General features: G+C 39.8%; 1 protein-coding gene across 2 annotated transcripts; it reads left to right on the top strand.

Annotated features, from left to right (window-relative positions):
* Positions 1-23,420: 23,420 nt before the first annotated feature.
* Positions 23,421-101,044, top strand: RASEF (RAS and EF-hand domain containing). Of its 2 annotated transcripts, none has more exons than XM_030920374.1 (17): positions 23,421-24,153; positions 54,858-55,004; positions 58,367-58,457; positions 64,894-64,989; positions 68,300-68,377; positions 71,062-71,177; positions 73,319-73,387; positions 75,015-75,099; positions 76,049-76,137; positions 79,505-79,739; positions 80,044-80,181; positions 80,296-80,443; positions 82,125-82,206; positions 83,438-83,552; positions 87,532-87,651; positions 90,088-90,164; positions 97,838-101,044. In XM_030920374.1, exons 1-17 carry the CDS (start codon positions 23,723-23,725, stop codon positions 97,941-97,943), a joined length of 2,223 nt encoding a protein of 740 aa, XP_030776234.1. In that variant the 5' UTR covers positions 23,421-23,722; the 3' UTR covers positions 97,944-101,044. The 2 variants fall into 2 exon arrangements, with proteins under 2 accessions (XP_030776234.1, XP_030776235.1); XM_030920375.1 differs by lacking the exon at positions 97,838-101,044 and adding an exon at positions 91,024-91,117.
* The last annotated feature ends 20,852 nt before the right edge of the window (positions 101,045-121,896 follow it).

Raw genomic sequence — 121,896 nt, 5'->3', positions numbered from 1 at the left:
GCCAACACTGTGAGGGAGCTTGGAAACAAACTCCCTCAGTCGAGCCTTTAGATAAAACTGCAGCCCCCACAGCAACTTGACCTCAACTTTGTGAAGCACCTTGAGCCAGAGACACCCGGCTAAGCTGAACCCAAACTGCTGATCTAGATAAATTCTTATAAAACATAGTTATGGTCTTAAGCTGTAAAGTTTGGGGGTAACTTGTTATGCATCAGATAACTACTAATATACACTGAGAAGTGTTCAGTATAAATATTCTGACTTGCTGAATAGGACATTGATGACCTCCAGACAGTTTCTGCTTGAGCCCATTTATCAATATCAAATCTGGCCCCTTTATGGATATTTATTTTAACAAATGTGTTCTTGAGCTCTGTGTTGCTTCCTTATTTTAAAAAAATGAATATATGATCTTTATTTTTCTTCTTTTCTTATCCTTGGATCTTTTCCAAATAGTTGAAGCTTCTATATACATGGTCTCTCAATTTAAGATATTAATTCTGCCCCTTCACATACCTGTAACACCTAGCACATTTTGTACACTACTAGGTGATAATTCTTAGTTGATTGCTTAAAGCATCTTCTTTGCCAAAGCTACCTGAAAGTTTTTTTAAAGATAAAAATAATGAAATGAAGAACACAGAGGCGGTCTCAGCTTGGAATGTGTGCAGTGTGTGTGCAGTGTGAAGGGTCACATGCACATCACTGGTTACTGTTTGAAGATTTGTAACTTTTTTTTTTTTTTTTGGAGACAGAGTCTTGCTTTGTCACCCAGGCTGGAGCGTAGTAGCACAATCTGGGCTCACTGCAACCGCTACCTCCCAGATTTGAGCGATTCTTCTGTCTCAGCCCACTGAGTAGCTGGGACTACAGCTGCATGCCACCATACCTCACTAATATTTGTATTTTTAGTAGTGATGGGGTTTCACTATATTGGTCAGGCTGGTCTCGAACTCCTGACCTCAGGTCATCCACTGCCTCGGCCTCCCAAAGTGCTGGTATTGACAGGTGTGAGCCACTGCACCCAGCCACATTTTTTTTTTTTTTTTTTTTTTTGAGACAGGGTCTCATTCTGTCACTTAAGCTGGAGTGCAGTGGCATAATCAGGGCCCACTGCAGCATCAGTCTCTTGGGTTCAAGTGATCCTCCCATCTCAGCCTCCCAAGCAGCTGGAACTACCAGTGTGCAGCCACCATGCCTGGCTAATTTTTGTATTTTTGGTAGAGATGGGGTTTTGCCATGTTGTTGCCTAGGCCGGTCTTGAACTCCCGAGCCCAAGCAATCCGCCTGCCTTGGCCTCCCAAAGTGCTGGGATTACAGGCGTGAGCCACTGCGTCCAGCCAGCAACATCTTTTTTATAATGCTGAAATGATTTCATGTCATGGACATTGAGATTTTAGTCTATAGAATGATAATGGTTTAGAATAACTGAATTTATAGAGAATTAATGTCTGACTGATTATAAGAAGTTGATGGCCTCCTGGCTTCTAGATATTATTACTATTACTATTTTTAGTTTGAAGTGAAGTGGGAGGGTATGGTGATGGCTGTGGCTTACTGGAAGCAATTTTGTTTTCCTGGGAACATTGAATGATGTTCTTGTACCTACTTGTTCTTACTGGGATATATCTTTTTTAAATTTCAAATAAATAAAGGACCGCTTTGTGGTTAAGTTTTCATTTCCTGGAATCACAAAGCCAAGTATTCCTGAACTAGGTGCAGCAATGCAGCTCCTGTCATTTAATTTAATGAGCATATTTAAAATGTATAATAAGTTCAAAACAATTATGGTGAACTGTTTGCAGTGAGGAATAGAAAAGAATATCCAAGACAAGTTCTTCCCTCAAGATACTAATTATTTAATTTGAGAAAAAAATATACACATGCAAAATCTAAATGTCATACGTACGTGAAGATGAAAGAAATGGATGTAGCTTTAAGAGCAGGTGTGGCTTCCTGGAAAAGAGTGTAACCTCAGATAGTCTTGAAGGACCAGTAGGATATAGATGGGTGGGAAAAAGGAAAAGGAACTCCAGATGAGGGCAAATTGCCCCACATTGTGATATATTTTTTAACAGTTTACAGTTGCCAATAGCTTCCCTATGCATCAAGTTGCCCCCACAAGCCTTTGAAGTGCTTAGGGCAGTGTGATTATTCCCACCTACCAAATAGGACATTTTCAGTCAGAAAGTGAGTTGAGACCTTTCCAAGTTAATTCATGTAAGACAGTAGTTGGCAAATGGTAGCCAGCTGCCTGCTTTTTACAACTTGAAGTGGTTATATTTTAAATAATTATATAAGAACCTATATAATATTTTTGATTGTGACTCTTGGCCTATGATTAAATATAAATTAAACGCTGCCAAGACTAAAATATTTACTACCTGTAAGAAAAAGTGTGCTGACTACTAATTTAGGATCTTCATAATGCTTCAAATAAAACATTTTAAACTTATCGTAATAAAATAAATATTTTTTCGTAATGAAATAAGATAAAAAGATATGGCACTATCACAATACACTTAAGTATGGATCATTCTGTAAGTACAATTTTATCTCTGTGTCTTTTACATCTAAACTTATACCATGTTCTTCTTGTTATCCATCATTTTTTCAAAAATATATTGATGCTTCCATAATATTCCATTATATGAACATAAACTAACTTATTTATATATTATCCTGTTGTTGCACATACAGATTCTTCGAATTCTAGTTAGTAAAATAACATGGTAATAAATATCCTTGTACATAGATATTTGCATCTTTGATTGTTTCATTGGTATAAAGCCCTAGAAATAGAATTACTAGTTCAAAAGTTATGAAATTACCATTTTTAAGGATTGCAATAAATATTGCTAAGTTCTTTTGAGAAACGCTGTACCAGTTTATTATTCTAATAGTAGCATATGAAAGTGCCTATCTTGTTACAACAGAGGAAAATCCAGGGTTCCCTTAAATATGTACCCAGCATTATATGGGGGATGTCTTATTTTATGGTTTTGCTGATGATTCTTGATATTAAAAAATTTTAGTATTCTTAATGGCATTTTGCATTTTTAATTTCTTTTGTATTTGATGTGTGTGTATATATGTGGGTTTTTTGCCCCTTTTGTTATTGAAATGTACATCTTGTTTCATAGATTTGTAAATAGTCTATAGATATGATGATATTGATGCTTGATCTTTGAAATATTTTGTAGATATTTGTTCAAGTATATCATTTTATGTAAAGTTTTTCACTTGATTCTCATGTTTTCCTGATGTATTGAGTACATTTTACGATAGAATATAGTTGAATGTGTACAAAATATATGCGTTTCAAAATGTGTTATAGTAATACATACATTCTTAAACCTGAAAAATCTCTTCTTAAAGATAGTGTATAAGACAATCATTTACCAATTTGGATGAGATCAGGTGTGTTCATGGTAGTAGGCCGTAGACCATTTACCAATTTGGGAGAGTCACAGACAAATCCCTTTATAGAATTCATCTGCTCTGGGGCAGAATTGTAATGTGTAACCAACGGATGTTCTAGAAAAAATATAACAATTGTTCTTGGTTCCTTGCTGTGGTACTACATATATATTAGAGAGAGGATGCAGAAATGGATCTGAATGGAAAAAATAGGGCCATATTGGATAGGTATGAATTCGAACTACCTATGCATTTTTTGCTCATTTACTACAGGTATGTTTGCTACAGATGTGTGTCTCTATACTTACAGATCACTGGGCGCATGATCTTATATTAGATTTATCAAATTGACAAGCTTCTACCTTTGTTTTCTATGTCACCAATGTCATCCCTCTTTCTAATAATAATTCTATCCATTACCTCCTACATAATTTGTGTAACAGTTGGTAGAGAAAGTAAACTTGTCAGAGTCCAACAAACTTTTATATGAGAAAAACTGTCAAAACAAATAGAAAGGGAGACATAATATATTTACTCCATTGTAGCCTTGAAGTCCTATTTTAATTTCGGCCTAACTTATTATCTGTGTTTAAACCTGTTATAGCTCAAAGTTTATCTTTCTGTTTCTCTCTCTGTCTGCCTTTGTTCCTTTTTGTTTTGCATCTTGGACTATCTGGATAAAAGTTGTGGTTGTAATCTCTTGGATCAATCTCCTGCAAATGTTTGAATTTCACTTTTAAATCTGACTGAAATATAATGAAGAAAAAAGTGATACAGGGTGTGCTGGTGCAAATGATAAAACCAGTTAGATTTGTACTACTGATTTCATCTGCTGAGATAAACGTAACTCCCCTGGGTGATGTAGGGCTAATCAAGCGTTGTTATTCATAGTTCTCCCTGGGATACCAATGGTAGTGGGCTTCCATGAGTGATAGATAGGTCAGGTTCATTCATTAGGAAATTATTGTCATTTTAGAAGGAGGCTGTGTCTCTAATTACATTGATGTGAAGTAGAGGTTGCAGAGAGAAAACTTCCTAAGTATGGAATATTGGCAACCAGCAGAACGAGGATCGTTTTTTCATCCTGGCTTTGTTCCAAGGGCCAAGATCATACTAATTAAAGTACAGAGAAGAGAATGACCCGAGACTTATGAGCTTATTTTGTCACATTTTCAATCTCTTACTGATGCTGGGTGTCTAGGCTACATTTCCTGGTAACTATGGCAACATCCCCATTTTTCGTTGGCTCTCCTGGGACTCTCTTATAGGATTATCTGATTTATGCCTCCTCAGTATTTTCCATTTATATTTTACTTCCATGTCTTAAATAAAACATTTAATTGACTGAAATGTGAATTCAAAACCAGTTACATTGCACTGTTTATTGTACCCAAGCCTGTACTTCAGGAGTTTAATTTATGGAGAGGTGATCACGTCGGTAAATATATGACAAGTACATGGAGATGCTGGTATCTCCTTGTTTTACTAAAACTCTCGGAGCAATGGTACCTCCTGAGCCCAGCTGGCCTAGTTTAGCAGGATTTACTCTATTATGAAGAAAAGAATGTTCTATTCTAAAAGTGACGGGAACTTCCAACCGTGGTTGAATCATTTGAGAGAAATGTATTACAAGCTATATAAAACCTTTCCTTATGTGGTCTTCCTCACATAAGGGAATTTGTTTCCTTGGAAGAAAACATGTAACATCATTCTTGTGTTTATGAAAATGCTCAATAGAAACCAGTGTCTCCATCCGGTGGTGCCATCACAAGGTTTTTATACTATTGTTCAGGCTAGAAATGAACAGGAACAATTATAACAAAACAAATCAAAAAACAGAGTCATCTCTACTCGTTTACTAACAGACTATCAAGAATGAGAGGCAGATTACTTTTCTCTGTGTGATGCAATATGACTTCTAACTAAAATGTTCAGGAAAAGACTGATTTCATGCTTGCACAAGTCCGAATCGTCTGTTTCATTTACTTTGAGAAGAATTGCTTTGGAATGTGGACTTTGGAGGCAGAGTCTCTGGTCCAAGCCCCAGCTCTTTAATTGTTGGTGTGACCTTGGATAGGTTAATCAAGCCTCTCTGTGTCTCACTTTCCTCATCAGTAACATGAGAATGATAGCACCTGGCTTAGGGTCATTGTGGGGATGAAGGGAGCTAATACAGGAAATGTCTTAGGGGCTTGGAACACAGAGAGCACTCTGTGTTAGGCATCAGTATTTTTCATACCATTGAGTTTTTCTTTATTCTGAAGAATATGCAGTATTTATTGTACATAAACTAAAATTACTAACTTAAGAAAAAGGTGGTTTTCTCTTCTCTCACTAACGTTTTTTAAAAAGCAAAAACTATTTAGTATTACTTAGTGTGAGTAAACTCATGAAGAATTTTGTATTTTCATAATGGTTGCAGGGAAGACTTATTTCCTAAATTGCACCAGTCTAATGACTCACTGGAACCCAGTGAGATACCAGAATTTCAGTACTTATAGCTAATACCAAGAAATTTTTCTGTTATTGACAGAAATTAAAGAAAATGTCCATTTTAAAGATGGGGAAAGAAATGTTTTGTGTTTCTATAATTATTTTTAACATTGAGAGGCATAGATTTCTTACTAGATACATGTGTTCCATTACTGACACCTGAATAATTCTTTTAGGGAAAGTCCTTAGAAGTTTTCCATGCTCTTGTTAGCTTTATGAAGTACCCTCCATAGCATGCTATGTGAAATGTTCAAAATCTAACCCAGGCCATCTTTGATAGTGTGTGCGGGCCACATATACTATCTGGCTCCATCATCTGGGGGCGGGGCAAAGATCATCATACTTAGGATTTAACCATGAAAGTTCCTTTGCCTTTGATGTTGGCATAGCCATATCTGTATGGAACTCTCTTCCATTTCCATTATTACAATCTGTGATACTTGTCTGTCTCCTTTATGTAACAGGTCTGGGAAGTGGAAATATGTTTGATACAAACCTACTTCCCCTCATTTCTATCACTTGCTTCCTGTTCTCCACTCTACCCTGTCCTCCTACAGTTCCATAATTTTTGCATTGAAACCTGGTAACTAACCTAACAGAAGAGTTTTAGATGGAATTCATGCTTTTGAAGGGCACAAATATGGTACTAATATGGATTTTGTTTATTCAGAATTATTTTTAGGAAATCCAATCAGTGGTAAATTAAAAATATTGCTTAATGAGATTTTTAACCTTTCTATCTATAAACTTATTTTAAACAATTTGTTGTTTAGACATATAATTTGTTAAGGTTGGCAGTGTCTTTGAGGATGATTCTGAGACATGAGTATTTTTTTAATCATCATATCACAAGGCTGTTAACATAGTTTAGCTATTTGTCCCTGCCCAAATCTCATGTTGAATTGTAATCCCCAATGATGGAGGTGGGACCTGGTGGGAGGTGTTTGCATCATGGAGGTGGATTCCTCACAAATAGTTTAGTGCTGTCTTCTTGATAGTGGGTGAGTTCTCAGAGTTGTGGTTAAGTGTGTGGCATCACTGGACTTCAAACTATGCTACAAGGCTACAGTGACCAAAACGTCATGGTACTGGTACAAAAACAGGCACATAGACCAGTGGAACAGAATAGAGAGCCCAGAAATAAGGCCCCACATCCATGATCTTTGATAAAGCTGACAGAAACAAGCAATGGGGAAAAGACTCCCTATTCAATAAATGTTGCTGGGCTAACTGGCTAGCCATATGCAGTAGACTGAAGCTGGACCTCTTCCTTATACTCTATACAAAAATCAACTCAAGATGAATTAAAGACTTAAATGTAAAACCTAAAACTAAAGGAACCCTGGAAGACAACGTAGGCAAACCATCCTGGACCTAGGAATGGGCAAAGATTTCATGACAAAGACACCAAAAGCAATTGCGACAAAAGCAAAAATTGACAAATAGGATATAATTAAACTTAAGAGCTTCTGCACAGCAAAAGAAACTAACAACAGAGGAAACCTACAGAATGGGAGAAAATATTTGCAAACTAAACATCTGACAAAGGTCTAATATCTAGCATCTATATGGAACTTATCAAATTTACAAGAGAAAAATAAACTACCGCATTAAAAAGTGGGCAAAGGATATGACCATATGAACAGACATTTCTCAAAAGAAGACAGACATGTGGCCAACAAGCATATTAAAAGAAGCTGAGTATCAATGATCATTAGAGAAATGCAAATACAGTTACCTTATCCTGCTGAGAAATTCCTAGTACTATAAGTTAGTTGGCAGCTTCTGACTGGTTAGCATGAAGGTTCATTTCTCTCTCTCTTTTTTTTTTTTTTTGACAGGGTCTACTTCTGTTGCCCAGGCTGGAGGGCAGTGGTGCAATCTTGGCTCACTGCAACCTCCGTTTCCTGGGTTTGATTCTCCCAGGTAGCTGGGGCTACAGACACATGCCACCACACCCGACTAAGTTTTGTATTTTTATAGAGACGGGTTTCACTATGTTGGCCAGGCTGGTCTCGAACTCCTCAGCTCAGGTGATCCACCCGCCTCTGCCTCCCAAAGTGCTGGGATTACAGGTGTGAGCCACTGTGCCTGGCCTCATTTCTGTTTAATAGAGGTGTTTACAACAAACAGCTCAAGTTAAATTTCGCTTATATTTACAAATTAAGGAAGGCTGAGGTCACTATGAAGCCTAACTGGCTTTGTCTGCTCAGGGGTACTTCAGGCCTGGCCTCCATTTTAATTTACTTTGACAGCTGCAAACCATTGAGGTCAGTGAGTCTCAAGTTTTATCTGCATCGGAATCACCTGGGGGACTGTTAATTAAGTTTTATCTGCATCAGAATCACCTGGGGGACTGTTAAACACACAGATTTAACACACCTGAGTTGCTGATTCAGTGGTTTGAGGGTGAGACTTCAAAGTTTCTAACAATTTCCCAGGTGGTGATGATGCTGCTGCCCTGGGAACTATCCTTTGAGAACTAGTGATTTAGGTTATACAGAGATCCCTTGTCCCAGAAGAGGCCAGTTTTGACTCTGAAACAAAGGTAAACATTTGCTTAAGAGGATAAAAATTTCATGTCCGGAATTTTCATCACAAAATCACTCCAGAATTGGTGATTTTAACAAATTCTGGAGTGGACTTAGTTCTTGTCTCCCTCTCCCCACCATCTTCCCTTGTTTCCTGGGCTGCTATTCCCTCCTACCTGGTTAATGTTAATTCAGGCTCTTCTAGTTCATTTGTGAGCAAAATTAACGTGTGACGGTATTATCCAAAACAGATGGTTTCCTCCCATGAGTAATTCTGGTGCCAGAGGTTAAGATAATGATTATTTTCACCTCGTTATTAATACACATCACGGTAACACTGTAATAATTCTCTGGATTATTTCTTTAACAGTCTCACAATGAAACTCAGATGTCTTTAGATCTTTGCCTCTATCTTTTTTTTGCTTGAATTTTTTCCCCAATGTTTTCCTTTTTTGCTGTCTGGACATTTTATCAAATGTCTTCAAAATGTGTACTTAAGTTCAATTTGCATTTTCACTCTGATAGGGGAGGGTTGGTATGTCAGGGCTAAGGTAAGTTTGAGGGTGAAATTCAAGACACTATTTGTAAAAAGTATATTTAATGACCAATTCTAATAACTTTTTCATCCTCTTTTTCCTATCCAGAGGTGGTTCAATGGCTAATTATTGTCATACTAATTTGGAATGTGTAAAACTCAGTTTCTGTAAGAATGTCACCCTGGATGTAGTTGAAAAACTTTGCAAAAATTGTAGACAATAAGAGAACGCTGATTATGTCCACTTGTGTCTCTTTTAGTCTTATATGTCATCATAAAGTGAAACGGAAACCTGACATTCACTGTGTACTGGTTTGTGTTTCTTCATAAGCCGTCATTGTTTCCATTTTATTAACACAGAATTGTAGCAGTCATTAAGTATTTCCCAGAAAATAGCTTCTGGTAATTTCATTTAAGGATAAACCAAGTTTTCATGACCTTTCCAAGAGCAGAAAATACATTAGTTTCTTTGTGCTTTGGAATTCATATAAAAATTCCAAAGTGAAAAATATTTGGAAAAAAATAAAACAAAACATTTTTCAGTCATGAGTGACTTCTGATTTTGGAATACTGTTTATCAGAATGATACAATAAGCTAATGGGAAAAAAAATCAGGACTTGTCAGAGTTGAAGTTAGCATTTCAGGTGTCCCATATTTCAAGAATTATGTGAGTAGTCCTGCTCTGTGAAATCCAAGCTTTTTGAGTAAAATCTGAGGTTTTTGTAATGAATCGTTCATGAAATGGGGGAATCCATTGAGCAACACTTCTACAGGGCATTCTGGGCCTTTTTAGATTTCAAAGCAAACAAAATAATAGAACAGTTTGAGAAAATTTGGTTTGCCAATAGTAAATATCGTCTAGAAAAATTAATAATGTGTTTATTGCTGGAAAACATTAACTGAGAGCTGAAAGGACATAATAAAATCTACCTTGTCTCTAAAAACCTTCTCTAAAGGCATGGCATTCGGAACCAATATGTTGGTGGGGAAAGTACCTGTCTTCTACCTCATTTTGTGGCAAATGTGACCTCTCTCCTTTTTTTTTTTTAACTAGACCTTCATTTTATCCACCTATCTTCTATGATATTAAAGACTTGCAAAATCAAGGGATTCATGTACTATCATTAGGAATCTTGATTCTGTATTTCTAATTACTACATTAGTGAAAATTAGCGTCCTAATTTGTTAATCTAAGACTCAAAGGTATTGGTGAAAAGAGATTTATTTGAATATGTCATCTTTTAAATACTGAATGATATAATGCTTTCCAAAGGAATGGGAATGGCTTTAGAATTTTTTTTTTTTTTTTTTTTTTTTTTTTTTTGAGACAGAGTCTCGCTCTGTCACCAGGCTGTAGTACAGTGGCACGATCTTGGCTCACTGCAACTTCCAACTCCCTGGTTCAAGCAATTCTCCTGTCTCAGCCTTCCGAGTAGCTGGGATTACAGGCACGCACCACCATGCCCAGCTAATTTTTGTATTTTTAGTAGAGACGGGGTTTCACCATGGTGGCTAGGCTGGTCTCAATCTCCTGACCTCATGATCCACCCATGATCCACCTGCCTTGGCCTCCCAAAGTGCTGGGATTACAGGTGTGAGCCACCGTGCCTGAATGGCTTTAGAATTTTTTAGATCTCGTTCTGACTTATCTAGTTTGTCTCATTTTGCACTTCTGGGAACAGGAGCTTTAATCCTTTTTTTCCCTAAAAAACAGATGAATATTTTAACATCTCTTCATGTTATAGCATTGGTAACTACTTTCATGTAACACAGAAAATGTGTATTTCTCCATTATTTTGGATGACTATGAGTGTATCTATGATCTAACAATGTACATATTACATCCCTTGGAGCTAAAATAAATTTTTGAGTGTTTTGAGATCAAATTCATAGGCTTCTGTAGGAAGAAATCTATTGTGGTCTCAGAACATAATTTGTCTTTAGTTAGAATAGTAGCTTGGGAAAAAGGTGAGTGTGTCCTTAGCAGCTGTAAAATAGTAAATTAAGAACAAGGAAGTGTTGACATGCCTATCATTCTGATAGTTCTAACATTAAAATGAGCATAATTGCCTAAGAATTGTTTATAATTATTTATAATGTATAAACCCTGTCTACTTTCAAAAAGACTTTGAGACTTTTTATAGGTAAAAACACATACACGCACACACATACAATTGGGAAATTCAAAATTATATTAAGAAAAAACTGATTGGAAACCAGTTAGAGAAAGAATATAAATAGAACTGGGGTTAAGCTGAGAACTGCAGTTTAACAATGGAAATCTATACAGCCTCAATTCAGACTGTAAGTTGGAATTTGCTGGAAGGTAAGGCAACATGGGGAACAAAATAAACATCATGGGCCTTTCTGCCATCTAAAAAGAGGCCTACCAATACTTCACAAAGGCAAAATTAATACTCTTTAAGCAGAATTGATCATAGGATCCTTCTATAATATTAAGAAACTGAAAAACTTAATCAGACAAAAATGCATAAGGTTATGCAGATGATAGATAGTCAGTTGGTATTTTCTTATTTTTAAAATTGTAAGTAAGTTATTAATAGAATTTCCAGTCTTCCCGCATTCTACCACCATTTCCTTGTGATGACATCACTTCTTTCCCTGCAAGTTGATTACTATGTTTCTAACTGGTTTAAAAAATCTTACAGGTGATGAAGGTAAAAGACTGGTTTGAACATAAAAACATTCCTTGCCAATGCATAAAGTTAACTTGTGCTATGAGAATATGTGAAATGTGTCTGTCCTTCCCTTCTTTCTACAGTGCAGGGTTGACAAACTTTCTGTAAAGGGCCAGAGGGGAACTACTTTAGGCTTTGCAGGCCATATGTGTGTCACAGCTACTCAGCCATTTTCTTGCAGTGTGAAAGCTAATGAGTATGACTATGTTACAATAAGGCTTTATGGACACTGAAATTTGAATTTCACATAATTTTCACATGTCCTAAAATATGTTTCTTTTTATCTTTTTAAACATAAAAACTCATTCAGTGAATGAGTGGGCGGTGGGCTGGATTTACTGACATCTGGTATTTCTCAAAGGGCCAACATCCTGGCTTTTAACTTAAGTATTCTCAACATACCCTCACTCAACACAGACAGGTGACAAATTCTAAAAATAGATTTGTAATTCTCAAGTTTGATGCTATCTTTCTCCTTTGAGAAACAATAAGTACTAGTCATAGCCAATGTTATTTGAAAGACTCTTCATGCATTTATCATGCTTAGAATCCAGGCTCAGCTATATCCACTCCAGATAATCTGTGGTCTTTTATTTTCATCTTCTTTTTTGTTGTTAGATTGAAGATTCTCCATCTCTATGGCTGCACCATCACTTCTGACCTGAGCAAAATAAAAGAAGCTTACGGAAGTGTCAAAGTATTTCATGACATATCTGCCCTTACCTGCTAACGTTTTCAGGAAAATAGAATTTCTGCCAACAAAGATATTGAAAATATACATAAATATGCCCAGGAGTTTTCCCCATTAAAATGAGATATACATTATTTTTTGGTTTGGAAATAATCAAGAAATAATTGTATGTGAAACTTTAGCATCATACCAAATAATGCATTTTTCTATGCCAAACACCACCTCCTCCAAATAATGATAAAGTTAAAAAGTCCAAAACTTTAAATATTGGTATTTTCTTGCTTATTAACATTATTGGTTTGTAACGGTTTTAACTCTTAACTGAGATTACTACTAACTGGCATATTGTAATCTACTTTCCTTTAGCCACTCAACATATCATGAGAGAAAAGTCAGATAGCTCTAGAAGGAATATTTTACTCTTTAGTATTTAATTGTATGTACAGTGGCTTTAATGTACACTATAGCAAATATGGTGGTGATTTCTGCAGGCCTTGTGCCGGGACATGGCAGTGGCTTCCAGAAAGCCCATACATCACATAGGGTTCTTTCTCAACTGCACCCTTAGACATGAGTCTCTAGAAAACATTGCATGCCAAGGAAGTGGTTGTACACTGCCTTCACTGAGTTACCATTAAGAGGATTCATGTCAGTGTGGAAGGTTAAGGGAGGTAAGAAAGATAAGCAGTAGTGCAACATTGACAACAAGCACCATGGTGGGGTGGGTGGAAGGTGGGGTGCTGGGGGTGGTGACTTTGTCTCAGTATCATTGCTGAAGATTATGGAGATCAACCTCTAAGGTATTCTGTGTAGAGGGCAAGAGAGTTGGGGTATTTATTCTACCATGCATTGTTCATGGGCTACTTCCAGAGGGGATACAGATTTCCAGGTACCTATGGCTCTCTGAATACACAGGTAAAGCAAACCCTACCAGCAGGAGGGTACTCCTCCAAGAAGTGATGCGGGGGCTGGTTTGTGGAAATGCATGGGGGGCTTATGGGGATGGGGCTGAGCAAAACAGCATCTGCTACATGTGTGATGGAGAGAAATGTGCCACAAATTTGAACTGGGTGATCTGGGTTTGAACCCTACTTCTACTAGCTGTGTGATTTTACTTATATCACTCAACCTGATGCTTAGTGTTCTCCTCTCTAAAATCGAGAAACATACTTTATGAAGGATGCTTAAAAGCGTAAATAACATAGCTGTGATAGTTGAGTGCCAACTTGATTGGATTGAAGGATGCAAAGTATTGTTCCTGTGTGTGTGTGTGTGTGTGTGTGTGTGAGGGTGTTGCCAAAGGAGATTAACATTTGAGTGAGTGGACTGGAAGAGGCAGACCCACCCTCAATCTGGGTGTGCACAATCTAATCAGCTGCCAGTGTGGCTAGGATAAAGCAGGCAGAAGATAGTGGAATGAGCAGACTTGCTGAGTCTTCTGGTTTTCATCTTTCTCCCAAGATAGATGCTTCCTACCTTCAAACGTAAGACTCCAAGTTCTTCAGCTTTTGGACTCTTGGACTTACACCAGTGGTTTGCCAAGGGCTCTTGGGCCTTTGGCCACAGACTGAAGGCTGTACTGTTCGCTTCACTACTTTTGAGATTTTGGGACTCAGAATGGCTTCCTTGATCCTCAGCTTGCAGATGGCCTATTGTGGCACTTCACCTTGTGATCATGTGAGTCAATACTCCTTCATAAACTCCCCTTCATATATACATCTATCCTATTAGTTCTGTCCCTCTAGAGAACCCTAATACAGTAGCAAAGCAGCAAAGTGGGGAAAGGACACTGGACAGAGGAAACAGCATGCAGGAAGTACAGAGTCTCAAAAATAGTGCATAATATTTTGGAAATAGTATGGCTGGAGGGCAGGGTACCTGGGCAGAAGGTATGAGGATGGTGATGGGGTTGTAGGATACTTAGAAGGGAAGCCTAATCTCTGTATGGAAGGTCAGGCAAATGATACTAAGTTAAGGACTAAAGTAAGGGAGGAAGATACCTGGTCAACAGGGTGGACTGAGCTGATGTGGGAAATACATCATCCTATTTCAAACATACAGAAATGTAGAAAACAAATTTAAGAAAAAGACTAAAGATGGTCTCAAAATTTTAACTCCTCCTCCTGCATCAAGAGGTGGAGACTAATGACCTTCCCCTTGAGTCTGGGTTGGCCTTAGTGATGAATAGAATGTGCTGGACCAATAGAAGGTAGCAAAGCTAATGTTCTGGGACTTCCAAAGCTAGATTGTAATAAGAAGCCTTGCAGCTTTGAAACAAGACTCATTGAATATTCATCCTTAAAACCCTGAGACAATAAGAAACCCACTTACCAGATGGAGATACCATGTGAAGAAGCCCTGAGGCCACATGGAAAGTGAGAGTTGGATTTGAATGAAATCCATCAGTATAATTCACCACCATTAACAAAATGAAGGAAGCCGGGTGCAGTGGCTCACACCTGTAATCCCAGCACTTCCGGAGGCCAAGATGGGCAGACTGCTTGAGATCAGGAGTTCAAAACCAGCCTGGGCAATGATGAAACCCCTCATCTCTACAAAAAATGTAAAAATTAGCTAGGTGTGGTGGTGTGCACCTGTGGTTCCAGCTACTCGGGAGACTGAGGTGGGAGGATGGCTTGAGAACTGGAGGAAGAGGTTGCCGTGAGCTGAGATGGTGCCACTACACTCATGCCCGGGTGACAGAGCCAGACCTTGTCTCAAAAAAACAAAAAAACAGAAACAGAATGAAAGAGCAAAAACAACACGATTATTTAAGTAGATGCCAGAAGCATCTAACAAAATGCAAAATCTACTCATGATAAATATTCTCAGCCATGTATGAAGAGAGAATTTCCAAAACCAATAAAGGGCATCTACAGAAAGACCCTCTAGTCACCATCACAATGGTGAAAGATTAAGTGAGTCCTCCCCATCCCCTGTGACTAGGAATAAAGCAAGACTATCTGTTCTTACTATTGCAATTCTACCTTGTATTAGAAGTCCAAACCAGTGCAACAAAGCAAGAAAAAGAAATAAAAGACATACAGATTGAAAATGAAGAAGGCAAACCATCTTTTCTTCCCTACTGATGACATAATTGTGTATGGAGAAAATTCTAAGAAATCTATAAAACAGCCACCAGAATTAAAAAGTGAGTTTAGCAAGGTCTCAGAATACAAGTTCATCATTATAAAAATCAACTGAATTTTTATATACTGGTAACAACTGGAGATTGAAATTACAGTGTTATGTCTTTTACAATAGCATAAAAATCAGAATATACTTAGGGATAAATTTAACAAAATATGTGAAATACCTATAAATCATAACCTACACAACATTGTTGAGAGAAAATAAAGAAAATTAAACAGAGAGATATAATCTCACTGATGGGCAGATTCAATATTGTTATCAATTCTCCCAAAATTAAGCTATAAGATTCAACACAATCATGATATCTACAGAATGTATTTTTGTGTAAACTGACAAACTGATCTTAAAATTTCTACAGTAATACCTAGGACCAGGAATATCTAAAACAACTTTGAAAAAGAATAACAAATTTGGAAGACTGATACTACTTGATTTTGAGACTTATATTCAACTTATTATCAGGCAATGTAATCAAGACCATATGGTGTTCGTGAAAGAACAGATGAAAAAATCAACAGAAAGGAATGTAATGTAGAGCCCAGAAATAAACCCACACATATGTAGTCATTTGATTTCTAACAAAGATGATTCAGCAGGGAGGGGATAGTGTTTTTTATTTTTTAAAATAATGCTAGAAGAACTGAATATCTATATAGAGAAAAGTGAACTTTAACTTTTTATTCACTTAATACACAAAAATTAACTTAAAATGTATCATAGAAGCAATGGTAAATAAAACTTTAATATTTCTAGTAAGAAAAGGGATATCTTTGCAACTCTGGGTAGACAGATGCTTGTTAAATGGGTCACAAGAATACATACCATAAAAGAAAAACTGATAAGTTGAATTTCATCAAAACTAAAACTACTCTTAAAAAGTTACCATTGAAAAAATGAAAAGGCAAAGCACAGGAGATTTTCAAAGTACCTATATATGTGACAGAGGACTTGTTTCCAGAGTATGTAAAGAACTGTTACAACTAAATAAAATGACACAATAAAAAGTGGACAAATGATTTGAACAGACATTTCACAAGAGAAGATGCAAGAATGGTTGATAGACATATGAAAAGCTGTGCAACATCATTAGTCAACAGAGAAATGCAAATTAAACCTACAGTCCACATTACACATCTAATTTAAGAATTAGAATTCTTAAAGAGACTGATGCTTTAAGAATTAGAATTCTTAAAGAGACTGATGCTACCAAGGGTTGACAAGAATGTGGAGCAACTAGAATTCTCTTACATTTCAGGTGGGAATGTTAAATTGTACAGTCACTTCGGAAAGCACTTAGTTGCTTATAAAGCTAAATATATATCTGCCATATGACCCAGCAATCTTACTGCTAGGAACTTCCTCAAGAGAAAATAAAACGTTATGTTCCTTAATACAAAGACTTGTACAGGAATAGTCAAGGCAGTTTTATTCACAGTAGCAAAACCTGGAAATGACCCAAATGTCAATCAACAAAGTATTGGATGCACACTCTGTGGTATAATGTATAATGTGATCCTATTTATTACTACAAAGAAATGAACTACTGAATTAATCTAAACACCTTCTGCTGAGCAAAGAAAGCCAGGCATGGAAGAGTGCATAGTGTACAATACTACTGACATAGTATAAAACTCTAGAAAAGACACCATCATATTAAATCTGTATTGAGCAAGAGTAGGTTGGTGGTGAACTGGGGTCTGCAGTTGGGTGAAAGATTGATGGGAAGGGGGTCAATGACAATTTTGGCATTGTGGAAATATTCTATATCTTGGTTAAGTGGAAGTTAAACAGATATTTACATCTGCAAGTTCACTAAACTATACTTTAAAATGGATACATAATTTACCTCATTAAAAGTGATTAAATAATTTCATTCTCAGTAACAGTGTTCGAAACTCTCAAGTTTATTTATGCTGAAGAAACTTAAGTAGGATCTTTCTTAGGAATCCTCAGAGTTTCATAACATTACTTCTTCTCTAAAGTAATATTTGCTTTAAAGGTTTTAACAGTTTCTGTTTGCAAAAAAAGTATTATCAGTTACAGTTGGACAATATTAAATAGCATGTTTACAAGACCAAAAATTAAAGTCCTCAAAAGTTACTTTATTTTAACATAAACTTGCATGACAAATAGTTTTCAGTGCAATAACCTGTCATGTTCTGCAACCGGCCTTTTGTCAGAGTTTTGATCCTTTAACACCTCCTTCCCCGTTTTATTTCTTCTTTAAGAAAACAAACTTACACTTGTGTATTAGTTTACAATTACTGTAAACAAATGACCACAAACTTAGCAACTTAAAACATCACCCATTTATCATCTCAGTTCTGTGGTTCAAAAGTCCAGGAACAGCTGAACTGCGTTCTCAGCTCAGTATGTCACAATGCTAAAATCAATATGTCGATTTGATTTCAAGCTGGGGATGTGTTCTCATCGCAAGCTCAGAGTCCTCTGTCAAGCTCATTCAGGTTGTTGGCAGGTTTCAATTCCTTGCAGCTACAGGACTGAGGTACCCAATTCCTTGCTGGGTGTCAGCAGGGTGACATCCTCAGCTCCTTAGAGGCTATCTTCAGGTCCTAGCCACCTGGTGTTCTCATGACATGGCAGCTCACTTCTTCAAAGCCAGGAGGGGAATGGAATCATATAACATAATGTCATCACAGGAGTAATTATCCCATCATAGTCACAGGTCCTGCTCACTTCAAAGGGGACTGTGCAGAGTATGTACACCAAGGGGTGGGAACCAGGGTGCCATTGTAGAATTCTGCTTACCACAGTTTGCTTTTTCTGCATCCAAAAGTGAACTGAGGTCCACTTATTTTTATTAGATTTGATTTCTCAACTTGTTTCATATATAAAATGAAACAGCAGCCAGGTATGGTGGCTCATGCCTGTAATCTTAGCACTTCAGAAGGCCGAGGCAGGTGGATCACCAGCCAAGGTGTTTGAGACCAGCCTGGGCAACAGGGAGAAACCCCAGCTCTACAAAAAATACAAAAAAAAAAAAAAAAAAAAAAAAAAAAATTAGCTGGGAGTAGTGGTGCATGCCTGCAGTTCCAGTGACTACAGCGACCAAGATGGGAGGATTACCTGAGCCCAGGGAGGTTGAGCCTGCAGTGAGCCGTGATCACACCACTGCACTCCAGCCTGTGAGAGAGTGAGACCCTGTCACAAAAAATAAATACATAAATAATAAATAAAAACACAGACTTTTGTCTTAACTGAGAGGAGCAAGATGGATGAGACACAGTTTGCTAATGTGGAAAAATGGTATGAGTTTTGCTTAGTCATCACAAAATGGGATCAGAACTTTGAAATGCAACACTTCTTGCTCAGTTCTAATAATGAACACCAAATCTGCTCTGGCTCGAGACATGAAATGGTATTTGATATTGTTTGGAGCATTCCAGAGATACTTAATATTTTAAAATGAAAGATTTGCCAAAATCTGGTAACTGTCAACACAATACCTATACAACAATGCCATAAATCAATTATAGAAACAATATGCAGTCAAAGTTCAACTGGGTCTCTAATGCTTTATTTAAAAAAAATAGATCTGAGGAAAATAGAATAGGATGTTCACATTTGCTAATTATGGATAGCAGTATATAAGTGTTATTATTTTCTTTTTCATGCTTTATGTAAAGGGTAAGTAGATCACTATGATATATGCTGACACATTCCTTTTTGCAAAATCTCCTACATTTTTCCTGTAACTTCCTTAGGAATGGTAAGCTCTGAGTATATATTCATGAGAAACTAAGACTCAGCTCTTACAGGGGTATGTATGTTTCAGAGTGTTCCTGAACCTACTAGTTGGTGCCTCAGTGGTATGCCATTACTAAGATATCTAGTTCCATTTTAAATGACATTTCAGATCTTTCTGGGGCAAAGTAACTGCAGTGTTAAATCATACTCTGAGAAGCACTCTCGTACCTGAAGAAAATTTTACAGGGTGGATTACAATAGGCTTCCACTAAAAGCTTTCCCCACTTACCAGATGAAAAACAGGTTAAAGTGGTGTTGCTCATTCCCGTTATGGGAAGTTGGGCCAATTTATGATGTAGGAGCAAGGGATCACTTCTCATGACTCACCACCCTAGTCATTGTCTAAGATGAGATCTCCTCAAGTATGTTTTGAGAGCACTAAGTCTGTGGAAAGCTCACGGAAATTGAAACCAACCAAACCAAAACCCCAAATTCAAAGTTACCATAGTCAAATACATTTAGGAAATATTCAATCGAACAGCTTTATCTCAAAGGAATATAGGATTCTTTCTAAAATTTATTTGTGTTTTACAAATGTATCTGATCACAAAACTATTTCTTTCCAAAGATGTCTTTTCACTGCTTTGAGAAACATGCTCTAACAAGATTATCTCTGATTTTTAAAATCTTTGAGCAGGCAGAGAGGAAGCTGATCTTTCAAAAAGTCATGCTGACAATCATGGGCAAGCTCTCCTTTCCTACTAATTCACTGGCTCTCAAAGGCTGCTCTGTTATCTCCAGTTCCTGGCTAGCTGTTTCTGGATGCTAAAATAAAAAAGAAGCACCTCCTATTTCTTTCTTTTCTCTTTGCTGTTTCTTGAAAATAATTAGAGACGGATTATATGACCGTGGCTTTCCCCTGAGTATATCTGGGGTTATTCAAAAACATTCCTGCTGCTTGATATCTGAACTGACATACACACTAAGTGATTTGTTTGTGAGTGGCAGGTCACAATGCAATTGTGTAAACGTTTGTAGAAAAAGCAGGATCCAATTCTTTTACTTAAGCCGGGAAATGGTTTGGTTAGACAGAAGAGAGAAAAGTTAAAAGATCTGCTTGATATTCACATTTTGTCCTGATAATAAGGAGCTACTAACTTAATCATGTGATGAAGTGTGGCTTATTTGGGGGACAGTAAAAGCCCTGATAGAAACTAAAGGGTGAAATATTTGATCTATGTGGTGGGAGCAAATTACAGAGGGCTCTGGATGCTCAAATGAAGAGTTTACCTTTAGTTCTCTTTTTATTGGAGCACCACTGGAGGTTTATGAGTTAGGGTACAGGGTTCCTCAACCTCAGCACAACTGGTGTTTTTCACCAGATAATTCTTTGTAATGGGAAGGAGAGGAGGCTCTGGCCTGTGCATTATAGGCTATTCCGCAGCATCCCTGCAGCTATCTACTAGATGCCAGGAGCATCTCCCTCTTATGAGGGAGCTGTCAAATTAAGAAGCTATCAAATTAAGACAGCCAAAAATGTCATCAGACACTGCCAAATGTCCCCTGGGAAACAAAATTGTTACCTGATTGAGAATTAAAGAGCTGAAGAATGACAGAATAATTGGTGTTTAAGAAGGACTGTCCAGCTGTGGTTGTTCAGAATAAACAGGAGGATGGCAGGACAAGAGCCTGGAAGAATATATTAGAGGCTGTCCCTTTACCTTAGGTGTGGTATATTGTAACAGTAAGGGCCTCCAATGAAGTACATTTCTCTGTATCCCTGTTTTTTTGTAGTCCCCTCCCACATTGACTTAGGGCTTGGCCATGTGACTTGCCAATGTGCCTTGTCAATGGAATATCAGCGAATATGACACAAGCTAAAGCTTGAAGACCACTTATACATTGGGGCTTACTCGCTTGGAACATTGCCACCATGTGACAAAACCCATGCTAGCTTCCTGAAGACGCATGGCCCAGCCAACAGCCAGCACTAGCTTCCAGAAAAATGAGTGAGGCTCTATAACCATCCAGCCCCAATTGAGTCAACAAGAAAGCCACCTAAGAGATCCCAGGTCAGCCAGCAGACAAACCACCTAGCTGAGCCCTGCCCAAACTGATGATAATGGAATTATGAACAAATAAAATGGTAGCACTTTTAAATCACTACTGCTGTTATGCAGTGATAAATAACTGATAGTGTAGGTCTGAAGTATATTAACATTGGTAGAAATAAGAATAAGAAAATGCATGCACAAGACATTTGGAATAATTCGTGTTTTTTTGTTTTGAGACGTAGTCTTGCTCTGTCGCCCAGGCTGGAGTGCAGTGGTGTGATCTCAGCTCACTGCAACCTCTGCCTCCTGGGTTCGAGTGATTCTCCTGCCTCAGCCTCCCAAGCAGCTGGGACTAAAGGTGCCCGCCACCACGCCCAGCTAATTTTTTGTAATTTTAATAGAGACAGGCTTTCACCATGTTGGTCAGGCTGGTCTCGAACTCCCAACCTCAAGTGATCCACTGACTTCAGCCTCCCAAAGTGCTGGGATTACAGGCATGAACCACCGTGCCAGGCCAATTCATGTTTCTTGATGACTCTTCAACGAAGGGGCTTAGGGAAAGGGCAAAGCAAGTCACAGAACATAAAAATTCAGAAATAATGAGCACAAAGGTCAGAGTGAAAATTCAGGAATAAACTTGTGCAAGCAGTCTTCAAAAAAGCACTTCTGCCTAAGCAGTTAAAAACATGAACGCATCTATTTTGAAAGACATAGATATCCATTAATTGCTAACAGTAGAAATATAATAATAGTTCAAAGATTTAGTTTAATAAGTATATTTGTAAACCTTTAAAGGCATTACCAAACTAGCCACTTTTTAATTCATATGGAAAATCAATCTTTAGAATAAACAGGAAAGCACATAAGCTCAAAATCAATAACAACTTATATTGCACTAATGATAAGATTCATTTCAATGTAGCAGCTGTCCAACTGTATACAACTATATTCACTTAACAGTTAGGTTGCTAAGACCAGGACTTCTGATGGAATGCCTCTCAGAATTTACCAGTTAAATTTGCAGGTGGGGGTTATCAGTAGTAGTTACAGTTTAATAGAAGCTGTTAGCGTTGAACATGTTTATTGTACAATTCAAGAGGAACTAGGTCCTCAGATATTTAGCACTTAGCTTTATGTTTAAGAACACTAGCCGGGTAGGAACGTGTCAGTAATATCCCTTACTTAATGATCGTATTTTTAAAAAATCAAAGTAATAAACGATAAAGAGAATCCAGAATGAGATAAAAGAAAAACACAGTCAGAAAGTCTAAAATGTGGAGGAAATGGATAATGTAAATAAAGTAAAAATGAGCCAAATGTATCTTCACAGGCTGTGAGAATCGCCTAAAGGCACGGTTACACAAGCCATAAGACAGACTGAGGGTCTCCTGGAAATGGATGGACAAAAGTGTTTAAAAGGATCAAAATGGGTGGATTTTAAAGATCTCATATCCATTAAGCAATCAGTATTAAAGAAACAATAGTATTGTCGAAAAAAGTGTTTAAAACCAAAGGGTAACATACCTTTGGATATAAAATTTCCATAAAGTTTGTTTAAAGAAAAAAACCTCCAAAACGACCTGTCTTTGTTTAAACAATGCTGCCTGCCAAACGATTTTGTTTATTAATTTTTTTCTCAGGTTTAGGAGACAAGGATTGAGAAAAAATGTGGAATTGGAGATCCGGAAGATCTGTGTTTAAGCAGTGGGACCTTAACTTTAGACGCACAGAAATGCGTTAACGAAAGCCAGTAAAACTGAGAATGGGGTCTTCTGGTGAATCTTGTACTTTGGTTTGTAAGAAACTTGTATATAAAGAAGTTTACCACGTTTCGGGAATAAGATAATAAAATGCACTTAACCCATTCGCAATCCTACCCCTACCTACCTTACCTCTGTCAGGTTAGCTTCTCAACGCGCGCCAAAACATTCTGTGGAGAAGCTGGGCGCTGGGCTCTACCCGAGCAGCGCTTACGCGGAAGGGCAATGCTCCCCCCGCACCCCCGTTCAGGCTAACCAGGTCTCCCCTGCCTACGCGGAAAGCAGCGGCGGGCTCCGGGGCGTGGGAACTAGAGAAGCGAAGGCGCGCGCTCCTCCTCCCTGGCTGGGCGGAGCCGCACCCGCCAGGAGAGTGGTGAGGGCCACCGCGGTGCGCGGGCGCTCAGTCGCGGGAGGCGCTCCTTCGCGGTGCCCGGAGCTAGAGCACACTCCACTGCCCCCGGGACCTGTTGGGGACTGGCCCGAACCATCGTCGAAGGGAGCCGCCCGGCAACCCCCGACGTCCGTCGCCCCGCCCGACGTTCCCGCAAGTGGCCAAACCAGCCGGACAAGCCAAACTCGCCGCGTCTCCCGGCAGCAGCAGGTGGCCCCGTCCTTCCAGGGAGGGCCGTGCGCCGCAGGGCGCTCCGTAGCCCTCTCGGCCGCCCCCGCCAGGCGGGATGGAGGCGGACGGGGACGGAGAGCAGCTGGCCCGGCTGCGCTCGGTCTTCGCCGCCTGCGACGCGAACCGCTCGGGGCGCCTGGAGCGCGAGGAGTTCCGGGCACTGTGCGCGGAGCTGCGGGTGCGGCCGGCCGACGCCGAGGCCGTATTCCAGCGGCTCGACGCCGACCATGACGGCGCTATCACCTTCCAGGAGTTCGCGCGTGGTTTCCGCGGGGCCCTCCGCGGGGGGCGGCGCCGGGACTGGGGTCCGGTGGATCCTGCGCCCGCCGTGGCTGAGGCGGGGCCCGAGACCCCCGACAGCGAGGAGGACGAGGGCGACGAGCACGCGGCGGCGGCGCTGGCCACCTCGTGGGGCCCGGCGAGTCCCGACCGGGCTTGGCAGGATTTCCAGGCGCGACTCGGGGAGGAAGCCAAGTTCATTCCCAGGTGCGAGTGTGAGCTGGGGCGGGAGGTGATCCTGGCGCTTCCTGCTTTCTTCTTCCCACTTTCTTGCAGGTGTGCAGACCCAATGCACTTTACAATTCTCTGTGAGTTGCTTGTCTTCCTTCACCTACTCGCTTTGACTTTTCCAAGATCCACTAGAGTTAAGAAAAGGGATACAGTCAGCGTTTGGGGAGAAAGTTTTACGTGCCGAATCCTGAGGCTGCAAAGGGCAGCGTGTTAATTACAGGAGCTCTCCTGGAGTCTGCAGCCGCTGGCGCCCGGCGCGGGTTTAGGCGCGCGCCCCACATCTCACCGCGTCCTGGTTACGTCACCTTCTACCCCAGGCCTTAGGCTCGCACCCCAGGGCTAGGACCCGGGCTGTTTGCCAATTTGGCGTCCTCTGTAATAGTTTTCTGATTTGTTGTTTTCTTAAGACTGTATAGAAAAGGAAACTTTGTTGGGTTTTTATATTGCTGGACACAAATATTCATAGATGTACCTGCTAGGCATTTTACGGAGTTCACACGTTTAATTTTCATAACATCCCTAGAAGGTAGGCTAGCTTATTTCTGAACTTAGAAATTAGACAGACATTAAGGGACTTGCCCAGTTAAGCGGCAGAGATTTGACTCCACATTTTGTGAACTGAAAAACTCACTTTTTATGTGACGGAATAAAATGATAAAATGACACTATATTCTCTGCTCTTATTGCTCTGACAGAAATAACATGTCAAGTCACGGACTTAATTATCAGGAGGTAAGAGGATGCCTGCAGGTGGGATTTCAGGGCCTGGAGGGAGAGAGGCTCAGTTTTTCTTCTTTGAGCTTCATTTGCATTTGTCCATCCCTTGGTGTGGTGGGTATCTCCAGCTGCTATTTTTCACTTCATTCCCCGGCAATACACACATTTCAGTGCTGTAAGTGTTTTTCTGCTTTATGTTTGGAGTTTAGCTGAAATTTTTTTGAGCTCTGGCTGTTGTTATTAAGACGCTCTGAAAGGCATCATTTTGGTTGGCAGTTGGCACATCTAAGAAGGAAGATTGAAAAGGAAGTATCCGTGGAAGGTTGTCAGTGTGCTTGTTCATTGGAAGTCCTCACTTCCTCCTCCTCCCAACTTCTCCCTCCAGCTTGGAAAGTAAGAGGAATATTGGGCATGGAGAGTGACTCACTGCCATAGAAGGGTTGTGTAGAGAAAGTGGGTGTGTAACTATCTTTTCTATCGTTTACAGGTGAGTTACTCCCCAACCAGGGAAGTACAAAATTAAAACACTGCTACAACCTATGCTCTTTCTTTGAGTCATCTTTCATCTGTAACTTAGTTTGGGTGCAGCTAGTTTAAAAAGGTAAGAATTTTAGGAATGAGGCAGGGTGAGTCCACATCATATTGGATATGATGCATGCATACATGTGGATCTGTTTTTCACAGCTGTCTAGTCTCAGCAACAAATATTTCACCCACAACCTTAAATGATTGAAATGACCTGGATCAGTATACAAACCAGGACTTAATATTATTGGTGGAATTATTATTATCATGTTGCCTTTCCAAACTCTTCAGAGATTACTACGTTTAATGGGCACTGGTGTCACCTGGTAGACTTGTGTCCTAAGCCTCACCTCACCTCCTGATTTGAGATTAACAAGTACAATATTTGTCTTCCTCTCACGTTCAAGTGGAAGAGATCTAAACTGCGTTGCTGCATCAGATTGTTACCATGGCAGCCATCCGCTGTTTTGGTAAATTGGATTAATTCTACTTCACTTCCTCATACAGCTGTTCACCTTTTCTTCCATCCATCCAAATGTGATTTAAATTTTTTTGTTATTGATAATGCTGTCGGCATTATTTCAGCCCAATTTATTCCACAAACATTACCAATAGCCTGCCATATGTGAGATACTGGCTTAGGTACTGTCCTAGGTCATTGGGGACAAAGAGAAGGATGGTATGTAGTTCATGTCTTCAAGATGCTCATGGTGTAGATGAAACATTTTTCCAACAACTTCATTGAAGAACATTTAAAGGCAAAGGAAATTTGTAGGAAACTCCCTGTATTGTGGACATAGCTCAACAGACGGCTGCAAGCAGGAGTTTTTGTTAAAAAGTCATTAAGTTGTTCATGTTTGTACACAATATTTTGGGACTTGTTTTAATATAGAGTTTCTTCTGAAGGGAGAATTGTCTTTCCAGGAAGGTGTGCCATTCCAACTTGTGGCTTTGTTTCTCACCTGGCACTCAATCTTATCCCTGGGGACAGCGTGCCCCAGGGCTATCCTGGGAAGTGTTCACATCCAGTTTGAGAATAACGGATATTAAATAGGAAAATGTTTGGTTCCTATAAAGGCAAAGCATGACACTGTTGATTTTCATTTAAAGGATCTTTCAAGCAAGATATTAAGCAATTTTTGGGTTAAACTCCCCGATCATCAGTAATCGTGATGTTTGACAGAAGATAATACGGCATCATGAAGGGATGAAAGTGGCCTTTGGGATGTGTGTCATTCTTGAGTTCATTTTCTCTTAGAAATTTGAGGGACTCTTTCTTTTGAAGGCTGAGGAAGAAGTGTCCAAGGAGCTGTGTGACATGGTAAGCTGAGCCTAGCAGGTGTGAAGGGTCTGCAAGGTGGGCCTTGACCACTTCCTGGTCAGTTTGATAAGGTCGGCCAACAGGTGAAGGCAGCAGGACAATGTGATGTGGTTACATAGGAGAATTTGGGAGGGCAGTTGCTACAAGGCTAAGAAAAGTCCTGGAAGTAGGAAGAAAATGTGTGGGTGTTGTGGGTGGAGGGGCAGGGCAGAGAGCAAACTTATAATGTAGCGTTGCCAGTTTCTGATGCCTGGCTCATTGTCTTGAAACAGGGAGTTTCATACTCAGGAAATACCCAGTAAATGTTTGCTGAATGAATAGAAGATATCAGTATTCTTTGGTTCTTGTTTCAGATGTCTGCATTTTGAGAGAAAGTGTAGTTCATGCTGTGAGCTTTTGCAGATTTTCTCACTTTTTTTTTTTTTTCCAGTTACTGTTGTGAGCCGGTCATGGTGTTTAGAGATTGCCAAGAGAAGGAAATAGGGTGTGTGTGTGTGTGTGTGTGTGTGTGTGTGTGTGTGTGTGTGTGTGTATTGAGCATTTGATGGATGGCTGAGAGGAGGGATGAAGGTCTCTTCTCTGACCTCTAGTCAGAGCTGAAGCTTTTCAGTGTTTTCTCAACTCCATTTGCAGCAATTTTGAGTGTTATCTGTGAATTGATTCATGCTGATAAATTAACTTAGAAAACCCCACATTCTCACCAACAGGAACGTGAGCGTGCAGCTGGCACGGGAAACATCGTGGGTCTGTGAGTGGGCACAGGTGTCCCAAAAGTGTCCAAAGCGGGGACAACCTCAAGTCAGGTACCTGCTGTGTGACAGGTATCAGTGATGGGTGACCTGCCAGGCGGTGCTGGGCTAGGATTTGTTGAGACGTCAAAATCAGCACCGTTAGCTGTTTCACATAGTTTGCGATGTTTCTACATGCGCAGTGTTGAAGGGGATTCTTTTATTTGGTAATTTAAAAACAAATTTAATTGAGAGGAACCAAACCTTTCCATATGTGAATTGTATAGAGACTGGCAAAACGGCTTACCTTATTAAACTCAAGAGGAAAGGCTCCCCCATCGGACAGCAATCTATTTAATTGGGAAATTTTGAAAAACAAGTAGCTGCCGGTAAGCAGAGGCGAAGTTTCAGTACTGGTGAGGGTTGCTTCTCCATTTCCTCTTCTTGGGTGCTAGTTTAGCCCTTTTCAGTATGATTGCCTTGTTTTGTAATAGTGTAGTTGCTTCACAACTCCCTTAATTTACAGGATACGGTGCTTGACAAGATAGAAAAGGGAGAGGAGAGACAGAGGCAAAGAAAGACATAAATACATCAGGAGTGAGCCAGAGAGCAAGAGAGAAGGCCAGAGATAGAGTGGCCGAGGGGGAAATGGTGAGAGGGAGTGAAACACAGAGATCGGATGGAGGGGAAAGGAAGAGAGACTGATGGATTCCATCTTGCCTCGGTTTCCCCTCTTTCCACTCAGTGAGCCTGTGGCCCCGAGCCACCTTGAGATGAGAGAGGCAAATCAGCTCTTCTCTCTTTGATCTCAGCTCTTGAATATCTTCCACATGTGAGCATCTTGGTACTTTGTGATGTGTTCGTGGTATTTAAAGATGAATATATATATGTATATTTTCATGCTCATGGTCCTCATCCATGAAGGATGAGTACAACATCCACACATTTTCCTCCTACTTCCAGGACTTTTCTTAGCCTTGTAGCAACTGCCCTCCCAAATTCTCTTATGTAACCACATCACATCTGGTTCTCATCCAAGAAGAGAAGATGTGTTCTAGCCTTGCAACATGGTGGTGGGCTGCACCCAAGTTCTAGATATCAAGGGTATTTACCTTGAGTACCAGCTTTGGGATCTGTCACTGTGCTCACCATAGGTTTCCTGGAAGTTTCTTTACCTTTTCCGGATTCTGAACCAGGATCCTAACATCTGTGTCTCTGTTTATGTCTGTATCTGGATCTCCTTGTTTTCTAACTGTTGCTATTCTGTAGCTTTTTGCTTTTTCTCTTTAATGTGTCCTCTGTCACAGTTATGTGTATCATTACTCTGCTGACTGGGAGAAACCTGTCTCTTTTTTTTTTTTTTTTTTTGAGACGGAGTCTTGCTCTGCCGCCCAGGCTGGAGTGCAGTGGCCAGATCTCAGCTCACTGCAAGCTCCGCCTCCCGGGTTTACGCTATTCTCCTGCCTCAGCCTCCTGAGTAGCTGGGACTACAGGCGCCCGCCACATCGCCCGGCTAGTTTTTTGTATTTTTTAGTAGAGACGGGGTTTCACCATGTTAGCCAGGATGGTCTCGATCTCCTGACCTTGTGATCCGCCCGTCTCGGCCTCCCAAAGTGCTGGGATTACAGGCTTGAGCCACCGCGCCCAGCCAAAACCTGTCTCTTAATAACTACAACTCATTATTGGTGTATAGAAATGCTACCCATTTTTGTACATTGATTTTTGTATCCTGAGAATTAACTGAATTCGTTTATCCAGGCTTAGGAGTCTTTTATAGGAGTCTTTAGGGTTTTCTAGATATAAGATTATATTGTCAGCCAACAGAGATAATTTGACTTCCTCTTTTCCAATTTGGATGGGTTTCCTTCTTTCTCTTGCCTGATTGCTCTGGCTAGGACTTCCAGTACTATATTGAGTAGGAGTGGTGAGAGTGGGCATCCTTGCCTTGCTCCAGAATCTAGGGGGAATGAACCTTTGATCCTTCCTCCTCGGCCTTGTGTGAATCTGTGCATGCCTTCGGTTTTATGGGCTCTACTTGCTGGGTGGTGGCCACTTCTGGTTCTGATATTTGAATTTAATCTCAAGGTAGTAATTTATTTTTGACTTTCAGATTTGGGAAAGGTATTCTGGCCTTCTAGTCCTTAGAAGGCTCTCAGTGTTAGCCATCTGGGCAGTGGCCTGCTGTAACCCTCGGAATTCACTGATTGCTCAGAGCTTTGCTCCCAGAATTTGAAGAAAGATGATTTATTCTGTCCTTCTGGTTTGTGCAAAAATCAAAAGGCTTAAAAAGAAAAAATCTTAAAACTTAGTGTTATCAGGGAAACTTTACTGCCAGATCTACAGACTCTTCTCTAGCTTTTCCTCGAACTTGAACTTGGGATTTACTCTTCTCTAAAATTACTGTTAAATTCAGTTACACTACCCCTGTCTCTTTAAGCGTGTAACAGTCTTTATCTGTTTCTTATTTTCTGCCCGGGTTATCCAATCTTTTTTCATTTGTAAAATGAAAGTGGCTGCATCATATGGGGAATGGTTAGTGTGCCATGGTGATTCCAAATGTGTTTTGAATCCTTTTTCTCTCCTCAGAGCGTATATACAGTATACATTCTTGCTTCATGTATAACTTATTACAATTTAGGTAGCACCTGAGTGCAGTATACAGTCAGAAGAGGGAAATGGGAAGATAATATTTATTCTGAGTGGTCAGGGATGCCTCACCTGACTGTATTGGTCTCATGTGAGATTGTAAAATGGAAAGTAAACACTGTCTGTCTCCCAGAGGGAAGTTCTAATGGTGGAATTTATCTATGACACATAGGATTTCTTTAGAATTACTTTGTCTAACAAACAAGTTCATTGCTTCAACTTGTAAATATTCAGGATCTTCCAAATGATAATTGCTTTTCTCAGAGTAATTATAAGAAAAGAAGAGTGAATTTTAACCCTTAAGGCCTTAGTCTATATGTCTTATAAAAACAGGATATACAGCTCCAGTAGTGCAAATGTTTCTTTGATCCTTTCTCTAGTTCACCCAATATTGACATTGCCCTTGACATCTCACTAGGCACTATGCATACCTGACCCTGACCTTGTTTCTGGCCTTCTTAAATACTCAGGAGTTTCTGACACCTGAAGGACCTGGGGTGTGGAATAATGAATGGGAAAATTCCTCCTGGCACTCCGAAACACCACTCATTCTGGACTATGGATGTTTCACATCGAATGTTTCTCAAATTGGGAGCCATAGACCCTTCGTGGTCATTACATATATCTTTGGGAGTTTTAGGAGACCAAATATTCTTATTTTCATTTTGGCGATAATGTAAAATAAATTGATGTGAGCTCATTCCCGATCACCTGCATTACAGATTTGGATGACTCTTGCATTACAGATTTGGGTATGCAATATCAAAACCTGCCTTTGTGTTCATGAGGCATCCCGTAACACTGTGCGCATTGTCATGAGCTAAGAAGGAAGGCCGAAAGGTGGGCTGTGCGTGTGAGCCATGTTTCCACATAATCCGAAGGTGACTGACAACAGAGTCTTGGATTTTCTGTAGTCTCAATATAAAAGTGATGGGAGAATGGGGTTTTGATCATAGAAATGTGCTCCAGATAGCCATGTATGAGCCAGTCCCACACTGACATTGACTGTGGAGATTTAGCTTGGAAAACTGCATGCCCTGTCTATAGCTGACTATTGCTAATTCTGATTTCATTGATTTTGTAAATGTGTGTCAGTGTTAGAAATGTACTGATGCTATTGGTATAAGGAGTTTATATCCGATTTGTGTTCGTTCATAGTTAAGTGTAATGTGTTATAAGCAATATTTAAGTTAACTGTGGAATTCACAGGAGTCTTGTTTTTTTTTTTTTTGAAACGGAGTCTCGCTCTGTTGCCCGGGCTGGAGTGCAGTGGCTCAATCTCAGCTCACTGCAACCTTTGCCTCCCGGGTTCAAGTGATTCTCCTGCCTCAGCCTCTTGAGTAGCTGGGATCACAGGTGTGCACTACCATACCTGGCTAATTTTTGTATTTTTAGTGCAGATAGTACTGTGTTGGCCATGCTGGTCTTGAACTCCAGGACTCAGATGATCCGCCCTCCTCAGCCTCCCGAAGTGCTAGGATGACAGGCGTGAGCCACTGTGCATAGCCTCACAGGAGTCTTTAATAAGGTCTACCTGTTAATCTAAGTATGAGAAATACTATTCTAATGGGACTTGAAATCCTCAAGAACTATATAGGACTGTAAACATGCGTGTTTCATTTCTCAGTATGCATTTATCTCCTCTGTCATTTAAATTGAGAGCATAACACTATGGAAAAAGTAAATATTAAATCTTCCAATCCTAAACAAGGAAGATCTGTGTTATTTTCCCACAGAGGAAACTCTTCTCGCCCTTTTTCCTATTTTTCATTCATTCATTCAATTATTTACTCATTCATTCCTTCACTTAACAATTTTTTTTTTGTTTTTTGGTCCACTGTATGCCCAGGACTGCACGAGGCACTGAGTACTTAGAAATAGTCTCCTGCCAAAAGTCCAAGTTGCTTAGCTGGTTTCTCTCTATTCAGAAGGTGATGACATCAGTGAGGATATAAAGTGGCGAGAATCACGAGGTAGATGGCCTGGGTCCAGCTCTCAGTGATGGTCAGAAATCAAACAGACCAGCTACACTCAGGGAGTTTCCTCCCCTCTACCACAGAGAAGTGAAGCCTTCACGCCTTCCCTTGCAAGGCTGAAGTGTGCCAAAACTTCTTTCTTTTGTAGTCCAGCATGAGTAGGACTGCAGGTCCCTGTCAAATGACTTCCAAGCTCCTTCCGCTCTTACTACATACACCGTGGGCTGTGATTAATGGAGGAGGGTTCACAAACATGGAGGCCTCCAGAGCCAGGCAGGTAACGTTGACCCAGTGATGTGGACTCTATGGCCGGTAAGAGCCTCTGCTTTATATGCTGGGAGGAAAGCCACTTCTCAGCTTGGCCACTTTTCAGCTCCAGACAGTGGCTGCCATGCAGGATGTGGGTCCAATGTTGACAGTGATGCTGGATTTTAAGTGCCAATTTCCAATTTTGCATAGCTAAAGAGACAGCATTTCCAGTGTGCAACCTGCGAATGTGCCCTGGTTAATTCAAATGTTAGGTTTAATCTCATTTTGAAGATCCCTGTTGATTTGAGCATGTCGTTCCATGACATCCTAACTTAGAACTTTAATGGTGTTGCTTATTTCCCCTCTAAGTTTGTGGGATATCCTTTTGACCCAATGACAGTTTATCTTTACTTTCTTGTATGCTCTTAGATGTTATTGTACTTTGCAGAGTTATCTTGCTCAGGCTCAACAGATGTTGTTGTATAATATTTTCTACTTCCAGGTTATGCTGCCCTAATGGGTATGTCCTAGGGGAGGAGGGCTGAACTGTGAATGCACTGGGATGTCTAGGATACCTATTACTCTTAATATTTTTCTTTCTTTTCGTCTGAAGCTGGAAGTACTTGGCTGTCACGGTTTTTAAGACATGTAAAAAATCATTTGGAATGAAATGATTTGTGATGAAAATTAAGGGAATTTAGTTATAAGAGGTCCTATTTTCTGGTATTGTAGTATTATTTTCTTTCATTGTTGGAATTCTTTGTCCGTTAGGCACCGTTGTATTTTAGGGCTGAGAGATTTGAACAGCCATAACAGCTGTGTGTCTGGGTTTCTTTTCCTTTTTTTTTTTTTTTTTTTTTTTTCATTTTCTGTCTTTTTTTGTTTTGTTTTGGAGTAGGCTCATACAGGTTCAGTCAAGCTTTATTCCTTAAATGTTCTCACATGTATCTGTCCTTGTTTTCCATTTTTAAGTGGCCAGGCGGAAACACTCAAGGTAATGGCATGTTCTGAGAGCTCCTCCCCACCACGTGCACACCAAGAGCAGCCGCTATCTTTAATTTCAATTTTTAAAATTTAGTTTTGGGGTGTCTTCGGGGAATGTTCAGCCCTGATACCCTCTGCGATCAGTTACAACTATAAAAGTACGGTGCACGCTCAGATGGCCATTTCGTCATAATAGTATCTTTGATCAAGTATATCTTTTAAGTATCTAGACAGAAAGCAAAGAAGTACATAAGGAGTTATTTATTCTAAAATCCGAGTGCAGTGGTGAAAGTATCACCTATTGTTACCTGCCTGTAGCTACCTGGTGCAAGGATGAAGGGCTTATGGGAGGTTTAGGTAGCATTTCCTGATTTGTTACCCATCTGCCTAGCATGGCGGACTCTACCATTTCATCCCCTGGGATAACACAGTCACCTCATAATTCTTGCTTCTGTGAAACAGAGTTACAGTCTGCTCTGGGCTGAGGTGGAAGAATTCATGAAGAGCCAACACACATTTGTTTAGAAAATCCATTTTAGGATACTCCTGTGTCATGTTTTCTGATGGGAATGCTGTAAACTAGTGTTAGTGTTTGTAGTGCAGAATACTTTTTCTTTTCCTCCTTGGGGATCTCTTGGTATAGCATGTACTTCAAACTGGCGGATATGGTTTGCTTGGGGATGCTAATGAATGAATTATACTACAGGCATTTCTGCTTGAACACAGTGTGTACATTCCAGAAAAACCTAGTGTCCTGCAAACACACAGGGCATTTGGAAAAAAAGGTAGAAATGGTGCAGACCACGCGATAGCTATACTTCTGTGATAAGAATACTCAAATAAGCAGTAACAATCATAACATACTAGCACAGTAAAAAAAAAAAAAAAAAAAAAGTCATGCTAGATTCTTAATAGACATAGAAATACAGTACTCCATAATACCTGTAGGTATCTTAAAAATGGTAACTGTTGGGTACTAGGCTTAGTACCTGGGTGGTGAAATAATCTGTACAACAGAGCCTCATGACACGAGTTTACCTGTACAACAAACCTGCACGTGTACCCCTGAGCCTAAAATAAGAGTTAAAAAATAATCTGAAAAACTGTTTAAACATGAAAATATAGGATTTTGCAGGGTTTTTTTTCCCTGAAGGTGAAGGTAGCTTGATGGAGATGTGGGGTTGCAGCTGCTTTTAGTTAGTGGGGCAAGGACAAAATGCACAAGGATCCAAGAGAACCCAGACAACGCAGGTGGACAGTCTGTGCTAAGAGGACGATCACGGTGCGAAATGGCATCAGGTCCACACTGCATTCCTTTGTAGCCTGTGGCGTGCAGCTGTTAATGGACTTGCATTTCAGTGGCTGTTACTTGGGGGCATAAAGCATTAACACACTGGGAAAAGTCATTTCCACTTTAGCATCCTTCACTTACTAACCTAGGGAGTGAAGTAACTGATGCTGTAGGTACCTGCATTATGACAGAGAAATCCTAAAAAAACATCTTGAGTACAGAACTCATGGGAAGCGCCAGCAAGGCGCAAAGACAGAAATGAATGTCAGATTGATTCTGTGTACACAGATTCAAGGTTTTGTATTGGTCTAAAAGGATAATGCATCACCTCTCTCCTAAGAGATTATACCAAATGAGCTCTCTTCAGGATAATAAAAGTCCATTAGTCCACAAAAGTTTAGAAATCTATTAGGTTGTTAGAGTCCTAATGACCCTGGCTAAAATGAAAATATGATGGGATAGCTGAGCACTTGGAGCCTTGGGAAGTGACCTACTCTGTTGAATGATATTTAACATTAAGGTTTTTATCAGTAACAAAGTTCTTATTCAGCTCTTTTCATCAGTCCTAGCATACATTCACTGTGAAGCTGGTACATTGGTCTACATTGATTAACCCCAATGAAAGTGCAGTGATTTTAGACATTTGTATTAGAGTTTTCCAGAGAAACAGAACCAATAAGATGTGTGTATGTGTGCATAATGTACATAAACACAGACACACATATAAAATATATGTGTTATGTGTATACCATATGTATACACATATGTCTTGACATGTTATTTAGAAAGAGAGAAATTGAGAGAGATTGATTTTAGGGAATTGACTCATGTGACTATAGAGGCTGCTAAGTCCAAACTCTGCAGGGCAGGATGGCAGGCTGGAGACCCAGAGAGGGGTTGAGGTTGCAGTCCTGGTAAAAAGTCATCTGCTAGCAGAATTCCCTCTTCCCCTGTGAGATCAGCCTTTGTTCTAGGTCTTTACTGAATGAATGAGGCTCACCTACCCACATTATGGAGGGTAAACTGCTTTACTTGAAGTCTGCTGATTTAAATGTTAATCTCGTGTATAGAATACCTTCACAGCAACATACTCACATTTGAGCAAAAATCTGGCTGCTGTGGCCTAGACAAGTTGACAAATAAAATTCACCATCATAGCCACTAAGAGAGGTTTTCAAATATTCTCAGTTTTGAGAAGATCACCGAGCATTTTTGAATGCTTCTAGCTTGTGAGTAACAGAAAACTTCAAACTATTTTAATCAGGAAAATTTCCTATACATATATTATATCCCCCCACCTCCCAAATGCTTAAACACTCCACAACGAAGTACCAAAGTCAACTTTAAAGTTATTAATATTTTTTATCTTCCAAGAAAAGGCTTGCCCTACATCTGCTTATGGCTGTGAGACGTCCCTCTGGGAGAAGAGGTCTTATTATTCAGCCTTGTTCCTACCCCTCCACCCTCGCCCTACAATCCCATTCTTCATCAAAATAGTCATAACTTCAAACTGAGCACCTCACAGAAAGTACATCTTGGATTTGAGCATAGCCATCCAGCAAGCCACACAAACATTATGCTTTGCTGGACTTTCCTGGGCAAATTCACTGCTTTCTGGCTTCCTTTCTTCTTCTCCTTCCTTCTCACTCCTTCCTTCCCTCCTTTCTGCAAATGCTCTGTGAAAGGAAGGCATTGTGCCAAGAAGTCCAAAGGCTGACATTTTAATGAGGAACAGGAAGAAATTCTTTCCAGTAGGAATGGGTTCTTATCTACTAGTTTTTGTCCCTGAGTTGGAAGTTACTTACAGGATGTAATAGGAGAGCACAGGGAAGCCAGAAGTGTTCCACCAGGTATAAGTCCGAAAGCAGCCACAAGAGAGCTGCTAGATTCATTATTCAGCAGCTCAGTGGGCACTGGTGGTAAATCACATCTTCTCTTTGCTGCTAGTCAAGGGCATTTCTAGAGGTGCAAACTCCTAGGGCCCACCGCAGACTCACTGAAGCATCTGTATTTTAACAGAAACCCTGAATGGTTTGTGTGTGTAGTAAACTCTGCTGAGAAAATGAGAAGTGAGAGTGTGGAATGTGGCCACATCTGCTGCGCAGATGTTTCCAAAAAGGCAGAAAAGACCCAGAAAAAAAATCGCTGAACTGAGGTAGAAGAGAGAAACTTCGCTGACTTCAAAATGTTGCCTTGGGGTGCTTCTGGTTGTTTGATACCTGAATTTTGAGATGTTCATGACTGAGTTTACCTTGAGGATACAGTCCTTTATACTCCATCAAGTACTTTGTGTATTTTGTGAATGTATTCTTTAAAGACAAAACACAAGCAAAAAAAGCACACAGAGCGGAAGTGTACAGCTTGCTGGGTTTTCAGATGGAATGCTTGAATAAATCAGAATGCAGGTGAAGAAACAGAACATTTCACTACATTGCGGAAGCCCAGGTTCCCCCCTCAATCACTGCAGACCCCTCTTTCCAGAGGAGTCATTGTCCTTTGCCTCTGTTTTGATGTTACATACATAGGTTCGTACAGTGCATCTGGCTTCTTTCAGTCGCCGTGATGTTTGTGAGCTTGTAGTTTAAAACTTTTATTTTCATTGATGTAGATTCTTCCACAGTGTGAAAATACCACAATAGATTTATCCAGTTTACTAAAAATGTCTATTTGGATAATTTCTACTTCATGGATGTCACACATAGTACTGCAGTGATCATCTGTCACAAGACTTTTGGTAAGCACATGGACGTGGGCAACGCATTGGTCAGAAAAATTGTTTGCAAAATCACTGAAGCTTTCCGTGCTAATTCAGGGTCATCATATGAAGTCTAGTTTTATTCTGGGAGCTGGTAGAATGATATCCCCAGGGATTTGTGGAGATGGTGGTTCAGCTTGGCTTTTGAAGTTACTGTGTGGAGTGTCTGTCCTTGCCATCAGGCTGCCAGATGACGTTTTACTATTCTCAGTACTTCCTTCCTTCGTGGGTCTTTTGTCTGTTGAAGTTTTGGAAAACAGATTATCAGATACATTAGAATTGTGTTTTTTAAAAGCCCCGTTTGAATGTAAATTATTCCTATACCAAGCAGGAGTGTCTCAGAAGCTGTTTTTCTTTTTTTTTTTCTGACTTTCCAACCTCCTTTTGGATTCTTCTTGGCATCAGGTACCTGAGTTTCAGATAGCTGGAGTGCTGCCATCATTTTGAAATTATAATATTATTATTATTTGTAGTTTTACTCCTGTTCCATTTTTATTCATACATTAACTTCTTTTTCAATTTTGTTTATTTTGGAGGTTCCTCAAGTAGACGCTGTAGTTCTAAATTATCTTTTTAGAAATTCAGCCGCTTAGAGCTAAGCACAAAACATGGAGTTATATTATTTTGAATACAAATAAGAAGTAGGTGCCCAGCCAGGAGTGGGCATAGGTCACGCTGAATGAATCCACTGGAATCTGTCAGTCACCTCATATGTTGATCACTGAAATTATTTTTAATCCTTTCTCTTTTGAGTCTTAGGGGAATGCTTAAAAAATTACACACCAAGATAAACAAATACTACTGCTTCGTGGATTCTCCTTATCCACTCAAGCAAATTACTGTAATACCTTTATGACAACTTTCTGTATAGTACTTGGATTTAAAGCAACAATTAGGCATTTATTTCCATTTTCTTTAGTAGCTTTTGCATTCGTTTTGCTGCCCAGAGGGTATCTTATTATCCAAGCAGGTGAGAGAGAAGTGCAGCTCAGACCACAGGGAAACAGAACTGGAAACCAAGGGAATGTTAAAGGTTTGGGATAAAAAAATATAAACTGAAATAAATGTAAGTATACAGCTTACTGAAATTGCTTTTTCCTTATCTGATGAACCAGTGAGTTAAGATGATGACTCAATTAAGGGAAGACTGGTTTTTCTTTTCTTGACTTTTCTTGGGGGTTGAGGTCAGACTCTGTTGGCAGATGGTGTTTGCAGATCTGAAGGCTGTTTGCTCTTTTAGTGAACTGTGGCTCTGGGAGCACAAAAGTGGACCAGTGGCAGGACAACTGATCCTTGAATAATGTGCAAAAGTCGGATTTTAATGAGATTTTTGGCTACCTTTTTTTAAAAACCATTTCAGAAAGTCACCCTTCCATTCTGGAGAAAATCAAATGAAGAAGTAATTAAACATTCCAGCATGTTGCTGGGAAAGCAGTGGAGTAGACAGATGATGGGCAGTGGGGTCTGTCTCAGGAGGCTTCTGCCTTGAGGAAAATGTATCCCAAGCACCATGGAGTGAGACTGGGAGCCTCTCAAAGGGTCTTAACTGTTGAAATGTCAAATTAGAGATGTCGGCAACATTTTATTTCTAAGGGGAAATGTGTTTAAGAAATTCATAAGAAAATCTCTACAACTAATTTTACTTGGTTTGATATTTTTGTATCTTTTCATAAAACAGACTGGAACACTGTTATTGATTTATCTTTATGTTTGATGGTTAGGTAGCAGGGTAGGTAGGTAAAAATCAGTGATTCTTAAAAGTAGATTATAAAATTCTGTGACATGTCTTTTGGGACACTAAACAAATAATATCACATATATAAATAGTTTTAACATAATTCAAAGATGTCATAGACAATAATTTCATGCTTAATTACATTCACTGTCATAGCAAACTAATATAACCTTTGAAATAGGCTTTTAAAAAGGCCCGAGCACCGGGCACAGTGGCGCACACCTGTAATCCCAGCACTTTGGGAGGCCCAGACAGGTAGATCACCTGAGGTCAGGAGTTCAAGACCAGCCTGAATAACATATCTCTACTAAATACAAAAAAATTAGCGAGGCATGGTGGTGCGTGTCTGTAAACTTGGGAGGCTGAGGCGGGAGAATCATTTGAACCCAGGAGGCAGAGGTTACAGTGAGCTGAGATCATGCCATTGCACTCTAGCCTGGGTGATAAGAGTGAAACTCTGTGTCAAAAATTATATTTAAAATAAAATAAAAAGGCCAAAGCAGGTTGTGTAGAATTGTAACAAATTTTCTTGCCAGTGTTATGTATATTCAAGCATAAGGTTTATTTAACTGTTAACAAAATGTGATGAGGAACCAAACAGTTATCTTTCCATGATACCAGTAATAATTCAGAATTAAATACCAACTATTTAATAATCAGTGGTAGGTATTCAATATATAATAAGTGCTAATTCAGGAAATATATTTGCTATCGAATGAACAAGTAGAATGCACTTACATATTCCGGAATGTACTGATTTCGAAAGAAAAAGTGTTCTGTACTGGTATTCATGATTCTGTAGTATATTAATAAATCATTTGGAGATTTTAGAATGACAAGCAAATCCTTATCTTTTGTAGAAGCTAATGGTGAGTTATCTATGTATGCAATATATTGTCTTTGTTGATCTCCATAGAATCACGTAACTTAATTTATTTTTGGAACTCACATATATGCTATTAACAAATATAAATATTATTTTGTTAAAAATACCCCCACATTTATTATTGAAGTATATTCAAAATATATTCAAGATTTGATACATGGGTTTAGCCATTCAGCTGATGTTGAGATTTCAGCAACCTCAGCTCACAAAAACACAAATCTGAGGTGGAGTGTATTCTTCCATTTTCATACTGCTTTGAAGAAATACCCGAGACTGGGTAATTTATAAAGAAAAAGAGGTTTAAGGGACTCACAGTTCCACATGGCTGGGAGGCAAGGGAGGAGCAAAGGTACATCTCACATGGCTGCAGGCAAGAATGTGTAGGGGAACTGCCCTTTATAAAACCATCAGATCTCATGAGACTTATTCACTATCAGTAGAACAGCACGGAAAAACCTGCCCCTATGATTCAATTACCTTCCACCGGGTACCTCCCACGACACATGGGAATTATGGGAGCTACAGTTAAAATGAGATTTGGCTGGGGACACAGCCAAACCATATCATGGAACAAAATGAAGGGGCCTTTGCATATCAGAAATAATTCCAGACACCAGCAAGACAGACAGTTTCTTGAGTTGGACTTATTTTCAGCATTCTTAGCATCTGTTATTATGATAAATAGTGGGCGCATCCCCATTGAAAACAATGTGAAAGGAGAAAAGGGAAAAAATAGTGGAGAAGGCAGCAGCACACTGAAGACTGGTGCATGCTGGTGCGTGTAAAGTTCAGATGGAATCTGGTGTGCTTTCTAGAATCTCCTACTTTCTCACTGTGTTCAGCAGGGGAGACCCTTTTTATCTTGGCAATCATGTTTCCCATAGTTCGCCCTCTCCCTAACCCTGTGCAGGCAAGTCTCACCTGCTCACTCCTTCCCACCTTGCCCTCTTTATTCTCTGTGAGTCGGAGTTCTGAGCCTGTCGCAGATCCAGTACAAAACTCCACCTTCTCCACATCAGTTCATGTTGAGCCCTTCTTCCCAGACCTCCTGCCTCCTTCGTTCATTCATTAATGGAGAAGCTGCTCCAGGTCAAACCTATAGGTGCTGGCTGCTGCAAGGGATATGAGACTGATAGGGTAACCGGGAAGGTAAAACATCCATAGAAAACTCAATACACAGAACTCAGATAATAAAGTGTGGTGGGGGTAGGAGGAGAGGGATTTCCCTGTGATTGGAGTATTCAGGGCTGATTTTCAGAGGTGACTTTTGGGAAAGCCTTGACTGATGTGTAGGATTTGGCTTCTACATAGCATATATGAAAGGCTTAGATTCTGATCAAAAACTCAGATCAAAATGTACTTTGACCAGGGAGGAATTTGTTTCTCAACTTCTGCAGTCTCAAAAATTGAAAAACAAAAAACAAACAAACAAAAAAACAGAACAGTGATGTGAAATCAGTCAAGAAAACGTGCTTCATCTGAACCTTGTCTCCTTTGTTGAAAAGTTACATATTTTATATTGAGCCCTCTACAAAATACTTGAGGACATTGAGCACCTAAGGATGGAAAAAGAAAGAAGGAAATGAGATAGGGAACTAGAGTGGCTGTAGAATTGATTCCCTAAACCAGGACTTGTTTGAGAATAAAATAAGGAGAACTAATTTACTTTAAATTATATAATTTTATCAAAATACTATTTTATTATCTAACAAATTGTTTTTATTATATAGTGGTCCTATATACTAGTTCTAGTCAAAAATTTTAAAAGTAAAGTTATTTGTAAAATAAAAGGTTTATGTACATTGAAGTAAAAATTTTCTTATCACTTACGTGAACGTTAAAAAGTGGAAAATAGTACTGGAACATATTAATGTATTTTAATGTTAATTACCTATATCTATCTCTAATGCCAGAATTAGTGGTACTTTTCTGAAGAATGCATCTTCGAATGTGGTCGTATTCTTAATTTTTTCTATAATATCGCTTGTAATCTTTAGAGTTACGATTTCATTTTTTGACTACTAAATTTGAAATTGTGGACATCAGCAGTTGACTCTTCTGTGTAGATCATGATTTTTTTTTTAAATTAAGAAAACACTCTCAAGTGTTGAACTATAATTGTAGAGTAAATTCTAAGTGGAGGATATCGTTAATTCTTTTTTGTCTTGGTATTGACATGTAAATATTAACATATGTGAATAATTTAGTCCACGATTGTCACAGGTTCTATGTCTTTACCTCCTTTCAAAATACTTCCTTTAACAAATACTTTGACAAATTTATTAACATTTATAAGACAAGACTTATCAAGTTGTGTTCGTTTATGTTTCTTTTAAATGTTTTCCAATACTTAGATACATCAAAATTGTAGGACTTCTCAATTCTATCCTATTGTTATAGAATATAAATTTAATCAATAAAGATAGGAAGACCATCAAAAGATTTTTCTCGTAAGTTCAGATATTCCAAATAATAATTACAGAATTTCATTTATACATTTGAACTCTCATCATTCAATCTGTTTAATTCCTTAGCATCTTCCTGTTTTCAGGCTTACTTTTCAATTAACTTCAATCTGCAAAAAACTTGAAAAATGGATGGTAGCCTTTATAGTTCCCATTGTTGAGTGATTTGATTAAAGTTTTCCAACTGATTTTGAACAAAATGTAATGAATGCTTAGAGGACTAGTTTACAAAATGACATAGGACATTTAGGATGATTTGCTAAGTAGTTCTTCAAAGGTCCAAAGATTTCCAAAATCTGAATGGTGATAAGCCACAAAGAGAGAAAATGACAATTGCAAAAAATGTTTAGATAATGTAATTATGTGTGTAAATATATTTGAAATTTTGACATTTTAGTCTGCAGAATATTAAAGTGTATTTGGATTCAGTTATATGTGCCACCAATTCCAATGCGTTTCTACTTCACAGATTTCTTGATTTGGTAAAAATACAATTTTTACTACAATGCTTTATTCTTTTATTTCCCACTGAATTGATGATAGCATTTGTAATAATAAGATTGAATGTTTTGTCTTTGACAGAACGAACTTCCTGAACTTTGATTCCATCTACTTTTTTTGAAGCATCTCATTGCACTGATACAAAACTAGCCTGATTTACCTTTGTGAAGTTCTTTTTCTGCTAATGCAGACAATAAACACAGCTATCATCTCACTCTTTGCATTTATACAAGATAATCGGTAATAAAAATTTGTGCAGAATTAATTTGAAACAACAGTCTCTTGACCTAAGAAAAAAGTCATGTTTCACAGGTGGTATGTAAGTAAGCGTTCTGCAGCTGCGTGAGTAAAATTGTAGACTCTGAAGAATACGGTTGTCTTAAAAGACATAGATCCTGTTGCTTCTTCAGGAGCTTTATATTTTCTGGTTTTCATATGGCTAATGATACCACTATAGGGCACCATGACGTCACTGTAGGGCACCATGGTGCACCATGGTGGAGGATAATATTGAGAAGCTTTTTTTTTTAAAAAAAGAAGATGGTATAGTGTTCCTGTGTAACGTGTACTCACTTCTCCTTATTAATACCTTGCTTTGGTGCAGTGCAATTGTTACAATTAATGAACTGATTATTGATTCACTGTTATTAACTGAAGTCCATATTCAGATTTCCTCAGTTTTTCCCCAAAGTCCCTTTTTTGTTGTTGTTCCAGCATCCGTTTAGGACACCACGTTCCATTTTGTTGTCATGTCTCCTTATGCTCCTCTTGGCTATGACAGTTAACCATTTGGAGCAGTTATGCATTTATCTACTTTCTTGAGGAAAGGAAATTGAGTACTCAACTTTTTATTAAGCGTGCACCATTTTTTTGTTTGTTTTTTGAGGTTGTTGCTGCCAGAAGGGTTTACTGCAAAAGATAAAAGCATTGCCATCCAATAAAATAACTAGATATACACTTAAGCCATATAAAAAGCATCAGCTTACTGTAGCAAGAGCATCCGAGGTACTCTCCATCGCTCTGAGGCAGGCCTGTCCAACTTCTGTTTTCTGTACATATTTCATGTGCACTATGCTTGTAAATTTCCAATTTCCCAGTGACTTGACCACATGGCTGCCTGGCAGCATTTCGCACATCTTGCAGATAGGAGCACAACTGACTGACTTTCGAGATGGTTGGCCGAGGCAACTGCTTCCAGTCTTTCTCTACCACCATCTGAGTCCTGAAGGAGCTTTCTGTCTCCAGCTTCTCTTGTCCAAGCTTAATTTGTTTTATCAGTGAGTGTGAGTGTTCTGTTTCCTGCCCCTGAAAGGAAAGTTTCTGGTAAGGGTCAGGAAAGGAGAGATGGTTTTATTCCTGATTATCTTCTGATTTAGCCACGTATTATTCTATCTTTTCCCTGGCATGGATGTCTCACACACTAAAAAGTGAAAGTGAAAGTAGAGATGCAACAAATTCACCCTGAATTATTTTAATGCAACTGTTAATAAGTTTAAATACACAGTTGGTACGCAGTTTAAGAACAGGTAATACATGTTAATGCAACTTTTTGATTACAGTGAAAGGGAAATTCTAGTTAGATGCTTACTGTGGACAGGATACAGGACAACGAGCATAAACTGGGAGTGTGTGTCCTAATCTGGGAAGGTGACATGTCATCTAAAGAGAAATTTTACATAAAAATGGATACTGTACTCCTTATTTCCTCCTCAGCTCCTATCTTTTTTTTTTTTAACCAAAGTAGAAGTATTTTTTTTCCATGGAAAATAGCTATAATATACCGACTTGCACTAACACTACTAGATTATGCCTACATTTAACTTGACTCAGGTTAAGCTGATAGAAGAGAAATACAGGGAGAGCAAATATGCATTGCAAGACAAGTGCTCTTAAAGAGCTGTATATTCTTACATATACATGTACACACATATAGCACATACATACTATAATATCAACAAAATGAACTTCTGTGTATGAAGAAGTTTGATCTGGACTTGGGGCAGGATGTGAATAAAAGCCTGTTTATCTGAGTGTGGAAGGGTGAGGTCTGCATTGTCCCATGCACATTGCTACACTCAGGGCCTTATGTTAATAGACGGTAACAGGGGTCACCACAGCAAGGCTCATCTATCCCTCTGCCTATTACTGTAAATAAAGTTTTATTGAAACACAGCCAAACTTATTCATTTATGCATTGTCTAGGCTGCTTTCACACTGCAGTGACAGGCCTAAATAGTTGCAACAGAGATAGTATGTCCTGCAAAGCCTAAAGTATTTTCTACGTGGTACTTCACAGAGGAGATATTACTTACCCATGGACTGTAACTTTTGCAGACTGACCTTGAACATGACCTAATTTAATTCTCCCTTTTCAGTTCCCAGAGTACTGCCACCCGTAAGACATTTCTGTTCATGGAGCTCCCATACTACAAGGTTTTCTTCCTTTGAGCCCCTTTTGAAACACCATCCAGACTTGGACAGGAGACAACCATCTACTTCTTTTTAACTCAGTTGGGGATTGGAGTCAGGAGTAATAATGGATGGGAACAATGGCTGGCACTTACTGATTTCCAACATTGTACCTCACAGCTACCCTTAGGTGGTAGCTTCTATTGTTATACCCACTTTATGGTTGAGGAAGCCGAAGCTGGAGAGGTAAAGTGTTTGGCTCTAAGTCATAAAGCTTAGATGTGGTGGAGGAAGCATTTAAATCTGCCCAGGCCATTCCACTTATCCCGTGCTGTATTCATTTATGACTCCAGAAGCCCTAATTGTTTTGAGGCTGTGCCTGCAGTAAACCTTCAGCACGATGCTTTCTGCTGTTTCCACCTTCCTGCCTCCATTGGCGAACTCCCAGTAACTAAATATCAGTGATTGAAAATAGGAAGAATTTGCAATCTAAATTGTTTCTAGACATTGAATGGATCTAGTTAACTCTCTCATCTTCCAGGAAACTTTCATTTATACCTTTTGGTGAATGTTATAAAAATAGGTACTTAGGTAAGTAATATTTCTCTAGATGACACAAACCCAGAAAGACTTTTACCTGCAGGAGATGTATGTGGTTAAGGGGGCCTGGGTGAGGCACTGGCAGTTTAAAATGTAGATTAGAAACTCCTCTGATCAGACAGCTGCAAAACCGAAGCCAGAGAAGCCTCAGCCTCTGGACCAGGTTGTCTTTCCAAGTCTGCTGGTTGCTGGGGCCAAGTGGAGGAGACCATTGTTTGTTTTCTCTAGCTTGGAGAGCTGGATAGCCATTCTGTATGCAGATTGAGACCACAGCCAATCGTAGGCAACTCTGTTAGTGGGAAGAGGTCACCCTGTCTAGAAAGCAAGACTTAAATTTTAGAAAGGGAATTAATATTGCTCTGTTCTAGTAGCATAGCTGGATTTGTCCCTTAGAATTTATTTTCCAGTTAATTTGGGGTTTATTCTGGAAGGATGCATACTATGTAATAAAAATACATTTTTAAAAGAGTACTTTTTATTTAACTTGTATGGAAGAGAAAGGATAAACCTTTGCACTTACTGACTAAACAACTGTGATTCGTTCGGGGCATTGAACGAAGTAGGTGAACTGGTATTACATTAGTAAGAACGTACTCCTTGTTCTTACCCAAAAAGAGAAATAATTATACTATCAGATTTTAGTTGTCTGTAATTTTACTTATTCTGGAGTAAAAACTAGTGACAACTCCTGACGTTCTACATTTCTGGATTAAATGATAATGACCTTAGATTTATCTTTATCTCTGCACATTTATTTCAAAATCTTTAGTTTAATTCCTTGCTTCAGCCAAAACTGTGAAAATGCAAACTCAGTCATGACACCTCTTGCTTTAAATCTTGCCATGGCTTCCCATCCTTTTGGGATATCCCCGCCGACCCCCTTCAATGCACTTTTGGTCCTTGAGGATGTGCTCGTCCGGCTCCTGCTAACTTCTCCAGCCCCAGCTCTCCTGCCTGAGGCTGTGCACAGCCTGTGGCTATTGATACCTGGAAGAGACCACCCCCTACCTCACCCCCTTTCTGCCTAGTTGACGTCTATGCACGCTTCAGGGAATACCCCAAGCTCTGGTCACATTCACCTGTTCTATGCTGTCAGCACATCTTGTACTTAATCCTCACAGAACTTTTCAATCACGTGTGAGCTTTATGCAGGAAGGAACTCGGCTTCCTAGCATTTTATTTTCAGGATCTCACATGGTGCCTCTTGGATTGCATGCATGTTTTAATGTCTCATGTTCAGATGCTAGGATCTCAGCATCAATGTTCTTGTGGCATTCCTTGGTGTAGAATGATGAAGACATTGGCATTTAATACTGTGTGCTTTTGTTTACCAAAAATTGGGTTTTAGATGCATAAAACAAACAGTTTGAATAATTTGGCTCCCTATTTTAATACTTAAATCAGCAAGACTTGGGATCTGAGGGCCAGTTTTCCTAAGCACCCTACTGGATCACTGTGTTTCTTAGTGTGGAGTGAAGTTTTCTGTACTTAACTGGTTTCCAGAGATGTCCTGAGATCAGCTGTGTCCAAGCTTTCTACATACCAGCCCTACTGCATTCCAGATATATAAACACAAATATACATGTCATCTTCTGAGTAAAATGTTAATCTTATGAAAATGCATGACCTTTAAAAATTTCTGTACGTCTTAAGTATACCTGTTTTCTCTTCAAATACATGTAATTTCCCTCTCAGCTTCAATGGGAATATTTGCTATTTAAGGTTCTTATTTCTCGGCCGGGCGCGGTGGCTCAAGCCTGTAATCCCAGCACTTTGGGAGGCCAAGACGGGCGGATCACGAGGTCAGGAGATCGAGACCATCCTGGCTAACACGGTGAAACCCCATCTCTACTAAAAAATACAAAAAACTAGCCGGGCGAGGTGGCGGCGTCTGTAGTCCCAGCTACCCGGGAGGCTGAGACAGGAGAATGGCATAAACCCGGGAGGCGGAGCTTGCAGTGAGCTGAGATCCGGCCACAGCACTCCAGCCTGGGTGACAGAGCAAGACTCCGTCTCAAAAAAAAAAAAAAAAAAAAAAAAAAAAGGTTCTTATTTCTCAGGGATCCTTTAAAAATTTTAAGTTGTGAAGTTTTCATCGGTAATTAGCCATTGCTACTGTCATTCATACAAATCATCATATAATTTATTGAACAAGAAGGTAAATAACATCTAAAACATTGATAATTCAAGGTACATTTTTCTCTCATTGCATTTCACTTGATATCTTCAGACACAAATTAGATATATTAGTGTTGGTTGCTCTCTCAGGACAGAAGTAGAGACTGCTTTTTTCTTGACTGGCTAATGCTTACGACTTGATCCTTGTTCTTTCTTTACCTGGTGTTTGCCAAGTACACCTGTAAACAGATCTGCGTGGTATTTGAGAGTGCAGGTGTAATTGCTTTAGATGAGCCCCTGGGTCCCTCATGAATTCAAAATGTTTTCAAGCCTTGTCACTGCTCATCACCCTTCTCAGCACTCACTTGTGCCAACTGGGTCAGGCCCAGAAGAAAACAGAGCTGTGTGTCTGGCCATTGTATCGTTTCTGCTTGTTTAACTTTTGACGTCAGAAGCTAGGACACCGGAAGAGGCCAGTAACTACTACACCTTTGGGGAGGAACAAAAGATTATCTTGGCACCAAGTAATGGTGCCAAGTTTATTGAGTTGAGAAATCCATAGGCATTTAGCTGCCCAGGTGAGGCACAGCATATAAATCTTACGTAGAGGGACCAGGTATTATCTTTTGCTATGATGAAGTATTTTCTGTTTTTTGTTTTTTTTTCCTTTTTCTATCAGGTGTGAGAATTGCCAAGAGCATTATGTTACAGTCTCTTGGCATAACCCAGAAGGTGCATCATTTCCACAGTATAGACCAAGCGAAGCACACAGGCAGATGGGGTCAGGGATGGAAGGTGGGACTCTGCCCGCTGCATGTAATAGTCCTTCCCCCAAATAGCTTTAAGTAAACTAAATTGTATAAGGTTATCTCATTTTTATCTTATTCATGCTTTCGTTCTTTTAAGGAGTCCTCTTGTAATGTGGGTAGTCCTTGTAGCAATAAAACATGTCCTCTTCCAAAGTAATTTTTAAAAAATCTTGTTATATTACATACTCCTAAATGGAGGTATGTACTTAAGACCCCTGAAAACTGGCTCAGCACTTTCTTCTGGTGTGAAGAGCTAGTTCTTCCCTGGAGAGCCCAACTCTGGAGCCAGATGGATTGAGTGGGAATCCTACCTCTGCTGAAGGGGCATACTTGCCTGAGTCTCCTCCTCAGTAAATAGGATACTAGTGATAACCTCTTCATAGAGTTATCTTGAGAATTAAATGAATAATATATGTAAAGGCTTAAATCGGCACCTCGACTACATATATAAGGTGATCAATAAATGTCTGCTTTGGTATATGAATGCTTCAGTATAACCTTTTGTTCCCTTCTAAAAAAGAGTGGGTGGTGATTGTTAAGACTTATCTGATCATAAAAGTTTTATTACATACTTATGGTATGAAGCTATCAAGTAAGGAGGTAAGGAAGTATGTTAATATGGAAGAAGATGATAAAATACCCAGAGAGGAAACCATAATGCCATCTTTCTAAGCTAAAGCTGACTGTAACAAAGAACTGGCTTTGTAACGAAGAAGAAGTCTTACTGGCTTCATGCAATGCAAATGTTTTTTTCTTATGTATCTGACAGATCATGGTGATCAGGTAGCTCTCCTGAGCAGTCTTCCACCATGTGGTGATTCAGGGATCCAAGCACGTTCTATCACGAGGCTTAGCCATGTTGGAGTTTTTCACTTCAGTGATGAGGATGAGGGAGAAAGTGGGAGAGAGTGAAAGAGGGAGAAAGGTGGGAAAGGGAGAAAGAAGGAGAAGGTGGAAAGGGAAGAGAGAGAAATTGAGAAAGAAAGTGAGAAAGAAAGAAAAAAGAAAGAATGAAAGAAAATGTGCTGAAGATTTTGTAAGTGATTTTAGAGGTCAAGCCTGGAGGTGGCAAACACATACCATTTCTGTACCTACTCCATTTTCTAGAACTAGTCACATGACTCCAACTATCGGCCAAGGGTTCTTGGGAATCAGATCTCCCTGTGTGCCCTGTAATGCAAAGCAAGATAGTTGAGTTTCCGTGTAGAGTCCTGGCACAACAGGTAACCATGTGACATATTTTCTGTTAGTGGCAGACATTTCCTGTAATTATTCTGTTTGTATACTTCAGTGTAAACTATTTTTGAAATTCTCTATAATGAATTCCGGGACCAACAAATGACCTAAGAATTTACAAATCATTATGTTTCTTTCTCATTTTAGAAATTTGCAGAAAGTGAGGGAATCTACTCAGATATTTACTTCTGAACATTTTGATGTTGTACAGATAGCCAGCAAACAAGGATTCAATGTGACAGTATCTTTTTGTGTGTGTGTGTGATGGAGTCTCACTCTGTCACCCAGGCTAGAGTGCAGTAACACAATCTTGGCTCACTGCAACCTCTGCCTCCCGGGTTCAAGCGATTCTTCTGTCTCAGCCTCCCGAGAAACTGGGATTACAAGTGCTCACCACCACACCTGGCTAATTTTTGTATTTTTAGTAGAGATAAGGTTTTACCGTATTGGTCAGGCTGGTCTCAAACTCCTGACCTCAGGCAATCTACCCACCAAAGTGCTGGGATTACAGGCATGAGCCACCGCACCCGGCCTAGATGACGGTATCTTAATGTCCCCCGACAGGCAGGATTCTATTAAAGAGCAGGTTTTTATGCTTTGCACCTTCCTGGTAGTCAGTAAATGACAAAGGCGCAAAGAAGTTAATGATCCATTAAAATTACGTCGGACAATCTAAGAGTAGAGATTTTTCTTTTATTACCCCCTAATAAATATGGCTCACTGTTGCAACCAGAATTTGTACTCAGTTCTGATGGGAAAGATAATGGCAGTTTTCTGTGACTTATACCACAAAATGAAGAGACTTACTACTGCAGGTTTATTAATAATATTTTCCTTGAGCAGTTCTTTTGAATCATGTTGGCCTCTGTACAGATCAAGCAGTTTGTTTATAAGAGTAAGCCTGGGGCCAGGTGCGATGGCACAGGCCTGTAATCCCAGCACTTTGGGAGGGCGAGGTGGGTGGATCACCTGAGGTCAGGAGTTTGAGACCAGCATGGTCTCAGAGACATGGTGAAACCCTGTCTCTACTAAAAATACAAAAAAAAAAAAAATTTAGCTGGGCATGGTGGTGGGCACCTGTAATCCTAGCTACTTGGGAGGCTGAGGTAGGAGAATTGCTTGAACCTGGGAAGCGGAGGTGAGCTGAGATCACACCACTGTACTCCAGCCTGGGTGACAGAGTGAGACTGTCTCAATAAAAAAAAGTAAAAAAAAAAAAAGCAAGCAAGAAAGAGCAAGCCTGGGAGAGTTTACAGCCACATGGACACACCTTGGGGCCATGCTTAACTAAGCTTCAGAGTTAATGTGTACCTTATGTTTTTCAGTGTTTCCTAGATCTATGGATTGATTTTGAATCCCATTTCTTCTGCCAGAGTTTAGCTGTTTAACACATAGGGAAGCAATATGATTTTATGGTTGATCAGGTGGCCCACAGCATGAAACTGAGTTTGAATCCTTATTCTGCCACTTAACCACCATATTACTATGGGCCCTATACAGTATGTGTTTGCTAGGGCTGCCTAGGTATTTGTGGTAATAAGCATCACAAACTGGGTGGCTTAAATAACAGAAGTTTATTTTCTCACAGTCCTGGAGGCTAGAAGTCTGAGATGATGGTATCAGCAGGGTTGGTTTCTTTTGGGGCCTGTCTCCTTGACTTGTGGATGGCTGTCTTTTCCTGTGTCTTTACATGATCTTCTGTGTGTGTGTGTGTGTGTCTGGGTTCAAATCTCTTTTTATAAGGTGACCAGTAAGATTGGATTAGGAGCTACTCTATTGACTGCATTTTAACTTAATTACCTCTTTAAAGACCCATTTCCAAATATAGTCACATTCTGAAGTACTGGGATAAGAAAGGTTCTTCATGATGTTGTTGTGAGCATTTGAAGAGAGGAGGCATACATGTTTCCTCACACATTACCAGGAATATGGTGACACTCACTACATGTAACTATTTTTATTACAATTATAAATTGTATTGTATCTGACTGTGTCTTCTTTTCCAGTTGTGAGATGGCTGTCTGCGTGGCTTTTCAATTACTGAGGCCTGGGATTATTGTCGTCTTTCTTGCGCCCTCATAGCATCTTAAAATGCTGCCTTCCACAGAGTAATAAGGCAAAAGCCCAAGGAATGTTGATCAAGTGGATGGGTATGAATTTTGTGTTCAGGATTTCTGAATGGTCTTCTGTGGCTGTTGCTTCTATGGTGTCACACCATAGATGGCTGTGAAATGCTCTCAGATTTCCTGGTTCCTGGAGTGGCCTGCCCAAAAACTAGACAAGGACCTGGAGAAGAGTAATCTCTCCATGTCAGGGACAGGAGACAGAAGTCATTGTGCATTGTCAGGGGAGTAACTGTAAAATCACAGAACCAGATCACCAAACATAAGAATTATCCAAACATTGGAGGCAATTTTTAAATCAGGCATTATGTCAAAGTGGTTGACTTTCCTGCAATTATTAGCTATCCGAACATTTCTAGGCTTAATGAGAATTGATAGAATTATTTGATGCTGGTATTATGGTAAGTTATCATCTCATGCCCAAGGAATTGACTGTTCTCTAAATTTTTGGTATTTCTTGTTTCGACTGGTATAAATGTTCTTTGCTTTAAAAAAGTGCTGCTACTGTCACAACCCAGTCACAGCCTGTGTTAAATACTAGCAAGCAGGGATCCACTAGGATCAGAAGAAGAAGGCCAGATTGCAGAGTCTCTGATATAAGCTGTCTAAGGAGGCCAGTATGCAGCCCATCAATCTGGAGAAGCTTGGATACACTGGAGAATAGTGTGCTTATTAAGTCTACACGTAGCTATAGCATCCATCCATAGCAGATGAGTTACACAGGCTTCATTAACTAGACACAAAGGGTATATCATTCATAGATCATGCTAGATCACTCTTAGTGAATCAACTCTTAAACTGTGAGTCAAGGACACCACCACCAGCCTCACCAACTAGCTCCTTTATCCTCTATCAGATCAGCTACTGAATCTGGTTAATTTTTCTTTTGAAATACCTCTAAAAATGTTTGTCTTTTATTAAAAGGTTTTAGATAGTAACTATGAGGACTGTCACAAATAAAGAGTGTGATACAATAAGAAATATGTAGTTGGTCTTTGTCCCAGCTTCCTGGAATACAGCTCCTAAAACCCTTGGAATCTCCAGAGTGATGAGTGTCTTTTGTATGGTAGTGAGAAGGCTGGTAGCTGGGGGCCCCTAGACCTTCAAGAGGGGGTTGGAGATGATTAAGACTAAGAAAGACTGACATGATTAGAAGGTTGGAACTTTCAGCCCCATCCCTGACCTCTAGGGAGGAGAGAGAAGCTGAAAATTGAGGTAATCACCAGTGGCCAGTGATGTAATCTCTTGCATCTGTGCAGTAGAATCACCATAAAGCCCCCAAAACAATAGTGTTTGGATTGTTGCTGGGTTGGTGAAGATACCGAGGTGTTGGGAGGGTGCTGTTCCCAGAGGAGGCATCGAAGTTCTGTGCACCCACACTCTGCTCCCATACCTTGCCCAAAGCATCTCGTCCATTTGGCCATCCTGAGTTATATTCTTTATGATAAACCTAAGTCAAGTGTTTTCCTGAGTTCTGTGAGCCATTTAAGCAGAGTATGGAACCTAAAGAGGGGGGTCACAGAAACCCCTGATTTATAGGTGATTGGTCAGAAGTGTAGGTGGCAACCTGGAACTTGTGACTGGCATCTAAGTGGGGAGCAGTCTTGTGGCACTGATCCCTTAACCTGTGGGGTCTGTGCTAACTCTTGGTGGTGTCAGAATGAAATTGGATTGTTGGACACTCAGTTGGTATCTGAAATGTTGGAGAATTGGTTGATAAGAGGAAAAAATTCACACATTTGGTGTCAGGAGAATTGTGACTGACTTCAATGCAAATATATATATAAATGTGAATTTATATGAAGTAATTTTTAGTTGACCATAACATAATAGTTACATTCATTGATTTGGTTTGACTGTGTCCCCACTCAGATCTCATCTTGAATGGTAATCCCCTTAATCCCCATGCATCTAGGGACAGAGCTGTTGGGAGGTGCTTGGATCATGTGGGCGGTTTCCCCCATGCTGTTCTCACGATAGTGAAAGAGTTCTCAGAGATCTGATGGTTTAAGGAGGAGCTCTTCCTCCTTCACTCCTCACTCTTCTCTCTCCTGTCACCATGTGAAGAAGATCCTTGCTTCCCCTTCTGCCATGATTGTAAGTTTCCTGAGGCCTCCCAGTCATGTGGAGCTGTGAGTCAGTTAAAACCTCTTTTATGTATAAATTACCCAGTCTTGGGTATTTCTTTATGGCAGTGTGAAAATGGACTAATACACCCACCGTTATGACCATAAAGGCTGAAACATGTCTTATTAGGGGTGGGTGAAACATGGAATTAAGTAACTGATTTAATGTTACCTAATTTTTCTGTAAATTGATTTATCTTTCTATTAAAATAAAAAAAAAACACACAGCAGAAACAACAACAAAATCCTTCCTTATTAGTCCCTTGCTGTGCATTTTCAGTGTCCTCACAGGTCCCCATTTCCTATTGTGGAAAAAATCCAACCATATCTCCTGACTGCTGTCTTCCCTTCCTTCTGATCATTGTATGATTGCTGGTTTTTCTTTCCTTAGTTCTTCATTTATGTTTCTCTTTCTTAAAAGTCCCCTGCAGAGTTGCCTTTAAAATTTTATAATTGGTTTAATTTTTCTTTATTTGGCAGAGAAGAGCAAGTTAGTACCTTGTACCAAAACATCAACCTTGTGGAGCCAAGATTAATTCAGCCATATGAACATGTTATAAAGAACTTCATCAGAGAGATAAGACTTCAAAGCACAGAAATGGAAAATTTGGCCATTGCGGTGAAGAGGTATTGAAGTCTTTCCTTTATAAGTGGCCTGTGGGTGCTTTAACTTGCTCTCTGACCTGGGCAGCAAATGGACTGAACTGCATTGTCACCCTATGATATTGGTGGACTTACTGAGCTTCAGGAGTCTAGAGCTTTCAAAATTAAGCCAACACTGGAGAAGTAGGTCAGCTACCAATCAATCAATAGGTCATCATGATCCTATTATATAAACTCTTCAGGATCAATGACTTGATACAGAACAATTAAGAGATTTATCTTACATCTTGCTGCTTAAAACACACAGGAGAAACTTTATCCAGAGGAGTAGGTGGAACACTATTTGAAGCCTGGCCTTGTTACCTACATGTATGAGACTTTGCGAGCAGGTTACTTAATCTCCCTGAGTTCAGTTCCTGCATCTGCAAAATGAGGATGAATATCTTCACGTCCTCTGGGTGTTAAGACTTAGTGAATGGTATCATGGGTGAGCCCCTCACACTGCCTACCACATGGGTGCTCAGCAGTACTGCTTTGGCTCTCTCTACTCTCTAGCCCTCCTCACTTGGCCCTCCCCCTCTGAACTGAAAGCCAAAGAACTATTAAACTGTTACTCTAATACAGTTCATATAAGCCATAGCTAGCTTACATAGGATATCTGATTGGTGTTAACAGCTGTATCATGCAAAAAAAGAATTTATATGTGTTGTAGTCCAAACATCAGCCTCTTTGCCCCCTGGAAAAACTGCATTCCTTTAGCATATATTGGGAAAGAGAGGGCATTGTGTTTGTCACAGTTCTTGTGTGTTGTGCCCCACCGATGCTCCTTGCTGCCGTGTGCTCCACCAGCAGCTCCCAAGACTCTGTGCACCCTGCTGCTTTCTGCCTGGAGCTTATAAACGCAGCCCTTTTAAAAGGAGGCTGCCCTGTCTGCATAGGGGCGGGTGACTTGTCTTCAATTCTGCTGTCTCTTTATCCCTCCCATCCACATGATGCTGAAACTATCTAGTTGAACTTTTGGAGTAACTAAAGGACATTATAATGTAGGAAAGAAAGTATTTTAAATTCTTAATACGAAATAGGACCTTTCTTATAGTACTAGAATCAGGCAAAAGTTAATCTATTCACAAGGGACTTCTTATGAACATTTTTAGTACCTGACTGACCAGTTTTCTCTTAAATTAGCCTTCTAGGGGCTTCCGGTAGGATAAAGCATGGTCCTCAGAACTCCAGATTCTGTAGAGCATGCTGGAGTGTGGATCAGAGTCCCAGAGCTGGCCTCTTTTGACATGTGACAGGCAGGCACACACATTGATTCTTCAGAGCACCCAATAAGTATTGAAACAGACAAACTCACAGATATACACATAGGTACACATATACAGACCCACACAAAGATATGTGGGTATACACACACATACCCATGACCCCATCTAAATATAATACCGTGTGCACCTACAAGGGAAAAAAACAGACTGTCATGCTTGATGTTCTCATTACCAGCTAGGCTGCTTTTTCACGGTGGAGTGAGTACATCACATTAATTCGAGCTGTGTTGGCATCCCCATCCACTCCCTTCTGTGCTGCTGGGACGATCCAGAGCCAGGCTCTATGCGGAGCCTAAGTCTCCTAAAGGCTCCTTTCTTAGCTATCAAAGACCTCAGGAAGTATTTAAATGGCTACTTGTAAACCATTCCTTGCATTCTTAGCTATCCATCCTCACCTCTATTTTGGATTGGTTTTGGCCATTTTGCTCTGCACTGCACCCGAAGAATGGGTTCCCAGTGTCCTGGTGGGAGCCCTGGACTAAGGTCACAGTGGGCAGACATTTCACTAGAAATTAGAAATTGCTGGGGCAAGCACTCTGTGGTTATGCATCACCCTGATTTGCAAAAGAAGAAAAATGTTGCTCAGAAGTGAAAAGGGCAGAGAGAGTCCATTATGGAGCAGTCCCAGATGTGTGGGATGGGATGGCTAGAAGTAGGTGGGAAATGATCATAACAAAGGGAGAAAGGATATGTCCCTTAGCCATTTACAGTCCCAGAGTTGACCAAAAAAACCACCAGGCATTGCTATAGAGATACATAATTTCTGGACTTCAAATAACAGGTATTTATAAGCAGAAATGAACTGATTTCCCAAGTTTGGTTAACAACCTTAGACAGGCTATAAGCTGAGGAAGAAGTAAATAGGAACAGAAGATAATAATGTTACTGAAAATTTTACTTTGGGGTCTTTTTCCTCCCACAATATTTCCTTGGAGTTTTATGTGGAAGTTGAACCAATGCATGAATAAATTGTGTTGTGAGGGAGTGAATAAGTCAAAAGCAGGTAAGTTGCTATAGCAGAGACCCATCAAACTAGAAGACAGAAAATCTTCTATTTAAGCCCTATCATTGATTAATAGCATGTCATTTGTCCAAATGAATCACCTCTAAAGCTCATGGTTTAGATACAAATCAATGTGCTTTGCCTCCATAGAGATGTGATTTATAATCGCACTCGTAACAAACAAAATTTTTCTAAAAGGTAACCTTATCTACATTCTAGAACTTTAGGGGACAAATAAGAAATAATGATTGAGATCTTTTTTTCCCTTCTCACTTTAACATATAACATTGTGAGTTTTTTATAGTGAAATTTCAAAATTATATCTAACCATCACTTTGCCACGGGGTTCTTTTTTTAATCCAGGATTGTAACTCAGTCATGAGAGCAAAAAAAAAAAAAAAAAACCAAAAAAATTCAGAATTTATTGAGAGCCTCCCAGCACTTTGATATCTTTATTCTTTGCCACAATCTAGTTTAATATCATTTTATCCTATTTATTCAGTTATTTGATATAGTCAGGTACTACATCACGATGTTTTGATCAATAAAGGATTACATAAATGACAGTGGTCCCGTAAGAATATAATCCTATATTTTTACTGTATCTATTCTGTGTTTAGGTACACAAATACTGGCCATTGTGTTACAGTTACTTGCAGTATTCAGTACAGTCCCATGCTGTTCAGGTTTCCAGCCTAGGAGCAATATGCTATACTGTATAGCCTAGGTGTGAAGTAGGCTCTACCAGCTAGGTTGGTGTAAATACTCTATGATGCTTGCACAATGACAGAAATCTCCAAAAGACACATTTCTCAGAATGTAAGCTAGTTGTTAAGGAATGCATGACCATATCTAGTTTTAAAATGATTTTACACCAAAATGGTCAAATTGCCAATCTCATTTTATTATGTAGATGGAATGGGGAATATCATTTTGAATGGTGTGTTTCTCTTCATCTGTAATATATAGGGCTTAACATAGATGAGTCTGAAGTTTCTCTTCATGTTTCCAGTTCAAGAGTATAATGAAAAGGTGTGCATCCTTTTGAATTTCAGAGCCCAGGACAAGGCAGCTATGCAGTTGAGTGAGTTGGAAGAGGAAATGGATCAGAGGATTCAGGCTGCAGAACATAAGACACGGAAAGACGTGAGTTTCTGGGTTGGCCATTCATTCAGCAGATCTTTATGAGGTGCTTTCTATGGAGAGGGCCCAGACACTCTTCTGGGTATCCTGCATGGGTACAGCAAGTCCAGCTTCCCGCAGATCCTCCCAGCAAAGGAATTTTTACTGGTGGTGTTTTTGGGGAGGGGATAAGAGGACATAGAAATAATGATCAAATAAAAAAGTAAAGCAAATAAGTTCAGATAGTGACAAGTACAGTAAAGAAATAACATGTGCAATAGTGACTGGAAGAGGAGGCTGCTTACGTTGGGGGTTAGAGGCCTCTTTGAAGGGGTAACATCAGAGACAAAGCCTTGGGAGAAGGCAGAGGCAGCCTTCGTAGAGAAGGTGACTTGACTTTCCATACCTGTGTCACTGCCCACACCCGCTGCCCACTTTAAATCTAGATTAGAGTGAAATTAAAATTCTGTCTTCAAACTTTGGTGTTTTATAATGGAATACAGCCATTACTTGGTACCCGAAGAGATTAGTTCCAGGACTCCCCCGCAACCCTGCATACCAAAATCTGCATGCTCAAGTTTTTATACAAATAATGTATATTTACATACAACCTACGCATATCCTCCAGTATACTTTAAATCATCTCCGGATTACTTATAATACCTAGTATTTAACACAATGTAAATGCTTTGTAAAGAGCTGTTATACCATATTTTTATCTGCATCACTTTTACTGCTTAAAATATTTTCAGTCTTTAGTGGTTGAATTCACAGATGCAGAACCTGTGGATTTGAAGGGCTGACTGTATGCCTTTATTCAGCATTATAGGAACCATTTAAAGTTGAAAGTGATATGTTACCTTCAGTGGTTTCCATTGAAGAAAGAATTTTTTTCTTATATTTTTGGGTTAAAAAATGTCACTTTTGTTTCTTCCTTCACCCTGTTAACACTGAATGGCAGCAAAATAATGTGCAAGTGGCCTGAACGTTGGCATCTGGGAGACCTCAGTTTGCATCCTGGCCCTGATCGTATCCAGGTGACATTGGGAAAATAACCCAACCTCTGAGCCTTTGTTATTCCATCTCTAAAATGGGATAATGCAACCTACCTGCCTTCACAGGAGTTAAACATGATGATCTATATAAAGTGCCTGCCACAGTACCTGCAATGTGGTGGCAGCACCCAGGTTACTGTCCTGCTCTTTCCTGTGGCTCTTTGTATTCTTGATTCCTTTTAGATTCTTCACCTTAAATGGCTTTCCTGCATATATGCCCTGGGGTGTCTTTGTTGTCCTGTCTCCTTATACAAAGTTTAATAAGAAGCTGGACGTCATATTCATCCACATAAATGGTTCAAGATTCATGGTCCAGCTTCAGAGCAATGGATAACCCCTTCTGCTAGCACTTTCCTTTTGGTAAAAAGGAAAGAGTAAAATCATTTTTCTGCCTTTTCTTTCTCTCCATCTGCTGTGTTGAATCTGTGCACTCATTCATTCATCAAACACATATCAAGCACATGTGTTATTCTGTCATCATATCTCCTTGCTTCTTCTAGATAAATGCCTCCCAAATTTGTTGCTGGTAATGAGGATATTACCATGGCCCCCACCTTTTAGAACTTCATGTTTTGTTAGTTACAACATCTTTAGTTTCCTTGGCTTTAGTCCGGAGGTGGCAAACCCATGCATCTGTGGCATCATTTCTCTATTCCACAGCAATGACACATGTGGCCTGTAAGCCACCATATACATATGGTCTCCACACCTCAGCACGCCAGTCCAGGACCTCACTGCCAGCTGAGCAGCTTTGGCACTGTGAGGAAGCTTGTTTGCCTGTCCATCCCCGTGTCCACCTCATACCTTTCTAAAGATAGCTTCTCTGAAATAACGTGCCCAGGCCAGTCTAAGATTTTCCCTCATTTCCTTCCATTCCACAAGTCTCCCCTCAGCTCTCCAGGGTTCTTCACCCCCAGCTCTGGCCCAGTGGCCTTGCTGTGCCTGACTCTGCTTTGTCTCCAGCTGTTTTCTTTGCCTTGATGATTATCTCCTCAATCCTTTCCTCCTTCCCAAATTCTGCAAAGCTCAGAGGAACCCTCACTTTCTTCTTGATGCCCTCCCCTGCTCCTCTAGCCGCATTCACCTTTTCCTGACCTGGACTCCTATGGCATATATAGCATGTATTGCATTGCTTCAGTTTTTTTTTTTTTAAACTGTAACAGCTTTATGAAGGTATAATTGGCATGCAACAAACTGCATATGAAGTACAGTATACGTGAAGTTTGGACATATGTATGCACCGTGAAACCATTCCCACAGGCAAGATCGTAGGCATAACTATCCACCCTAGAAGTTTCTTCATGCCCCTTGAAGGCATAACAAGCCTTTTTTCCTCCTTTCTTTGCCTCTTTTTGCCAGATAATCATTGTTCTATTTTCTGTCACTGTAGATTAGTTTGAAGTTTTCAGAACTGTATAGAAATGGAGTCATGCAGTATATATTTCTTGTCTGGCTTCTTCCACTCAACAGAATTATTTTGAGACGTATCCATGTAATCAATAGTTTGTTCTTTTTCATTGCCGAGTAGTAGTCCATCATGTAGGGGTACCACAGTGTTTAGCCATTCATCTGTTGAAGGACCTTTGAGTTATTTCCAGGTTTTGGCTATTGCAAATTAAGCTGCTATGAATATACATGTGCAAGTCTTTATAGAGGCATATACTTTTATTCCTCGAGTAAATTCCTGGAGTGGAATGGGTTGATCATCTGTGTAGATGACTGTGTATTTTTGTAAGACACTGCCAACCTGATTTCCAGAGTGGTTGTACAGTTGTGTTTCAATCAGCAGTGTATGAGAGTCCCATTCTTTCAGCATTCTCATTGGTGTGTAGAGGAATCTCATTGTGGTTTTAACTTGCATCTCTCTAATGAATAGTTGTGTGGAGAATCTTTTCTTGGGTTCATCTGCCATGTGTATAATTTTTTTTTTTTTTTTTTTTTTTTTTTTTTTTTTTTTGCTGAAGTGTCTTGTTAAAAATCTTTGGCTCATTAAAAATATAGTTTTTTGAAAAAAATATTGTTTTGAGAGTACTTCTATATTCTGAATGCAAGTCTTTTATCAGATACCTGATCTATAAATATTTTCACCCACACTGTGACCTGTCTTTTCATTCTCCTAACAGTATCTTTTAAAGAGTATAAAGTTTTAATTTTGATGAATTATAAGTTACCAATTTTTTTCATGGATCATACTTTTCTTGTGGTCTCTAAAAATCTTTAACCCAAGCTCACGAAGATTTTCCCCTATGTTTTCTTCTATAAGCTTTATTGTTTTAGGTTACATTTAGGATCTATTTTATATTTGGTGCCAAGATATGGATCAGTGTTCATATTTGTTTTTTGCATGTAGATATCCAATTGTTCCCACACCTTTATTAAACAAGAGTAACCATTTTCCACTGAATTGCTTCTGCACTTTATCCAAAATAGTTTATTCTATTTGTGTAGGTTTATTTCTGGGTTTGGTGTTCTGTTCCATTGATTATTTTGTCTATTGTTATGCTAATATTACGTTGTCTTGATACCTATTGGTTTATAGTATGTCTTGATACCTATTGGTTTATAATAAGTCTTGAAATCAACTAGTATTAGTTCTTCAACTTTGTGCTTTTTTTTAAAAGTTGTTTTGGCTATTTTAATTGCCTTAATTTCCATAGAATCAGCCTTTCACTTTCTTGTTTTTAAAAAAAGCAAACAAAAAGTCAAAGTCTGCAGGGAGTTTGACTGAACTTCATTGTATCTATAGATCAATTTGGGTAGAATTGACATCTTAACAATATTGAAAATATGATTTATCTATGTCTTAGCAATGTTTTGTGTTATTCACTGTACAGATCTTGTACATCTTAGATTTACTCAGTATGTCATATTTTGATGATCCTGTAAATAGTATTTTTAAAATTTCAATTTCCAGTTGTTCATGGTGAATGTATAGAAGTACATTTGAGTTTTGAGTATTTGTCTTGTATTCTGTAGCACTGCTTACATTGTTTGTACACAGTGCCTTTCTATTGGTAGATTTTGTCAGATTTTCTAGGATGATGATTATGAAATACATAATAACAGTTTTATTTGTCTTTCGAATTTGGATGAAGCTTTTTATCTTTCTTGCCTTATTGCACTGGTTAGAAGAATAAAGGAGATGAGAACATTGAATGTGATGTTAGTGGTGTAGTGTTCATAGATGCCTTTATAAGTGGAGTAGAATCCCTTCTGTTCCTAGTTTGCTGAGTATTATTGTTGCTGTTGTTTTAATCAGGAATGGATGTTGAATTTTCTCAAATACTTTTTCTGTCTTATGATCATGTTTTTTCTTTTTTAGAATGTTAATGTGGCGAATTACATTGATTGATTTTTGAATATTAACAAACTTGCACTTGAGATTGGCCATAATTAGTGATGATGTACTATCCCTTCTATAGATTGTTGAATTCAGTTTGCTAAATTTTACTTAATATTTTTGCATTCATATGTGGAAGAGATATTGGTTTGTATTTTTAATGCCTTTGTCTGATTTTGGCATCAGGCAAATTCTGGTCTCATAGAATGAGTTGGGACATGTTCCCTCCATTCCAGTTTACTGGAAGTTTGTCAAGAGTTGACCTGAACCACTACCATATCTCACCTGCATTACTGTAACAATCTCTTATCTGATTTCTCAGCATCTACCTGTTGCAGGTTCGGAATGAAATAGGCCAGTGATCATTTCCTTTATTGAGCTCTTGATAAAATATTTCTTTTTGTTTTTGTTTTTGAGACGGAGTCTCGCTCTGTCACCCAAACTGGAGTGCAGTGGTGTGATCTCAGCTCACTGCAAGCTCCGCCTCCTGGGTTCACACCTTTCTCCTGCCTCAGCCTCTCCAGTAGCTGTGACTACAGGCACCCGCCACCACACCCGTTTAATTTTTGTGTTTTTTTTTTAGTAGAGACGGGGTTTCACCATGTAAGCCGGGATGGTCTAGATCTTCTGACCTCGTGATCCGCCCGCCTCAGCCTCCCAAAGTGCTGGGATTACAGGCGTGAGTCACCACGCCCAGCCTGGATAAAGTATTTCTAAACCCTAAAATGTTTATGTTTGGGTTTGTGGCTGTGGATCTAATGAAGAGACTTTCAATCAAGTCCATTTTGATGCCAGGAAGGCTGCCTCATTAGCACCTCATTGTGAGACCTCTGTGTCTTCATCCACATGTGAGGCAGGCAATACTTGTTGCCTCACCTGTAAAGCTGGGTGAAGTCAGCTTTTAAAAAAAGTTACCTTAAGGGAAGATATTGCTCTTCTGCTAAGCATTTCACATGGATTATTTAATTTACATGGATTATTTAATTTATATGGATTATTTAACTTGGATTATTTAATTTAATCCTTACAATAGTTAAAAAGAAAATGGAGGCATGGGTAAGTTTAGCAACTTGCCCAGGCTCCACAGCCAATGAGTGGGCAGTAAGACACACTACCTCTGGCAGGTATTCAGATGTGGGAGCATTCTTCAGAGAGGCCCTACCTTACCCTCTAGCAGACTGACTTCCTGCCACATCTCCCTGTTTTTTCTTTCTTTCTTTTTTTTTGTATCATTTCCTGAAATTGTCTTTTTCTGTCTCCTCCACTAGAATGCATGAGAACATCAGTTTTATTGTCCCCCTCTCTGTCCCCATGTCCCCAGTCCCTTAGAACCATTGGTAGGTGATCAGTGAATATTTGTACACTGAATTTTACTGGCTATCAACATAAAACTATTTGAATACTGAATGTAAGATATACAATTATATAATTTATTAAGAGACAAGGAAATTTAGAGATGTTTCAGCCCATGGGAACTTCTGAATGGCAGTCCCCTGACCTCCTGGGGTGCCTTATTGCCATTCTCTGCTCCAGAAGAACTTGAAGGGACACCCCGGAAAAGTACCAGCCCACAGGGAAGCACTTTGCATAGCAATTTGCAGTGATGTGATTGGGATTTAGATAAGGCATCATCTCTAGGGAAAAGGATGCACCCAGGATGCCTTCTTGAGTCCTGATGACATGATAGAATTCCAGTAAGCACAGGCAGCCCTTCACTGTGCCATGTCTTTTAACTAATTATGGCAATAATTAATTAATTGATTGGTGTGCTATGGCCTCTATCACAATGTGAGTAATAGTCTTAGAGGTGTCACTCCTGGGTGAGGTGTGTATGTAGGTTGTGGGATTCTGCTCTTCTTTCAGTTTTATAGGTTTCCATTCCAAAATTGCAGGTACTTCTGAAGTCAGTTGATTTCCTTCTGATATCTCTTCTCACCCTCCCTGTGTAGGAAAATTGAAGTCAGCCTTAATTTGACACAAAATGTTGCTCACCTGTGGAGTTTTGAAGGTTGTTTAAGAGGGTGAACCTATTTAAATGAACACAATATTTTTTTTTTTCCTTTAGGAAAAACGCAAAGCTGAGGAAGCCCTCAGTGACCTCAGACGTCAATATGAAACTGAAGTAGGAGATCTGCAGGTGACCATTAAAAAGCTAAGAAAGGTAGGCATGTGGCAGCTGGACTTTTAGGAACAGCCTCAGCATCTGAGTGTATCTAAGTCATTAACAACCAAAAACATTTGGAATCCTATTGAAGTGGCACATAGATCAGATTTCAGAATCAAGGAATTCCTTAGAAAGACCTTTTTTGTTTGAGACTGAGTCTTGCTCTGTCAACCAGGCTGGAGTGCAGTGGCAAGGTCTTGGCTCACTGCAACCTCTGCCTCCTAGGTTCAAACAATTTTCCTGTCTCAGCCTCTTGAGTAACTGGGATTATAGGCATGTGCTACCACGCCTGGCTAATTTTTCTATTTTTAGTAGAGGCAGGGTTTCACCATGTTGGCCAGGCTGGTCTTGAACTCCTGACCTCAGGTGATCCGACTACCTTGGCCTCCCAAAGTGCTGGGATTACTGCACCCGGCCTGAAGGACCTTCTTTTAAGAGCCCCTGAGTTCCTCTTTTGTTTCCAGGGGCCACCTGTCTTTTTCATAGATCTGATAAATATTTTCTGATCCCTTCAACTGTTGTCCATAAAACTTCAGTTTGCTTTCCTTGGTCTTCACCAGCTTAGTACTCAAGTCCTTCATGTCTAGAGGACTGCATGCCTCATGACTGTTTTTCTTGGTCGTGTCAAATATCCCTGTGTCCCTACCCCAGCTTATTGCAAAGTGCATGGTAAGTATTCAGGGAATATTTATTAAATGAAATGAATATTGCTCTTCTAAGTAGAAAATTTCAGATCGGGGGTACCCTAATCACCAAGAGTCACCTGTTTTTGAAGAAGAGCAGAACTTGCTAAAGTGTGAGCAAAGATGTGATCAGTTTTTTTGTTTTTTTTTTTAATGTAGTTGGTTTTTGGCTTTTCCTCTATTTGGTTTCTAACGAGCAGGTTCTGTTTGGCTCAGTAATATCTGGCCATTGTTTACCAGGTGGCTCTGTAGAGGGTGGAGGGGAGGGGAGGGATGCGTATCATTTGTCGATTTCCATGGTATAAATACTCCTGTCATTACTGATTTCATGCTACTGAGTTGATATCACTGAATTTAAGGTTGAGAAGAGATGCTTAAAGCAGACTCTCACCTGCCGGTACAGGCTGGCTCCAGCACTGTACTAGACACACTTCTTGGATCTGTTTTTTGTTTTTCCCATAACTAATGGGAATGTGTTAGCTAAAATGAAAATGGGTAATTAAAAAAGGATCATCCTTGCTGGGCATGGTGGCTCATGTCTGTAATCCTAACACTTTGGAAGGCTAAGATAGGAGGATTGCTTGTGCTCAGGAGGTCAAGACCAGCCTGGGTGACATAGTTGAGATCCCACCACTGTAAAAATAAATTAATTAATTAATTTAAAAAATTAACTGCATGTGGTAGCACATGCCTGTAGTCCCAGTGAGTCAGCAGGCTGAGGTGGATCACTTGAAGCTGGGAGAGCAAGGCTGCAGTGTGAGCCATGATTATGTCACTGCCTTAAAAAAAATCAAAAATCATTTCTGAAAATGGTGATGAGATTAAGTGACAATTGGCTATATTTTGTATTTTATACACTGTTGCAATTTAAACCTCTGGGATGATTAAGAATTCTCCCCAGTAGCCTCCTTAGAAAATTAACATCAATTTGAACCTTATATCTAATTTTCAAAAGTTATTAGGCCATGCATACTATGCTTATAGTACAGAATTGAATAGACCCGTCTTCTGTTTATGCAGAACCACAAATTCACTGAGTCAGTGCCCTGACTTATTTCTGTGGCTTCCCAAATCTTTAGACTAAGGGAACATCTATAAGAAGAGATGCCGCAAATGATGAGGGCCAAGTGGTCTGAACAGTAAGAAAGGCCATGTGTTGGGAAACCTGAATCCTTGTCAAAACTGTACCCATTTTTTTCCTGAAGCACCTGGGACAGTTCAGATCATCTTTCTGATTTTTAGTTTCTGATCTGTAAAATGCAATTAATAATAAACTGTCCTTCCTATCCATAATGACTGATATTTTATTGACTTTGCAGTTCACTAAGCTCTTTTTCATGATTTAAAAAATCAAATTCTCAAACTTTCTCTGAGGAGGGTATAAATATCCTACTTTTAGAGCTGAGGACTGAGTTCCAGAGAGGTTAAATAACTTGTTCAGGGTCACACAGCTAATAACTGATGGAGCCATCTTACTACACAGTTTGTGCTTTCTCACTTACTTATACCAGACTTCCTGCATGCCTGATGTGGTCGTTATGCAAAACAGCAAGATGTTTATTTGAGAGTACGTTAAGGGCTATAGTTTACTAATTTGTTATAATAACCACTAACTGTGTCCTTGATTCTGAGAAACTCATTTTTTCCAGATGGTTTTTCTTCTCTGAAGTCAAAATGCGTGTTTAAATCAATGGCTCTTCTCAGTCATAGTCAGCCTTGTGGCAGTCATGACGTTTTTATATAAACATTATCCCTTTATAGCATCTGGCAAGGTGAAGAAGGTCCAGAGTCAAAGCACTTACACTTGGTGAAATGTGGGATCCATTTTGATCAGTGCATAAACATTCCATAAATGAATCCCAGCAGATCCCCACCATTCCCAGAGGATGTAAGCTGTTTGTAGGAAAGGCATTTTGTTGTTGTTGTTGTTCTCCAGGTTATAAATGCTGTGGAACCAATTTAGTCTGGTAATCGTAACGAGTATGTAATTGTAATAGAAATAAGTCAACCAGCAAGCAAAGCTTATGCAGAAATGAGTTAATTCTCAAGCAAAGCTTGAATGTAGGTATTTATATAATCAAGTGTGTTTGTGTCTCTAGCTTCATGTTATACTCAGATTTTATTGATTTTAGTTATTTAATAAGCATTTCTTGAACTCACCATGAAGAGAACATGTAGGTGAATCGGACACTAATTCTGCTCTTAAAAAATCTTGCTCTCTAGGACGGAAGGTAAGACATTTCTAAATAATTGTAATACAGAGTGGAAAGTGTTAAATGCAGGTAATACAAAGGAGAATTGAATGATCCAGATTTCAACGTAGCATAACTGAGTAAAAGCAAGAATTGGATTGCTTAATTAGTTGAATGATTTCCAAAAAGGGCTTTTCAGCTGTTTCCAAAAAAGTTCATTTCACAACTAAACCCCCTTTTTCAAATGTTTAAGTTATTTAGAACAAAATTTCAAATCCTTATGGATTTTATGTAGTTTAATGATTTATAACGTCGCATAATGTTGAAAATTGGTGACTTCTAGAATTCTCATATGTATATTCAAGGATAGTCCTAAACTTAAAGCAATTCGAAGTGAATTTGTAAGCACACAACTTTTATTTGGTCTTTCAGCTTGAAGAACAGTCAAAACACATAAGTCAAAAGGAAGATGTGGCTGCATTGAAAAAACAAATTTATGATTTATCAATGGTAAGAATTACCTTTTCACTTACAGAAATGCACATCCTGTTAGACCACATCATCATGCTCTTATTTCAGTGTTCCAGGAAGACCAGCTTAAAGAGAAATTAATACTATAGTTAGAAAGAGTCCTTAAAATACGTTTGATCAAAGATATTATTTATGCAGGCTTTTCCCTCAATAATATGCCACTTATTGTGAAAGCTTTAACTTATTTTTCTTACAAAGTAGTAAAGACATAGTGTTTAAGTTTTGTAAAACATGGTGAGCCCTGTATTCTTCCAGCATCAGCTCTGGTCTGTATGATGTGACGCTTTGTGATGAGGACATTAGTGCCTTGCCCCTTCCTCCAAGTTTTTTTTTTTTTCTTTTCTGTCGCTTTTCCATCTTACGCCAGCCACGTCTTTACTTTTAGTACTAACAAAATTGATAGCATCTACATCTCTTCTGTTATCTTTACTAAGTTTTATTTATTTTGGTTTTAGATTAACTCCCAAATTTGAAAGCAAATAAAGAGCGTTTTCTTTATTATGATTCTAAATATTTTCACTGCAGAGCTAAGAAATGAATGAGGCTTGCATTTCTTTCTCTCCATTCATTATCTCTGTTCCACTTAGAAGGCTCCCAGCTTTGTGGTCAAATGAATTCCTAGTTCCAGATTTTTCCACATCTTAGTTGGCTTTGTATTTGGATAATGACATTCTTGTAGAGTTACTTGTTTTTCTTGCATTTTCTGGTTAATTTTTTGGTTTCTTGTTGCAAAAAGAAGCTCTACTATTTTCATGGTATCACTGATACCTTAAGACTTATTTATTCTTTCCAATGCATGAAATTTGTTTAGTGTTTCTTCTTGAAAATATTAATTTTGGAGTCTATAAAATTTCAGTTCTTTTTTTTTTTTTTTGAGGTGGAGTCTCACTCTGTCGCCAGGCTGGACTGCAATGGCATGATCTCAGCTCACTGCAACCTCTATCACCTGTGTTCAAGTGATTCTCCTGCCTGAGCCTCCCAAGTAGCTGGAACTATAGGCACGCACCACCATGCCTGGCTAAATTTTTGAATTTTAATAGAGACAGGGTTTCACCATGTTGGCCAGGATGGTCTCGATCTCTCGACCTCGTGATCACCCACTTTGGCCTCCCAAAGTGCTGGGATTATAGGCGTGAGCCACCGCACCTGGCAAAATTTCAGTTCTTATTGGACTGTTTGTTAAACTTGCTACCCATATGTTCTGCAATTTCTTTTCACTGGGCTTTTCACTGAATTGCAGAATTTTGCATATTGCAATTTTTTGGGAGGAGAGGGTTTCATCCTCATTTCGCCATAGCACATCCTCAAGAAACTTCTTCAGAAAGAACATGTGAGAGAGAAATTTTCTCTGTTTTTGAATATTTGAGAAGGTCTACATTCCCCCTCACAATTTATTAAGTTTGTCTAGATAAATAGGCTTTTCTGGGACTCCTCTGGGATTTATTAATTTAATTCTTTCTCGGTACCATTTATTTTTTTCAAATACCTGGCAGTGGTTGGTGATCTGTTCATATTTTAAAGTGAAGGACTAGCTTGGTTACTTGAGGTAGGATCCTGTGGGGTGTGAACAGATCGACTCACCTGAAGGCCTCTCTCCCAAAAGAGTGTCTTCCTAGGAGCTCTGTGTGTGAAGCTGGCAAGGGACCCCAGGTACCAGCATGAGTGGGGCAGGGATATTCAGAGAGAAGCCTTTTAGCTTTTTTGTACAGGAGCCACTCAATTTTAAAAAAGATAATCTCTGTCTTGTCTTTAGAATCCACTCTGGCTCTCTACTGTTACTTGCTAGGGTAAGACGGGGGTGGGCTTGGTGGGAAGGGTGCCTTACTATACAGTTTTAATGTCTCTTTCCAACTCCATATCTGGTTCCATCTTTCTGGGGTTCGGCCTGGTCACTTGTCTCCTTCTGGGTTCTGTGTCAAAACCTTGAACACACTTCCTCTAGACTTCCATTTCCCCACTGTCTTCCCTTTGACAACACATTTCCATCAGTTTCCATTTTCTAGAAGTGCGTTTAAGTCACTTGAATGCTCTGGCCCCCTCTTCCATTCTTTTAGCTGTTATTGGTTCATTTCCTTTGGCATTTCGTTTTAATGAGGTTTTGGAAGGGGAAAAAGACAAATTCATGTGCTCCGTCCACCATCTTGAACGGATGTCTCCAATATTATTTTAAGAAAACACAGAAATTTTCGGATCACACTGGTTTATTTTTAAGTGCAAAACTTAAAATGTTAAGTGATAGAATTTATTTGTAAAAAGTAGCCAGTGTACCTACCAGGTACTATAGGTACTATTGATTCCACAAAGTGTTTGTCAATAATTTTATAGCTCTCATTAAATAAAGCAGGCGTTCGAATGGTTGGTGTCAGTTAATTTGCCAGTAACGTGTTGAAATACATCATGGTAAACCCTTGACTGTTGTAGTTTGGTATCAAATATCAAGCATAGAAAAATGAAGAACAACTTTGAGAGTTTAGATTTTTGGCACTTTATTAATTTATAATGATTTCAAACTACCTTGAATTGACAAATAGTTCTTTGAACACCGAGATTTGAAGAGTTGTGGAAGGGTGAGAGTGGTGTGGGAGGGTGGCACGACACTACTTCATGTCTCCCAGCAAGAGGAAAATATGTATCTAATGACCTCCACTTTTCCTTTTATTCAGGAAAATCAGAAAGTTAAGAAAGACCTTTTAGAAGCACAAACAAACATAGCCTTCCTTCAGAGTGAATTAGATGCTTTGAAAAGTGATTATGCTGATCAGAGTCTGAATACTGAAAGGTACGAACTTTGCATTTTATTTGTTAGTTTGAGTAGAATATTGAGATGATCATCTGGGCAAAAGAAGCTCAGCTATGGAATAATGAAGAGTTAGTAACTTTGCTAATATCTTCTTTATTTTCAGTATCAGGTTTCCCAGTGCTTTTTATGTTTTTAATTTTTTAAAGCAAATAGAATAATTAATTAGTGTCTGCATAGGCTAGCGTAGGGCTTAATAAATGTTTGAATTAGCTGGGAGCTAAAAGAATATACCTACAGTGTCAAGGGTTAGTGCTTATTAAAGTGCTTTGAAGTCAGGAATCCTGGCCATAAAACATAAGAAAGGGAAAAGTAGGCAAGTCTATTTTTGTGTGTGTTAGTTTTGCAGTATGGTGTTAATACAATAAAACCTAATACACATACATACACTCACAGACATGTATTTATATATAAGGAACGTAGACGTATATTTTTATATGGATGGTAAATATAAAATGCATAGATAGGTGTATATGTGTGTATCCCCTAGGACATGTACGCTTGGGAAAAATGTCTTTTTTTGGGTTTCTTTGCAAACTTTCATCGGAATTAAGGTCTTATAAGGTCTTAGAAAACAGTGAAATATTATTGTTTACTACATACAAGTCTCTGAACTAGATAAGGAGTTATGAGAATATATATATATATTCTCAAATAGAATATATATATATTTGAGAATATATATACTCAAAACACAGAGCCCACATCATATATATATCATATATCATATATATGATGTGGGCTCTGTGTTTTGAGAACTTCAAATTTAGTTGGGGAAAAAAAAGCAAAAAGATTATAGGGTTTAACAACAGAAGAGCTAAAAAATATCAGAAGCAGTGCCACTAACGTAGTCATGGTTTGGGTTAATTGCTGCGTGATCACAGAAAAGATTTTGTTTTAGTTCAGAAGAGGTGAAGAACTGTATTAAAGAGGTGATGCTGGAGGTGAGCCTAGGTAGAAAGATAGCTCTGTGCTGGGAAAGGGGGAAGAGGCAGCCAGGATAGCACCATCAGCAACTCAGAGCTGGTGGCACTGCCGCCTGCCAGGCACTGTCCTGGTCCTTCACAGGCATTAACTGATCCAGTCCACACAACATCCAGTGAGACAGGGACCTTCATTATGCCCATTTTACAGATGGGAAAAGAGAGTCTCAGAGATGTTCCAGGTAAGGCAGTAACCAAAGCAGGGGCCAGAACATAGGGAAGGATACGGCTTGGGGAAAGGTGATCAGACCACAGGGCAGAAAGAGACATTTTGAATAGAAAAGCAAAAGTTTAAAAAAAATTAAAAAGTTTAAGAGCTAGTTTAAGGTTATAATAGAAGGCCCCCGAATTTTGGGTTAAGGAACTTAAATTCCTATAGACAATTAGGAAATGTGTACTTTTATCATCCAGGGAGCAGATGGTATTGTGAACCAAAGATAGCCTGGGCGTTTTGGGAAGCTAGTGATGAGGTTTGTGTGCTCAGCGGGATAGGGGCTGGAGGAGAGGGCCGTGTTCTGAGTGCAGTTTGGGGAAGAAGCCAGAGCTTCCATCATAAAGCAACAGAGGGATTGCCACAGGGTGAGTGTCTCACGCGCTTAGCAAGCCTGGTTCTTTGGGGGTCTCTGTGGTTTAGGTAAGGAGAGGAGGGAGGGCAGGAGTAGGGTGAGACAGGGAAAGAGGAAGGAATCACAGGAAAGGAGAAAATAGATGGAGTTGGGATTATATAAGGATGAGCAGGGAAGGTTCAGAGGATTGAAGGCACAGTTTCTGAGACGCCCTGAGGAGAAGGGACTCAGGAGGTTCAGCCCTCATGGAGAACAGAGCTGGGCCAGCGAGGGTGGGGATGGAAGAGCTGGTGGGTGCTGAGATGGGCTGAGGAGGAGAATCTCTAGGCTTGTGATGTCAGAGGTGGGGCAGAGCCTCACAGGAGAAAGCACAGGATGTGAGTGTGTTTGTGGAGTCACAGAAGGAGAGGAGGCCGCTGAGGCTACAGAGGCCCAGAGCAGGAGCACGGGAAAGGTAGAAAACTGTGGGCAAGGACACTCGTCTTTGAAAAAGGTGGAAAAGGGTCTGGGAGGGTAGGTATAGGTGAGGCAGGACTTGACACCTAATTCTTAAACATAAAATATAATTTTACAGGGATCTGGAAATAATCCGAGGATACACAGAAGATCGAAATAGTCTTGAGAGGCAAATTGAAATACTCCAGTAAGTTATCAGATCAAATGCTCATTACATTTACATTTCACTTATTTTTTGTTAATAAAAGACATAACACAGAATGTGAGTTTGCCGTGTTCTGAGGACTGCATTTGTGGCTCAATGTGTGTTTTCTTCTGAGGGTGTGTACTTGGCATCTCCTCTTAGCTTTCTGATGCTTATAATCCTAAATAAATTATCCAGATGTGGGGGATAGAGTGTAAATCTCTAAACATCTTGGGAAGTCAGGGGATATGTCCAGTGTGTCTTTATTATGCCTCTGTAAAGAAGAACAGCCCTGAGCACTCAGCTTTCTCTGAGTTCTGTACCGCGAGTTCTTCAGGCTTCTCCTATTAGTGGGGCCACAGGGCTCTGCCTCCACAATTCTTTCTCAGTTTGTTGTGTTTACTTAGAAGTATATTTTTCTTAGTTTTTTTTCCTCTCCCCAAGTAGAGATATACCCACTCTGTCAGCTTTATGACTAGGTTATAGCAGTTCCGTCCTCTGAGAGTCTTCCCCAGAAAACCTAGCCCTCTCCCTCCCCTTTCTTTCTCTTCCACCCGGGCCGCATTGTCTTCTGGTTTCAGTTCCCCCCAATGAAGTCAGGTCAGGTTTGACCTTTTTTCTTTCCCACCATTTTTGAATGCTTATTAAGTCTCACCTGCGGCAGTTGTAGAGTTCATGTATTTCAGTAATCCTTTGAGTTATTTTATTCACTCATTCATTCAACAGATTTGTCAGTACTTCTTACAGGCCAGGTATGCCAGGAGTAAAGGATAGAGTGGGAAGTGGGTGAAAAATCTCTTTCTCCTTATGGGGCTAGTCTAGGAGAAGAGAGAAATGGATCAATAATTATAGAATTAATATAAAAGGCCAAATGAGAGAGATGCAGCAAAAGAAAGGTACATGTCCCCTAAGGGGAGCTTTGACCTGTCAAAGAAGGTCAAGGACGTGTTCTGGAGGAAGTGAGGATTGATCTAAGATGCGGAGGGTGAACCAGCCTTAAGCTGGGGAAGGTTGGCCACTCTGTGGGGTAGGAGCTGTGGAATCATAGCTGTGCTGTACAAGAGGGTGCTGAAGCTCTGACAGCTTAAATGACTTCTGTTAAGTCATATGGAAATAAAAGTTAGGATTTGAACCCAGATCTGACTGAGATCATCACCCAAGTGTTTACTTGCTACATGACGGTGCCAGGTGGAACAGTGCCAGGCCGTGCATAGAATGCAGGAGCTGCCAGGAGCATGAGGCCTGATACAACACACTGCGTTCATCCCTGACCTCTGACATGTGGGAACTGGCTGGCCAGGTTCAGGCATTGAGGGAGCTTTCGAAGACCTGCATGAAATCTGTTCAGTCAGCAGGGCTGCCTGAAGGAAGAGTGAGTTCCACAGCTCAGACAGGTGACTCCTGCAAGGCCCTGCGACCTTTAAGGAGAGAGGAGCCATCGATTCAGCTTTTCTACTTTAAGTAACGAATTACCTCAGTTTATGAGGTTTGAAGGGAAGTGGTGGAAAGTTGCGGAAGATGATAAGCGATTCCACATTCTGAATGTTACAACTAGAAAAGAAAGTGATGGCAGCGACCCCCCAATGATACTTTCCCTGTCTCTCTTTCTGCTTGTTTCTTTACCCTGCAGAACAGCTAACCGGAAGCTACATGACAGTAATGATGGCCTTAGAAGTGCCCTTGAAAACAGTTACAGCAAGTTCAACAGATCTTTGGTATGCCACATAGTTTTTTATCCTGTATTTCATTCTTTCTAGTGGTGGAGTATTTTGGTGTTGATGAAAATAATGTAATTTCTTAAAGGAGAATGTCACATAAGTCCTTATAATAATGTGATCTTTACATAAAATAAAACGAGGCAGCATTCTTCCAAATTAAAAAGTATATTACCCCTCTGAAGAAATAAGTGTCTCGATGTTAACCAACTCTTTTTATAGATGTTCTAGGAATCTAGAGATAGGTGTGTAAGATGTAATCTTTGGCCTGAAAGAGTTTATCATGTAGTAGGAAGTTAAGATGTACACAGATAGATAGGAGAATCCCATAGAGGTGAAAATAAAATACTGCCCAGTTGAGAGCTGGGAGAAGGTGCTTCTGTCTGAGGGGTGAGTTTAACCTTGTGAGTATTCTTTATGCCAGTGAGATGCTCAGAATGGGAGCCTTGGATTTCAAACCCTCCTACAGAAATCAGCTTAGCTCATTTGGAATTGTAAGGACCTCTCCCAGACTGCATTTCTCACAAGGCCTTTTATCCCACTTTTGGAAGTCAGCTTCACGTGTGAGATTCCAGGGTCATATTGGGATATGGAGGGGTCAGTTACTAAGCCAAATTATGGTTCAAGAAGAGACATGTTCAAGGAAGTTGGTGGTTCACGGTCCTGGCAATGTGGGGAACCACAGTACTCCTTTATGGAATGTGCAGTAGGGTTTGGACGTAAGATAGGATGAGGAGGTGAGCATACTATGGCAGTCATCTTCGTCGCAATGTTTCCCTTGATTTTTTTGCTCACATTTGCTCAGATAGTGTAATATAACTTTTAGTTATATTAGAAGTTTGAATGGTGTGATACAGTTTTAAAAAGTGGCTTTGTGTGTGCCTGTGTGTATATAAAATGTTTACATGAAAATTACATGAACTAACAAATAATTACTTCTATATTACAGCGTATAAATAATATCTCACCAGGGAATACCATTTCTAGAAGCAGTCCCAAATTCACTGGTCATTCCCCTCAACCTCTAGGCTATGACAGGTATGTTAACACGTCCTCACTTTTTGTTCGAGTTCAGGATCACAGTTAAAAGGAAAGTAAGTTTCCTTGGAGGTGAATTGAAATAATAGAATATATTTTGGTCACTAACTTATATTTTCTATGATGTTAAAAGTTTCTAAAACATGAATCATGTAAAAATTAAAAGTGTTTCAGAGAGGATAAAGTTATTTCCTGAAGATGTTGTGAGTTGGTGTTTTATATACTCACCATTACCTCATCTCTAATCATGTCTTGTTTCTTAGAAGTAGACTCAATAAGAGATGTTTCAGGGATGCAAGTAGAATTATGGTATATGATGCTGCAGTATTTCTGGTGTATAATGTTGAAACGAATGGCATGATCTGTAAATATTTAATAGCTCAGCATAATATTATGTGAGCTATGTTGCAGAAAAGGGAAACTTTCAAAGCAAATATAAATATGGCTACTAGATCCTTATAAAATAGCTACTGTATTGAAGGAGTCACAGAGGCTTACCAAAAGTTAGAATTTAGCCCTGCATTTAATCAAATGAACTGAAATATTAGGCTTTTTATTACGTGAGACCTAGTAATCACTTAGAGATTACATGAGTGTATGTGTGTGTTTATACACATATGTCCAGTGTTGCTAGTTAAAAGTTAATTTTGTAATATGTCAAAAATTTGAAATTGGAAGTGAAAGCATAAACAAAAAGTTTCCAATTCTCTATTTCTTTGTGACTTTCAGATTCGTGTTTATCCCCTTTTCATTGGGGTACTTTTGGTAACAAGAATAATGTACTTAACATCCTGGTGTTAGAAATGGTCAGGTTGCCATTTAGGAAGACCTGTTACGAAGGCTTATTGGTGATCACTTCTAAGAAAATTCTATCAGGTTTAAGTTGTTTCTACTGTTTACTGATTTGCTCAATAAAAAAAATCTAATGGCTTGATTTATAGATAGCTGACTATTCTGCTATTGAGAAATAATAGATTCTTTTTAAATGTGTAGGTGTGATGTCATTTTTGACTAATATTTAAAATGATTCTAAGCAAATTGGGGGGAAAAGTATACAACTGAAAAGTATTTCAGAAATTTCACCATGATTCGTTTTGAAAAGATTAGACACCATGAAAGGCTCATAAGAACTGGAGTAGAGCTCATCAACAAAACATTCTACAGAACAAAGTCATCATGTCCCCAGCATGCTTGAGTGATATAACACTCATGTGCCTACTTCCTTGAGCTGTAACGAGAGACCACCATAGCCTCAACACCATGCCCTTTCTGGGTGTGTGTGTGTGGGGGTGATTATTTTGATATAAGAAGTTAACGTTTTATTTTCTTTTTGATGCTAATATAAAAATGTAATAAGAGCATGTTACACATCAAATTAGATGTACAATAAAATTATATTGTTTTTATAGCTTTATTTGATTTTATCTTTAAAATTTATTTTGGCTTTATCTTTTGCAAGAACTCTAACAAAAATTTAATTTGTTTTGTACTTTTACATAGTTAATTATAATGAAATATTGAGGACTGGCAAGATGGTTGACTTTGAAAAGGATATGCAGTTCAATTGAGTTTGAGAAAGTTTGACCTGTACCTGTTTTTATTTTTATTATTTTTACTTTGAAAAATTTTTCAACTTTTATTTTAGATTCAGGGGTAGATGCACAGATTTGTTACATGGGTATATTACATAATGCTGAATGTGCCTATATTTTCAATTTAGAGTCTAGATGTTTATTCAGGTGAATTGTTAATTTGGGACTTCATGTTTTCTTTGCTCCTTGTCAAAATACAAGTGGGCTTAAAATAAATCATAACCAGTGGTGAAGACATGGAGCTGAAGTAGTTTGTAGTAGATTATAATTAGAATGGTTTTCTTATGTACTTTACAGATGGACCTAAAATCAGTTTCAGAAGGAGAGTTTTATAAATAATGCAATAATATGTTAGCAATATATTTTCAATGTTATTGTTAATAATACATATTAACAATAAATATTAAAATATATTAATGTATTTTATTATTGTTATTAACAATATATGAACACACACTCACATGCACACATGCACACACCTAGCTAGCTACATAGATTGAGATATGATATAAAATTCTTGGCTCAGAATAAAGACTTTATAATTGAGCAGTATTGAGAGAGAGAAAGTTAAATCATCTTTTTAGTTAATTTTAAACATTTGCTAATGGCATAAAAATACTTTTGACTTCTCAGATTTACATGGCTCATACTTGATTATGTTAAGCTCACCTCTCATCTAAGCATGTCTACTTCTTGTTTCTCATATCTGAAGACCTGTGTATCGTGCTTATTCTCCCTTTCCAATGATTCACGTAAGCGTATTGGTAGGATGGTGCCCATGGTGTGTAGTGGGTGGTAAATAAGTCATAACCCTCATTGGTAAACTTAGGTTCTTATGGAAATCAAATGGAAAAGCAAAAGTCAACAGGGATGTATACAGTTTCTTTTGATTCTCTTATTCAATGTGAATTTCTCCCTCACTTATAAAATTTCCAGAGTTGCACTAATGTTAAGATCTGTAGAAGTCAGGAGTTCTAGCCTTTATCTGAGGCACCTCCCTCCCTATGAAACATCTCCCAGAGGGGTGTTTCCAGACGGTGTGTCAACATTTAGTGGCAGAAAACTTATGTGTCAAATCATACATTCCAGCAATGTTTCTAATTGCTTATCATTTTCATCAGATGTTTCTAATTGCCTATCATTTTTTGCCATGTTGATGAGAAATATGACACCCAGAAAAGCTTATCTTATTTTGTCTTGTGCAGCCTGAGAGGATGTGGTCTTCTTCACGTATCAGCTCTTCAAGTATTTGAAGAGAGAAACCATTAAGGGTTAAGTTCAGTACACCGAATCTTATTTTTCAGATCTGAGGGTCTTGAGTCTGACATTGTGGTTGCCTTTTCCATTTGGGCTCTCAGCAGCCCTTTTAAGTACAGATGTTATCCAGAAATGGACACAGTGTTCAGAATATAGTCTGACCTAAAAAGGCTCATATGTTCTGCATACATTTTTATAAATACAACTTGAGATTGTGTTTATGTCTTAGGTACCCTAATTCTTTTTGTATCAGGAAATAACATGATTTTTTAAATGGCCTGGTTTGTTAAGTGTTTGATGTAAGGGTCTTTATCTTAACTGATTGCTGCATAGAATGAACTGATGCTGCTTTGAGCATTTTATTTCCCCTAATGCCTAATCATGAAATACTCTGAGGCTCTTAGCAAAAGTGAGAATGTCGGCCGACGTGATTCCATCTAATAGCATGTGGTCTATTGCCTGTACGTTCTTGAGCATCCCCAGCCCTCAGGTAAATTGGTCTTCCCCTTTATTACCAGGTCATCCCGCTCTTCCTATGTGGATGAGGACTGTGACTCCCTGGCCCTCTGTGATCCTCTGCAGAGGACAAATTGTGAAGTTGACAGCCTGCCTGAAAGCTGCTTCGACAGCGGCTTGTCTACCTTGAGAGATCCCAATGAGTATGACTCAGAAGTGGAATACAAGCACCAGAGGGGATTTCAGAGGTCCCACGGGGTGCACGAGAGCTTTGGAGGTGATGCCTCAGATACAGATGTAAGCCCTAGAAACCACTGCTCTCCTAGGCCTTCTACGTGATTGAAATCTGTCACCTTATTTACCTTCTGTCTGTTATGGGAATCTGTTTTAAAGGTCACAAACACAAAGCGTAGTTAATAAAATGCTTTTTTCTCCACAGAGTTAGGGAGACATTCTCTTGGATTGCCATTCACTGTCACTCTATTCCCGAATATTAATAGCATTGACTGTTGATTTCGCTGCATAGTTTTCTTCTTTTTAATCCATAATATATACATTTTGGGCTTTGTTTCTTAACTGCTGACATTTTTTTAAAAAATAGGTTCCTGACATAAGGGATGAAGAGACATGTGGTTTGGAAGATGTGGCTTCCATCTTAGACTGGAAGCCCCAAGGAACTGTTAGTGAAGGCAGCATTGTTAGTTCATCAAGAAAGCCCATCTCACCACTCTCCCCCCAGGTAGGTGTCTCTGAGACACTCCTATTCAGGAACACTGCTTATTTTCTGTGCAGTGTTACTTATTAGGATGAAAACTGGCAAACCTTTGTCATTCACTGTGGCTTTTCCCCCCAGACAGACCTGGTAGATGACAACGCTAACTCTTTTAGCTCACAGAAGGCTTACAAGATTGTGCTTGCTGGGGACGCTGCAGTGGGGAAGTCTAGTTTCCTCATGAGACTTTGCAAGAATGAATTTCGAGAAAATATAAGCGCCACCCTGGGTATGGCTCCTATTTTGGTTGATAATGGGAAAATGATCTTCCTTAGCTTATTTTTTCTTCTTCAGGGATTACATACACAGATACTCAGTTAAACAGTTTTTCTCTGTGTATGTACACATATATAGATATATGTGTGTGTGTGTGTGTGTCTCCTCGTCTATGGAAAGGTCCTTCTTGTTCTGGCCAAGGCCTGCTTTTAGGAAAGGAAGACTAAAAGGACAGAGATACCTGGCTGGGTGCGGTGGCTCATGTCTGTAATCCCAGCACTTTGGGAGGCCGAGCCAGGTGGATCACTCGAAGTCAGGAGTTCAAGACCAGCCTGGCCAACATGGTGAAAGCCCATCTCTACCAAAAATACAAAAATTAGCCAGGCATGGTGGTGGGTGCTGGTTATCCCAGCAACTCGGGAGACTGAGGCTGGAGAGTCGCTTGAACCTGGGAGGCGGAGGTTGCAATGAGCCGAGATCGTACCACTGCACTTCAGCCTAGGTGACAGAGTGAGACCCTGCCACAAAAACAAACAAACAAAAAAAAGATATCTGCTTAGCCAATCAGATGAATCAAATCAGATTTAGAGCTGAGATATCAGATTCATTTATTCAGCGTGTATTTCCTGAGTTCCACTAAAAGCAAGATGCTGTTGTAGGTGCAAAGGATACACAGTGAAGAAGGCTGACAATCCCAGCCTGCACTGCACTTATGTCCCAATGGAGGGAAAAGGCACAAAAAAGAGGTTTAGGGAGCGGTGCGGTTTTACACAGTGGCCAGGAAAACCCTTTCTGCTAAGGTATCATTTGATGACAATCCATATTGTCACTTTGTCATTATGGTCAAAACCATAGCCAGATATATGCTCCGTTCCCCACCTTCACAACAGAACAGTAGAACAAGTAGTATCCTGATTTCCCAAATGTGCATAATAATCAGTAAAAGGAACTGAAGATATGCAAATTATCATTTATTTTTCTTCTTTATCTGAAGAATTCTTATTTTGATCACCCAAAATGTTAGAACAGACTGACTGTCCTCTTCACAATGGGTGTCTTTGTAAATTTATGGTTCTCTGATACACTCTTCAGGATAACAAAGCTGAAAGTTTACTTCAATTTGATTCATACAAAGACTACATACAGTATTTGGTTCAGTTGTCAGAGACCATGATGCGTGTGTGTATGTGTGCTCTGACGTGTGTATATACACACACATATGTATACATGTTTAGATATACATACATTTATACACATATACCTACATATACACATACATGCATCTACACAAAACAGGAATCTGCACCTACACATATACATACACGTATACACCTGCACATTCATGCACGCCCACTCATACACACATGTACACATGCCCACACACACACACACACACATACAAATATGACTGAGTTCATCCAGTCATCAGGGAAAATAAAACATAGATTTTTCCCTTGGCTCATAAATTAAATCATTCCCCAAGTCAGCCAACCTACAGATGGTGCCTCTGCACACACGTGTGGTCTGACTTGCCATTCCTATTTGAAGGTCACTCTCCTTAAAGGTCATGTTCATTCCTCCCTCCCTGACTGAGCTGTGGCTTACTGGCTTTTGCCTCATCTAAAGAGGGCTTGAAAGTAAAAAGCCAATGGAATTATTTACATCATGCTCTCCACTCTCATGTTCCTTTTCAGGAGTTGATTTCCAAATGAAAACCCTCATTGTGGATGGAGAACGGACAGTTCTGCAGCTCTGGGATACAGCTGGTCAGGAAAGGCAAGTGCTTTCCACAGCTCTGTGGGCTCTCCTGGGTTTGCACTAACAAGCCTTGCAGGCCATTTGATGTTCTTCATACTCAAAATTCTATAATTATAACATACTTTATAATTATATGCATAATTACATGTATAATTATATATAAAGTGTATTATAACTTTAGAATGCTTATCTTTTCGCACATCTTCTCCTCCTTCGTTTACCTATGACTGCTGTGAGAAGAGGATCTTTAAGCTTCTTTTGAGCCGATGTTCAGTTGAGACAGAGAGTGTCCTTTGCTAACAAGAGAGGCAGCACTTTTGAGTTCAGTGACAGCCTGAGGAGCTCCCTGGCTATAGAACAATAAATGATGGAGAAGAGAACCACTCAGCTCTGAGGCACAAACCAGATAGCGGACTCGCATCTGGTGATGGCAACTTACCTTGCATTCCTTACCGATAAGCAGAGCATTCAGCACAGATTTTAATCTTGTCTAACTCCTTGGGAACAAAATCATTCAATTGTTCAACCCATAAGTATGGGATGCCTGCCTCTGTACCGGGCATTATTCAGCATGCTAAGATTCAGTAGTGAACAGACAGGCATGAATATCTGCCCCCATGGCACTCATATTCTCTAGCAGACTGGGAATTTCAACATTTAAAAAATATTTGTGGTTGACGTGACTGTATTTTTAAAGTACTTATAAAATATTGCGCTGGGTTTCGAGTTAGGGCATATGTGTTGAGGTGTGCTCTTCCCACGGCAAATCCCCTGACCGCCATGTATGTAAAGTCCTGGTATGTTACAGCATTCCACACTGGTAGTTCCTCCACCCACCCACAACACTCCCTAACCACCACCACCAAAAATAAGTATTCTCTAGTTTGTACCTCCTTCCAGCCCCCTCTGTGTCCCACATGTGGCTTCTGGTAGCTTGCTGCTGAGGTTGAAATTTTTGGAAGCTGTGCTCTCAACCTTGCCCTGGTTATGCTCTGGGGATTGTAGACATTTTTGGGGTTGTTTGGTAGGGAGAAGGATTGGATTTTCTAAGTCGGTCACCCAGACTCTCATCCTGTTACCTTTCATTGGGTCATTTGAGACCTTTGAAATGACTATTTCTCAGTCGTATATTGCAGTTAGAGTCTTCTCAATTTGGAGTTGATTTTAGAAGATGAGAAAAAATGAGCATAAAAGAGAAGAAGAATGAGGCAACACAAACTGACTGATAATGTGGTTTTCTCTTTCTCAGATTCAGAAGTATTGCCAAGTCTTACTTCAGAAAGGCAGATGGTGTTTTGCTGCTGTATGATGTTACATGTGAGAAAAGCTTTCTTAATATACGAGAATGGGTAGATATGATTGAGGTAAGAAATCACAATGGAGAAACAGAAAATTACATGAGGAAGTTTTAGGCTATCTTGGAAAATGCTGTTGCTCTTCTTTGTTGGAATGAACTTGATTAGGAACCATTGATCCAAGCCATCAGGAAGAATTGGATGCTACAGGCAAAACTGGCAGCATTCATCTCTTCCTCAGGATTTGGGCACATTTCCCTGAAGCCAAGGACACTAATGAAGGAAGTTTTGGGGAATAAAACTTCTAGGTTTTCTTATAGATAAAATCAGAATCCCATTGTAAGCAAGTAAAACTCCAGCTAGCCTAGGAAGAAGCTATTACAAACAAGGAGATGGTGTGGTTGGGTGTGTAGTGTAGCTGGGGGCATGTAGGGGCGTCCATGGGCATGGGAAGTACAGGTGAAACACCATCTGGATATGAATGTGTGTCAGGGTTCAAATTGTATGGGAGCTCTCTTCTCTTCTCAACCTTATTCTGGTAGTGATATGAGATCTTTAGATGTCTCAAGGTACTACCGAAATACCAACTGGTATTTTAAATATGAGCGTAGCTTCTGTGCTTTCTATGGTTAAATAAGATGATGTCTTTCACCTGAGGAATGTCTCTGTCCTCTGTTTTCATGGTAAATAATTTTGAAAAGTAGGAAATGATTTTGACCCCATTTAGCATGCTGCCAGCAGTTATTAGCATAACACTACAGTTCAAGCTATGGTTCAGCATGCTCTCTTGAAAAATAAAAGTAGCGGCTAATACAACTTTTCAAGTAAGTATATTATCTGTAATTTAAACAGGCATTAAATTGCAGTAGTGGCTGAACAGAGGACTGGTTGCTGTCAGATCTCAATTTAGCTTCTGGCATTATTGTTCACTTTCTAACTAAAGAAGTAATGTGAGAAATGACTGATTGCAATTGGCAGTAAGACTTTAACAGTGATAAATAAATATGCACTGTGTTCTACCAACTTATCATGACTTAAAATGATTGTAAACACAGTGAAAGTGTGTTTACATTTATGTAACGTTTTTACTTCACAAAATTTCCCGTGTTATAGTCATCTCTCTAGCATCTGAGAAATGAAATAAAAAACATTATCCTAATATTTTGTGAGAAAGTTGAAGCATAGAAAGCATAGGTAGCACTTACTTATTTAGTGATTAGGAATAGAATAGGGGCTCAAACCAAACCTCCTGATTCAACAGTGGTTGCCGTTTTGATAAAGCACCAGCGTGAGCAGAAGATTACTTGAAGAAGCCTCTGACATCAAGAAGGAATCCCAAGGCCTGTAATTCCAGCACTTTGGGTAGTCAAGGCAGGCAGATGGTTTGAGCCCAGGAGTTCAAGACCAACCTGGGCAACATAGTGAGACCCCATCTGTACAAAAAATACAAATATTACCTGGGTATGTTAGTATAGACCTCTAGTCCCACCTACTTGGGAGGCTGAGGTGGGAGGATTACATAAGCCCTGGGAGGTCGAGGCTGCAGTGAGCCATGATTGTGCACTGTACTCCAGCCTGAGTGACAGAGTGAGACCCCCATCTCAAATATAAAGGAATCCTAAGGTGTAATTAGAGTATAGAGGAGTGGTGACTATGCAAGTGAACAAATGGAGATCCCTGGGATAGAGCAGTAAGTCCAGAGAATAACAGATAACCCTAACTCATCCATATTAGTATTTAAAATCCACAGCAAAATTGTTTTATTGTTGACATTTTTGGATTAGTCTTTATTTAAAATATTTGGGTTATGCTGAAGAAAAGGATGCACAAAAGCTTTTTTTTTGAGCTGCCACAGCGAAATAACCCTTATGTCAAGTGACCACTGCCATAATTTGCAAAGCACCTTCACGAGCTAAGACATCTTTTCTGCCGTTGGTATCACCTTTTCATAGGGTCTGAAAAGGAAGAAAACTGTAGAAGAGATGAATTCTTAAATTTGTTCTGGATGAAAAATTAGATACTACTAATGGCGTTTGACTTTCACCTTAGAAAAAGAATGGGCACAGTGAAGTTTCTCCATGGCTTACTCTTTCTAATTTGAGGAAATCCTGCAGGGACAGTTTATATGGCTACTGTAAATATGGGTAGAAATGAGTGGTGTGATCACCTGGATAGACCAGAGGATTGAGAAGCAGTAGACTGTCAGCGGTGAACAGACCCTCTTAATTAATAATTGATACACTTCGATGGAAAACTGCTGAGTTAAAAAATCTTGTAATAGAATTATGGATAAAGTAAAATTATAGCCATTTATTTACCTGTCATGAATATTTTATTGATTGAATATTTGGGTAAAAGCCGAATGGAGATACTTGAGATGTAAGATCTCTTCCCAACTTTAACACATTCAAAAATATTTTTTGACTATCTACCCGGTCCTTGTGTAGCAGTCTAGGTTCTTGGAATATATCTGTTCAGAAAACAGAGCCCTATCCTTATGGAGCTTGTGTTCTAGTAGGGGAGACCGATGAAAAGCAGCAAACATAGATCAATAAATGAAATGATATGCTAGAAGGTGATAATGTTACAGAAACAAAATGAGAGCAGGTTGAAAGGCCTGACGATGAGGAAGTGGGCTGCTGTTTTCATCAAGGCAGCCTCACTGCGAAGGAGATATTTAAGTTGAGACTTGAAGGAGGTGCCCTTTACCTCTGTGCTTTGAGATGTCATTTAGATGCCTGGATTTTTGGGCTTACTGAAATGAATATTTGACTAATAAATTTCAAGTGATGCCCCTTGCATCCTGAGATCATCAAAGAAGACAATTAACTAGCACATTAATGAGTGAAACAGCTAATTTTGGAGAAGGCCATTCATTCCCTTCTTTCCTTTGATTTTATTACACTCTGGAGCCTTCTGTCCAAGGAATGTTGCCTGAAGAGAAAGGAAGTCAATTACAATTTCATGTTGCGGCACGTTTTTTGATCCTGCATCAGGCATAGCCCCAAACCCAATGAGTACGCAGGTATCTTTAGTCACTGCAAAGAGTAATTTCCACATGTTTTCCTCAGGGCTGCCACTTCTCTTATTTAGGAACCAGAAACTTGTGTTTCTATGCTAGTCAGGTTGTCTTCTTGTATTCTCATCATAGCCTGCTGAGGTGGGGTATGCCCTCATTCAGTCCTTCATTTTACAGACAGGGAGACTGCAGCGGAAACCTGCAGAAACTTGCCTGATCTTACACAGCCAGTGGGTCCAACTGGTGGAGGGGTGGGTCTCAGACTTGACTCTGCCACACTCATCTCACATTCCATGAGTTCCACTGTGACTCTGGGACCCTGTGACAATTGCATAGGCTGACATGGGAGCCTTATCTTAGAAACCATTACTTTGAAAGATTGGTCCTTGACTCTTTCTTAGAAAAATGTTGACCGTCAGGACTTTTATATTTTGCTTTTGTTGTAAGCCAGAGAGCAGTGAGTGTGGAGCTTCCAAACTGCCTTTTTGGTTCATTGTAGCTGAAGAATTACTGTGTGTTTTATAACTGTAATAATGAACTTGACTTGCGATCACTAGTGTTTGAAGTAACAATTGTAGAAAATTATGTGGGCACCACAGCCAAATATGATTCTGTGGTCATGCCTTTTGAGTTTATATTGACTTGTTGTGCTCTGTGTGCTAGAGATAAGAAATTAACAGATACGTGTTTTCTTTGCCGTAAAACTGATTAATCCCAGTGCCTTTTAGCCTTTTCATTAACCTAAGGATGGGGCATTGTATAGAGGCAAGGGTTATGGAATTAGTTTGGACCCAGGCCCTGACCCTTATACCTTCTTATTTAATGTCTCTGAATTTCAGTTTTCTCTTCTATAAATGGGAAAATGTATGACTGTTTTTAGAGATGCGTTGAGGTTTAAAGATATCCTCTATATAGGATTTGGCACAAAGGGGGCAAAGGGAAAATGGTAATTGCTGTTGCTGTTGTTCTGTGGTCAGCGTACTGTGTCCAGTGTTTGATGTGTGCCCCGTTTTTCTTTCTTCCTGGTAGGATGCAGCCCATGAGACTGTTCCCATCATGTTGGTAGGAAACAAGGCTGACGTTCGTGACACTGCTGCTGCAGAGGGACAAAAATGTGTCCCAGGGCACTTTGGAGAGAAACTGGCCATGGTAAGAGTGAGGAAGCCTCAGAGTTGGAAGAGAACATAGGGGTTTGATGGCTTTGAAGTCAGTGACCTTTCACTTTTGTCTACCTTTGCTTGAGAGGCCCTTTGACAAACCTCCCCCATCTGAGGCTTCTGTCCTTCACACAGGCAGAACTGCCGTGACTCCCACCTCTTTTATGCCAAGGATTAAGTCCCTTCGGAAAGTAAAACAATCGCATAATCATTTTCTCCCATTGAGTATCATTGACAAAAAGGAACCTAAATAATCCCATCATCTTCCTCCTTCCTCTCACCTAGTTCCTAGAAACCTTCTCTAGTCCTGGAATCCAAGTAAAGGAAGAAAATGGTGTCCTGTTTTGAAAAGATGGCTTCGGTTTCAGAGGGTTATAATGCCAAAGGTAGAAGATGGTACAGTGTCTCACCTGTGGGGAAGGGAATTGGAAGACTTCTTCTCTAAGATTTGTGTCTAGTTGATATGAAAAATCATTCCCATATACAAATGCATATGCATTTTGGGGTATGCATTTGTATACAGGAATAAACTCATTCCTATTCAGATTGTTGTCATGGGCAGTGTTTATTCTCCCATCAGTGTCATCTGTCATCATGTCAGAATGCTACCTGGCTCTCTTTTGACCTGTCTTACCCATACAAGTACTTAGATGCACTTTGGGGCAAATAAATTCATATTGCAGCCGTCTGATGTGATGTTGATAGTGTTGTCTGTTGTCAGCACCAGGAAAGAACTACTCTGTAGCATATGTATGTGAACTTCAAAAGGAAGTTTCAGTTTTAATATTTTAAGCTGGAATAATTGTTCTTGTTTTAAAATTTAGAACTGCACACCAAATGTGATAAATGTCAAAACTAGGCAATGAAATGCAGAAGAGATTCATTCAATCCGTTTTTATTGGTATCCACCATGTAAAAAAACACTTCATTATGTGCTGGGCCAAGAGCAGAGAACACAGCAAACAGTCCTTGCCCTCATATTGTTTACTATCTGAGGGAGACAGATGTTAAGCTCATGAAATCCACATGCTAGACACAGTCCCACATAGCCACTTTGAGATCTGGTTCTTCTTGGCTGCCTGCCAGCTTTATTCCCTCTCCACGATTTCCCAGAGTTCCCACAGTTTGCTTCTTTATGCATCTTGTGACCTCCACAGTCCCGCATCCTCAAAGGTAGTCTCTGTTTCATCCCATATCGCCCTGGATGTAGAGGTCAACACCAGCACTGACGGTTTCTACTGGAAATGCATTTGCTTTGTGGTGTTTGCAGATTTTCTATGGATTTGTGGGCTCGTGGGTAAAGTTCCCATTGTGGCATTTTTCCCCATTTCCTGGCTTTTCTCATTCTCTCTGTTCTAGAGCAAGTGTCACCTTCTTCCCTTGTCCCCCACAGGACTGTTTAACCCACACCCAGGCCCACAACACTTAGTTCTCCTTTATTAGGAGAAAACGTCTCCAGCTGGTCAGACAAAGACACACAAAAATAACTTGAGCAATTATAATTGTGGCAGTTGCTGTGCAGGAGGATCACAGAGTGCTCAGAAAGTTTATGATGGGAAGTCCTAATACAGACTTTTCAGGGTTAGGAACGACCGAATCTTAACTTCAAGGCAGCATTACCTAAAAATCCCAGAAGTAAGTAGGTGTCAGACTGGTGGAGGGTGGAGGGAACCTAGGTGATGGGAAAAGCAGGTGCAAAGGTCCCGAGGTGCGAAGGCTTTGCGGACACTGGAGAATTGGAGGAAGGCAGAGGAAACTGCAGCTCTGTGAGTGAGGGGGGATAAGTGAGGTGGAAGGTGAAGCTCGGAGCTTGCCTGGGGCCACGTGAAGCTGGGCCTCATTGGCCGTGGAAAAGCATTTGTACATTATCTAAAGAGGAACAGGAGGCATTGAAAGATTTGAAGCAGGAGAGTGACATGATATCATATGCACTATGGCTGGGAGGTTGCATAATAGAAGACTAGAGCGTGTCCTTTGGTTTCAGCAAACATGGAGGCTGCTGGATGCAGAAAGGAAAAGTTAGCGGGAAGGAGGGTGTGTTAGCTGCTGGCCAAGAGGAAACAGACTCTTGATGGACATTTAAATCCTGAGTGGTTATCTTGAACTCATTTTTATCTGTCTCAGAATATTTGATAAAGAACTTTTGGTAGCATGTGTTTTGACTGTTGGAAATAAAAACCTTAAAACATGAAATGTTCTATTTTTTAAATGTAAAGTAAAAATCCTCCAACTAGGAACTGTTCCTGGAGTAACTATGCTTAAATCATTTTCTTTGTAAGTACTGGAACTCTGAATTCAGTTTCTTAGCTATTAGTTACTCTTAGCATGCTCAGTAGGAACATATTTTTATTTTACTGATTTTAAAAGGTAAAATTTCAGGAAACTCGATGAAGGACTTCATTTAATTGTGTATATTTCTTTTCTACAGACATACGGGGCATTATTCTGTGAAACAAGTGCCAAAGATGGTTCTAACATAGTGGAAGCTGTTCTGCACCTTGCTCGGTAACGTTTGGGAAAATGGATGTAGGACTGAATTTTCGCTTGTTGCATATGTCACATTTCTTGTCCAGAAAGTGCAGATAGAATATATGTGGGAAAACACTCTCTTATCTTTCAGTCATGGTGGGAGAAATAAATATGTGGATATTATAAAAACTGGCAACGTTGCTGTGAACACTGGCAAAATATCTTTACTGCCAAACAAAAGAGATGCATCTGAGGTGTGGTTGACATTTCTGAAAAATGTCACCACAAAGTTAATAGTTGACTTGTATGAATCATTTCCAGGAACCAGATTTTATACACAAGGGACTATTATGAATACAACTGTCAATTATGATATTTCCCTGGGCAAAAAGGGGGAAAAAGCAAAGCAAATTGTATGTCATGCCAGTTAGAAACACTTTGTCAAAATTACTACCTAGGTAATTATTAAGCTAAGGCAATAGTGTTAATAATAAATAACATTTGGGATGTACAATAGAATGAAAATAGCGTCATTAAAGAACTTGGATATAAATGTATGTAGTTCAATCCTTGAAGTAATTCTTAGGAAATAACATTATACATTAGATTTTTCCCTTCTACCTAGTTTTCTGTCATAAATGAAAAGATTACTCTTTACTGGCCTAAAGGGATTAAATATCAAAAAAGGAAAAAAATCAAAATGTACATTACAAAATTCAGAGCAATCATCTTTAATTGCAGACAAAGTTAAAATATAACTTTAGGTATGTCATCCTTTTTCTGATTATTTGTAAGGTTTTATAAGAATCTTAATTTTAGTATGATAATTGGCATCTTTTGCTGGTGAACATTGATAGTTAAAATACTTTGCAATGTTTTTAATGCTGTTTTTCAGTTAATGACTTAGGGCCGGGTGCAGTGGCCCACACCTGTAATTCCAGCAGATCCCGTTGGTTTCAGCAATATGGAGGCTGCTGGATCCAGGAAGGAAAAGATAGCGGGAAGGAGGACGTGCTAGTTGCTGGCCAAGAGGAAACAGATTCTTGATGGACATTTAATTCCTGAGTGATTATTTTTATCATTTTTATGAGAGGCAAGGCAGGAGGATCACTTGAACCCAGGAGTTTGAAACTTACCTGGGCAGCATAGTGAGACCTTGTCTCTATTAAAAAGAATATATATATATACACACACACATGCACACACACACATATATATATATATATGTATGTATGCACACAAACATACACACTCACATATACACATTAATGACTTGGCATTTATAGTGCTTAATAAAATAGAGTTCTATTAATAGAATGTTTGGACTAGGGCCGTGTGATAAACTATTGCCCTCACTTAAGAGAATCAGGATATGGACTTTGGGTGTCCTGCTTGGCATTAATTTGTGGCAGGCTTGGCAGACGCCCTGTATTCACACTCAGAGTCTTTGAACATTTCCCTCTTTGACATCAGTCCAGGAAAGATAGCCACCTCCCCCTACAACACTGGAAATCATTTTTGTTTCAAGCAAAAACAGTGCTAACCTTGAATGTGCCCTAGCACATTTTTTTCCTTTTGCAGTAGGCTGTTTTGTGCATCTCTGTAAAGGAATACCCGAGACTGCAATTTATAAAGAAAATAGGTTTAATTGGCTCATGGGTTCTGCAGTCTTTACAGGAAGCTTAGTGCTGGCATCCGCTTGGCTTCTGGTGAGATCTCAGGGAGCGTTTACTCCTGGTGGAAGGTAAAGGGGAGCCAGCGTGTCATATGACGATGGAGTGAGGAGTGGGGAGGGGCTACACTCTTTTAAACAACCAGATCTCCTGTGAACTCAGAGCGAGAACTCACTCATCACAAGGGATGGAGCTATGCCTTTCATGAGAGATCCACCAGCTTGATTCAGTAACTCCCACGAGGCCCCACCTCTAACACTGAAGGTCAGATTTCCACAGGACATTTGGAGGGGACAAACCTCCAAACCATTTCATCTTTTAAAAGAAAACAAAAGCGAATATTTGAACACCCATACATTCAACTAAATTAGATGGGGTTTCTTGGGTTTTTTTGTTTGTTCGTTTGTTTTTGGCTGTGAATAGTAGGAGAATCATGGGCTAATATCACATTCGTGAAAAAAGAGTCAGAGTAAAACTTTTATCTATCGCGTTGAATAACAGATTCCACGCACTTGTGGGTACACAGGGAACACCAGCTGTTTGGCCAAACAAGCTACATTCAGTAAAGAGGGGAGTGTTCAGTAAAATGCAGAATTTGACTTCACTAAAGATCAAATAACTGTTGAATTGTCAGGTTTTTACTTTTCAAATGGCTGTGTTGGTGTTTCATTCATATGTTGCTGAGAACTGCTGGATGGAAGTGATCTAGTTGCTGGGGCAGATGGCGGCAGGGAAGGATCTGCAGGTCTTTGGAGCATCCCTGGGATGCCTTAGCCTTGGTCAACGGAGCACTGCATTGCTGCTCCCATGCAGCAGTAACGGATGCAGCGGGTCAAGACTTGCATGTGGTTACTGGCTGCTCCCCAGCATATTGGAGGATTATGATGTCACGAGGCTCCAAGTCCATTCTTAAATCTATTTGTAAATAGCTATGAGGTCTTGAACAAGTCCCTATCTTTCTTTTGGCAACTCTAATCTGTAAAATGAGGGAGGGGGCTGAAGAAAATGACCTCAAAGGTCCTTTCTAATTCTAACAATCTGTGACTCTGTATTTGACAGCCTGTACTCCACTGAATATCTTAATCACTGTTTAATGCTCAATTGTCTTATGGGGTTGTATTAAAGTTAAACGGTTCCAAAGTGCCCCGGTGAAGAATCGATCTCTTTATTATGTCATAAGGATGGGAGAGGCTGTAAGTTTCCTTTGACTTTCTCCCCATCTGCTCCTATGAGGCATGTTGGGTCAGCCAGGTGTTGGCCCTGCTTACAGTGAAGCTTGGACACCAGCTTGTGTGTGTTTACTTAAAACAACTGGTATGCAAAAGCATTTTGATAACTAGGTTATTTCAGCTGCATTATGGACAGGTTATATTTATTTTAAAAAGCTTTAGACAAGTAAAGAAATCAGATAAACTTCTTGAAAATCATTTCTCATAGAGGTTTTTGTTTTATTGTTATTGCATTATGGCCTGGCTTTGGGCGTCTAGTGATGTTAGTGATGTGTTAAATATAAAAATTATAAATAAAGCAAACATATGAAGACTTCAATTGCTTTATACTTAGCCTTCAGATTTGCTTATCAAATTACCCAACCTTTAAATGGAAATGTTATAGTCTCCACAGGTAAAATTATCATTTGTTCAACTTTTACAACCTTGGGAAATTTATGTATAATGCAAAACATATATGTTCTCAATTTAGATTTCATAGGGTGAGATCATATAATGGCATAAAGCTAGGAGAAGGTATGGGTTTGCACTGTCTGAAACAATTTATTTTTAAAGGGAGGCCATAAATATTTGGTTAACAACCTGAACTACTCTGCATTTTCTTGGAAAATCTCTCAATCCCAGGAAGAGCTTCTCCTAGAAACACAGTTTCCGTGTAGTGCTGATAGGCCGTCGTTCATGACCATTGTCCCATTAGCAAGTAAATTTGCAATCACCAGAACCACAGGCTGTAAACATTTTGCAATAGATTCAAGTTCAAGAGCCATTTAATTATCAATTGCCTGAAATTGGAGAAAACACAAAAAAACTTAGGCTGAGGTATCAGTTCAGCATCAGAGCTGAGCCCATTGGGTGTAAATCTGTCCATCTGTCCATAAGACTGAGCCATTTAAACTGCAGTCGTTAAGTGTATGGTAGATTTTGGTGAACCCTAATTATCCCAGCCTTAAATCTGTTTCAGATGTTTGGAACTGTATCTTTATAATTTCCTTAAAGTGGAGCATGCCTGCATTTTTGGCTGAAGGCCAGATGAAAGTGTGGGTATATACTTTCCCCCTTAATATTTGCTTTCAGGTTCAATAATGTCTGCATTATGGGCACTGAGCATGTGCATAGTCCCATGCTATGTTCAATAGAGACATCAAGGGATTAAAAGACTGGCCTTGCAATTTAACATTACAGAAAAAAAAATGACAATATATGACCAGGCAGCCATATGGTACGTAGCTGATAGAGGCCATTGGATCTGCAAGAAGAGAGAGATGTGAATTTTTCAGTGAAGATGCTATGGTTATTGTACCCATTTTACAGATGAGGAAATTGGAAATTAGAATACTTAATCAGCTTGCTCAGTGACACAGCTAGTAAGTGGCAGCGTGAGGACTCTTCACCACCAACCTGGATCACTGGCTTGCTGCTTAAATGTTGGTAATCAGGGTCTCCGGCTGTCCTCTCTTTCTTTTTGCTCTCTGTCTGCCTAATGTCTTCCATCCACACAGCTTCTGGAACCATCTGGTAACTTCCAGTTTTTGTATTTTTTAACCCCCCACCTCTTTAAAATTCCATAGGCCTAGAGTGAACTCCCCACTGGAAGCTCCATAGCCATGGTGACTCTGCATATCCAAATCCTAGTGTGTTCATGTGGCTTTAAACGTGTCCCTCAATCTGCATTCCCTTTCTCAGGAGTCTACCAAAATTACAATTAAACAATAGTCACCTGGAGTCAGTCTTGATTCCTTTTCTCTCTTGCTTCACCCCTTGCCTCCAGTGGCTTCTGAAGGTCATCTTTCAGTCTCTTTTGAATCCATGCATTTTTTCGCTTTCTCCCTTTTTCTGCTTTGGTTCAGGCCTTAAAATTCCCTACCTGGGCTAGTGCAAGAATTTCTGCCTCGGAGTTTCTCTAATATCAGTTCATCCTCTACCATGTAATCAGGTAATCTTTATAAATAAAGATCCAGTTAATATTTACTTTCTTGCATCCAACCCCACATTGGTATCCTACCGACAACACAGAGACCCAGCTCCTTAGCATATGGCTAATAGCCCATCACAGCCTGATACAGTTTGACTGTGTCCCCACCCAAATCTCAACTTGAATTGTATCTCTCAGAATTCCCATGTGTTGTGGGACGGACCCCGGCGGGAGGTAATTGAATCATGGGGGCCAGTCTTTCCTCTGCTATTCTCGTGATAGTAAGACTCACGAGATCTGATGGGATTATCCCGGGTTTCCACTTTTGCTTCTCCCTCATTTTTCTCTTGCTGCCGCCATGTAAGAAGTGCCTTTTGCTTCCCTCCATGATGCTGAGGCCTCCCCAGCCATGTGGAACTCTAAGTCAAATTAAACCTCTTTTCGCTCCCAGTTTCGGGTGTTTTTATCAGCAGCATGAAAACAAACAAATACACACCCTGACCTCAGCTACCTTTCTGGTTGAATTTCTATCTCTTTTTCCCAAATGAATGATAATCTGTAGACACAGCAAACTTCATCCAATCATGGCCAAGCTCTTTTATGCCTCTGCCTTTCTACATGCCGTTCCCTGCACCTGGAGTCTCCTTTTCTATTCTTTCAAAAGGTCTCTCCAATATCAAAAGTCTCTATGAAGCCCCATCTCTGTGAAGCCCACAACACATCTGTAGGCACAGAGTGCATCTGTGGTAGCTGCTGTCTCAGGACCATGAGATTATTTATTTAGACATCTGACTCTCCCTCAACACTCACTAGCTGAAGGTCCCAGAGCCTGGTGTAAGTTGGGCATTTATTCAATGACAGAATGACCGAGATTTTGCATTTGGAAGTTGTATTAATTTTCCGTTGTCCTTGTAACAAACTCCCACAGATGTAGAGGCTTACATAATGCAAATTTATTATCTGACCATTTTGGAGGTCAGCAGCCTGAAATGAGTCTTCCGGGGTGTTTGGGTTTGAATTGTGTCTCCTCTTTCTTCTCCTGAGTCTCTGTTGCCTCATCTGTGAGGTGAGGATAGTACTACTCACCCATCTCCTGTCGGGTGTGTGTGTTTGGGGTATATATCAAATATGAAAAACATGTATATTGCATTTACCAGCTGGCCTACAGCTAGAACGAGTTTATTTTTTTCCCTGCTGAGATGTCTTCTTTCCAACTGACAGTGCAGTGGTTTTCAAAAGGTAGGATTTATCGGCACCTTCTGCAGCTATGCTGGCCAGTTTGGTAGCCACTAGCCACTCACAATGTGGCTAATCCAATTCAGATGTGCTGTATGCAATCAATATAGACTGGATTTTGAAGGCCTTCGACACATTATCTCATTAATAGTGTTTTTATTGACCACATGCCAGAATGACCATATTTTTGCTATACTGGGTTAAATAAAATATATTGATAAAATTAATTTTACCTATTTCTTTTTACCTTTTAAAAATCTGGCTACTAAGTAATTCAAACTGACATGTATGGATCCCATTGTATTTATGTTGTGCATTGTGGCTCTGCTGGAGACACACAGACTCCTGGTAGTTTCAGTTAAGTGCTTCATCATAAACCATCCCAAAATGTAGTTGCCCAAAACAACAACCAAATTTTCTTTCTCACAATTGGCAAAGGTGGCTGGATCTCAGCCAGAAAGTTTCTCGACTGCTCTTGTGTGGGTATCTCCTATGTTTGCAGTCAGATGGCCACCAGGGCTGTGGCTCGGGCTGGATGTCAGCCACCAGGGTGCTTCTCCTTGTGGCTTCACTCCATGTGGCATCTCAGTCTCCAGGGCCACTCAGGTGGCCTCTCTCCATTGAGGAACCCTGGACTTCTTGAACCCTAGACTTCAAAAGGGGTAACGGTTGATGCAGCCCTGCATTATAAACACTTGGGCTTAGAAGTCACAGAATACCATTTCCTCCATATTCTATTGGTCAAAGCAGGTAGAGAACCAGCTCTGACCAAGAGGGTAGGGAGGCAAACCTTCACCTCTTGATGGGAGAGGCATCAGGCACTGACAAGGAAGGGCAGAATTATTTGGGGCCATCTTGGGGAGGCACTCATCTCGCCCACAGAGATAGCCATGCAGCTTGTCTAAGGTGAGACTTCTGGTCTTCATATTTCACAAGCACGCCCAGTGGCTGCACCCGGAAGGATACTTCCCTGGGGGTTTTCATAACATCTTGGAGAGTAAGACATTTTTTTGTGAGTCTTGCCTCTAGTAGTTAATACTGGAAGAAACTTATAATGACAGAAAAGGATGGTGGTAAATCCATTGTTACCTCCATGATCATGTATAATTAAAGCATGGTTATAAAATCACCATTGCTTTTGTTAAGCTCAGCAAACATTACATGAAGCTGGAAACCAGGTTCCAGAGTGTTAAGGAGCAAGCTGTGTGTATCGTAGGTTCTGCAGCATCCTGAAACCTTGGAGACAGTGAGGGGAGGAGGGTGTGTGTGTGTGTGTGTGTGTGTGTGTGTGTGTGTGTGTGTGGCCTGGCACTCAGAAAACAGGTGCTGGAGCCAGCCTGTGTGGTTTGAATCCCACTTCTGTAGTCATGTGACCTAAGGGAACTGTCTTAACCTCTGTTTGCCCTCATTTCCTCACATACAAAATGGGGCACAGCAAATTTATATGGTTCTTATGAAGATTAAGTCAACACCTATAAAGCATTTAAAACAATGTCTAGAAGGCCGTGCAGACACTCAACATGACTATTTTTATTTCTACAGAACCATCTGTGGCTTAGTTTTTATACCTCAGTAATCCTGTCTCTCTCTCTCTCTCTCTATCTCTCTCTCTCTCTCTCTCTCTCTCTCTCTCTCTCTCTCTCTCTCTCTCTCTCTCAGAGAAGTGAAAAAGAGAACTGACAAGGATGACAGCAAATCCATTACCAATCTCACCGGGACCAATTCCAGAAAGTCACCACAGATGAAGAATTGTTGCAATGGCTAAATCCAAACACCCTTGACCTGTGAAGTCTTCATTTCCAGAATATTGAATTTGTGTGACTTATTTGGCTGTTAACAGAGTGGCACATCCTACTGACACTGTCATATGGAGAGTTACAGTGCAGGAAACTTGAACCCTGCTCTCAGGTCCCTCTGGAACTTTGGCTCTTCTTTGTTTTGTCTCAGTGGGTGATTTGGGCCCTCTGGTTAAATAGACTAGTCATGTCCTTACAGGTCTTAAAATATAACATGTAAATGTTTTCTAAAATGGTAAAAAAAAAAAAAAAAAAAAAAAAATTCACATGCTCAGATCAAAGCTGTAGAGGAAATTGACATAATTAGATTCATGTGGTAGCTGAATTAGGTTACCCAGAAAGTCAGCATTTAAATATTTGATATTACAGTTCTAGTAAGAAGGGGTTCTCATCCTAGGTTTGCTGTTAACTGGCCTTGTGATCTTGAACATGTCACTAGCCCGTGTCGGATCTGTTTCTTCATCTGTAAAATGTGCAGCTTGCCCTCAAAGGCCTTGCAGCCCTTGGCACCTCAGATTCTGTAGGAAGCAGCAGGAAGGAGAGTGTGGTGGCCCACAGCTAATAATAAGAACTGTGGTTATTCCTGCTTTTTTAATATTGGAGTATTGATTTTTCTCACTTCTGAAATAAGGACAGAATTTAATTGAGAAAAAAATGGAAACAAACATCTATTTTTTATGTATAAAGAAACATGCTTGAGACAAAAATAGTTGTATATAAAAGGATATTTCATAATCTCAGAATAGTTACAAAGCCCATTGTTTAAATTTGATGTTAAGAATTGTAATGAAGACATGTAAAGCTACATACTGCTGAAAGCACAATGCCCAGGAAAGTTGTTACTCTTCACTTAAGGGAGTGGTTGCCAGGGGCTGAGAAAGGGAGGACAGGGTATGTGGTTTCTTTGAGGGATGATGAGAATGTTCTGGAATTCAAATAGGGGTAATAGTTGCATAACTGTTTGAATATACTAGGAACCACTGAATTGTATACTTTGAAAGGGTGAGAATTTTATGGTTGTGAATTATCTCACTAAAAAAATACTAGTACTTAGAGTGATTTAACATTTTGCAAAATGAAAATATCCCTGCTGATTTCAAACCTTCCCATGGTTTAGAAGCGTAACCTGTAATGTAATCTAAGTCCCCTAACTCCCTAGTTGCTAACATTAACTTCCTTAAGTAATAATCAATGAAAGAAATACTATGTATGGTTTTGAAATAATCTCTATAAAAGAGGAATTGCCATTAGGAAAGGTGAGTCAGGGTCCTTTGTTTAATGTGACTAGTCCCTCATCATCACCAATGATCTGGTTGGGCCTACTCTCCTTCCAGAATCTGCATTGCTTCCCAGACCTCCCCACTGAGATGTCTCTAAGAGCCAAAGGAGTCAACACCTGAGCCTAGGGTGGGGCTACAACACCGAATTCTAATTTACCTTGCTTCATCTAGGTCCAGGCCCCAAGTCGCTTCCTGAAGGAACTTAAAAAAAAATAGCTGTTATTTATTGTATTATATAAGCTAAAAACATTTATTTTTGATGAATCAAAACAATTCCATGTAGCAATATTTTTTCTGTTCACGATGTTTGTGATAGAACCTTATATTCCGCAAGCGTCGGTTTTTTAAAAAACGGGAATTGACCAGATAGGTTACAGGCAAAGATTATAAATAGCTACAACATCATTTAACTTTTATAAACATACCTTCTCCCTATTAAAGATACCTGATATTTTTGCTGGAAAGTTGGATCTGTCCTCAGCAACTCTGCCATGAATTCCTGTTTCCTGGTTCCAGAAAAAGAAAAGATTACATTTCTAATCATAAAGAATGTCTTGCGTATGGGAAATTTTTCAAAATAAGGGGGGTATTATTTATGTGGCACGACGAAGCAAAAGTTTTGCCATGGCTGTTTGTCTTAGTGGCATCTTTTGATGAGATTGATGAGATTGGATCTGATATAGATGCTGATATATGGGACACATGTTTAGGTTTTGGTGCAGTTGCACAAAACTGTGTTAGTTTATATGTTACTGTGTTGCCTTTATTTATTCTCTCCAAAGTGTCTCTTTTTATTTGTTTTACAATCTGTAAAAGAGTATACCTGTAATACAGAAGTATTTTCATAGTCTTTATCTCTGGATTGTCCCATCAACGTACCCCACGTTGATGAGATTACACCAGTGCCTTTGATCGTCAACCAATCGTCTTTAACTATTTGAGCCCTGATAAATCTTTTGGTAACATAATCCAAATGAGAGACTTAGAGCTCTGGTTAGCAATCATGTTTAAAGAGAAGCTTCTTAATGTATGCTGCAGTGCTGGGAGATCCTGATTATTACCAGCGTTTTGATTTCATGAAGGTGTTCTCAAATTTAAAGCACATTTTCAGTAAGAACAAAAATATTTAATGTTTTTATCTTAGACTTAATACATTTGCATATTACTGTCGAAGTTATTCACCTTGTCCCTGTTTTTCTTTAAGAGCTTTTAAAATCACAGTTACACTATAGTCCTTTATTAAATGTATCCTGATACATTGTAAAATATTTTAATTTTATTATGGAAAATAATGTTGGATAAGGAGATGTTTTTCACTGTTAACTTTTAGCCCATGCATTTTCATAATTTATTTTTTTGCTTGCTGCTTTATATGACATATGTGACATTTGATTATTTAATACTTCATGTGATTTGCATAAACCCAAGTTGCACAGCCCTCCTGCTGAAGATAAAATTGAGGTTAAAGATAAAGATTTATTTTCATATTTGTACAGTGATCAGCTTCAGAGTGATGGTTTTTGTGGGCTTTTATTGTATGTGTGTGTAAGAAATTTCATATGTATATATTAAGTAGGCCTCTGAGTATTGAATAATTATTTTATGATTTTGATTTATATGGTTTACATTTTCATTGTGTGGGCCATATTTCGTTTATACTGTTTATTTCTCTTCAAACCATTAATAATTATAAAAATAAAGTGTAATTTTTATAGCAATGCAAATGTCTAAGGAACTACAAATATTTTCTACATTGTAAATTCAATAAAACTTGCTTCCTTTGGCCTTTTGACTGTTTCCTTCAACTTTACTGCAGATATCCCTGAAGTAATTTTAATTCTAGGATGTGTCTGCCTGAAACCATACCTCTAAAACACTTGCCTTTTCTGGCCATGGTAAGCCGAGTTTTGGGAGAGAATGCACGCCTGGTGTTCAGTGCTGTGGCACAGACAAGTCATCCTGGCCAACGGGGCAGCAGGTAGACCAGCCTGGGGCAGGACAGCCAGGAATAGTGAGGCTTTTGTAGAAGAATGTCAGTGCTCTGGCCATCCTCATGTCCTCTGAGGAGTTAGACCTTTTCTCTGATTCTCACCCCTTTCTTTCTACCCCCACATTCCCATGCACCCCAGTAGGCTGAGGCTACCTGCCCTCACTCCTGTAGTACCTTTTTAAAATTTGTCAACATCCTTGTTGCCCTTAGCCACTTTGTCTACTACCACCTCCCTTCTGTTGTGTGCAGTGCTTGATACTTGAATTGTCCTAAGTGTTGAATGGATGGTCAAAGAATTAACTAGTTAAATAAGGTAGGCTTTGCAAAGAGTGTCTGCCAACACCCCTACCACCACCAACACACACACATAGACACACATACATGATGATAATGGACAATATAAGTAAGAGGCAGTATAATGTCCATGGTTATGAGCTCTGAGGCCAGCCTGCCTGGTTTGAACCCAGCCTCACATGTAGTAGGGTAACTATGAGCAAGGGACTTAACCTCTATGTGTTCCAGCTTCTTTATTTGTAAAATAAGAATGATAACAGTACTTTTCTTGTGGGGTTGTTCTGAGAACTAAATGAGTTAATGTATGTAAAGGTCTTGAATCATGTCTGACACTGTGATTGCCCTCAATTAAAAAAACAAAAAAATCATTTTGCAGCACCATTGGCTGCATTGGTCTTGTTCAAGACCCTGGATACTGCCACCAGTGAATAACAGACCTCCAAGAGTATGTCAAGTCACACTGGGGATAGAACATTTTAGAGGATTCTCTTTGAATAAGTTCATTGACTACCTTCCACATACGTTCTTGGTGTTTCAATGGACACAAAGTTGGGGTATCATATAGGATAGGTTATTGTAAAGGGTGGATTAACAGGAGGAAACAATCGAGGAGAGAGAAATAAGGGTCTGAAAGTTAGAATGGAAAAGTGTGAATGGAATCATGATTAGGGTAGGATCTCCATTTACTAATGGCTGACAGGATCAAGTAGTGGAAGGGGTGAGGAAAATATTGGAGCCTGACTGGGATTTTGAATCTAAATGATAGCAAAAGTGGTAGTGGGATAATGGAATTCTCTAAGTAAATGGAAACTGAACTTAATAGCTTGTTGAAAGAGAAAGAAAGATTGCCCATAGATATATCCCCAAATCCACATAATGGGAATGAATCCCCAGGAAAGCATATCATTTTGCAAGATTTAAAATAAAAAGAACAACTTTTCTTTTCAGATATCAGCATGGAAATACATTTCCGAGGATGGTTCCAAGATGGCCGAATAGGAACAGCTCCAGGCTACAGCTCCCAGCATGAGTGACACAGAAGACGGATGATTTCTGCATTTCCAACTGAGGTACTGGGGCATGTTGGACAGTGGGTGCAGTCCACCCAGTGAGAGCTGAAGCAGGGTGAGGCAATCACTCAGGAAGAGCAAGGGGTAAGGGAATTCCCTTTCCTAGCCAAGGGAAACTGTGACACATAGCACCTGGAAAACAGGGTCACTCCCACCCTAACACTGCGCTTTTCCAAGGGTCTTAGCAAACGGCACACCAGATTATATCCCATGCCTGACTCAGATGGTCCCATGTCCACGGGGCCTCCCTCATTGCTAGTACAGCAGTCTAAGATCTAACTTCAAGGCGGCAGCAAGGCTGGGGGAGGGGCGCCTGCCATTGCTGAGGCTTGAGTAGGTAAACAAAGTAGCCAGAAAGGTCGAACTGGGTGGAGCCCACCACAACTCAAAGAGTCCTGTCTGCCTCTGTAGACTCAACATCTAGGGACAGGACATAGCCAAACAAAAGGCAGCAGAAACCTCTGCAGATTTAAATGTCCCTGTCTGACAGCTTTGAAGAGAGTAGTGGTTCTCCCAGCATGGAGTTTGAGATCTGAGAATGACAGACTGCCTCCTCAAGTGGGTCCCTGAACCCCGAGTAGCCTAACCGGGAGGCACCCCCCAGTAGGGGCCGACTGACACTTCATATGGCTGGGTACCCCTCTGAGATGAAGCTTCCAGAGGAATGATCAGGCAGCAACAATTGCTGTTGAGCAACATTTGCTGTTGGTAAAAGGTAAGAGCAAAACATCCACAGATTAGCAAACTGTACCTAAGATTGAGAGTCATTTGGTAAAGAATCAGATTTATTGAATGCTTTCTAGGGTGACATAGCATATCATTTCTCTCCTCCCTAAAATCCCATTAATTATAGAGTCAAAGGGAGTTTTAAATCTATCCACAAGAACAGAAGACAGAACCATCAAAATTGTGAAGCTGGAAAGCAGATGGATAACTGAATATTGAGATAATTGAGTTCTGAGTTAACAGACCCAAGAAAGCTGAATCCTAGGTCAGTCCTGGGAGAGAGTTGTGAACAATTCAGATATATATCCTGGATTTCTCAGAAGGCTCAGGAAGTGATAGAATTAGGTACCTCAAATGGTGCTGTGAGGCAAAGTAGTGTGAATGCAGTTTGAGAAGCAACTCTGTCCTTACAGATTATTCTCTCATGCTACACCATTATTACCCTGTGTAAAGTCTGGTGATGTGTTTTCTTGAGTGAGAAAAACAGAGGGCTTCTAGAGTTATGGATGCCACTGGATGCAGTCGAATGTGTTGGTGCTGTTCAAAATTTGGCAGAATTGATGACATCATCTATTCTGAGTGCCGAATGCTAAATGCTAATACTCCCCACTCAGCTTTCAGAACACTGATCCTTTATCCTCCAGAGATTGAGAGACTTTTCTCTGAAGTGCTGTCCTAACAAGAGGAAAGCCCTAAAGATACATCAGGTATGTTTACAACAAATGGCTCCCCTGATCACCCTACAGTAAAGTTCAAAGTTGACAAGTTCTTCCCCACATTCAGAACTTTAAATCAGGTTATTAGCTCCCCTGAGCAATCCAAGGATCACTGGATATTTGTGGAAAGCCTCTTAACATGGAAAATGCAGACCAAAACAAAACAGAAAAATATCAGCACAGGGAAACAGAACATATGCAGAGAGGAAAAAAGAAAATCTATCAATGTATTCAGAGAGATAGATGTAACTATTACAGCCATGAAACAAGAACAAGGTATTATCAATAAGGACATTCATAGAGCAAAAATAAGCTTTTAGAAATTAAAAACATGATAGAAGTTAATAACAACAACAACTAAATAAACTTTGGAAGATAAATTTGGGGTCACCTTGCAGAAAGAAGAGCACAAAGAGAAGACAGGAGAGGAAGGATGTCCGATGTCCAAAAACAACTGTTCCAGAAGGATACAATGGAGAAAATAGGATAGCATAATCATAAATTATTCAAGACAAAATATCCAGAACTAAAGAGTGTGAGTTGCTACATTGAAACAGCCTACCTAGAACACGGGAGAATGGACGGAAATAGAGTATACTGTCATTAGAGCCCTATGTCTGGAGAAAAATACTCTCCAAGTTTCCAGTAAAAAAGGAAAACAAATTAGAAAACAGGAATTAGAATGGTTGTATAGATCTCAACAGAAACACAGAAAGCAAGAAGACAGTGAAGCAATGCCTTCCAATTTCTGAAGGAAAATTGTTTCCAACTTGTAATTCTACACCCAGCCAAAATATTAATAAAATGTGAATAATAATGACATTTTCAAGATATTTAAAGTCTCAAAAAACCTGATCTCTCCTATGCTATATGAGAGGACTTCAAAAAGTTTGTGGAGGCCAGGCACAGTGACTCACACCTGTAATCCTGGCACTTTGGGAGACCAAAGCGGTCAGGAGTTCGAGACCAGCTTGGCCAATATGGTGAAACCCCGTCTGTACTAAAAATACAAAAATTAGCCAGGCGTGGTAGCAGGTGCCTGTAACCCCAGCTCCTTGGGAGGCTGAGACAGGAGAATCGCTTGAACCCGGGAGGAAGAGGTTCAGTGAGCCGAAATCGTGCCACTGCTCTCCAGCCTGGGCAACAAAGAGTGAAACTCCATCTCAAAAAAAAAAAAAAAAAAAAAAAAAAAAAAAATGCGTGGAAAAACAGAATTGAAAGATAAAAATTAAAAATATAAACTTTAGTTTTCAACATAAGCTCCATCAAGTTCAAGACTTTGGTAAGCAATGATACCAGCCATTAGGCATCCCTAAAGAACTGAGGGTCCTGGGAATTTAAGTATGTCAGTGCAGTCTTTTTTATGTGATACTGCATTCTGGTTTTAGCTGTCCCAAGAGAAAGTGTTTGGCTATGGAGAGAAAGAAAGAGAAAAGAGAACCTGGAAGGGAAGGAAGGAAGAGGGAAAGGAGGGAAGGAGGGAAGGGAGGGAGAAAGAAGGGAAGGGAGGAAGAAAAGAAGGGAAAGAAAAGAAAGGAATAAAAGAATCACAAAGTGGCACACTCTTCCTGCCTATGTTGCTGCTGGATGTCCAGTGCTCAGCTCACACTCATCTTCCCAGGTTGCCCATCTCTGGTGAACCCTGTTTCCAAAAACGAACCCATCGATTTTCAACTGATACACCCAGAGGGTCTCTTACAAACTCTTAGGAAGCTAAAATTAAGCTTATTCTCAGGAAATAAAGGAAAAAATGAGGAAAAGAGTGAAGGTAGGAAAGAAGAAAGGAAGAGAGGGAGGGAAGAGGAAGACTAATGTTCTATGGAAAGCAATTTGTAAACTTTCTTAACTGGGCGTGGTGGCTCACACCTGTAATCCTAGCACTTTGGGAGGCAGAGGCGGGTGGATGGCCTGAGGTCAGGAGTTCCAGACCAGCCTGGCCAACATAGTGAAACCCTGTCTCTACTAAAAATACAAAAAATTAGCCAGGCGTAGTGGTGGATGCCTGTAATCACAGCTACTTGGGAGGTTGAGGCAGGAAAATCACTTGAACCTCGCAGTGAGCAGAACCTTGCAGTGAGTCGGGATTGTGCCATTGCATTCCAGACTGGGTGACAGAGCGAGACTCTGTCTCAAAAACAAAAAAGAAAAGAAAACTTTCTCTAACATATATTTGCATTTTATGAAAACACTTTTATGTCACTTGCCTGTGTTTTTAATAACTACAGGCAAATGAGTCTTCGTCAAATTTTAAACGTATTGATTAATAATCAAGAAATTAAATGACTCAGATGATCAGACCCTGTGGTAGACATTTGCCACTTCTTTTCTTTTTTTCTGCCATCTGGACACCCTTTTCTTTAAGGGGAGTCTCTCTGTGAATATTAATGGGAAGCAGAACTCTACATATCACTAGAGAAGCTGAAAGGAAAGAACACTGCCTCTCCCTGTCTCCTGAACCTGGGGTTTAGGTGTGTAACCTAGACTTAGCACAGACCATGCCTGCGCCCAGCACCCAGCTCTAAAGGAGCAATGCCAACATGAAGGGCAGGTATTGAATCACTCACATCATGGTGCTGTAGTGGCAGGCCAGCATGGGGAACATCCTGACTGGACTCTAGACTCTCTGGGACGTGGTGTTAGCTATACCCCCTGGGATTCCGAAGCTTATTGTTTGTAATCCGCACGGCGTTCTGTCAAAGCTTCCTATCAATTCTGTGAGTTACCCAGTGGCCTTTGGATGAGATCATTTTGCTAAGGTTCAAAAATAAAACACAATATAGACTGGGCGTGGTGGCTCATGCCTGTAATCTCAGCACTTTGGGAGGTCAAGGTGGGCGGATCACCTGAGGTTAGGAGTTTGAGACCAGCCTGGCCAACATGATGAAACCTCATTTCTACTAAAAATACAAAAATTAGCTAGGCGTGGTGGTGGACACCTGCAATTCCAGCTACTCGGGAGGCTGAGCAGGAGAATCTCTTGAACCAGGAAGGTGGAGGTTGCAGTGAGCCCAGATCATACCACGACACTCCAGCCTGGGCAACAGAGTGAGACTCCGGCTCCAAAATATATATATATATATAGTGTGTGTGTGTGTGTGTGTGTGTGTGTGTAGTGTGTATTTATATATACAATTCATCCATGAATCAATCAAAAAGCCAAAAAATTAGTCTGTTATATAGGTCTTGTTTTTCTACTTGATCTGTATTACTTTCCTATTGTTCTCTAATGAGTCCTCACAAACTTTATGACTTAAAACAAAGCAAGTTCTTAAGGCCAGCAATACAAAAATGCGTCTTACGAGCTAAAATCAAGGTGTCAGTAGAATGGCCTTCCTTCTAGAGGCTCTAAGGAAGAATCCCTTCCTTGTCTTTTCCAGCTGCTAAGAGGCCACCTGAAATCCTTGGCTTATGGCCCCTTCCAGCCATGGTGTCATTCCAGTTTCAGCTTCTGTCTTCACATCTCCTCAGACGCTGACACTCCTGCCTCCTTCTTTCCCTTACAAGGACGCTTGTGACTGGATTGAGATTACCTGAATAATCCAAGAGAGTCTTTCCATCTCAAGATCCTAAATTACATCTGCAACATTCCTTTTGACAGTAAGGTAACATATTCAGAGTTTCTGTGGATTGGTACTTTGGGGATCCATGATTCTGTTTTTTGCAATATCTGCAATAATTATATATGATTATCTTTTTATTGTCACAATTTTCATGTTAGTAGGTGACATCAATTTTTTAAAGGAAGAAAGTTTTATTCTTTAATATTTTTCTTTTTAACCTTCTAATGAGGTGTGTTGGTGATTTTTTTAAATTCCTAAGTATCCTTTGAGAGCAGTAAGTGAGCAACTTGTCATTTCAAACATTAAATTTCTGTAAATGACCACAACTTGACCTGGCCAACTAAACACTTACACAGCACTGATTAGGAGGAGAAGTCTTTGAACTGCTGGAGAGAACATTTGAAAAAGAAGGTATACTTCTTATTCTTGAAGAACATATTGGTTAGTTCACAAGATCATAGAAAAGGCTATCTTCTTGTCAACTGGAGAAAATGGAAGCAGTAGTAAATTCCAGCTGTTTAGCAACAGGAGAATGTGGGTTCCCACAGGATTTCCCCACCAGCCACTGGTTTGTCTGCTCCATACTTCTTAATGTTTTAGAAGCTGTTCAAATGGCTATAAACATATATGGCCTTTTGAGAAGTTCATAACTCCTGAGATTTTAGACTCAGTGAAATGTCAGTGAGAGTACTGATCATGCACACAGGGGAATTACTAACATACATGGAGGCATATACAACTGACCGTGTGCTGACGGTCTATCATAAAGGATGCTAGAAATCCACCCATAGAGTATCAATCAGACTTGTGCTTAGCTCATATTCTGGAAGGTACAGATAAGATATCTATTTCTTATCGTAGACAGGAAAGCTAGTATTTCCCAAGTGTTTACTGTGTCCTACAAGCTTTTGACATGTTTTCTCATGTTATGCTTGCAATAACTCCTGTTTTAACAGATAAGGAAACAGGCTTAGCCAAGTCAAGTGGCTTAGCAAAGTTAATTCAGGGCCAGCATGACAGAGCTGGGACTCAAACCTAGGTCTGGTAGAATCTTTGCACTACAGTAACCTGTCTTAGCCAATGCATGTCTTAAAGATCACCCAGCCATGAAAAAGGATGAGATCATGTCCTTTGCAGGGCCATGGATGATGCTGGAAGCCATCATCCTCAGCAAACTAACACAAGCAAGAACAGAAAACCAAACACTGCATGTTCTCAGTCATAAGTGGGAGCTGAACAATGAGAACACATGGACACAGGGAGGAGAACAACACACGACCAGGCCTGTCAGGAGGTGGTGGAGTTGAGGGTAGAGCATTAAGATAAAGAGCTAATGCACACAGTGCTTAATACCTAGGTGTTGGGTTGATAGTTGCAGCAAACCACCATGGCACACATTTACCTATGTAACAAACTTGCATATCCTGCACAGTATCCCAGAACTTAAAATAAAATTAAATTTAAAAAATAAATAAATAAAAATAAAAGTTAAACAAAAAATAGATCACCCAGACTTTTAAGTCTTAATACTCTTAGAGAAGAAAATATCTCATGACTTAATGATTATAATGTGTGTTCAAAAAAAAAAAAAAAACCCAGGAAACATCTTCCCTTTCTACTGTCTGAACTCATCGGGTTGAAGTGCTTGGAAGGAGGGGATGGCAATGTGAGGTGGCTAATGTTCTGTTTCAAATTCAAGGCGACCATCTCAATGGTCTTTTCCTTGGGGTGGATCAGGACTTTTGCAGTTCTTGTTTTAGTAAGACTATAGTTTCTATAGGGTCTTTTTTTCCCATTAGTCTTGGCTATTGGAAGCTCTGCAGTTCTCCTAAGAACTAATTCTTGATTTACCAATTCAATGGGCAGTGGTGGGAGCAGAGTCGGGGAGAAACTTTCTCATCTCCATAGATTCAGTCCATGAGCAGACTCTCAGGATAGAGTTGTCAAGCACTAGTGCTGAGAATGAGTTCGGAGATTATCCACACACTTGTTTTAATTGGTGAAGTAGCTGGTAATCAGGGGTAGCCTGTGGTTTCAAAACTCGACCCAGGACCCAGGCCTCTTGTCTTCAGACTGATAGTTCAAGACGCCACACTTTTCTTGCTTTGAAGCAACAAAACCCGACACTGTGGGGTTGTTTTCCTCCACTCTGTCTTTCATTTTTTGTTTTGTTTTTTCTCTCTTTTTCCTTCCTTCCATTCTTCCATCCTTCCTTCTTTCCTTCCTTCCTTCTTTGTATTTTTTCTTTCTTTTTGGTGGGTACAGTGGGACATAGGGCTAAGCTTCAAGTCAGAGAAAGGAAGAGGAACTAGATGCACATGACTTGGTTACTAGTGAGTCTCTTAAGCATAGAAATAAAGTTATTTCCCCCATGAACAAACAAGTAAACAAGATCCTAACCTAAGCTACTAATGGGATTTAACGCACAGCAGTGACTATCAGGTAATTTTCTTTTTAAAAAGAACCCTAATAGGCATAAAGATAGGAAATTAATCACTAGACTTAGGGGAAAAGACTTGTTCATGTGAGACAGTTTTACAAAGGAATACAAAGCACATAATGACTCATCAGAACACAAACTCAGGAAACCTAGCTGAGATGGCTATTTTTCTCTTGATAGAATACTTCAAATATTATGAAAAATTGCCTTCCTTCCCTCCCTCCCTTCTTCCCTCCTTTCTTCCTTTCTTCCCTCCTTCCCTGTTTTCCTCCTTTATTCTGTGAAGTATTTACTTATTTACTCATTTTTTAATGAAAGCATTGTTGTAAATTGAATTATATCTCCTAAAATATATATCAAAACCTAAATTCCATTATCAGTGAATATGGCCTAATTTGGAAGCAAGGTTTTTGAAGATGTACTCAAAATACAAGGAGGTCATGTTTGACTAGGGTGGGCCCTAACACTATGTGACTGGTGTCCATACATGACTGGGGGAAAACATGTAGAGGCACACACAGGGAGGACACCATGTGACAGACTGGAGTGATGTGTCTTCAAGACAAGGAATGCCAAGGGCTGCCGGCAACATCAACAGCCAAGAGAAAGGGATCAAACGGATTCTCCCTGGAGTCTTCAGGGGTGCCTGGCCCTGTCAACACCTTGATTTTAGACTTCTGATTTACAGAACTGGGAGAGGATCAATTTCTGTTGCTTCAAGCCACTCAGTTCATGATAATTTGTTACCATTTTCCTAGGAAACTACTACAGTCACTAGACATTTCCAGAATTCCTTCTACAGCCAGGTGCTTTGAGGTGTGTGTGTTTGTGTGTGTGTGTGTGTGTGTGTAGTCAGGAGGAGAGGACCAAACAGATGAACAAAACACAGCTGGTGCCCTCTAGGATCTCACAGTCTAGCTAGTAATGTTAAGAGACTTTGCGAGCGTTCCACTTTACCCACAGGTGTGTCCACTTTCAGAACAGCAGTCGAGGGCAGGTGACCGCTATGGCTATATACACCTGTTACACTTTCAATGAGGAAACTGATTGCAGGAAAAACTGCAAGGAGAGGAAATGTTAATAATCTTTAGAGTACAGTAGGTAGAAATTGAGAAGGCCAGTTTTTTAAATTACTTAAGGAATTTTGAAAATATTTAGGATTTCTGTTTTGAGTTGTTTCGGGGTCCTTAACCAAGATGAAGAAGACTGGAGAAATCAAATAGAAAAAGGTAGGAAAGTTCTGTCTGAACATATGTTTAGGGGAAAATGGGGTGCAGAGAGCATCAGCTCCTTGGAGACCTGGATCATATGCCATTTCTTCAGCATCAACTCTTCCCTCTTCTTTCATGTACTTTACATATTCAGGTTGGGTTGAATTAAGGTATAGTCATTTCCCCAGATCTTATTTTACACAGGACAGCTGAGCTGGTGAAGAGAGGTGGGGAACCACAGTGGCCTCAACTTTTGTGCCAGTGAACATACCCAGGTGGGTCTCATCCTCTAAAGTCAAGGTCAGGCCATTTCCTTTATGAACTTTAGAGAAGATGAAAAAGAGGAAGATGGAGAAAGGAGAGCGGAAGTCTGGGGAGAGTGGAAGAGCAAGGAGCAGCAAGAGCAGGTTGAGGAGATGGTTGGAACCCAGTCAGATGGTGGTGGCCAGTCTGCTTCAGCCTAGTGGACACTTGGAGTTGGGCTCACACCTTGATAGAGCCCAACCTGAATGCTTTCCAACCGCTCCTTTATAAAATAACTAGGGGTGGCTACAATTTTAAAAGTAGCTGCCCACTGATTGATAATGTCAAATTTAGCAATCCTGTTCAGAAGACATATAAACCTTATGTGTCTGATGGAAAGAGATGAGTAGACAAAGAGGAGGCAGCATGACACAGCACGAGGCACTCAAGAGCTGCATTAGGGATATGTCTAGATCAGTGTTTCTCAAGTTTTAATTTCCCACAAAAAATTCTTTTTAGGCATATTTTCCTAATTGCTCTCTGCCCAGGAAATGTTAATGCCACAGATAACATTACATATATGTTTATGAACTGTGCACATAGCTGTGTTTTATATATTTAAAGAGTAAGGTCCCTCTCACCCTCCCCTCCAAGAGAAACAATTTTCCCCTCTTGGGGATAATATCAGCCCCCTTGAGAATTCATGTCTAGATGACTTCTAAGACCTAGGAATTGGCCGGGCGTGGTGGCTCACGCCTGTAATCCCAGCTCTCAGGGAGGCAGAGGCGGGAGGATAGCTTGAGCCCAGGAGTTCGAGACCTGCCTGGGTAATACAGCGAGACCCCGTTCTCCACAAAAAGGAAAGAAAGAAAAAAAAAAAGACCTAGGAATTGCTGAGTTGGAACAGAGGTCATTGTACCCAATATTGTATACAGATGGGCTTAGGAATCTGACAGACCTGGCCTTGAATTCCACTTCTGCCACTTCCTAATTCTGTGACCTGGGCAACTTACAAACATATCTTGAGTTTTAGTTTCCACATCTATCTTATCTATATTAAAGACTATTTAGATTAAAAAGTAAAGAAAGGTGTTTTGCACATTGCTTGACACCTGGCCCATGATCAGAGTGGATGTTCTTTCTAGTTATTTGCCAGGCTGTTTTCCCCACTCTCTGCATAGAACACTAAACGAACACCAAATGAAGTGAAGTATGTGCTAGTTAGGTCAAGGAGTGATACAAATGTGAGCAACTAATTTGCAGAGATTTGTTTTTTCTTCGTAAAGAATCTTACAGATAAAGAGCATGACAATTGTATTCTCTAAAGGGATTTGCTCACCTGGGAGCCTTGGGCCATTGGGAAGCTCTGTCTCTGTTTCCTCTCACCAGCCTGTCCTTACGCTGGAGAGGAGGCTGCAGACCGCTTCAAAATGTTAAAAACAAAGAAACAACACTCAGATGAACCATAGTATAGAAAAAAATTAATTTCTCTTCAGTTGTGTTTCCTTAGCCTAAGGTGACTCTGTACATGGGTAATGGGAAAAAGGAAAAAAAAAGAGAAAAGAAAAAGGAGTGATAGAAGAATAGTTCTAAAGAGATGAACAAAAACAGAAAAGCGCTTCCTTCACAATGCAGGTGACGTCTAGGAAGGAGCTGAAGGTGGTGGTCATTTTCTAAATGAGGTGTTTACATATATCAGCTCTCAGTTTCTAGGAGATGAGGTGATGATGCATTTGGATAATCCAGGACACTTGCTTTTCTTTTACCAATAAGACATCAGAATTTTTGCCATATTACAAAGTCTTAAAAGTCTGAGACCTGAAAGGACTTTCAGGTAACAACTACAGTTTTTTTGATAAATCAGTTGAGAAAACTGAGACCCCACCAAAGAGGTTAAGTTATTTACTCAAGGTCACATGGCTTGTGAGTAGCAGACTGATGTACACACCCAGGTTTTCTGATCTCAGATTCACTGGTCTTTTGGTTCCAAGGTAGCAGTTAGTAAAACCAGGACTTGGAAAAAGCACAAGATGTGCAGTCCAATTGACTGGGACATGGATCTAGCTCTTCCCCTTATCAGAAAGGTAGCTTGCCAAGACGGGCGGATCACGAGGTCAGGAGATCGAGACCATCCTGGCTAATAAGGTGAAACCCCGTCTCTACTAAAAAATACAAAAAACTAGCCGGGCGAGGTGGCGGGCGCCTGTAGTCCCAGCTACTTGGGAGGCTGAGGCAGGAGAATGGCGGGAACCCAGGAGGCGGAGCTTGCAGTGAGCTGAGATCCGGCCACTGCCTGGGCGACAGAGCGAGACTCCGTCTCAAAAAAAAAAAAAAAAAAAAAGAAAAAAATCATGTAATCAGGTTTGTTTCTGATAAATAACAGCATTGTGGAACAGCAAAATTCTACCTGAGGAGCAAATATATCTGCACATTGTAGGTGCTTCATCAGTGAGACAGTATCTCAAACGTCAAACCCAGGTCTCTTGGTTCCCAGAATATTGGCCCCTTCAATTGGAGGCCTCTCAAAGGGGTCCTAATACATTTCATCTCTGTCAATTTTTATCATAAGAAGTTTCTCAATATCATACATTATAAGAAAAGTGCATATTAAAACCATAATGATATATTACGTTTCCTAATGATTAACTTGGCAATTGCAAAAAGTTTGATAGTAAATTGCGCTGGGAAGTATTTCTATGCACATGCATAGTTTGGAGTATTAACTGATATCAGCCATTTGAGGGGTGATTTGGCAATATCTATCACAATTTAAGGTGCATATGTTCTGTAACCCAGCAGCTTCACTTTCACAGATGTGTCTACACATATCCAAAATGCCTTATCATTACAGCATTATTGGAACACAACCTAAATATTCATTTAAAAATGAGTTAAATATATTATGGTACATCTATACAATGGAGTACTATGAGGCCTCAAGGAAGAATGAACCAGCTCTATATATACTGCTCTGGAACCATGTCTAAGATGTATTGTCAAGTGAAAAAGAAAGCTACAGACTGATATGTATACCATGATGTGGTTTGTGGTGTAAAGGATGTGAATACACATATACTTACTTATGCATAGGCTATCTAAGGAAGGATACAGAAGAAATTCAGGAGAGGAGAATTGGGGAATTGGGAGACAAGAGTGAGAATGAGATTACTGCTTGGTATCCATTTTGGAACCTTCTGAGATTGGCTCCATGTACATGTATTACCCATTTGAAAAAGAAATACAAAACCAAAAGAAAGCCCAGCCAAGCAAAATACTTGTGGTCTCCGGTGCTGGCGCAGGCTGCCCTCCTGCCCACCTACTCTAATCTGCTTGGCTCACCGTCTGTGGCTCTCTAACCTCTTGAATCTTCACCTTGGCTCTCTCTCTTGATTTCCAATACCTACCACCAACCTCCTTTATCCTGACGACTCACTGCAGATGCACACCTCTGGCTTCCATCGCTGGCACACTCTCCTGGACGCGAGGCTATGAATGCTCTCTGGCTCTGTGGAGTTAGGCTTGCTGGAGCCACCCACTCCTGATCAGGCCAGCTGGGTCACTAGTTAGCTTATACATCCTGGCTCCAGACACTGCCTATGTACAAGGAGAAAATGGACTGCTTGGTTGTCCATTGCATAGAGGTATAAGCAGGGCTGCCTATGGCAACATTTTACCTTTGATTGGCCGGGGACATCTTGGTTTCTTCATTTACTTGTTTTCTCATTGGTTGATCTGTTAGTTCTTTTTTCAGTCATTCAGTCAATACTTCTGAATGAGAGGAACAAAAGCTACCGTCCAGTGGGATTAGTATTAGGAGTATACCTCCAGATTTCATATTCCTCCATTTTCCTTTTCTCCAACCCAATGGATAATTTAGATTTTATTATATCCTGATAGCATGAGACAATAATTAAAGCTATTGCCAACTGAATATGTTGTATGAACAGTGGCAGCTTTGAGGATTGATAGGGACCTCCCTTTCACCCTCACTAACTAGAAGGATCTACAAGGTACAACAAAGAGGCCTTCAGTTTAACGACATTTGCAGATGAGCCTTATTTCCCTTGGCTGATTTTTTTTAAATCTTCTTATTGAGTCTTTTCAGGGTTTCAGTTCTCTCAGAGGGCACCTTGGGAGGAACAATGAATGCCTGTAGCCAACTGACCACTTTCTGTCTTCAACCACCTGGGACCTAGGATGAGGTTAGAAGTGCTGCCAGGGACCCCATCAATATTGAAAAATGCCTCTGGCTTGATTAAGCTTCGGAAACACCTCCATTGATTCTATTCAAATATTTATCGAACACCTACCTCAGACCTGATACACTAATTGACCTCAGAAAAGTCCCCTTTGCCCAAGCCTGGGAGGGGGAAGTATACAGGAATGCTGGCTGGAAAGAGGAAATTCCTCATGGGTTGACTGAAAAATGGCTTAGTTCAGGTCCAAGCAGAGAAGGATCCAGGAGAAACAAACATTGGGTCTAAGAACACTGATAAGGGTTTATGGCCCTTGTTACTAGCTAGTTGATCTGACCTGAACTGGAATCCAAGAAGTAAAGAAAGTCTTTAGAATGGCAGCAGATACAAGCAATGACCTTCATAAAATCACCTTTCAGAGACACCATCTTGAACAATTGCACAGAAAAAAGCATTACAGTCTCTTGACTTGTCCTATAGAAAATATCTTTTAAGGAGACAGTGTTAAATTTAGTATTTCAGAGTACAGACTTGAGGCTGGGCTTGGTGGCGCACACTTGTAATATCAGCATTTTGAGAGGCCAAGGTGGGAGAATTTCTTGAGGCCAGGAGTTGGAGACCAGCCTGGGCAATATAGTGAGAATTCATCTCAAAAAAAAAAAAAAAAAAAAAAAAAAAAAAAAGCCAGGCGTGGTGACATCCATCTGTAGTCCTAGCAACTTAGGAGACTGAAGACTCAAATGCTCTGGAGACACACTACCTACCTGGGTCTGGATCCAGGCTTTACCTCCAAGTTTGCTTAGCCTCTGTGCCTCCCAATCCTCATCTGTAAGACGGAAATACAATAGGACTCATCACATGTGCTTGTTTCAGGACAAAACGAGTAAATAACTGAGCCGGCACCAGAACCCTAGTGAGTCCTCAAAAATACAAAGAGTTCACTGTGGCGAGTTTTGCCTTTCTGAAAATGACCATGTCTTCCAAGGAGTGGGATCGCTAATTTGCCTAGTTTTGAGTTTTGTGCTCTGAAATGTCTGCAAAATACTTTTTTCCTTTTCTGTGGATTTGCTTTGTTGTCCTTTCCACATCATTTTTTGCTCTCACAGAATTTATACAAACAAAGGCAGCCACATGGTCTGTGGTCCCTGGAATGCGTTACTGATGTACATATGCTCCTTACGTTCAAGGAGGAGCCTTTATTACTGGCTTAAAATGTCATGAACAGGTTGCAGTTGAAAATCCCTGAGGTCAGGAATGATTTGTTTCCATTTTTTACCTGTTTCTTATCGCAAGTATCATTAATAATGTTGACTAAATCATTATCTTTGCAAAAGCCTACCGAAATTATCTTTTCCCTGAACTTGTGTTTGTATTAATACTGTTGAAATAACTTCTTCATCAAATACAAATTTCTCATGTTTATTTAAAATGGTTTGCATTTGTGCACAAACTGACATTGCCTGAGGAGAAAGCCAAATAAAGACCTTATCAACAAGAAGGCTTTTGAACTTGCCAAGAGAGTGACAGTTATCAAGAATATCTGTCCAATTCTGTCATTTCCAGAACTTAAGTATGCAACAAGTTGTCATTGGTTTTGTCCATTTTTCTGTCCCCACAATACTTCTTGTGCTCTGAGTTGATCCCTAGCAACTTTCAAATAAATTCCATTTTTGCAATCGAATTGCAGTTCTGACCATATGGACCTATTCAGACTTTTGTAACATTCCATTTCTAAATGATTTTCTGCCAATTCAGTTCAAGCTGCAAATCAAATCTAACCTCTGTAATAAAAAGAACTGCAGAGAAAACCGTTTTCCAATTGTCCCTTGGAACCATTCCTTAAAGGACCTCCCACTTTCAGGCCAATAATAATTTTCACGAACATACCCATGGTCATGCTTTTTGATTTCATGATCAGCTTTGTTTAAGTGAAACTGAGGGAACAATGTAGGTTCTTTTACCCAGCCCCATACAGTGGAAGAAAGGTGCCCTGTTAACTTCACAGTTGCCGCTGGCCTGGCAGCAGTAGGTTGGTTATCCTACTACCTCTAGGTGGCAGTGCAGCCCAAGACAATGTACTGGGTCCTCGGCTTCCTCCCCTCCCCCTCTCTCTGGGTTGGCCGCATAGGTTGGATTGGCATACAGGGAAAATAATCATTAAAAATAAATGCAATCAAAAGAAGTAGGTTATTATAGTGGCACATTGGAACTGCTTTTGTTAGAAGTCTGTCAGCCTCCCATTAGAAATGTTTGGGAGGAGTTTACCACTCAGCTGCAAAAATATGCTGGAGGTTAAAAATGACACTCTCTGGGACTCAACCTTGTTGCCTATTTATTCCTCAGAAGTTTGGTTTTAGATGGTTGGGTGGCTTTGAAGTAGCATGCAAAGACACACAGATGGGTCTGTTTTGCTTAAGGCAATTCATAACTGTTTTTGTAATACTGAAATGCATTATGACCCAATGACAGGCTGAGGTTTCATGGGCCGCACCAGAGTGCATGTCCTTATGAGGATTTCAAGATTACATTCTAAAAATACTGTCGTGTGAGTAGATAAAATATTATTATAAATTGCTGCTTAGTAAAAAATTTAGATAGGTTTAGCAATAACCCGGGTCCTCCACCTCATCTGAGGCCAGTCTCTTTCCCCGCCCCTTCTTCTAGGCCATCCTTCCGTCCACTGTAAAATGCAGAGTCACTTTCCATGAACACTAACATCAGATGTTAAGTCAGGATTGTCTGCATCATGCTATGGCAACAAGTGAGCCCCAAATCTGATGACTTAACACCACCAGAATGTATTTCTCATTTGTACAGCCTGTCTGACTTGGGCCGTGGGTGACTCTGCTTCACAGTCGCTGAAATGCTACCATCTTGTAAGTGCACCACGTGGACTAAGGGTTCTTGGAGCTTCTCTTCTGGACTTTGTTCTGGAACCCATACGTATCACTTCTGCCTCCAGCTCATCCCTGACAACCAATGACAGGTCCCCACTTCACTGTAAGGGAGTGGAGAAATATTCGGCAGACATCTCAGCCTCCATTATAAATCACTGTCATCTCTGCATTTTAGGACTCTATGATCCTGATGGAGAGACAATCTTATTAACTTTTTAATGCTCCCAACTGTTAACACCAAATGGCTTGTTAATTCCTCAAAAACTAAATTAAATGGAATACCTCGAAGAACTCCCAGGCTCACATCAAGGGGCAGGCTCTTGTAATTTTCTCTGTGAAGTCTCATTCTCCTTTTCTAGACGAAATTAATTGCTTCCTCTCTGTGCTTTGGAGGTGCTATGTTCATGCTGATGGCTTTGGGTTTGTCACAGCTCAGTTTGTAGCTCCTCTATCTCTTCTGATAGAGTATATTCTCCTTGATGGGAGGTAACCAGTTTTATCTATTTTGTATTGCTGACCCCTAAAAAGATATGGCTGAAGAAAAATGAAATGATGAAAAATGTTATCCTATGGAAAATAATAACAATAATGTTTTTGAGCTCTATGTGCTCTGATGCTAATGAAGTTTCAAACATATAATATACATAGATGCCTTGTCTCTTTCAATTCTTAGACTAATCTTTGAGGCAGGTGCATTAGGGAACTGTATTTTCAGAGGTTGAATAACATTCCCAAATTTGTGAGGTAGCAAATACTAGAGCTGAGGTTCAAATGCAGGCCTCTTTGATTGTATTTCTGAACCACTATGCTAAATGCATAATGATTTATACCCTGATTTCCATGTCTTGATAACTAAAACATAATTAAAAACATTATAATTGAAGGAAAGAAAGTTCACCATGCAAAGTAATGTCAACTTGAAGTGAAACCATCTCTAAAGAACAAGAGACCTGGATTCTATTTCTGGTGCCAGTTGTACCCACTTAGTAGTTGTATGGCTTTGAGCAAGACTGTTCATTAGCTTCACCCCAGTTTCCAGAGCTGTACGTTGAGATTTAAGTCTGTATCATTAACTTTCAACTTTACTATATGAATTGGATACCTTGGTAAAATGCAGATTCTGATTCAGTAGGTCCAGGGTTTCTGAGATGCTGCAGTTCTAACAAGCTTCCTGGTGATGATATTGTGTCTTGTCCATGAGGAACATTTCGAATAGCTAGGAGCTAGATGATTGCTAAGGCTTCTCACTATCTGATTTTGTGAGGGTTTAGGAACTGTTGGATTGAACTACTTCTTAATCTAAATAATTGGCACAAAAATATAAAGCAATTGATCAGTTATTCTCTCTTCTTCCAGCAACATATCTAGAGTTTCCTTGGAGATTCTCTCCAATCCTTAAAATAAATGTGCTTCAGGTGAAATTTGGAGGTATCATTGTTTAAAAATTTTCTGCCCATAACAATTGGTTTAGATTATGTCATGAGATAGATTTAAAGTCAGTAAAATACAATCAAATATGTTCCTTGGGGTTTAGGAACAGACATAGAGACTTTTTCGTGCTGGACTTGAACTCAGATGTACTAGAGCAGCCTTAGCCATTAAACTTTAATACCACAAGGATAGAAAGATATTCGTGATGAGAAAATGGATCCAAGATGTGGAGGCAGAGGAGGCAAGTCCAGGGGAAATCTTTTGAGCTTTACTTGTAAAAGTAACTGGGCAGACTCAACCATAAATAGTTGGAAACATGTATTAACTTGTGTGTATACACACTTCTATTATGTGATTAACCAGTTAGATGCTCATCACCTGGTAGGCCCAATTTCCTTCCAGATAAGGGCCTTGGAACCTGGGGTCTGGGCTCAGCATTGGAGAATGGACCTGAGGGGTGATTCCCAAGTCAGAATTTAAGGTTGAAGCCACCACTAAAAGCCAAACAGAAGATACAACAGAAGGATGGATGAAGCTGCAGAGTGGTAGGAAATGGGAGGGAAGCCACAGAACCACACTGGAGATATAAGGCCACAGCCTGAGGGCTTGAGAGCTAAGAATGGAGCCTGCAGAGTCCCTGAGCTGCTGGAATCTGGCTGGGGCTCTTCCACAGGGCTGCCTCTGTAGTGGGAGACCGAAGAATCAGGAGGTGTGCCAAGCCAGGGGGACGTACAAGGAGGTTGTGCTGCTCTCTGGGGCTTTAGTAGGGCAAAGACACGACTACAGGCCGCAGTTTGCTTTGGTTAGTAAACTGCTGCTTGCAATGCCTCTGGTGTGTGTGTGTGTGTGTGTGTGTGTGTGTGTGTGTTGTGATTATTTATTTTCCCAACAGAAGCAGTAATCTCAAATGGCCTCTTGAGACTGGGCAGCTATTATGCATGTCACAGATGAACTCCTCTTAGGACAGATGACTTCACTTTGACCTGAGGCAAAAGCTATTTAAATTTTATTAGGGAACCAGGCCAACCACCCTATTAGACCTTTGGGTGATTAAAAGAAAATCATCCTATAAAGCGTTCCATTATATACGTCTGTTAAATGGCCATGGCTTCCTGATGAATGTAAAATATCTGATAGGCAGATGGCATAACAGGAATGATTTATCTGAATCAAGCTAAATACTGGAACTTAATTTTATGGAATATCACGGGATCCCTGGTTTTCCTATGTCTGAGCAATTGCCTTCCTTTCCCCCTGCCCACAAACATGGCTGCCTCAGCGTATTCTGAGCCCCATGTTCCTGCAATTGTTTCTCTCTTGCTTCAGTAACTCTGGAGCATTTATCCATGTAATAGCATGGTCTTCCGCCCCACTGCTCATACCGCCCTTACGCCTCAATGAATTTGCTTGATGGGATGCAGACAAAATGCTGCTTCGTATATTTTATGTATTTAAATGAATATTTATAGCAAACAAAGGAGGCAGACATTTTTAAAAAGATATAATCGTGTTGAGGCAAATGGCTAATTAAGTTTTTATCATCTACAATAACTTACGTTTTGTACATTCTTCATTTGCCTTATAGGATGGGGTGTTGGGCCGTATTTGAGTAAGTTGTGCGTACTGACATGTAGGCTTATTAAAAACTGAAACACATCCCAAAATATGATTTCAAGTTACTAATTTGAGTTAATTATTCTGCAATGGTCATTTACATGTATAAAGATATAGGTATAAGGATATTCTAAACAGATAAATTTTTTTTTTTTTTTTTTTTTTTTTGAGACAGAGTCTTGCTTCTGTCACCCAGGCTGGACTGCAGTGGCATGATCTCGGCTCACTGCAAGCTCTGCCTCCTGGGTTCAAGT

The sequence above is a fragment of the Rhinopithecus roxellana genome, chromosome 16, assembly GCF_007565055.1.
Source record: "Rhinopithecus roxellana isolate Shanxi Qingling chromosome 16, ASM756505v1, whole genome shotgun sequence".
In the NCBI taxonomy this organism is placed as follows: domain Eukaryota; kingdom Metazoa; phylum Chordata; class Mammalia; order Primates; family Cercopithecidae; genus Rhinopithecus; species Rhinopithecus roxellana.
The sequence above is the reverse complement of the archived record's forward strand: the minus strand, read 5'-3'. Positions and strand labels throughout refer to the sequence as shown.

What these genes read in the sequence shown, in the direction of transcription:
- RASEF (XM_030920374.1), top strand. Translation starts at nt 23,723, where the DNA reads ATGGAGGCGGACGGGGACGGAGAGCAGCTGGCCCGGCTGCGCTCGGTC. An exon ending in GAAGCCAAGTTCATTCCCAG is followed by an intron (nt 24,154 to 54,857) that starts GTGCGAGTGTGA and finishes TTTATTTGGCAG; the next exon opens with AGAAGAGCAAGTTAGTACCT. An exon ending in TTGGCCATTGCGGTGAAGAG is followed by an intron (nt 55,005 to 58,366) that starts GTATTGAAGTCT and finishes TTTGAATTTCAG; the next exon opens with AGCCCAGGACAAGGCAGCTA.